The sequence below is a fragment of the Bos javanicus genome, chromosome 28, assembly GCF_032452875.1.
Source record: "Bos javanicus breed banteng chromosome 28, ARS-OSU_banteng_1.0, whole genome shotgun sequence".
NCBI lineage: Eukaryota > Metazoa > Chordata > Mammalia > Artiodactyla > Bovidae > Bos > Bos javanicus.
Window position 1 is genome coordinate 27,568,598 of NC_083895.1, and position 143,009 is coordinate 27,711,606.

The following is a 143,009-nucleotide window of genomic DNA, read 5'->3' on the forward strand; positions in this document are numbered from 1 at the left end:
TCCTAGTCAGGGAACTAAGATCCCACATGCCAGTCACAACTAGAGAGGCCTATGCCCTGCAGCTCCTGAGCCTGTGTGCTCCAGAGCCCATGCTCCGCAACTAGGGAAAGCCTTTGCACAGCAACAAGAGTGCAGTGCAGCCAAAAAAAAAAAAAAAAAAGCGCTGGGAGTGTAAGCAAAACCCCCGCAGTGAAAAGAGGGAAAAGCCCACCAGTTGTGAGCTGATTTTCTGTTTCACTTGGCTGGCATCTGACTCACCTGTCTCCCCTGCCCCAAACTCCCGTTGTATCTTTCTGGAGGCAGATGGACAAGGGTGTTTCATTGGAGCAGAAGGGAATCCTCCTCTTCTTATAAAAACCGAATGAAGCGTCTCCCTCAGAAGAAAGAGCCAGCACCAGGGGGGAGCTTAAGGCAAGAAAGGCTCCTCTATCGCCTCCAATGTCCTCCTCTACAGCTCACCTTGTCCCTACACATCATGGGCAGTGCTGACGTCTGTCCAGTCAAGGGCTACTACATCCAGATGACATTTGCTCCTGCAACACCATCCCCAAGGGGTACCCTGTATTGCCTTTGTCCCCAGCCGCCCAAGGTCCCTTTACCCTCCTCTGCCTGAGCCATGCCGACAGATCGTCTCCTTATTCTCCTCCAGCTCAGATGGACTCAAACTGCCTTAACAACTTTGCCAAAAACAAAGAGAAGTTTCCTGGCTGGCAGTCCAGTGGTTAGGATTCTGTGTTTCATTGTCAACAGCCTAGGTTCGATCTCAGGTTGGGGAATTAAGATTTCTGCTCCCCCACTCCCCGCCAAAAAAAAAAAAACAAAAGAGAAATGTTAAAACCAATTATTATTATTATTTTTTCTTTCAGTTGTGCCATGCGGCATATGGGATCTTAGTTCCCCAACCAGGGATCGAACCCATGCCCTCTGCATTGGGAGCACAGATTCTTAGCTACTGGACCATCAGGGAAGTCCCCACACCAATTTTAAAATGTCTTAGAATGTTCAGTTCAGTTCAGTTCAGTTGCTCACTCATGTCCAACTCTTTGCAAGCCCATGAATCGCAGCAGGCCAGGCTTCCCTGTCCATCACCAACTCCCGGAGTTCACTCAAACTCATGTTCATCGAGAGGGTGATGCCATCCAGCCATCTCATCCTCTGCCGTCCCCTTCTCCTCCTGCCCCCAACCCCTCCCAGCATCAGGGTCTTTTCCAATGAGTCAACTCTTCGAATGAGGTGGCCAAAGTATTGGAGTTTCAGATGTTAAAAAGTTCTTAAATTGCAGTGCCTACAAGGAACAGTTTCCTGACCCTAAGCATGCAGAAAGTCATATGCAGGCTTTAGCACTGTTCCTGGTCCCACCAGAGAGAAGAAGGGTGTTTGCTCCCCTTGAATCTCTTTCCTGCTTTCTCCAGGAGGGCAGCTGGGGGCTGGCAGAGATGCCCTGGTCGCCTGACCAGGTGCTCAGGAGGACTGGGGTCACAACGCTAACTCACCATTTCTCTCCATCCCCCCATGGAGACCACGGGTGGGACTGAGCTAGGCAGCCCTTCTGCCCCATCTTTGGGAAGGGTTGTGGGATTATTGCCTCACGATGGCAGGTTTCTATTCTAATTTTTTCCGAATAAGAGGAGAGGATATTGTTTCTCTTTTTTGCACATCTCTTTTTGATCCTGGCTTAGCCCTAGCCCCCCTCCCACCAACCCTGGCCCCAGTCCTGCAGCCGTTCTGACCGTAGTAGCATGGGAGGGCCTGTTTCTTCAGAAGCCAACTGTGTAGTCTGGTGTCATGTCCAGGGCCTGGTGATAAGGATGGTGTCTTCTGACATCTTCCCAGGCGGCCTCGACCTGTCCCCAGGGTCAGTCACCACTCTCATCCCCAAGTGACTCTTTTATGGGTGGTGGTTCTTTTTTTCCATCTGCTGAAGTCACAATGTTCCTGGATTCTTTCCAGGCCTTGCCCACTGTGCACTGCCTTCAGGGGATTTCAGCTTCCCCAGATTGTTCTGCCCCAGTGCCTGGGATATGCCTTCATCCCCCAGCCAGCTCCCAACGGAGCTCAGAGGTCAGGAGAGTAGCTGGATTGACCATCCTGGCCTCCACTGAATAATTTATTAACCACTGTCTCCATTAGGGGCTGTTAGCACATCAAAGGAGTATTTGTAGAGCCTGGGAAAGTAGTGACAAAGACATTAGATGGTAGCTGCAGCTATACCGTAAAGTCTCTCTGGGTGAAGTGGAAGTAGAGGGAAGAGGCTCACGTTTGTTCTTGATTACAGCAAAGGCGAGATGAGCCCCAAGTGTCCACATTGCCTAACACGAATGTGTGCTTTGACTCATGACATCCTTGAGTTCAGGACTTTCTAAGTTTGCATTGCCTGGCGCAGTACAGCAAAAAGAGTAGATTCCAGAATCAGCAAGACTGGGGTTCACATCCCAGTCCTGGCATCTGGAAGCCGTGGGAAACCTGGCTCACTGTGGAGTGTCACAAAGGCCGGGCTTTACTCCCAGAAGGATGAGAGCTATAGTGCCGCTCTTAGAGGCCTGGGGAGGGGCCCTAGGGCCACGTGCGTAAACTGCACGGCACAGGAGGGCACTCCGTGAATATCATCCCTCACCCTTCAGGACATGTCCCATCTGGGGACCCTTTGGGGACCCTCCGGTGGCCACCCTCACTCCGAGGTGGCTGCCTTCTGATCATGGCTGTACTTGACTTAGTGCTGTCGTCATAGCGACTGTGCGCTGACTCCTCCACTGTCTCCCACCAATGGGCGAAAGGACCAGCTGTGCTCCTATGATATGATGCTCAGGGGCTGAGGCCGATGGGGTGCCCTGGGAAGCTGATTTTGAAACAAGGGAAGGGAAAGGGAGGAAGCAGGAGTGGGCAAAGGGAGAAGCTGAGTTGCAGTGCAGTCTCAAGGAAGGCCCAGCCCACCCCAGGAAGCTCTGGCGCTGGGATGGCCCTTCAGTGGGCTCGGGGGCAGGCCCACCGTGAGGGGCCTTGGACAAAGGGATTCTGTTCAGCCAAGGCAGTTCATGCAAAGCACTGACAGTGAGGGCTGCGTGCCGGCAGCACCTCTGCCTTCTCTGGGGGAGCCACGCATCCCCCGGGGGAAGGCCAGTTCCCAGGGAGTCTCTGCACTGTTCCTATGTAGAACTTAGAGGTCGGGCAGATTCAGCAAGCATGTCTGTTCCCCTTCAGCTCTGACTTGGAGGATTCCTCAGGTTCACAGAAGTGGGAGAATCAGCAGGTGCGCCTCCCTACCCCTAATCCGAAATCTGGACACCTTAAGGATTTCCCAGAGCACTTAGGACAAACACCAAGCACCTCCCTCTGACCTCCAAGGTCCTCTGGGGTCTGGCCCCTGCTTGTCTTTCCTGCCTCATCTCATGTCACCATCTCTTTTTTTTTTTTTTCCCTCCCAAAGCTCTAGGGCAGAGATGCTTAATAGAATTTTCCACAATGATGAAAACATTTTACACCTGTGCTATCCAATACAGTCGCCGTCAGCTACACGTGACTATAGAATACTTGAAATGTGGTTAGTGAAACTGAGAACTGAGTTCTTTATTTAATTTAATTTTAATGGCCACAGGTGACTAAAGGCTACCAAATTAGACATGGCAGCCCTAACTACAAAGGCCTTTTTTTCTGTTTCCTAGACACCCAAGTTTGTTCCCACCCCAGGGCCTTTGCACTTGCTACGTAGCTTATCTAAAATAATCATCATTTGGACCCTCTCACACTGGCTCCTTCCCATTTTTGAAGTTCCAACTTCAGTTTCATCTCCTCAGAAAGGCCTTCCTCCACCACCTAAGCTAAAGCATTTTCACATTTTCTCGAATTCCATCCTCTCTTCATTACGTTACCATATTTTAACTTCTCTACAGCAGTTACCAATGCCTGGATTTTTCTCATTTATTTCTGATTTTTGTTTGCTTATCGCTTGCAACTAGAAAGAATAATAACAATGTAAAAATCTAACATTTACATACCACTTGCTGTATATTGGGTACTGGTTTAAGCACTTCGCATATATGATCTCACTTAATTCTCACAGTGCCCCTGTGCATCCAGGCGGACACTGAAGTCAGAAATTGACTTGCCCAAGGTCTCATCCCAGGACTCTGTCTTGTTCGCCTCTGTACCCCCAGCACCGGCTCAGGACGGTGCCTGACACAGAAAGCCAGCCCTGGGTGTGGGGCAGCAGCCCTGCAGCTCTGTGGAACCACAGGCTAAAACAGTGGGCTGGAGGTGAGGTCGTGGCCTCCAGTCATACCCAGCCAATCCTGGAGTCCCCAGTGGACTGAGTGGGAGAGGAGTGAGGACTAGATGGGTGAAACTGTCAGACTTCTCTCGGGGAATGAAGTGATGCTCTCAGCCAATGTGGACTCAGCAGCTGAAGCTGGACAGGGCCGGGCTGGGGCCAGGCTGGGGCTGGGCCAGGGAATGGGGCTGAGCTGGGGCTGAAGCTGCTTAGCCTGTGTTTATTGTGCTTTCCTGGTGCCTCAGGCAGAAGGGGACCAGAGCTTTGGAGACCACCCAGCCTTTCCTTCCAAGAGAGCTCTCACGCCCGCCTGCCCCCCTACCCCACCCCATGGAAACCCTGGCCTCAGGCTGCCCAGCTGCAGGGGCGGGGTGGAGGGGCTGTGTATGGTGGGTAAAGACTTCTCTGCTGTTTTTCCCTGGGAATCAGCACCTGATAAGACAGCCTGGGCTCCCAGGCCCCACCTCCCCCCACTCCCACCCCCCACCGCCGCCCCCTCTAAACAGCATCTTCTCTTAATTAAAAAGTCAGGCAGGGCCTCCTGTCGGGAAGCGACATTCCATAAGGAGGGGACACTGGTGGCCACCAGAGAGGCTTCACCCTCCCCTTGATACCATGTCCCCATTTCCTGTGGGCTCCGCCACTCACCCCCTCTCCACGTGCAACCCCCAACCCTGCAGGCAGGGCTTATAAACATGCAGGAACTCCATCGAGGCCTCTTTTCCACTGGGGGGCCTGGAATAGGCGTCCCCACCTCCCAGCTGAGGGACAGCACTTTGAAAACTCTCAAGAGTTTATACACATGTGAGGTCAAAAGCAAGGGCAGAAAGTCAGAGTGGTATTCACACAAGGTTTCCTATCAACCCAGTAGTCTTGCTTCCTTAGCCTAAGAAAAGTTATCAAAAATGCTAAATGCACAAAGATATTAGTTGTAACATAAAATATAAAAAACAGAGATTTCCAGATCTAGTAGCCAGCAACTCTAGGCCAATCACGGTATATTGTGTAGTCATTTAAAAGATGTCATTTGGAAGGCGGCAGGAATGTGGGAATGTGATTACCTTGTCGTGTTGAGTGAAAGAAGCAGGCATTCCCTATTGCGTGCTGGCTGGTTTCAGCCCTGCCTAGGTATGCATGTGAAGGAGGATCAGAGGGAAGAAGGGAAAATGGAAACAGTTGTGTGCGAGCAGGGGGCTCGGGGGGTGATGCTTTTCTTTCACAAAATGTCCTTTAATGTTCCTAAAGAGCTGTTTTAACAATAAATAAATGCCAGAAAAACAAACCAAACTCTTTTTAGAAAGCAAAGCCAAATGCGAGATCCAAAGTGTTTTCACTCTTCTCAGCTCAGATGTATCCAGTTCCTCGGCCCCTCTTCACCACAGCCATCCCGCGGCCCCAACACAGACCCATGAGGTCACCCAGCTCACTGTGCAAACCAGGCTGGCCCCCCAGCCTGTCTGGGTTGGGATATAAGACCACAGACAGAGCCCAGCTTCATCCTTTCTCCTTCCTTCTGCCTCTTCTCCTATCACATGTTTAGGCTCTTTCAGTTCAAAAGATAGTGGTTTCCATCTGTCTCTGCTTGCCACAAGACTCTGGTTAGAGCTTCTACATCCTCCATTTATGAGAGTTCTTTCCCGGCCAAGGATGGCAAATATGTTTGTTCACGGGAGCCAGCTGTGATTGACTGGTCGTGGCTGCCAAAAGTATGAGAAGCAGCATAGAGATAGATTAGTTATGTCTGCCTTGGGCCCTGGATAGATCAGTAGTGGTCTGTATCCCAGGTCTTTTCTATCCCAGAGTAGTCTGGTACTACAAATAGGAGTTTGACATCTGGACTTTCACCTCAACCCTGCCAGTGCATCCCTGCAGAATCTTGGGTACTAAACAACTTTGTTCCATGTAAGGAAGAGTGGGTGTGCCCAGTTCCTTAGGGAGTGTGCTGGTGTGGAAAGAGAATGGACTCTGCAGTCTGATGGGCCCAGGAGAGAATCCTACCTCCATCATTTATTAGCTATTTGACCTTGGAAAATCTATTTAACCTTACTGAGCCCTGGAATTTTCACCTGGTAAATTAGAATGTGTGCAGATATACTGTTGTTATGGGGATTAGAGATAGTGAGTAGGAAGTGCCCAGTCTACCTGCCACCCACTAGCTGTTATCCTGTTCAGAAGGTTTGTTGGTACCATCCAGGCAGGTGGTATGGAAGAGGCCCATGCCAGAATGCCAGTCTGCTGTCCCTGAGACTATATATTTCGTTATAGCTAAATGGCCCACAGGGACTTCCCTGGTGGTTCAGTGGTAAAGAATCTGCCTGCCAATGCAGGAGATGTAAGAGACAAGGGTTCGATCCCTGGGTCGGGGAGATCCCCTGGAGGAGGAAATGGCAACCCACTCCAGTGTTCTTGCCTGGAAAATCTCATGGAGAGAGGAGCCTGGTGAGCTACAGTCCATGGGTCACAAAGAGTTGGGCATGACTTACCAACTAACAACAACAAATGACCCGCAGTTAAACATGCTCACCTTAACCATGACCTCGTAGGCAGATAGCACAGGTGCTTGGGACATGGTTAATTGAGAGATAGAGACAAGCAGATTTTTCACTTGGTTATGCTATTTTTATAAGTTAAACACTCTGAATTTTGACCAAACATTAACATTTATTAATTATTCATCACAGTGTATATTTTTAATTGTGTTCAATTTAAAGTAAGATTTAAGAAAAGTAGATACACAGGGCAATTAAGCATCTCACTAATTGTTAATTAATCTCAATCACTGTTCAACACAACCCTGCTTTACCTCCAAACCTGAGTAAAGCTCAGCTTTCTAACTCACCTGGCACCCTAAGGCTTAGGACTTGTTCAGTACTAGTCTCCAGTTCTGGGCTTCCACACCCAGCAAGAGAAGGGAGGCAAAGGCGGATGAGTGTAAACATGCTTGAAGTTGGTATAGCTAGACAATTCCACACTTGATTAAAGCTGACTCTCAAACATAAGCTCGGTTTGCAAATACTATTAGGACACTGTTTCTTCACAGACTTCTAGCTCAGTGACAGCCAATCGACTCACTCATCCACCCATTCATGTTCTCAGCAATATGAGCACATATTCTGGGCTGTGGGATTGGAACACATCAGGTCTGGAAGGTTTCCAGAGGTTATGAATTGTGAATTAGCAGCTTGAAGACCAAATGCAGCTTTGTTTAGCTTGCAGAGTAGTAGTTTAAAAAAAAAATTATTTTAATTAGTATCAGCATTTAGAAATCAGAAGATTTTACATGAATTATCCAATTGGAACTTTTCTTGCTTATTTTCAAGATCTGACAGTGGTGTGTCTGCATTCCCTCCTGGCAGTACTTAGTTGGAACTGATAGGCAGTGACTGTATCTTAGGTGCACAAGCAAGCCTTTGGCACTTTGCCACAGTCTCTACCACTCCCTGTTGGGCTACACCTGGCTTTCTTCATTCATTCATTACCTATCTGGCTTCTCATAGGCTCTGGAGTTGGCAGCATCTAATCTTCCTCAACTTCTCTTAGAATAGTGACTAATGATTGAAGGTTGCACCCATCAGAAATCTTAGAGTCTAACAGAAAAAACAAAAAAGAAAAACATGTAAATGGCATCCTTGCATAGAAATGAGAACAATAGCTAACCAAATATTTTAAGAACTTTGAGAGAATTGTGCGTAGGACTCTGGGGTTGTAGTAAATCAAAGCCAACTGCCTGGAGGAGATGCCGTGGAGCTGCGATGTACATGCTGTGACCTCTGCTGGAGAACTCTGTGTGCCTTTGGATGTGACGAAGGAGCATTGCTTGCACAACTGCTGACTTCTTGGGAAAGACCCAAGGTGAGGGATGGGGGCGGGGCAGGAAGTAACTCTCCTTGGGAGAGCTGTCCAGAGCTTGTGGGAGGATCTCATGGCCTCTTGCCAGAGTTAGACAAGGGTGATAAGTTCAAGTGGGGCTCTCGATCCTTATCAAAATACAGGTCAGAGCCAGCAGAATCTGATGGACACCCCAGCCCTGACTGATTGCCACCCTGACACCGCAGGGAATGTCTTGATAGAAAACCTCTCCCCATTCCCTGGCCTCGCTGCCCCCATCTGTGCTCCAGCAGCCCAGCCCCTCTGCCCTGTGCCGGAGGCCACTCAGGAAACTGGCGGCCAGAGAACAATGCCTGCCCTTGGCCTCAGTCTGCTGAGTTGGGCCTGCAATCTCCATCAGCAAGACCTATACTGAGATTTCCTCACTCAGGACTTCTTCTTCTGACCCCAACCTGGAAGTGTCCAAGGAAGCAAGAAAATGCGTAATTCATCCCGAGGGTTCAACACTGGTGACTTCATACTATTTCATTCACATGGTGGCCCAGCCCCATCCATCCTGCTCTGCTTATCTCGGCTTACCCTGACCCCTGCCTGTTTGTTCTTTGCAGTTTCCAGGGCTTCAGGGGCTCATCTGGGAGGCAGAGCAGCATGGAAATTAACAGCCTGGGTCCTGGGTCACCAGTCGTGACCCCACACAGGAGACACTACCTCTCTATGCCTCAGTGTTCTCATCTGCAAAATGAGGCTCACAAAGGTATCCATCTTATAATGCCTTTAAGAGCTGAATACGGTCATGTCCATAAAACAAAAGAACAGTGCCTGGAACATGGGAAGAGTTCTCTGTGTTAGCCATATTTGTGGTTGGAATGGAGGAAGGCATCATACCCTTCTGGGATAGGAGGTCATTTTTTCCAAGTTCATAACCATAGTAATTATCATAGCTATCATTTACTATATATGCTTACTCTAAGCCAGGAATAGTGTTAAATTTTTATCTGTATTCTTTCCTTTACTCCTTGAAATCCAACAATGTAGATAATATGATTGGGCTTCCCTGGTGGGTCAGACGGTAAAGAATCTACCTGCCAATGAAGGTCCATCTCTGAGTCAGGAAGATCCCCTGGAGAATGGAATGGCTACCCATTCCAATACTCTTGCATGGAAAATCCTGTGGACAGAGGAGCCTGGCAAACTATAGTCCGTGGAGTCACAAAGAGTCAGACATGACTGAGCAACTAGGCACACAGATAATATCATTACCCCCATTTTATAGGAAAAGACACTGGGACTCAGAGAGGTTATGCAACTTGCTGAAGGTCACACAGCTAGCAAGTAGCAAAGTTGGAATTTGAACCTGTGACCGTTTGGCTCCAGAGCCCATGCTCTTACCCATGATTCTGGGCAGGAGCCCAGTTGGATAAGTGGAAAGTGCAAGTTGTCAAGGTTCTGTCCCTCTGCTGCTAAATAAAGTAACAATGAAGTTATGAGACCGAGTATGTGTGTGGCTGCCTGTAGTTGCTGCTCAGACAGGCAGTGTCTCGGTGAGGTTAACAATCAGCCTTGAGTGGGGGTGCTTGAGGACCCAACTTTAAGAGAGACGAGAGTGGTCTGAATGACCATGCAATCCTCAGAGGGACTGTTGTTGTTTAGTCTCTCAGTCGTGTCCAACTCTTTTGAGACCTCATGGACTGTAGCCCGCCAGATTTCTCTGTCCATGGGATTTCCCAGCCAAGAATACTGGAGTGGGTAGCCATTTCCTTCTCCATCAAAGGGACTAGAAAGGACTTATTACAGATTTTCATTCTCAGCAGTCTATCTTTCTCGCCCCACCACCAAAGTCTTACTAACTTTTATTTGCTTTCACTTAAGCGATAAATATAGGGGTCAAAAAGGAGAGCTTTAAGGTATAACTGATTCCAAATGCCAGCCTCTTAACAGCTGTGTGACCTGAGATAAATTACTTAACTTCTCTGTGCCTCAAGAGACCCATCTGTAAAATGGAGCAATGAGAGCTGAAACTGCTTGTCAGGGTTGTGGAGGCTAATCTGTGATGTAATGCACAGCTCTGCCACTAAGGACATGGCAGAGCTGCCCTGGCTCTGGCTCTATGACCATAAGCCACTGATGTGACCTCTCTGCCTCAGTTTCCTCCTCTGATGGCTATGGATAATAGTAGTGTCACTTTGCAGGGCTGTTGTGAAGAGTAGATGAGATGATGTAAAACATGCTTGGCTCTTGATGGAGGTTGCTGAGTCCTTATTAAAATATTAGTATTTATAACCATGGTGAGACAAAACTCAGGATACCAGCCCCATAAAGGGTTGTCAATAACTGTGACTTTAATATAAAAAAAGTTCATCCTTGGAAGCTACAGGCCTTGTTGTAAAGACAAAACCCAAGAAACCCATGGCCGCTCCTGGGTCTCCAGGGAGGGGAGCGGGTAATGTCCCATTGTGGGTCTGACCAGGGTCTTGAATCCTCACCGACCCAACCCTCCCCTCCTCCAGCAGTTGCCTGGTGGGGCCTGGCCAGCAGAGCTGTGATGTTTGAGCTGCCCAGAGCAGGGCCTATCACAGGAACATCGGATACTGTGGCCAGATCCGGCGACAGGAAGAAGGTCTGGGGTCAGAGGGGTGATGCATCGGTGGCTTGTCCTCCTGCAGGACCAACATGACAAGCAAAGGGACTAAGAAAGCCCCAGTTCAGGGCTCAAGTGCAGGGGGATAGGAGGAGAGAGGCAGTCAAGGGTCTTGTTAAGACCACTGCCCCTCCCCGGACAGTCAGTGGTCATTGGCGCAAGTCTGCAGGTGAGCGGGCTGCCCAGGGGCTGGAGCCAGAGGGGGAGACCCAAGTTCGCTGGGCAACACTTCTCCTGCCTGAACCCCAGACCCCCGCCCATAAAATGGGGCCACTGGTACCTGCTGCAACCTTTCAGGGCTGTTTTGTGGGTCAAATAAGGAAAGGTAAAACAGGAGCCTTGAGTGGACAGAGGGCTATGTGTCTATGGACAGCCAAGTCCAGGCACATGGCACCCCAGGCAGGAGCTCACTGGGGAGTAGGGACCCAGGTAGGTGGGGGCCTCAAGGGAGAGAGGACAGCATCCCTCCAAGACCTGAAGCAAACCTGATTCTAATCTGGATGAAAGTCAGCGTCCAGCACCTGAAATCAGGGGGAGAGCCGCAGTCTGACTCTGGGGGGCCCCTGGTTTCTGTCTGCAGGAAGGAGTTGTCAGATGCTCAAGTGGAGAGACAGAGTGTCCAGGTGTTACTTGGGGGTGGGGGGGCACCTCCTGAGCTAGAGGAGCCCCCAGGAACAGGGACAGTGTCTGACTTTCATGGTGTCCAGCACAGCAGCCCATAGGCGGCCGGTGCTGAGCAGGTATTTATAATGATAAACACTCATCCTGTGAGCATACAGGGGACACCCCTCATGTATACGAAGATGCAGTTGTCTTCCCCCTCCTCATACTGCACTCAGTTTTGCTCTCAAGCCCCTTCTTCTGCTGAGGGTGAGAGAAATAACCCAGAGAACTCAGCCATGTCCTGCTTAATACTTAGCCTTTGAGGCTCATCGCTTGGTCAGTTCAGGACACCAGCCCTTGCTCTCTCATCCTCCCAGGATTACAGCTGTCATGGTGCTGGGGAGAGGACGCAGATGTGGCCTGTGGACATCTTTGGTCGGAGCCATTGTCCATTCTGCAGGGGCTGATGCTGCCCTCTGTCCCCTGGGTAGAGCCCCTGAAGCCAGGTCCCCACACCCAGCCTCCTCCTCCTTGTCTGTGGCCTCCTGCCAGCCCGCAGCCCTCGGGGCCACTTCCTGGAGCCGCAGGGCTGCTTCCCCATCACTGGGTATGTGGGGGTGGGAGCTGCAGTAGTGGAAGAAGATGTCCCACCCCTCAGCATCCTTGGCTGTGGGCTTCCTCTTTGACTGTACAGACTGACCAACCCTGCAACCAGAGCCATCTTCTGGAGGGTTCTTGATCCCAGACACTTACCCTCACCCATTCCCAGCCAGTCCAGGGATTGGCTTCCCTGGAGACACGGGGCTGTGTGAAGAGTGGATGGAGACTAGAATAAAATCGGGGTTCTGTAGGAAGGAGGAAGGGAGAACGAATGTTAGGGAGACAAGGAGAGTCTGCTACCCAGGCACCCCTCCCACACACATCCAGAAATATGTGCCTCCCCCATCCCACCACCTCCGCCTGTCCCCAGGCCCTTCCCAAAGAAGATGGGGAGCAAGGTCAAGAAAGGGGGACAACCTCCGTGGGGAAGGGGGGCTGTTGCCAAGGGCAGAAGGGTCCAGGAGCCAACAGAGCTGGCCCCAGGCCCCGTCATGGTGTCTGCAGGAAGATGGCCACTCAAGTTGCCCTCCGGTGGCTCCAGATGTAGCAGCAGTAGGTCATCTGGGGACCTCCTGGGACCAGGACATGAACCAAACTGGAGGGGATCTTACTGGCTCCTGTCCCTTTTCTGCTCACATCTCCCAGTCCCTCTGCCAGTCTTGATAATTGGATGGAAAAAGGGCTGCAACTGATGTTAGTCCCTACCCCTGGCATGAGGTGTGGCTGGGGAGTCCAGGGTACCCAGCCTCTCTACTCCGCTGCCCCTCAAGGCTAGACCAGCCCTCCCTGATTAGTCAGAAAATAATCCCCATGTTTCCCTACTTGATTTCCTGTGTCTCACCCGCCAGATGGCTCTAGTTCCAAGATGACTAATGGATTTCATCTCACGTGCCAGCTTCTGCTGATTGATAGTAGCCACATTGGAAAAAATTATGAAGCCTTGTCAAGGCTCGCTGGGGGAAGACTTGCTGTGATTGATTAGCAATGTCTGCCACGAGTGCAGGAATAGAGAGTGTGGTATGTGTGGTTTTAGCTCACTCCTCTCAGGACCTGTTGCTCATCATCAACCTGAGCTGGAAAGGTCTGGAGATGCCTTGTGGCTGACATCATCATGGGACAGATCAGAGGCACAGTGTGCTGGAACATGGTTAACAGTTGGCTCTTGGGTCAGGGTGAGGCTGCTTTGTAGCTTTTGCCAATTTCTGTGGTGTGAATACTCCTACTGTGGTTGATTTCTAGCTGCCAATGTGACATCACTGAACGCAGAGCTGGGATGAGATGAGCATGACCGGCCCTCACAAGACACCATCTGAGTACTTATATATTTTTTTCTAAAAACTGTAAAGCCTGCCACCTCTCAAAGCTCTGCCAGTGGTGGGCTGCTCCAGGAAGGGCGCTAGACTGGAACTCAGGATCCCTTGCCAGCCGTGAACCATAGGTAACTTACGTCCTTTCTAAGCCTCAGTTTCCAGATCTGTAAAATGAGAGCTGGGTTGTGGTGAAGCTCAGTGAGCTAAGACACAGGGTTCTTAGCATCAGTTCACTAAGCATGGTTCATCAGACATGCTTCCAGGGCACCAAATCCAGATGCTTTGCTCAGAAGTTTGCAGGGACCATCCCTGTAAAGCCAGTATCCCCACTGTGGGGTTGCACAGGAGAAGGGCTTCCTGTTTTCTCTGACATCAGTCTCCAAGGGCAGAGGCTGCCTCATTGCAGTTTCCTTTAATAGGCCATCACACCTGTCACTGACCAAGTTCTCTCGGTAGTTTTTGAGCTACTCGTGTTTCTGTCTTTCAGCACTCCTTAATGCTGAGGTTGCTCCGTCATTTCCGCTCCATGTGTGTGGCTTCTTGGGAGCCTCATGGTCCTGAGAGGCCGTGCCAGGCTGTGTTCATGCCACAGTAGTGTTCTGCAGTCCAGCACATTCCAGCTCAGGAATGCATGACTCTGTGACCATGAATACATACCCTCAGGGCCTCAGCTTTTCTATCTGTGGAATGGGAATAATAATAATAGTAGCTACTTTGCTCATTCATTGGGAGGTATGTAAAATTGTTTGCATAGTGTCAGGCACAGAATAATTGCTCAATAAATGACTTGTCATTTGTCCTAGCAAAGTCTTGAGTGGAGGGAGAATGGGCTAACATATAGAAGATCCTCAAAGTTGGCAAACCATAGGTAGAGTGAGGACCAGGGCCTCAACCTAGGAGCACAGGCAGGACTACAGGCATGTGGGAAACCTGGAGACAGGACTTCTTCTGTTAGTCCATGCTGGATTCCTCACTCTTGATGCTTTTGAGATTCGGAGTCGGATAATGGTTTATCATAGGAAACTTCCCTGTACATTGTAGGGTGTTTAATGGTACCCCTGGCCTCTATCCATTAGAAACCAGAAGTGGCCTCCCAGTAGTAACAGTCAAAAATGTCTTCAGATATTGCCATCTGTTCCCTAAGGGACAAGATCCACCCCAATTAAGAATCCCTGTTCTAGCAGACAGAGCAAGACAGGCACTGTAGTTAGTCACCCAGGTCCTAGGAGAGCCTGGGATGCAGAGCATCTGTCCTGGCAGGATGGGTGAGTCAGCACGTGGCGGAGACAAGTGGCAGGTGGTCAGCTGCAGGCAGCCTGGCACCAAGCACCAGGCGGCATGGGTTGGGGCTAGGACCCCAGCTGCTAGGAGCCCAGCAGTCAAACAGGATCAGATCACAGCTCATATGATGTTGAACTCGGGCACACTCTGTGGCCCTTTTCTTCTCTATTCAGGATCAGGATTGGATCCAAGGTCTGGATGGGACAGAGCCCTCTATGTTTTGGGAGGGGGGGGAGGGCTAGTAGGAGGGGAGGGCTAGTGAGGAAGGGAGGGGGAGGGGCCTTACCTGCCCAAATTAGAAGGCTGCCCCTTCCAGCCCTTATGACCTCCAGTCTGGAAGGCACAGGCTTCCAGGAAAGAGAGACCAGGTTCAAATCCAGGCTCTGTTACATGGAAATTAAGCCTAAAAAATAACAGATGCTGCCATTTAAGACAGGGAGACCACCTTAGGCAGGTTGCTTAACCTTGAAGCCTCAGGTTCTTCATCTGTGAAATGGGGATAATGCCAAACTCATGTGGTTGTTATAAGGATTGAACATGCTGTTATAAGGGCTGTGTTTAGCAGTATGTCTGCCACATCATAGCCACTCAGTAAATGTTGACTGAGTGAGTGAGTGAATCCTCCTACAGCCTATCTCCCTTAAATCCTTTTGTTCATTTTAGTTCTCTTCTCTGGAATCTCTCCAGCTCTCTGACATAGGAAACTTGATTTCTCAACAGGAGGAAATGAGTTATTCATCTTGTGTCACTAGCACATCAGGCCTGGCAGATATTAGGTGATTAAAAAATGAAGTTTTCCTTCCTCACATGCAAGGACTGTGCCTTATTCATCTTTGTAGAGCCATAGCCAAGCACAGCTTAGGATACACTGCAGGCTTTTGTTAAATGTTTGCTGAGTGAATAAATGAGCATGCTAAAAATGGTTGAAATAAAGGTGTGACACAGAACACAACCCAGGATTCTTTACTGGAGTCCATCCCTACATGTCCCTTCAGGAGGAACATGACTGTCTTGGTTGGAGGAGATCAGCCAATCCCTAAGAAGGGCAAGTGTGGCCTCGCTGAGGTGGTGGGTGAGAAAATCGACTACACAGGCCATGAGAGGCAGTGTGGCCTGTTAGGAAGACTCCCAGCTGGGGAGTCAGGAGACCTGGGTTCTGGACCCATCCCTGACACCCATCTACGTGGTGACCCTGCATGACCACTCCCCTCCCTGGGTTCTGTTTCTTCATCTGTACAATGGGGACTTGGCCATGCCTTGGGGTGACTCTTATGGTGCTTGGCCAGGGTGACCAGTCAACTAATGGCCATGTGACTGAACATGGCCAAGTGACCCACCTGGGAGAGCCACCAGTGGCATTGAGGCATGGCTGATTTCATAAAGCATCAGCTCCCAAGCTGCTTGGGAGCTGCTGGGCATTGAGCATGGTGCTAGTTGAAGCGTGCTCTCTGAAATCCAGAGCTCTGATGGAAGCTAGCAGGGGTAGGACTGCAGTTAGATTTTCCAAGGGGCCTACAGATTTTTCAGGGGGACCCTGGAGGATTATCCTTAACAAGGGGAAAACTGTTAATGATAGGGTCTTTTGTGGTAAGTCCTCTATCCCTCTTCCGGAGAAGGCAATGGCACCCCACTCCAGTACTCTTGCCTGGAAAATCCCATGGAAAATCCCATGGATGGAGGAGCCTGGTGGGCTGCAGTCCATGGAATCGTGAAGAGTCAGACACGACTGAGCGACTTCACTTTCACTTTTCACTTTCATGCATTGGAGAAGGAAATGGCAACCCACTCCAGTGTTCTTGCCTGGAGAATCCCAGGGACGGGGAGCCTGGTGGGCTGCCGTCTATGGGGTCGCACAGAGTCGGACACGACTGAAGCAACTTAGCAGCAGTAGCTATCCCTCTTCCCCTTCCAAAGGCACAGAATCAATTGAAAAACACAGGCTTTTTCCATCCTGAAGTCTGTGTGAGTGGCAAGTGGGGGAACGCTAGCCTGGTAGAGCTTGACAGAACCACATTCTCTTGCATCAGAAAAGCGACCCATAAAAGAGAGATGAGAGGGTGGAGTCCAGAGAGAGGAGCCAGAGGCTGAACACAGTGGCATCTGGGGGAGAGGACTGAAGAGGTCTGTGGGCGATTTGAGGGTGAGGTGGATGGCTTTTTCCTTTTGACTTTAATTGAAGGATAATTGCTTTACAATAGTGTGTTGGTTTCTGCCATACATCAACACGAATGGGCCATAGGTATATATGGGTTGCTTTTTGAGTGAGAGGCGTGGACAAGGAGACAGGAGCTCCACCGGTTACTAGCAGCTTGACCTTGGGGGGTTTGTGCTGTGCCTCAGTTTTCTTATCTACAAGATAGGTATAACAGAATCTACTCTGTAGTGGAAAACACTTAGAATTGGGCCCAGCATGTTGTAAGGACCATAGCAGTAGGTTGGGCGGTGGTGGTGGTGATATAAAAATCCTTGAAATCAGCAGTGAAGTGAAGTAGCTCAGTCGTGTCCGACTCTTTGCCACCCCATGGACTGTAGCCCACCAGGCTCCTCCATCCATGGAATTTTCCAGGCAAGAGTACTGGAGTGGGGTGCCATTGCCTTCTCCAGGGGGTCTTCCTGACCCAGGGATCGAACCCAGGTCTCCAGCATTGCAGACAGACGCTTTACCATCTGAGCCACCAGTGAAATGAGCAGTAGAATTTATATTACTTGGGAGGACCCAGCAAGCCTCTCCTCTGGGTGGGACCTAAGTGCCAAGTCTCAGGTTGGCTCACCGGCTGCATCTGGTGACAGATGCATGGCTGAGGCCGCTAACAGCAGACAGGGCCATCACCGGGGCTCTGCTGTGTCACCAGGGACGCCGCCCTTGAAGCCTGTGCACTGGGAACGGGCGCAGGGCATCTGCTCTCCATGTGGCTAAAACCATCCCCACATTGCCGTGGGCTGAACTTTGTCACCAGCCTGTTTCTCACGAGGACACTTCCCCGGGCCAGGAGGCACGGGCTTCCCAGCTGGGCTGGGCCCCTCTTGCTGGTGCACTCGGGATATTTTCAGATTCTGGGTGACGTTCCCCTGCCCCTCCATCTAATAGGTCCCAGATGTCCCCCTCCTCCCTCGACCTCCCTCCTTCTTGCTGTTCGAAAGCCTCACTGCCGGCCTGCCTGGGGCCTCCTCACCCGGGAACTCCCCATCTCTGGTCCCCTTAATGTGATGGCTTGACAGAGGCCAGGATGAAAGAGGCTGTTTCCTCTGAGGATGGAGAAGCAGGCAGATGAAGGCGGAGAGAAGGAAGCTGGCTTTGGGAACACGAGGAGCTAGGGGAAATATAAGGAGTCTTTATTGGCCAAGCATAAAAGAAGCGACAGGAGTCGCAGCTGTGTTAACGTGGCCAGGTCACCAGGGGCTAGGCAGACACCCCGGGAATCCCACGGGCCCTGGACTTTGGTGAATCGTGTTTGCAGAGATGCCTTTCAGTTCGCAATCTCTCGGCTGCTGCTTTTTTCTCTCCCTTACCTCCCTACCCATCCTCCTGCCCCTTTTGCGGAACACTTGAATTTGTAAGGAACATTTGAATTTGTAATTCTTGGCCCTTGGTAATGAGATAGGGCTCTTGCTGAGGCCTGTGGGAGGGAGGAGGCGGGAGGTGGCCACAAGGAGGAGGAAAGAAAGGAGGGAGGCTGAAGGGAGGGTGGGGCCGGGGCACAGAGGTGCGCGGTGAGAAAGAGGGAGTGGGCAGTGGACCCGGGAGGGCAGAAAGCCTGACTCAGAGCTTACCAGAAACCAGGGCAGGCCTGATAGCCATCAGAGGGGAACTCAGGGAAAAACCTCCTTTGGCTCCTGCTGCTCCTGCCTGTTTCCCGTTGCGTTTCGTGGGAGCATGGAGAGACAGCAGGCGTGCTGATGAGCACAATCTCCAGGTTCTGTCACCCTCTGACCCTTGTCAAAGTGCCTTGGTGCCCAGCACCCCACATTTAGCAGTGCCACCAAGAGCCCAAACTGGAGTGGATCCCTCAGAGCCTGTTTTCTAGGGTGGGCAGCTGAGGTATGGACTGGAAGTTAGGGCCACAGCCCAGCTGCACCTGGGGCCCAGACCTCTGGATTTCTCATCCAGTGATAAAAATACAGAGGTGAAATAAAGGGGGAAGAGATTAGATGGGTGAAAGTGGGCCAGGAAAATGCAAACTTCGGAGACCAGCTGGAAACCCCACAGCTGAAGAATTCTTGGATGCTCCTTCTAAGGCAGCCCTTATGGCGGTGGCACTGACCCTAGCATTTTCTCTCTCTCTTTCAGGGCCTCCTGTAAGTACTCCTGTGAAGTCTGGTCTCCAATGTCCAAAAGACCTTGCTCTCTGCTGGTAACTGGGCCCGGGGTGGGGGGTCTGAGCCCCTTATACTCTGCACTGAAGTCTGCAGGGTCCCCCAGAGGGTTGACATGGCCGTCACTTTGTTTCCCATCCACTTCTGCGCCCCCCAGGGCCAAACAGAGGTTGTGCCCAGGGGAAGCCTGTCCCCGAATATAATCTGAAAGGCTGGCTTGCCCCATTGTTAGCCTGCTCCTTTGTCCTCCAAAGAAGCAAGTGGAGTCAAAGGAGCACCAGGTATAAGAAGAAAGAGGTCATCTCTACTCAGGTCCGGGTCCTTGAAAGATCTCCTGCCCTTTCAGTAAACAGGTCAGTGAGTGTGGACCGCTCCTAGGACATGGTCTTTGCCCCACTGTGTGGGCAGCTCCATCTGGCCAAGTCACTTCAGGCAGGTGGTGGCTGTTGGTGGTGGTATTTTTATGTAAGAGGGTGATGTCAGCAAGTTAGACTGGGAAACAACACAATGTCGAGGCAGCCGGTCGGTCTCCTTCCCCTCGCATTGCCCTAGAGTCCAAGGCAGGGCGGGGGAGCCGAGCCATTTCCAGAGAACCTGAGAAGAGCCCAAGGAGACTGTCTCCCTGAAGTAATGGATCCAGAGAACAGGAGCGTGTCTTCTGAGGACAGCATTTGATACCCCAACAAAAGACCCAGAGATCACGCCCCGAGGAGCTGGGGATTGGAGTTGAAAGGGCCGAGCCCTCCGCATCAGATCTTTCTCAAGGATCCTGAAAGCCTATCACCAGCCCTTCCTCGGAGAAGTCATTTCCATAGCTGTTGTCTTGATCTGAACCGTGGAGAGCAGCCACCCTGTTTGTAATGAGACCATGATGTTCCGTTCCATCCGCGTTCTGAAAGGCACATTGAACCCAGGCTGACGATACCGCCCAGCTTGCTCGTTGCTCACTTAGAGAGAGAGGAAAATCTTGTCATTCCCTGAGAGGAGGAGGGTTGATTTATCGTGCGTGTTTTGGATGTCAGACCTCAATTCCTGTCATCAATCTTCCAAAATAAACTCTGCATAGGAAACTTCGACGGACCACCTGCTGGAAATGGGCTGCTTTTCCCTTTCTTTTCTGACAAAGCCAGAAAGAGTCCTCACCTCCCCCACTCCAGGGACCTCCCCCATTATACCTGGTCCCCACAGCCAGGCTCCCCAGCTAACCTGAATCAGTGCTGGGTCCCTGCCTGACTTGGGGGCTGTGCTCCCCAGGAATACAGTGTCCTGAGAGCTTCTGCAGGCCTTATCCCACAATGGTCCCCAGCCAGGGAGGTGCTGTCACTGCTGGGGGCTCTGCAGGGTGGGAGCAAATTGGGAGGTGGTTGGGTGGGCTTCCCAGGAGGCACTAGTGGTTAAGAACCCACCTGCCAGTGCAAGAGACATAAGAAACATGGGTTCGATCCCTGAGTCAGGAAGATCTCCTGGAGAAGGACATGGCAACCCACTCCAGTATTCTTGCCTGGAGAATTCCATGCACAGAGCCTAGTGGGCTACAGTCCATGAGATCTCAAAGAGTCGGACACAACTGAAGCGACTTAGCTCGTATGCATGCATGGGTGGATATGATCCTCTCCTCCCAGTGCCTGCCCACCCAGCCCCCAGCCCCATGGAATGAGGGACAGCGGCCCAGGTAGCTCTCCTGAATTCTCAACCTGACACAGAAGAGGCCTGAGTCTTCACCCAACCCTGCCTGAAACCACAAGATGAAGAGGAAATTGGAAGCCTACCAGGGTGGAAATCACCCCCTTGCCTGCTCTCTCTGCTTCCCACAAAGGAAGAATGCTACCAGCCAGGGGCAGGGAGAGGGAGATGGCAGTTGATCACAAGGCCGGTCTGCCGCCCTCTGGGTGTTTCTCAGGGCACCTCCTGGGGTAACTCCGGTTCCTGTGGACACACGGACAGTCAGCATCTAGAGAACTCAACCGTGGAGGATGGATTTAAGTAGCAGCGGGGATCATCTGGGCGGTCGAAAATAGGTGCCCACCACTGCTGCACCCCCGCTGCCCATGACAGACATTGCTAATGAATTAGGAGGCATCTTAACAGAGTGCTTTACTCAGTCACTACCAGTCTGCTGGAGTCCACACTAGCTGACAGTTGTTGGCCATTCTGGCTCTAGGTTTTAAGAGAGAGTGTCTTAATGATGCCAACTGTGAGACTGAAACAGATGACCAAGGGAAGTATATGTGTCTCTTTCTTGAGGAAATACAGGATGTTCAGCTGCTAGCCTTGGTTGAAAGTGATGCTTGCTGGAATACTAGCTAACACTTAACTATGTGTTAGGCACTGTTGTATTTTTATGGAAGCAGTGTAATAAAGTGATTACAAGCATGGACTCTGGAGCCAAGCTGCCTGGGTCTGAATCCTGCTTCTGCCACTTCTAGCTGTGTGACCTTGGGCAAATTACTTTACCTCTCTGTGCCTCAGTTTCCTCATCTATAGGATGAAAATAGTAATAGTACCTGCCTCATCCAGATGTAAGGAATATATACATAATTATATGTATGGCCTGGAGAAGGAAATGGCAACCCTCTCCAATATTCTTGCCTGGAGAATCCCATGGACAGAGGAGCCTGGCAGGCTACAATCCATAGGGTCACAAGAGTCGGACACGACTTAGTGCCATCTTTCTTTCTTATTATACATACATATGTGTGTATATGTATACATATTATACATACCTACATGTGTGTATAATTATGTATATATTTTTCCATGTAAAATATATTAACTCATTTAAACTCTAGAAAGAGAAGGCTTCCCTAGATGATCCCCAAAGATTTTCAGGAGGAAATTATTAGTCTTTGCATTTTTATTCATTAATTTACTACTTCATTTTATTTCTATCCCACATTAATCCAAGAAACATTTGGGAGTGACTCATAAACTAGATAAGGAAACAGTGGGTAGGTGTGTGGAGAGCAGAGGCAAGAAAACAAGGGGCATCCAAGCTGATGACCCCACAGCATCCTGTGCAGCCAAGTCACAGGTTCAGCTTGGAGCTTCCTGGTGGACAGAGAAAACGGGAAAGCAGAGCTGTTGCGAGAGTCAGGGATCAGGGAGAGTTAGGTGAAGCACTTCTTTACCTGGTGCCAAGACCCTAGAGAACTTCCCCTGAGTGCAGGTGATATCAGTGGCCAGCACACGAGCAGTTGCACAGAGCCCCTCTGTGCGTCTCCGGGTCAGAGCCCCTGTGTGAGGCTGGGAACCCTCCACAGATGCGCCTGCCTCTTGGGAAGGAGGGAGGTGGCCGCCCCCTGTGGGCGCACTCCCTGATGGCATTTAGAAGCGGCATGAAGAGGGACTGGCTCAGCGCTACAGCTCTGGATCAAGGAGGACACCAGGGGGGCCCCAGGCTGTCTTTGTGGGGCTGGGAAAGAAGGTGGCTGCGTTTCCAGGTTCATTTGTTCACAAGCATGAATTAAGGACCTACTAAAAGCTCAGCACTCCTTGAGGCAATGGGGACACAACCAGGAGCAAAACAGAACGTGCCCTGCCTGCCCTGGGAGCTTACCTTTTAGTGCCCCGGGGGTAAAACTCAGCAGAGAGGAGGAGTGGACACTGACCCTCTACCTCTGCAGCCGCTAACCAGCATCCCCTGAGCTTGGTTCTCTGTGGGGGTGTCACTGCTCCCCACCCCGCCTCACGGACATCCTCAGAAACAAGGCCCCAGGAAGGGGGCCTTATTTCTGGCACTGCCTGCATTTGCTCAGCAGCCCTGGGGCAGAGGGACTTGTCTCCAGATGGACACCCTGAGACCTACTCCTGGTGTTGCCGTGGGTTTCTGGGAAGAGTCTGGAAGGAGAGAAACAGACCTGATGGCTGTGCCTCTGAAAGCAGAGTGGGCCCAGCTGCACACGCCTGCCAGCCAGTCCTCTTCCCTTCTAATGACTGTGGTCCTCAGCGCTGGCTCCCTGCCAGCCCTGTGCCACGTGCTCTACATACATCAGCTCATTCGATCCCAAGAGGTAGAGATTGTTCTCCATTTACAAGATGAGGAAACTGAGGTACAGGGAGGCCAAGCGACTTGCCTGAAGTCACTGACTAGTAAGTGTCAGCCAGGCCGGCCGACACCAGAGCCCTGCTCTTAACTTAAGCTTGCTTCTCCCTTACCACGACCCTGTCTCTCCTGACCCCAGGCCTCAGCCGTGCTAGGGTGGGGGCTCGGCTCCAGAAGCTCTCTCCAGGTAGTCCTCCCCACCCTCTGCAGGGCGCTCCATGACATCCCACCAGGCAGCTCCTAGAGCAGTTTCTCCACCACCCTCTTGTATCAGATCTATCTGGAAGTTGGAGGCCAGAAGGAAAAATATATGAGTTTTTCAGAAGCTCCTTCGTTCCTGCGCCCACGCCTGTGCATATTACTCTGAGAATAACTATTATGATCAATACTTTGTTGAATGTTTTCCTCTCTTCAATGGGATTTTAGATCCATCATAGGGAGTCTTTAGTCTACACCCAGAATTGTGCTAGGCAAGAGTCCTAGAATTATTCATGTAAAGGGTTTGAGACAGACATGGCTGTGGTCAGTGAAGACAGGCTCCCAGAGCCACATGGGGTGGGGTCCAGCCTCCTGCTCACCCTCAGCGCCAACTCACTGTAGAGAGAGTGGCCTGAAGCCAGTTAGAGGCATCAAAGGAAGGAAGTCCCACTGCTCCCCTCACCATCCCAACGGAGGGGAAGAGGTCCCCCCAGGGAGGCTCCCACCCTCTGTTCCCTGGTCATGGTCCATTGGCGCAGGTGGGGCAGGTCCACCAGACGTGTCCCAGGCAGACTGGCTCCATCAGAGACGGTGTCTGGCTTCTCCTGTGTGGTAGGACAGGGAGGGCCAAGCCCCAGGCCCTCAGGCCCTTTCCCAGGCCAGGGCCAGACCACATGAGTGGGAACCCTGAGACACAGAGGCTCAGAGAGAGGGGATGTGCTCGTGAGGCCCAGAGCTCCGATGGACCTTGAGGGAGAGTTATGAAGAGGCATTCTTGTCTTCTGTCCCCTGCACAGGCCCTGGGCCTGGCACACAGAAGGCCTCTGCTAACGGCTTTCCTGAACGAATGAATGAGTGACTGAATGCATGCTACAACTGAAAGGAAGCTTAGTGATTAAGGCCCTGTCTTCATTTTATTTATAAAATAACAGAGGCTCATAGAGCACAAGGGACTCCAAGTTCACACAGCTAGTTGGAACTTTCAGACACTGCAATACCCTGACCTTCCTAAACTTCACTCTTCCTCCTTAATTTCAGGGTCCTGCTGGAAGACCCGGCCTCCCCGTAAGTACCTTTCGTTTCTTTTTCCCTTTGCCTTTCTCTCACAGGCTGTTCCTCACTTCAAGGACAGGAGAGGGTGGGTGGCCACTTTCCACCAGGTGTGTCTGGATGGGAGGCCTCTCTTCAGCATCTCTCACCTACGGCTGAGGGTGAAGCACCTGGGTACCTTTCCTGGGGCCCCAGGCAGGCCAATGACAGCATGCAGCCCCTGCAGGGCTGCACCTGACTTCAGACTGATGGCCCCGTAAAGCGGGGCTGGATGGGAAGGCAGCCCCCTGGCTTACTGGTTATCCTGCCTACCAGCGTCATTAAAGGCCACTGTCCCTGCTTTGTCCCCTGGTAAGAGTAGACTCAAACACTTTATTTCCCCCTCGAGTTACCATTTCTGAGTGCTAGAGAAGCTGGGTCCAGTAACCACGGGGGCTTTGGGACAGAAGTAGAAATAGTACTCATAACCATCTCTCACTGAGACCTCAATACATGCCAGGCACCAAGCTAAATGCTCTTTATACATTTGATTCGTTCACCAACTCAATAAAAGGGGTACTATTACGCCCATTTTATAGATGAGGAAATAGAGAGGGAAAACAGCTGGTCCGATTGTCCAAGCCTCATTTGTAGACCTGTTGAAGGCCCCATGTTATCACACAGCATCCCACACTGCTATTTTCCGTGATCCATACTGGGTATATGAGACCCATCTTTAAAGTCTTCAAAGACATTGCCCTGTAGAGCGTAGCCTGGGGCATCGATGCATGGAGTACTGGATACCATGGGCCCTCAGATGGCTGTTGGCTCAGGAGAGATGCTCTAGCCAGCCAGAGGGCCAAGGTGGGCATTTAGGGGGAGCCAGGGCTGGCACCAGGCTGCCCTCTCTCCCTGCCCCGAAGGCCACATCAATTGGATTCCAGAGCCTCCTGTGCATCTTTCTATCCCAGTTACTCCTCTTTTCAATGTGAATTGTACTATAACCTCTTGACTACACCAGTAACTTCTAGAATTCAAATCTAGCAAGGACTCTCTTAATGAAATACATGTGGGAGAATGTTTAGCTTTGAAAATGAAAACTGTCCCAGCAAGTATGAACCCTGGAGCAAAGAAGGACAGGGCAATCTGTCCCATGAAATCCAAGGAGGGGGAAAAGTCAGATGGCTGGGGGAACGTGGGCAGACTTTGTTTTTTCTTTTTTCTGACAACGTCCACCTTTAAAAAGCATTTGGGGGCAATTCGCAGAGCAGGGGCCGCCACACAAGAATTTCCAGTCTCCGGCCACTCCATGCCCGTCCCTAAACCAAGCATTTTATGGCCAGGACTGCAAAGACCATTAGTTTAAAAAAAAAAAAAAAAAGAAATGAAACCAAAACACACATCCTGCAAGATCATTCAAAAGCACAAGAGCAAGTGAGCCATTGGGATGTCACAAGCGATGACCAGTGGGCCTGGCATCCTCAGTGGGAAGGGTCACAGCTACTCTGGGAGTGACCAACAAAAAGATCTGCTGATGCTTGTTGTGAAGTGCAAAAGTGTGAAGTACACACATGTTTATAACAGTCGCTTCCCCGGAACCTTGCTGGGCTCAGTACCTGTAGACGAAGTCTGCAAGGCACTCACCAGGTGACAGGCACCCAGAGTTAGATTCCCAGAGCCATCGTCTCTTGACATCCTCTCAGGGAGCTTCAGGGAGCTCATGGATCGTGGTTATGATCCATGCTCATAACCCTTGCTGCAACCCTGCCACTCTTTCCCAAAGTCTGAACACTTTACTGAAGACACCTTCAGTCTTGACAGTGTGTGTGTAACAGGAGCCTAATTCAGAGCTGGTTGCGACTCCCTGGTGTGTCCATGTACATCTTAGGATGCTAATTATCCCTCACGGCATTTGCCTAAGTGGCGTCAGCAGACACAGAATCGCTCCAGAAGTGCCCACCCTTCAGATGAACCCACAAACCCAGCTCTTTCCTACCGGGACAAACACCATCTGATTTTCAGCTCCTGTGGCTTTCCATCCTTCCAGGCTCCCAGCAAACCCCAAGCCCTACCCCAGATTTTATGAGTCTGCACATATATGATTGCAAAAAAATATTCTCTACCAAAAGAGGGAAGAATAAAACTTAAAAGCAGATTTCCAGAATGAGGAGATATAACCCCTGGCTGCAAAACAGAGCAGTTCCGTCCGAGCAGCTGAAACTCTTGATGCGGCTGAAGCCGCATGGCGCACTGTTGGTGCCGGGTTGGTGGCAAGGAGGGGCAGGACTGTATTGGTAGTCTTTGCAGACACAGGGCTTGGGGAGGAGCTGGGGGCCGTGAGCACTGTCCCCCAGCTCTGACAGAGACAGAGCAAGGGTAATGATTCACCCTTCTGTCAGATGGGAGCTGCCATTCACTCTCCCTGCCTTGAAGCTGAGCGTGACAAGGATGTGACCAGTCTGTGGGGCTCAAGGGGCAAGTTCACCCACGATGCCTGGGAATCGTCCCAAGCACCCAGGCAAACCAGATCTTGGGTGTGTCGCTAGCCATGGGGCTCCTCACATGCTGGCCTGGCTCTGGCTACCTCTAATTGTTTCTGCCTCCTTCATCAGGGGGACAAAGGTGCCATTGGGATGCCTGGACGTGTGGTGAGTTGGAGCATCTCTGCCCGATGGGGCAGCCGTTGCTTGCTTCCCTGTGCTGGCATGGCCTACAGACCACCCCACCCCCTAGGAGGCACTCGGACCTCTCGCTTCTCCCCACCCAAGGCTGCTGCAGAAAGGACACTCGAGGAAGAGGGGAATGGTTTATTCCAACCCTTCAGATCTTGCAAAATGGCTTTAACTCTCCAGAGAATTGCCATGGCAAAGGAAAAATCCAAAAATGGCACGAATAAAGGCTCTTTGCCAATCACTACGAAGAACTCCCATCACTCTACGCCCTAACCTCTCCCCCCGCCGAGACAGGCAGCACACCCTCAGATTTATAGCTGTTCCTGCAACCATCCTCCAGCAAGAGCAGTGAAAGATGGCAGGAAACGCCAACAGAAAGTGTCCTACAGAAACTACAGTGTAGCCAGTGTCTGGAGGCATCTTCCCTAGACAGAGGCTAGTGATGAAGACAGGGCTTCCTTCCAGGCAGTGCCTCCAATCCTCACCAGGAAGGTGGGGGTTAAAACCTTCGTTTCCTGCTGAAAAAATAAGATGGTGAAACAGAAGACATGATAGGGAGCTTGTGTCACAAATGGGAAGGTTAGCACTAGGCTTTGAGGGCCCAGCACCAGGGTTTTTCCTGGTGCTTGGAAAGGCAGCACCTGGTGGCCGCCTAAGGCAGTGATGACCACACACCGGCCTCCCCGCCCCCCCAAGTCTAGGACATGGCCTCAGCTCCTCTCCCCATCTGACCTCTGAGTCCCCACCAGCTGCCAGCCTCAACCTCCACCCTGGTTTCCAGTGCCCCCTACCAACCCCATGCCATCTCTCCATGTCACTCACATGCTTTGCCTTGTTTACATCACCTCTTGGCCTGGGTTGGCCTTAGGCCTGGGTCTGGCATCCTGTGTGCATGGGCTGGCCTGGTGTGAGCCCAGAGCACAGAGGCACCAGATCACAGCTAACACTTGAAAGTGCTGTCTCGTGCTCAGGGCCTTCCACGCGTCAGCTCATTCGGTCCTCCCCAGAACTACATGAGGCAGGCACGATGTCCACCCCCATTGTTCAGATGAGAAAACTGAGGCTCGGATGTTAAGTGTCTGTCCCAAGGTCACAGGTCCAGGAACTGGCTTATTTTAATCCAGGCAGCCTGACTCTACATCTGTGCTCCTAACCCTAATAATGGAATCCTGCCTCCCACCTCCCAAATCCCCTCCATGGGCATCACAGTCTAAGGAGGGTCTGATCCTTAGGGTGAAGCCACAGTTCTAGGCCTAGGTTCTGGGACATTTCAGAGGTTCAGGACAAGGGTTCCATGTCACAGAGCTTTGAGCTCCCTTGGGCCACGCAAGAACTGTCAAGACAGGGAGACTGGGAGCCCTGGGCCACCCCGTTGGGCGGTTCTCCCACCACTTCCCAGATCACAGCACTGTGGCATTCCTGCCTCACCCTTTCTCTAGGCTCCAGCTCTCTAAGCCCAAACCCTGAGTCCCCCACGCTGTCAGTGTGTCCTTTGTAGAGTAGGGGGATGACATTCAGCCAGCCTTCTCAGGGGCTCACTTTGGGAAAGCCTGGGCCAGGTTCATTCTCCACTGCAGCCCTCTGAGATCCTGTTTGTCTATGAGCACGTTGAGACTCAGTTTACCCAGGATTGGGGTGGAGTTGGGTCTGGTACCCAAGACACCCAAGTCCTTCCTCCTGACAGGTAAGCTTCAGGAGTCTCTACCCTGTGTGCAGCCGCCAGCCTGCCGGGAAGCCTGCAGAGTGCAAAGCAGCCCCTCCAGGCCTGCCCCCTCATGCCGTCCTTCTCGGGCCCTATGCATGTGTCCCCCCAGGAAGTGTCCATCCAAGCCTTGATCTGACCACAGCGGGGCAGGGGGTGGGGCAGGAGAAAGAGCGACAGGAGGTCTCCCCATTTCCGTCTACACAAAGCTATTTTCAAACCACCTTGGTGCTTTTATGCTGCTTGTGCTGTTTTAAATGTGACAATGGACCCATTTGGCTGCCCAGTAGGCGTCCTGGCGTGGGCCACCTGAGAAGTACTGGGGTGGGCAATGCGTGTGAAGTGCCTGAGATGTTCTCGTGATTCACCAGAGGTGGCGCCCCTGGCTGCTATGAATGAGGGTGGATTGGTCACCATGGGTCCAGGGGTCCTTGGCCATGACCCACTTCCCTCTGCATCCCGGATGCATCCTCCCAGATGTGTGTCCTTCTGTCTGTGTTCCTCTTTGCATCTTGCCTGGCCACTCCTAACGACTTCTGTTGCGTCTAGCTTGGCAGTTTCGTGCTTGGTGTTCGGCTAGACCTTCAAAAGGACTGGACTCCACCTCACCTCACAGTCCTTGAAAAAGTCTCTCCCATGCCCACTCCCTCCTCAAAAGACCCAGGCTGCTGGGGCCACAGATCCCCAGACATGTTTCTGGCCTGGGTGGGCTCTCCTTCTTTCTGTCTCTCTCTGTCTGTCACGTACACACATACACACAGATGTCAGGAGGGCTTCTTAAGGTCCCTGCCACTATTTCCTTCTTAGTTATCTGGCTGGGGCCAGCCTTTGGGCTGAGACAACAGCCGTTCATGAGCTACGCTTGTCAGACTTGGGACCTGTCGAGTGTTAGCATCTGTGTTTTGTTTTGTTTCTTATTTCACGGTGATTTCTTGTGTTTGGTCATCATGCCATTAACACAAATTCTTGTGTGTGTGTCTCTCTCTCATCCTTTCTTTTTTCTCTCCCTCCCACCCTCTCTCTTCCCTGCACCCCATGTTGCATGTGATCGCCCCAGGGAGGAAAGGGCCAACCAGGCGAGAAGGTGAGTCCACGCTTTCCCCTCCACACCAGTGCCTCCACCCCCTGGACTCATGGGGGTGCTTTTGGAAGCCCCCCATTCCAGCCCTCCTCCTGGTGCACAGGCCCCAGTGGAGGATGCCAGCCCAGCCTGCTCTGCCCTCGCAGCCTCTCACGGCCGGGTCTACTAACAGCCACCACCCCATCAGGCAGGAGTCGTGGGCTGAGGTCCCACTTCCCTGACTGAGGTCCCACTCCCATGGCTGAGGGGTCTCCGCTGCCCGTGGGGGCTGCACGTGGCCTCCTGGCACTGATTTTGGCCTTAGATAGTCACCCTTCCCAGAGGTGAGGAGAGCACCAGCTGCCGTTGTATGTGGCTGGTCCTATCCCCACCTGCAGCCCACCACTGCCCCCTCAGGCCGAGACACTCTCTTTATGCTGCTCCCCCCGAGACGGTCCCCCAGCAAACGCCCAGACAGACTCCCGGGGTGATAGAGTGGAGTCTGCCAGGAAGCTAGACGCCGAAGAAACAGTCCTGTCCTGGAACCGGGTGGGCTCTGAGGGATTATAGAGCAGTGAAGCTAACCAGCTGGCTCTCCAGATGAGGCCCAGAGTGGGTGTGAGGCTTGCCCGAGGTCCCACAGGATTAGAGATGGCAGAGGGCTAGAAGCGGACTCCTGGTCCCAGCTCCACACTTCCTCGCTTGGACACCACAGTGTGTATTTCTGCAAGTCTCCCCACCTCCGAAATAAAAATGACAACAGTAAGGACAGCAACAACCATATATTAAGCGCGAACCGTGTCAGGCGCTGTTCTAAGCGGTTTACTCTGTAACAGTAACATCCCAGGTAACAGTGAGGTGACCCTTCCAGGGAGGCTTGGTAGTCTCATTTATATGAGAGGGAACTGAAGCACAGAGAGGCAGGGTCACATACCTGAAGTCACACCGCAGAAAGTGGCAGAGCTGGGGACTTCCCTGGCAGTTAAGACTTGGTGCTTCCACTGCAGGGGCCCAGGGTCAATCCCTAGTCTGGGAACTAAGATCCCACATGCCTCATGGCATGGCCGAACAATTTAAAAATTAAAAAAAAAAAAACTTTTTTAAGTGACAGGGCTGGAGAGGATTCCCAGGGTGCCTGACTCCAGGTCAGACTCGGGTCCCTAACCACTGTGCTATGCCGTCCTCCAAGTATAACAAAGACTGGGTCTCACTCTCACGGGCGGTTAAACCACCCAGGAGAAAGACAGGGACACAATCACAGTATAAGGATAATAGCAGACACTTGTTAGCCCCTTCGAAGACCAGGCATTCTTTTAAGCATTTTACACCATTATCTCATGAAATTTTCACATCTACCCTATGAGACAGGCGCTATTATCTCTGCATTACAGGTAAGGAAACTGAGGCAGAGAGAAGTTAAGTAGCCCAAGGTCAGCCAGCACGGAGCAGAGCTGGGCTTCAAACCCAAGCGTTTTGGCTCCTACCCATCACACTATGTTGCCTTGTATAAAAATTATGATATAATTGCAATGGAATAAACAGCTACTTAATTTGAATTCACTCTTCACCTGCGTGTGAGGCATGACATTTTACAAATGCATTTCCGTCCCTTGCCCTGTAAGGGCAGCAGAGTTTCTCTCAGCATCCTGTTCACAGAGGAGATATGTGGGCTCAGAGAGGTTCCGTGAGGCAGAGCAAGACCTGCAGGTGAGGCCTGGGCATTTCCTGGACTCCTGGAGGGAAGTAGCATCCTGCCATCCTCCAGCCGGGCACCGTCAGAATCCTTCTGCCAGAACATCGCCTCTCATCCCCACCTGTGTTCATACACCCTTCATCCTCCTTCTGTCACACTTCCCCAAGCTCCAACACACACACACACACACACACACACACACACAAGCTTATCCAGGCAGCTGGAACACGTGGCACTTTGAGCCCCCAGCCCAGCATCCACCATCCTCTCCGGGCTGAAAACTCTGCCGCAGACTTAACCCTCTGTGTCACTCCACACCAGGACTAGGAGGCCAAAGCAGCTCTAACCTCCAGGCTCAGGCCTGCTGGGCCCACGCAGCAAGTGTGTGTCTTGTCCCCACCTCTGTTTACAGCAGCTCCATCCAGGGGTGGGCTGCTTTCTGACAGTTACAGGTGTGCAGCCACGTGGGCACTGGGGACTGGGGAAGAAGGCTCAGAGGGTGTGAAATTTGGCTGGGGCTGGGGCAGGCTGGGGAGCATCCTGAGCAGGGCCCTGTGGGGACGCCTCTAGGGCCTGAGCAGCCATGGCTGAGCTGAGTCTCCCTCCCTCCCTCTCTCCCCCAACCCCCTGCACCTCCGTCTTCCCCATCACCACACGACATCCTCTTCTCCCCACTTCCCGGCCTGGGGGCCCACCGCCCTCTTTCTCTGGTCCACAATCATGTGCTCTCACTCATATCTCTTCTCTCCATTCCTCCTGCTTCCCCACTGCCCTTCTTGATCCTTCTGGAATGTTCCATGCATCCTCTTTTCATCTCCTCTCCTGTGAGTCCTTCATCTTCCTCCACATCCTCTGCCTCCTTGTCCTACGGTCTCTGGGTCTTGGGGTCCCCCCCTCCCTCTCTGCCTTCCCCACCTGCCAGCTTCTCCTTTCTGTTCTTCCCCTCTCTCCTCCCCTCCCTCTCCCCTCCTGCCTCTTTCTCTCCCACACAGGGCGCCCCAGGAGATGCCGGCATGTCCATCATTGGTCCCCGCGGCCCCCCTGTAAGTGGTTTTTGCCCTTCTTTGGGATGGATGGATGGGTGAGTTAATGAGACGGGCTGGGTGGGGAGGGGGTACACAAGTCCTGGCTGTGCCTCTGGTGTGATGTCCACCACATGGGATGCGGTCAGCCCGGCCAGGCCTCAGTGCTGCTGTCGATGTTAAAGAAAGTAAATCCGCCTCAGTTACACCCTCTTGGGAAGGTTTCTGAGAGCCAACCCTCTAGCCACGAAATGACAGCCGCTGTGAGGCAGCCCTGCTGTTTACAGGCAGAGGGAGGAAGTGCTGGCTCTTCTTGGGGTGGGGAGGCCCGGTGCTCCAGCTTTCCAGGGGATAAGCCTTGTTTCCAGATGCCCAGGGAGCAGCTACCCCAGAGGCCTGGTTCCCTGACCCAAGCTCCCACTCCTGGTCTTGGCAAAGCCTGCCCACCACTCGCCCACAAAGGCTCTTTTTTTGTGCTCGGTGCTGGGTCCCAGTACCCTCTGCCCAGCGGCCGGGGGCTTGGGAAAATCAAGAGAAGCTTCCCCTCCAGTACAGTTCCTTAGGGACCAAAAGGGGGGCTCGGGTGATTGCAGGGAGATGCCGTGACTGTGGGAAGGAGGACTGACTGTTTTTCTCAAAGTGTCCAACCCACGGGGCTTCAATCAAATCTCCAATTGTCAGGGCAGAAGGGACCTCCCAGAAGGGGAAACTGAGGCACAGGGAGGGGAAGGGGCTTGGCTGGGATCCCGCAGATAGAGAAGGATTAGGACCCAGGACCCCTGGCCCCAAGGCTCCCCGCATAGCAATGGGCTGCTGTCTCCATGCTCTCCTGGGCTCTTTTGCTAACTGACCATGCATGGGAGGGAGGAAGGGATGCAGAGGCCTAGCCTCAGACTCCCGGAGCCTCACCCAGTGGGTGGATGAAGCCCTCTAACTTATCTCCCTGTGTTCAATGGCAAGCAGGAATCTTCTACCCACAGACTAAGGAGAGGGGTCAGAGAGCAAATTGCTAAGCTCTGTCCAAGGGAGGGGACCCTGGGACAGTCAGGGAGGGGCTATGGTGAGAGCTGGGAGCAGAGGGGGAGAGCCCAGGAATTTTAGCAGGGGAAGCCAAAGGATAGAGTGGGGCTGGCAGGGCTGGCCGGTTGGGGGCCTGGGCTGGAGGCAGGGATTGAAGGGTCCTGGGCTGCACAGACAGGCTTCAACAAGGTTTCCATGGCTCAGACCACACAATAGTGCTGAAGACTGACACTTTGCACTTACTCTATGGCAGTATCCTGAGACCGTTACACATAGCAGCTCACTTAACCCTTACGAGAACCTCACAGGGAGGTACTATGAGCACACCCATTTTATAGATGAGAAAATCGAGGCCCAGAGAAGTTGAGTGACTTGCCGAAGGTCATACACGTGAGTGGAGCCTTGCTAGGATATGACACTCAGCCGGGCTGTGTGCTCAGAGTCTGGCCTCCGACCTCTGCTGCTGTAGCAGAGCACCCTGCCACAGAGTTCCCACCACCTGTGTTTCTGGGCTCACGTGGCTGCTGCCCCAATGGACTGTAAGCCCCCTCAGGTACTGGGTATTCCTGACAAAGGTGGTATGCAGCTGGAGGGCAAGTCAGGAGAGGGGAAAGTCACAGAGAAAGACAGTGCCCTAGGTTCCAAAGGCAAGGGCCAAGCCTGGGGTGGGCCTGTTAGGAGGGCAGGGGAGTAGCACGGAATATGGGCCGTAGCCCTTGGCCACCATCTCTGCCTGCCTCCCCATGTGACACGGCGCTCCATTTGTGTGGATCAGGCTGGTCCTCTCACACCCTCTTAGCTGCAGCTTTCAGCAGGCAACATAGAGGTGGTTGAAAAGACCCCACATTCAGAGAATACGGTCAGAGGGCAGGGTCTGCTTTAGCCACCCCCCCCACCCCCCACCTTCCACCCTGCTTCTGGCTCCGCGTACATAAATATAACCACCACGCTGGACTTGGTTCCAGCGGTGAGAAGTACTTTCTATTTCTGGTAATAGTGACTGCTTCCCTCTCATGGACACCTGGAGACATGCTGGGTCCTAAACTGAAAGACCATGCATGCGCTGGTCTCCTTCAGCTCCCAGGAAAGCTGTGAGGCAGGCCCTGCCAGCCCATTTCCCAGAGAGGGAAAGAAAGGCGCAGAGTTGGCCTGTGGTCACCTGGCTCCTCAGCGCTGGAGCTTGGTTTGGGCCCAGTCAGCCTCATTCCAATGCCAACGCTGTTTCCCCAACACCCTCTTTCATGTTTTAGGTTCAACTGTTTAAAAAGGATATTTACCTTGAGGAGAAAGCCCTCCCTGTGAGTGCTGAGTTGGTGTTAAAGAGGCTTTATGGCACCAGAAGGCTTGACCAAGCCCAGGGCCCTCTGACTTTGGCCTGTGTGTGTGACCACCACAGAGATGGCTGGGCCCACCCCCACTGAGTCCTCACTAGACACCAGGGCAGCCCCTGCAGCTCCTCCCAGCAAGCCCCCTGGAGCTAGTGAGAGTAGGGGACCCCAGAAGACCAAGGGACCAATGCAGTCAAGGGGCAGAGGTCAAGTGGACAAGCCCTCTGTGACCGGCGATGATGGGGAACATATGGCTTTCCACTCAGCCAGGAAGGGCCTTGAATAGACGCTGCTAATGAGAACCAGCCTTGCTGCTCTAGGGGCCACCTGCCTCCTCTCTTGGAGCTTTAGAAATGGTCTTTGCAAAGAGGGGACCTCCACGCACTTTGGTGAAGGATGGTTCAAGATGCCAGAACAACGGGCCCCATTAAGCTGAGATGGAGGCTGGGACTCGAGACGCTGGCTGGCCCGGCAGGCACTGGAGAGGTCATCAGCCAGGCTAGGAAAGCTTGTTCCTTCCCACGGCCCCTAGCTTTTCTTCAGAGGCAAGGAAGAGCTATCCAAAGTTCCAGCCCTCACTCGCAAGGAGACAGCCTACAGCCAGGGTGAGACACCTGCTGGATGTGTCTTCATTTATTCATTCCATTAATACTTGTCAGGCACCGACTGCATCCTAGATCCTGTGTAGACGATGAAAACCTGACTGCAGCCCGCTTACCCTTTTGCAGAGAGAAACCACCCTATAGTGATTATAGTCCAGATGGTCAGTGCTTAGCTGGGAACAATTAGGGACACGGAGAGAGGCACCTGACCTGGGGTGAAGGCAGGCAGGGAAGACTTCCAGGAGGAAGAGGTAACTAAACTGTGATCAAGGAGGAGCAGAACTTCCAAGGCAGGTGCAATTCCTGTAAACTACAGGAGAAACGGGCAAAGTTCTTTTTAAAAAATTATTTATTTGGCTGTGTTGAGTCTTAGTTGCGCCACGCAGAGTCTTTCATTGCAGCACACAGACTCTAATTTGGGCACATGGGCTCCGTAGTTGTAGCATGTAGGCTTGGTTGCTCCGTGGCATATGGAATCTTAGTTCCTCAACAAAGGATTGGAACCAAGTCCCCTGCATTGTAAGGTGGATTCTTAACCACTGGATCACCAGGGAAGTCCCAGGAAAGTTTCTTCTAGAACGAAGCAAGAGCAAGGATGGTGAGAAGAAGGTTGTCGAGGTGAGCGAGGACCCAATTGTGAAGGACATGATGTCCAGGAGTTAGGACTTTATCCCTGGGGTTATGTTCTGCTAAGCCAGACTTGCAGTTTACAGAGCTCCCCTGATCCTTCCTGCTCCAGCACTGAGCATGTTTAGAAGAGGCTGCAGGTGCGGGGCTGGCTGGAAGGCTTAAAATGGGCTGTGATGAGAGTATTTACAGAATCACAGATTTCCAGAAATCGGCAAATGCTGCACAAAGCAGGGCTCTCTTCCCTATTCTCCCCAGCATGAGTAAGTAAGTGTTTACTAGCACAGAGTCCTGTTGAAAAGATAGTCAGCACTGACTTGGGGTGGGGAGGTGGAATGAGGCAGGCTCTGGACAGATTCATGACTGGCCCTCTTTGAGAGGTCAGCCAGGACGGAAGTTTCTCACCATCCAGAAACTTCGGTTTGTCTATGTTGCTTTACCCTACGCACATACAGGCAGGAGAAAGGAAGGGAGAAGTAGACATAGGGATCCACCTAGCTCCCTCTCTTCCCTGGCCTTGAAGAGATTTTAGAAAGCAATGTAAAGCTTATTTCCCTTGTTCTTATATTGGTGTTGTTTAGTCCCTAAGTCATGTCCAGCTCTTTTGCAACCCCATGGACTGTAGCCTGCAAGGCTCCTCTAGGATTTCCCAGGCAATAATACTAGAGCGGGTTGCCATTTCCTTCTCCAGGGGATCTTCCTGACCCAGGGATCAAACCCAGGTCTCCAGCTTTGCAGGCAGATTTTATACTATCTGATCCACCAGGGAAGCCCTTGTTCTTGTATAGAAGGACATAATATTAATCAGCAAATTAATCTACAAATAAATCTATCATCCATAATTTTAACATGATTCTAATACCAGTGAATTTGGGGGTTAGTTAGGAGTTCAGTGAAACAATATTCCATTTCATTTGGAAAAATATCTTGTAAGAATTTCAGAAACTTTTTGAAAAATAGAGAAAGGGGCATAGGAAGGAGAGGTGTAGTTCTTCTACTAGATAGTAAAACATATTGTAGAAACAGAGCAATTAAAACAACAAACAGAACAGAAATAAAGCTAAATGCATCTTGAAATTTGGTCCATGATAAAGACTTCACTTCCCAATAGAAAAAGAAGATAGATTGTTCAGGAAATGATACTGAGACAACTACAAACAGCTTAGAAATCAGAATAAATTTCAAATGAACAAAATACTTAGATATAAAATGTGCAGCCATAAAATTAGAGGACAAAACATGAGCAAACATTATATTTCTGAACTGAGGAAGGTCTTTCAAAACATGACCTAAAACCCAGAAGCCATAGGAAAATATTGATATATTTGTTGACATAGATGTAGAGTTTCCATATGGCAGAAAGTATATCATAAAAAAGACAAATGCCAAACTGGAAAGAATATTTGCAACACATATGACTCTCAGTTATTATTCTTGTCAAAGAGCTTTACTCAAATCAGTAGGAAAAAGATAAACCATGCAGTAGGAGTTTTTGGTAAAGAATGCACACAGGCAGTTCCCAAATAAATACAGCCAGTCAATAACCATTGGCAGAGATGTCCACCTTCAGCACAGATGTGAAGATCTAGATAGAAATTAAAGTCCAGTTTCAAGCCTCTCCTTGTGCCTCCCCAATACCCTACCTCTCAAGGAAGTGGAGTCCCAGTTTCCAGTTGGTCAATGACAACATCCCTCCCAAGATCTCCTGAAAAAGCCTTGGTTAGCCCCAAACTTGGCTCTGGGTTGGAGAGACGCACCCTGCTACCAGGGACGGCTCTGTAATTAGCAAACCATGTGATTATCCCCACCATGTAAATATTATTCAGAGCGGGACTGAAGATGTTTCTTGGAATCCTTTCCTCCTGACCGTTTCTTTGGGCCTCTCAGTGTTCAGCGTAACTGAAAGTTTACACGGGGAGGTTTCCGGGTTTTCTCCTTTGTGCTATTCTTAGCATCACTTATCCTTGAGAGGAGAGAAGCCTGGGCCCTTCTGCTACATGAGTGGCATCTCCACCCTCTTGTCCCTTTGGATGCTTTCCACAAGCCCATCCCAGGCCCGGGGCATGCTCCAGTGTGCTACCCGCCTGACCAGTGCGTGGATTCTGCCCACAGGGACCACCCAGCCTTGTCCCCTGGGTATGTCCCCTGAGCAGAGGCCTCTGGACACTCAAGTCCACAGCTTCAAGGAGGACCCAAGCAGCCCAGAGAGGTTTCATGTTTACAGCAGACGGACCCAGAGAAATCCTCCTCTAGATATAGGGTCTGATTTGAATCTACTGCTTGGCGAGGACAAACCTCCATTGACCCTGAGACGTATCAGATCAAAAGCAACCTTACTGTGTTGTGGTGGGCTTAGGCTCAGTTCAGTTTAACAAATTTCAGTTCAGTTTACCGTGATGATGGCAGCTACCATCTCAATAGGCTCTGAAGATGTAATTGAATGACCCTGTGAGTTTATATAGCTAGTCCCATTCTATAGATGAGGAAACTGAGGCATGAGGAAGATAAGCAGCTTGCTCCAAGTCACACAGCCCTCGGTGGTGGAGACAGGATTAGAACTCAGTCTGCCTGACTCAAAACCCCAGACTTGGGAAGAGACTGAGCCCATCTCAGCCAACAGGAGACTCCAAGCTTAGAGCTAGTCATGTGAAGGATGTGGTGTGTCCAGGGACAGGCAGGTCAGCCAGGGTGCCCAGGCAGAGAGTAGGTGGGAAGGTGAGGCACGAAAGGAGCTAAAGTGGTACATCGGGATGAGATCGAGGCTGACCTTGGAAGATATGTGAGCAAAAGAGAACCCTGGCTAGTTCTTCAAATGGAGAGTGATGGGATCCAGGTTTCTCAACTCTCTATCACCTTGGACCTCCTGGTCACCCCACCCCAGCCCTGGATTTGCACAGCCTCAGGCTTCTTCTCACCTCCACTCTTCTCCTTTGTCCTGAATCTGGATCATAAACCACTGGACTGTGGCCAATGAACCTGCCTCAAATTTCCAACCTGAATACCGATCTGTGTACTTTGCCCCCTGGGGGAAATGGGCATGATGGCTCTGCATCCCACAAAGATGGGAGGTATCCAGACATTGTCCAACCAGGAGAGCCCCATTAGCCAGGGTGAAGGGACACTGGACAGTGGACAATCTGACCTGTTCTGGCCTGAAAACACATTCCGAAGGTCAGTTCTGATACCCAAACCATCCTTAGATAGGTGGCCATGAGCACCAACTGTGTAAATGAAGAGGACTTGGCCAATCACAGTCAAGGAGTTCAGTGTGCTGTGGGCTGAGTCCCCAGCATCCTTGCTCCCCACCCTGTTCCCACGTAGGGGTTCAGAGCATCCAGGTGGGCAAGGAGAAGCTCAGGGAGCTACTTCCCAGAAAGACCCAAAGGAGGCTGACCACCCGCTGTCCCCTTTCCCACCCCCAGTCCCTGGAGATTTCCTATGATGGTCCATGTCCATCTTTCCCCAACCTGCCTCCCAGGCTGCGTCTCCCAGGGATGATCACAGCGGAATGGGAGGGAAACCGTGGACCCTCTGGGAGCCCAGGTGAACCAGGCACTAAGGTTTGCTTCCTCACCTCCTTGCCCATCCTCACTCCTCTCCCACTCTTTCAGGGCCAGCCGGGCACCCGGGGTTTTCCAGGATTTCCGGTAAGTGGAGAGGACTGGTGAGTTGTGTCTGCGGAGACCCCCGGTCCTGGCTGGGTGATGAACTTCAGGCAGGGCTGGCCCTCAAGCTGCCTGTGCGCTTCTAAACCCCCGTCAGCAAGGACCCCCTCCTGCTGGCTTTCACAGAAAGCCGCCAAGGAGAGTAGCCTGGTGCTCGACTCACAGTGCAGAAAAGGACAGGGACATCAACGTGAAACTAGAGGCACGGCAGGCCAGACAGGCTGCAAGGTCACAGGCTAGGAAGCCCGGCTGGCCGTGGACTCTGGGGAAGATGATGCATCTTGGGGAAGCCACCTCCAACCTGGCTTTGAGGGTTAATCCGCCTGGGGTGTGGGGCAGTCGGCTGGCCATCTGAATGTCCGGGGAGCCCCTCCTAAGGCCTACGAGAGATTCTGAAAGCAGGATAGGAGGCAGGCCTTTCCCGCAGGCCTCAGGACTGGCTGGCCCTGCTTTCCAGGAACACGCCGTCCACTTTCCTCTAGGGTGAGAAGGATTTTGGTACCAAGGTAACTGCCACCCGTCAGGTGCCAGGCATGGGGCAGGTGGCATTTCATTTACTCCTCACAAAAACCCCATGTGGGAGATTATTTTATTCCCCATTTTAGAATGGGAAGCCAAGGCTTACCTGTTTCATAACAGCCAGTGGTGAAGCAGAGACATGAACCCTACCTTGTTAGAGTCCAGAGCCTGTGTCCTTAACCACCCCCAGGCTGTCTGTCTGCCAGAACGCCTGTGATGCTCAGTCTTCACATCTGGCCTGTTTATCTTTCAGGGTCCCATTGGGCTCGACGGCAAACCGGTGAGTGGCCTCTTTCACACTGTGGGCTCCTCCCCCTCGCTTAGTCCAGATCACTAACCTGGGGTCTTTTAGTCCTTCTACGAGACCCTGACTCCTTAGAAGGCACTTTAGATAAAAATGAATGTTCTTGGGGTGTACAGTCATTGCCAATGAGAAGGGGAAGAAGGGCCATTAGAATGAGTTGTCCCAACCCCCTTGGGTACAAGTCCGTGGCCAAACTGTACCCTCAGCATCTGGAGCAACAGCCGTCCTAGAATTTGCTGATTCCGGGCCTCCTGAAGGAGCTGGAAAGGAGTGAGGCGGGGAGAGAAGAGGGCTGGAGAGCTCAACCTGCTATTCTGAAAGGAGCCCGGGCTCTAGCTCACACCCTCGCCCCCCGAACCCTCACCCCAGCACCTCAGGGTGCCTCCTGTGTTCTCCTCAGGGTCTCCCATCCTGGTTGAGCCCCTACACATGCCCAAGTCCATGGGGAGGCTGCTGCCCGTCCAGAGCGCCTCTCTGTTCATTTCAACCCTTTTGACATGGCCGCAGACACAGATGTTCATGAGAGGGGCAGCTGTCGGGGAGGGGACCTGATTGCAAACAGCTCACTTGCTCTTCTCCTTCCAGGGCCGGCCGGGACCAAAGGGGGAGATGGTAAGACCAGATCACCCTAACCCTAAGCCTTCTCTCAAGGGTGGGTGGAGGGGTCGGACTGGCCCTCCTGGGCTATCAAACCCTACCCAGCCGAGGGAGTGTCTGCCCCAAGGTCACTCCCCAGCTGGGTGCCACGCATCCCACTTACTCGGCACAGGGAGGAGAGGTGGGCAGGGGGCTTCTCCACCTGAGGAATGAGGAAAGAGAGGTCCAGAGAGCGTCCTTGCTTGGCCAGTGTTACACAGAACTGGCAGCTGGTGTCCCCAAACCATCACTCATGCTCAGCACTCACACTGGGAGCGAGGGGTGTCCATCCAGCACTATGTCCTGAGCCTGATTTTCTTTTTTAAAAAATAATTTTATTTATTTATTTTTGGCTGTGCTGAGCCTTCGTTGCTGAACAGGCTTTTCTCTAGTTGTGGCGAGCTGGGACTACTCTCTGGTTGCGGTGTGCGGGCTTCTCCATGCAGTGGCTTCTCTTGTTGCCACGTGTGGGCTCTAGGGCTCACAGGCTTCTGCAGTTGCTGCGTGTGAGCTCAGTAGATGCAGCTCCTGGGCTCTAGAGCACAGGCTTAATAGTTGTAGCACACGGGCTTCGTTGCTGCACAGCACATGAGATCCTCCAGGATCAGGGATCAAACCCGTGTCTCCTGCATGGACAGGCAGATTCTTTACTGCTGAGCCACCAGGGAAGCCCTGAGCCTGACATTCTAGTGTTCCCTGCTCCAGGCTGCCCAGGGCTCCAGGCGCTCCTGCCCCAGCCAGGCAGACAGCAGGCCTGGGGAAACACACCACTGTCCCCACCTTCCTCCTGCTCCTTCCCACCTTCTGCAGAGCCTTAACACAGTCCATGCAACCCCAGAAGTAATGATGATGGTCATCAGCTGGGCACTGTGCCCTAATCCTCATAATAACAGCTTATTGTCCTCCACTCTATAGAAGGGGAGATAGAGGCTCAGGGTGGTTGAGTATAGTGCTCAAGGCTACACAGCTCATAAGTAATAGAATGGGATTGAGACCCACATGGTAGGATCTTACCCTCCACCATGCCTCCTTTTGCTACCAGGGTTCTTTGTTTAGAAAGAAAAGGACCCTTCTAAGGGGCTCCTCCTCCTGCCCTCCCTCTGCCCCACCCCAGTTAACCACCCATGAATCTTCCCTGTCTGTTCTGGAGTCAGAACAGATTTGAGTGTGGGGGGGAAGGGTGAGGCCATCACTTCTACCACGAACCCACATCGGTGTGATAGATCCCCCTTCTGCCTCATGGTCATCCATCAAAATCCAACAGGCCACAGAGCCATTAGGCTCCTGTTTGGCTTGGCACAGGGACCCCAAGCTATTAATTCCACATGCCATCTAGTGTCATTATCTTGGCCTGCTGATCAGCTGACCATCTCCCACTCTCCTCCCTTCCCGGATGGTTTACCATCCGTCTGGCGTCCAGCTTGAGGGCTAGGGCTTACCACACCCCCCACACCCCCCGCTTAACCTGTGTCCTCACCTGTCAAAAGGGGGTCACCTCTGCCCCACCCACCTCCTAGTAGCCCTGAGAACCTGATGTAAGGTGTAGACAGGATCAGGGTCCCACCAGTGGTGTAAAGGAGAACCAGGACTCTGAATTCACGTCTTGTCCCACCACTCACAGGGCTGTCGTAAGGTGCGAAGAGTTAATTCGCATCAAGCGTTTCAAACAGTGCCTGGCCCAGAGGAAACACCGCCAGCAGCACACTGCCCTGACCCCGACCTGTCCTAAGGGGGCAGCCTCAAGAGCTTGTTGGTGCCAGGTGTTGCTCGGCCTTGAAATACTTAAAAGAAACTCGAAACTCAGATTTTTGTCGTACTCTCCATGCTCTTCAGTATTGGCAGTTAATTGAAATAAAAGTGTGTGGGTTCAGCAGAATATCCCCGGGGACCGTGATTGTCCCATGGGCCACCATTTGGGATGTCCAGACTCAATCCTCCATGTGTCTGCAGTCCCAAACCTTCGGGTTATTTTGCTGGGTCCCTGGACCTCCCTCTCTCATCATACTCCTCTCTCTGTCCCCAGGGAAGGTGGCCTGGTCCCCTCAGTTCAGTCCCCTTCCAGATGCATCACAGTCTGTTGAACTTGATACTAAACACCTGGTCCACCGCATGGGCTGGGATGCCAGTGGTTTGTCCCAATGACCACTTGTCCGTTCCCACAACCTCCTGGGAACCTCTCAGTTTGGTAATTGGCCCAGTTAGCAAGTCAGGGACAAAAGGAGGCCTTTCATCCACCCAGATGGATCTGTCCCCCATCCTGAGGTCTCCAAGCCCTACAGAGACTGGCCTGGCAGACAGGCCCTCACAGGCCCTAGGATGGTGGCTGGAAGGGACCTCAGAGCCCCAGGGGCTGGGGCACTGCCTGTGACTCCAGCCACTTTCGGAAGCCCTGCTCCCCGGGGTTCCAACTCAGTTCCGAGCACGCAGCAGGGTGGACGCAGCTGGACCTCCACAGTCCCAGTGCTGCCACTGCTCACTGAGCCACAGGGCCTCGTCTCCATCACCTCATCCCGGAGAAGGAGCGATGCCAGCACCTTCCTCTCAGGCCAGCGTGGGCGTGAGCTCAGCATGTCCCAAAGCCTGCCCCCGAGGGAGTCTTCAAAACAAGGGGCGCCTTCGCTCTCCCTCTCCGCTCCACACCAGCCAAGCGTGAGGCCTCCTCAGCCCTGGCCTCAGGTCAGGCCCCTAAGAGAGCCAGCCGGACGCTGTATTCTCCTCAGAGAACTGGGGTCCATCCTGAACCCAGGCTCATTTCTCAGCCTTGCGAGCTTTTGACCAGACCCCTTGGAGGGGAGCTCTGAGGCCCTTACATTCCTCCAAGGAATCCAGAACACAGAGATGAAATTCCTGCTTCTTCTCTTTGGCCAAAATTTCCTCCAAAGTTCCTGATGTCTGGAACACTGCCCCAGCCCCCATGTCCCCAGAAGCCCTTCTGGCTCAGTGGGTTTGATGCTGAGGCTGCGGAGGGTAGGAGTTAGAATGTGCTTTTGGTTCTGAGAGGAGATGGCCTGAGAGTGCAGGGCGTCTGGCAGTAGCAGAGCCCTGTCCTGCACGCCCACGCAGCCTCCTCTGTGGCCAGCCCACAAGATGCTGGCAGGTGCAGGGATAAATGAAAGATGACACCTGTTCTTCATCGTAGTCAAGTGCGGGGAGCAGGGCACACCTAGTCATGTCTGCGGGTGGATGAAGAAGCTGGGCCACAACAGCTGGACTGTCTCGGGCACAGGAAGACCAGACATGGGTGGCTAAGCCCGGCCTTTGGGACTCAGGCCTTTCAAAAAGTTTCTTGCGCAACCCCATGCAGGCCCGCAGGACTGATTCCACCCGTCTTCTTTGTTCCACTCACCTGTGCGTGTTTCCGTCCCTAAGGGTCTGGTGGGTCCCTGGGGACAGCCGGTTGGTATCTCACCCCAGGGCTTTCCAGCAGAGAGGCTTCGGGCCCTGAGTCCTGAGCCTCGGTTTCTGACTCTCTCATTTCCATCTCTTTGTAGGGACCTCAAGGACAAAAGGGAGAAAAGGTAAGCCGATGGGGGTTTTCTAGAATTTTCATCTCAAGAAGCAGTCTTCCAACAGGTTGAAAGGGTTATTTTCAAACTTCAGTTTTTATCAACAGAAGCAGGGAACCCGCTGTGGCACTCAGTGTATGAGAGAGAAGGGAGGCTGCCCTGGGTGGGGGTCTTTTCTTGAGGGAAGGGGACAGCCTGGAGCCTGGCCCTTCTCAGCCTCTTTCTCTACACATCCCACCTGCCACCTGCATAGTATTTCTGACCACCTCCCATGAGCCTCTAGGATTTCAGGGGGTCCGTTTTGTAAACTCCTGGCTTGGCCCTCTTCCCAGGCTTCGATGTGCTCTGTCTCCTTGAATTTCTGATGGGGGCTCTGCTGGGCTTGCTCCCAAATGAATGGTGCAGGGACCTGGCACCCCAGCTCAAAGAAGGCATGTCTGAGGGCTCTTGCCCTTGCCTCGGTGTCCGCTATTCCCACCCAGGGACTCCTGTTTAGGGCCCACCCAGAGGATGGACCTTTCCGGAAGATACTCCCAGCCAGGCATGGAGCACACCCCTGACTCCACCGTCATGGCACACGATGTATGGTGGCAGAGTCCTGCCCTTGGCTCCGTGGGGCCACATGAAGGCAGGCCCTGGGGGTTTCTTCCCCGCTGCCAAGCAGGCATGAGGGAGGGAATCAGACAGAGCCCAGAGGCGGGTGGTGTGTGTGCGTGTGTGTGGTGTGTCCCCGGGTCCTGAGGTTGCCCCCCAGGGTCCACCTCCCAACAAGTGTCTAACACCTCCTCTCCTTCCCTCTCTTCCCCAGGGTCAGTGTGGCGAGTACCCACACCGGGTAAGTGAACCCTGAAAACTGATCCATCCCTGGGGCACAGCCCCCAACTTAGCCTCCTCTTCCCTACAGTGCTTGGGGCCAGGCGCACACAGATCCTCTGCACTCAGCAGACAGAGCAGCGCCATGATGGGGGCAGTGCGTCTGGCCGGCCCCAGGGTTGTGCCTGGTGATCAGCGTGTGTGTGTTTGTGCAGAGCTATGTGTCTCTGTGTATCTACCCCCGCGCTGGCTGGGGCTGGGAGCCCCCAGCATGCGTGTATCTGGAGCTCCAAGTGCCTGGCTGTGCGCTCCTCAGCAAGTAGCCTTCAACATAAGGCTGTGCAACTTGTGTGAGTCTGGTCTGGCTCCCTACCCGGCGTTTCTGTGTGTCTGTCTGTCTGGCCAGCTGCCCGGCTGTCTGCCTGCCCTGGCCAAATCACAGGGACTTTTGGGTTAGTCATTGCTTCAGATGACCCAGACCTGCATGCTGGGAGATGGTTGGAAGCTGACTGTCAGTGCAAGAGTGAAGTCTTTGTTTTGCCTAAGAGTCAAGGCAGCCGCTCCAAGTGCAGTGGGGCTCTCAGGGCTAGTGTCCTGGTCTTCCCCACCCCCAATCCAGTTCCTCCGTTCCCTTGCTGCACGCCAGGATACGGAGCCCAAAGCCTGCTGTAGTCCTGTTGAGGGCCCTCAGATGTGTGCACTAACTAACGTTGAGAGCCACTCGGGGGCGGGGCTGAGGAGGGGCGGGGGGCAATGAAGGTGCAAGAGCCCCAGTGAGCTGGGACACCCCTCATTTTGTGGATTGCCCTCACCACTCTCAGCCCCGGGCAGCGGGGACCGGCATGACAGGCATCTTTAGGTGTCCATCCCCCTGTCGCGGGCAGCCTTGTGCCCCCCAACACACACAGTGTGGCCACCCTGGCTATCCACCCCTGCCAGGCAGGGGGCTTGAGGGAGTGGAGAGAAAGACTAGTCAGACTCTGAGTCAACCAACCTGGCTCCAAAAGGCCCCAGGAGGGCCTTGCTAGGTGCTGACCTCTGGTTCCCAGGCCAGAGAGAGGCTGGGGGCAGGGTGCAGCCTTGAATGTGAGCGGCTGGGGTAGGGGTGAGGCCAGGGCTGAGTAGGGGGCTCAGGCAGGCCGGCAGCAGTGCAGACAGAGCCAGCTTGGCGGCGGCATGTGCTCCAGGGAGTCAGGGGCCCTGGTGTTCCGGCCAGCCTGATCCCGATACAATAATAGAAGGTCAGCTGTGTTTATTTGAAACGATGGGCTCACAGGATTGTTATGTTACCCGAAAGAAAGACAGCATCCCCCAGCAGCAAAGACAACACAACTGCAGCCGCTTTGACAGTGTGTCCTTAGCTCTGAGCGTGGGGCAGGGAGAAGGGAGGGACTCTGCCCTTGAGCCCAACCCAGGAAGAGGGAGCCAGCAGGGATGGAAGGCCCCAGCACGCCTTGGCCACAGGCTGCAGAGAAACCCCAGGTTATGACTGCGCCAGGGTGTAACAAGTCAGGCTGGGTGAGAGTGGAGTTGGGGATCCAGCTCATGGGCAGGGCAAGGCAGCTGGCACCTTCCATTCATCTGGAAGTGGGTAGGAAAGCAGGGTGTTTCTCGGGTAGTGGGGCTGTTGCCTTTCTGAGGGGTCCACAGGCCTGAGGGGGGTGGCAGGCCTCCCAGCCCATGAGATACATGATCGAGGTGGTCTGAGCCTCTGTGCCAGCCTGCAGCATCCCCAGGGAGAGAGGGGTAGGCCGGGTGGACAGGGGGTGTCTGGGGTGCCCTGGGACTGGGAACTGGTATCTGAGCCTGGCACTCACTCTTCCCGTTGCCCTGTCTCCCCCCAACCCCCTACCCCTAACCCCACACCAGGAGCACCTAAGTGGCTCTCTAGCAGCTCTGCGCTCCAACCAGATAATTATTCTGAAGGTTTGTAGGTTCTGGAAGGTCTCTGGGCCCCTCTGGTGAGAGGCTCCATGGACACAGAGCCCAACGTTGCACATCCCCAGGCCCCAGTGAGAAGGTTGGGGCTCCTTGCGTAGCAGATACCCACTAAGGTGGCAATGACCCAGAAAGGCCGTGACTGGGCTCCCGGGTCCCTGGCTGGGTGCATCCTCAGCCCAAGCAGCCCTTGCTTCCTAATGCTCCTCCCAGCCACCTTGTGCGAGCTACAATGCTTTCAGAAACAAGAGGTGGATTATATGCCCTCTGTTTTCACATGGGTTCTAACCTCTTCCTAAAGCTGTGGGGTGCTCAAGTCCACTGGATAGAGAGACTGGAAACAGCTAGAATTTTCAGAAATGAAAATTGCGTTAGCTAACATGATTGCCTCTCCCCGCCCCACCCCCACAAAAAAGTGCTTGAACATGCCAGAGACGTCTTTGTCCAGCCTCGATGTTCCAAGCCCCTGGGTGAGACCTCAGTAACACTTAGCTGGTGCCCACACTGGTCACACCCTCCTGCTCAGCCCCCAGGAGCCGGGCTCGGCTCTGCCCTTGACCATCTTCCCCAGATTCCCTGACACCAGCCCTTCTCGTCCAGCTGAAAAAAGAACCCAGGGGTGGCTGCCCACCAGCCTGGCTTCAAGTACCAATTTAGGCTGATCCTGTGGCTCCCAAATCAGAGCCTCAGAGTCTGTTCCCCTCAGCCCTGCAGCCTCTGTCCACGACCAGGGACCGTGGGCCTGGCAGTGCAACGTTGGGCCGTATGTCGGGAGGCCTCTGTGGCCCGGCTTGGCTATGGAGGGCAGGCCTGGCTGGGGAGGCCCCTCCCCACTGGGGAGTGCTGCTGCCAACACCCCGAGGGCTTGCCTCCTTCCACGGATGGGGTGCCTTCCAAGGGCAAGCTCAGCACTGCACCCACAAGCCTCGAGCGGCCCGTCCATGCCCTCCCTCCAGTGCCTCACACCCGCTAATCTCTCTTCTCTCTTCGTTTCCTCCCTCCCTCTCGGCCACCCTGCCTTCCTGGCGGACTTTCGACCCTCCTGAACACCTGCGATCTTTGGCCTCTGCCCTCTGGCCTTCCAACTCATCTTTCTCCTCAGCTGCTGCCTCTCCTCAATTCAGTGCGGCTGGCTCCACCCCCAGTCATTAAAAGGCGGACCTTCCAGGTAGACACCTCCCTTGGCCAGACCACACGGGGCTTCCCAGGGGCTGGCAAGTCTCTGGGCCCTGACGAACCAGCTGGGGCTGTGACAGTGAAAGTCGCTCAGTCATGTCTGACTCTTTGCGACCCCATGGACTGTAGCCCACCAGGCTCCTCTGCCCATGGGATTTCCCAGGCAAGAATACTGGAGTGGGTGGCCATTCCCTTCTCCAGGGGATCTTCCTGACCCAGGGATCAAACCTGGGTCTCCTGCATTACAGGCAGATTCTTTACCATCTGAGCCACCGGGGCTGTTGGCAAAAGCAGAATCTCACTGCACTCCCATTGCATTAAATTAGACAAAGACGGACCTACAAATGCCATACACGTGGAAATGCACAACACCCAGGCCCAGCAGCTTCAACCATTGTCTCACTGTTACTGCTCACAACAGCCAGCAAAGCAGCCGCCACTGTGTGCCAGGCACCAGGCCATGCATTTTCTAGCCTGCTTTCGTTTACATTCTCACAATGGTTGTATGAGTTAGGCATGATCATCCTTGTTTCACAGATGAGCAAATCAGGCTCAGAGATGTTAAGTAAGTTGCCTGAGGTCACACAGCCAGTAAACTGCAGAACACCCACATTCTCCAACTCTTACTAGTTATGCAATTTGGGGCGAATTACTTCACCTTTCTGTGCCTCCGTTTTCTCATCTGTAAAATGAGAATAATGATGGTTCCTACTGTATAGGGTTATTGTGTATGCAGAGCACTGGAAATACTTCCTGGCAGTTTAAGCGCTGAAGTTAAATTGAGGCTCAGAGAGGTGAATTTGTACCCAAGGTGGCACAAACAGCAAGAGAGAGTGGGAACTGGCAGTCGAGTCTTCAGACCCCACACCCAGGGCTCTCTCAGTTGGACCTACACCCTTTATATTTAGAAATGCAGATTGCTTAGCATCTGATCACTTGTAACCTGAGTTTGAGAAGCAAGGGAATTTGCAGAGGAAATGTAGCCCACAACCAACAGGTGTAATCATTGTGAGCAACTGCTTCCTTCTTCCTGCCTTACTAAGCCAAGGAGGCTGGGATAGGACCAGATCACAAAGAACAAAGAGCAAGAGACCACAGACCCAGGGATCTAGGCAAAGGCATTGCAGCTTGATGCCAGGCCAGGAATTCCATGGCTGCCACCCGCACCCCTAGCCTTGCTCACACTGGGGGTCAGAGGTAACCCCCAAGGTCGCAGGAGTGCTGGAAGTGGCAGGGCTCTGAGATGCTCTCTGAAAGCCTGACAGCAGGGCCTGGAGCCACCATCTGGCCTGACTCTGGAGCCCAGGGGCCTGAATGTTCAGGCATCTGATTGAACAAGGCTGAAAAATCACTCCAATTAATGGCTAAAAATACAGAGGGACACGTGACACGTGTGCTACCCAAGCCTCCGTATCCCATTACACCAGCCAGATCCTCGAGAGCTTCCATGTGCTCTGAGCGCTTACCCAACGCCTGGTTATTCAGGGGGCTCACTGGCAGCTCAGAGAAGCACCAGGCCCACCCCACTCTCAGCCACCCCTACCCATCTCAGACTCCATTTCAGGAGAGCTGAGTCCCTGCTCTCAGAGTGGCCATTTGCCTCGGCCCCCCTCACCCACCTCCTGGCCTTAGTTGTACTGACTGCTGTGTGTTGAGCCCTTGCTGGGCTCCAAGCTCTGTTGTGAGAATTCTACACGGATTATCCCATGTAATCCCACACGGGCCACCAGGAGTGGAACTGGCATCCTCATCTCCACCTTACAGAAGAAACTGAGCGGGGCAAGGCATGCTACTGCCTCCCTTTTCAAGAGCAGGAGGAGGATACACCAGAGCTTTCTGTGCTGCCCTGACCTGATTTCTGAAGTAGAGAGAGAATAGGGACCCCTGTCTTTCCTGCTGCAGATTCTGCCTTGAGAATAAGGTTTTTATTCTGTCAGCCACCGTGGGACACAAAAAGGCTTGTCCATTTCCAATCAATAAACCAATATTGATTTCACAGGCTCTGTAAGATGTTTAAACATTGGGTTTAACATTAGTTGAAAAAAATGATGTGTTTAGCAGATGGCATTGAAGGTCATTGCCAAAGTGCAGAAATTTGGATGGTGAGCAATTCTTGCTGGGGGCTTATTTGGAATGAATAGAAAAGTCTAGAGTTCTGGGTTTTGATTCCAGTTCCCCCCAAATTGTCCGTGTGACCTTAGTCAGGATGCTCAACTTCTCTGAGCCTCCATTTTCTCTTCTGTAAAATGGGACTTGTGACCCATCTCTGCAGCTGCCTTCTCCACCATGGACTCTCCGAGCCCTTAAGTGGATTCTTAGACAGTGTGGCAGGATGTAGCTCAGGCCAAGAGTGGCATTGCTGGTGGCCTCTGTCCTAGGATATCCCATTGGAGAGATGGTTCAAGCGGATGCTGCTAAAATCTGAGTTCCCATTCTGAGGTCATGCACTCCTATTTATAATATGGGGTTTGCAGCAAGCATCATCAGGCCCCTTTTCTATGTACGGTGTCATAAAGGATTACTGAGATCACACTGAGAAGGGCGGGCTGGCCTGCAGTCTGGCCACCTGGGTCTCCTGCATCCCAGCCTGGAGCACTCACACCTGCCAGACTCTTCTACTCGAGTCTGTCTGCAGGGCTGGACCCCTCAGCAAGAGCTGAACCCAGAACCTCCCCGGAGAGGTCGTGGAGAAAGCAACCTAACGACACTGGTCTGCATAGATTGCAGATGACACGGGCTGGCCCCCAGCCCCGAGAGCTGGGTCACGTGGACCAGGCTGTCTCCTCCTCCTCGTGATCCCACCCCTGCCTCCCTGGGCTCTGGGTCCACCCTGGGCACCTGCATGGGGTGGGGTGACAAAGGCTTCAGGATAAGGAAAAAGAATAGTAATAGCGACTCCAGAAAGGCACGAAGCACTTTACACCTTCAAAACTCAACCAGACAAAGGGCTGCAAACTCAACTGTCCTCTGAGGTCAGGCACAGATCACACAAGTGATAAAGCAGGCTGCACACAGAATGGTTTGGACGGGTGGGGCCTGAGGGACCCGGAGAGCCCAGCTGATGGCGGCCCCCGAGGAATGTGGGTCTAGCTGGCCCAGGCTCCATTTTCTTCAGCAGAAGCTACCAAGCCATATATATATATATATATATATTTTTTTTTTTTTTACATAAAATCTCTTGCCCAATTGTTTGGTGAGCTAAGCAAAATTCTGTGGCCTCTGACCTAAGGACTCAGTTGATCCTCTGGGCCAGATAATCAAAGACGGCAAAATGTGACAGGAAACAAGGAAAGGCTGTTCTCATCTGACGGCTGGGAGGCCAGGGCGCGGAGATGGTGGGCTCGTCACACGCAGGGAGGCGTCGAGGCAGGCCGAGGCCGCCGGCCACCTCGGCTGGACCCTGGTCATCCGACCAACCTGGGAACAGGACTTCGGCTGGGCCGGGGGGCACTCACCCGCTCCTCTGCCTCTGCCACCGCAGCGGGGCTCTGCCCTGGGGACCAACAGCCCACGCAGCAAATCCTCTCTGGAAGCCTCTCCTCTGGAGGCCTAATGTCTTGGCCACCTCCTCACCGCCACCGGCCTCTGCATGCGTCACCACCACCACACCGTCACCTCACGCCACGCCGCCTCCCCCAGAACCCACGGCAGGGCCTCACCGGGTGCATGGCACTGGGGCGGGATGGTTCCGCAGCCCAGGGCTCTCTCTCTGACACTTGTTTCTACCAACCTCAGGGTGAACAGGGCCAGGCTGGCATCCAAGGCCCACCAGGGCCACCAGGCCCTCCCGGACCGAGTGGACCTCTGGGGCACCCAGGACTGCCAGGGCCCATGGGGCCACCAGTAAGTACCCCTCCTGCTTCCCACCAGCTCCTCTCCTTCAAGATTCACCCCCTGAATTCTCTGGAAGTTTGGGAACTGGGTAACCGATGGGACTCTGGGCCCCCGCTGAAAGGGCAGAAGCACATTGGCAAGGCTGCGGGACGTGGCTGGCCCCGTCCCTGTGGGAGCTGCCCATCCCGTCACGCTCACCAGTTGCTCTCTGGTTCTGAAAACACGTAATGGGACCATGTGTTCCACTTCAGCCACTGCCTCCCAGGGGGGAAACCCTGAGCAGGCCTGTCTCTCCCAGCCTCAGGAGAGAGGAGCTTGGAGAGAAAGTTCCTGGGACCACTCTGATGGATGTCCCCTGCCCCCTGGGCTTAGGAAAACTCGAGTTGGGACAAAGTGTCCTAAAGGAGATAGCAAGGGGGCATCTGATGGCCTAACAGACACGCCTTTGCTGGTGTGTGTGGATTTCCCACTCCCAGGCCACCTTCCAACCAAGTTACACACCCGGTCAGGCAAAAGGACCCTGCCTCGAGCCTGGGGATTGGACCACTGCCAGGAGGGGCCCAGGGAAGCCAACAGACACCCCTCTAGGCAAGACCACACTCAGGCAATAGGTCAGTCCCAGTGTCCACCGGGTCATCTGCTTGTAAGCTCTAGCCAAGCCCCAACTCTTTCTCAGCCCTATTTCATGCAAGAAAGCACCAAGGCAGAGTAACTCAGAAAACCCTGGACTTCTTCTTTAGAGAAAATGCATCTCTACCCAGAGCTAAGACCAACGTCAGCAGTTATTAGAGGCAGAGGGACACAGTCTGTTTGATAATGTTTTTTCCACATGGCTTTTTTTGTTTAAGTGTTTTTCTTTCTTATGACAAAAGCATCATATATCCATTGTGAAAAATTTGGAACATAGACGAAGAAAAAGTTTTAAACTGTCTGCTTTCCCATATCCAGGCTTCCCCATCATTAACGCTGGGGAGAGTCCTTTCCATTTTTCTCCTTAGACTTCTCGGCACATAAATGTTTTTCAGGTCGGTGACGTTTTGAATAACTTAACACTTGGTATCCTGTTACTCTTTTCACTTAATCTCGTACACTATGCCCTTTCTTACATCAGGAGTCTCCCATGATACAGATTTTAGGACTGCTGGGTCTCTTTACAATGTAGTTAACGGGTTCCCTTCTGTAATGCTGCTACTGCTACTAAGTCGTTTCAGTCGTGTCCGACTCTGTGCGACCCCATAGATGGCAGCCCACCGGGCTCTGCTGTCCCTGGGATTCTCCAGGCAAGAACACTGGAGTGGGTTGCCATTTCCTTCTCCAATGCATGAAAGTGAAAAGTGAAAATAAAGTCGCTCAGTTGCGTCCAACTCTTCGCGACCCCATGGACTGCAGCCTACCAGGCTCCTCCATCCATGGGATTCTCCAGGCAAGAGTACTGGAGTGGGGTGCCATTGCCTTCTGTAATATACATCCTTAAACATAAATGTGTGTGCATATCTCGGATGCTTTCATTGCAATAGATTCCCAAAAGTGGAATTACTGGGTCAGGGGTGCCCCTGTCAAGTAGCCCACAATGAGTATGACCACATTCCAGGTCACTTGGCTTCACACCTGGGCCCTCGGCTACCCCGGCTTCCAAGGCTAAGGTTCCATGTAGAGTCCCCCTAGGTTGGGTCAAGCAGCCAGCTTGACCAGAAGGCAGCATGGCAGTGTGAAAACCTACCTTTCTGGGAGAGCCAGCTCTCCTGCTCAGCTTGATCCCCGTAACGGATTTTAAATATTTCCATGATTTCTCCCCAGAACCCTGGGGAGGGAAGTTAGTCTCACTTCCATGGATTGATGGATGGAAAAGCAGAAAACCTAAAAGGAAGTGGAATTTAGAGAACTGAACCAAACAAACCAAGCCAAGAAAATAAACCAAAATTTTTAAAAGTGCTCAAAATCCACTTCTTTCCTGACGGCCCTCACCCATACACACTGGGCTCCCGATCACTGAACCCAAGCCAGGCTGTTTTCTTTGTTAGGTTGTTTATAAAGAAAAAAAAACCAGAATGCGTGTTTTGAAACCAATTGAAATAGGCCAGACTCAGGCATCATGGTTTTCTCCAGCCAGTGTTTGCCAGGCAGACCCACGCCCGAGACCACGCTGGAGCCTGCCTTCCCTTTCCTCTCCCTTGGGCTCCTGCAGGGCTTGCACCACTTCCCCCAGCTGGCTCCTGTGGTCACAGCCCCCCGGGGTGGGGAATGGAGACAGAGGGCTCCCCTGCAAGCTGGCAGGGCCAGAGGCAAAACCCAAGCTCTGCTGGGCAAGGTCAGCTTTCCAGGGAGTGGCTCTAGTTAGGAGGTGGGTGGGTGGGGACCTGGACCAAACACACTATCAATTTCGCATGATGCCATTGACCTATTTTACAGCGGGCCAGCACAGCAGAGATGCCCGAGGCGCCCATGTGGCTCCACAGAGGGACATGAGCCTGTTGTCCCCATGTGCCCTGAGCAGGTTTCAGATGCCCTTTGAGGACCCTCTTGATCTGTTCTCCAGCGCATCCAGAACCCGTTACAACCTCCACTGTAAACGTGTTTGTGTGCATCCCTGCTCAGTCGTGCCCGACTCTTTGCAACCCCATGGACTATAGCTGCCAGATTCCTCAGTCCATGGGATTTCCCAGGCAAGAATATTTGAATGGTTGCCATTTCCTACTCCAGGGGATCTTCCCGACCCAGGGATCGAACCCGAGTCTCTTACATCTCCTGCACTGGCAGACAGATTCTTTACCAACTGCACCATCTAAGTGTGTTTAGCCCTCACCATTTGCCAGTGGAATCCATCTCCACTCACCTTTCTTCTTGCTTCTGCAGGGCTTACCTGGGCCTCCTGGACCGAAGGTGAGGGTCCTTCTGGGTGATGCATCGAGTGGGTGGGAAAGTGCCCTGGTGGGTAGGGGTGGCGCGCTGACAGGTACTGAGTAAGGGGCTGAAAGGGAATTGATCGGCTTCCACAAGGATTGCACTTTCGTGGGCTCAGGCCAAGCAAGTGCTGTGGCTGGTATGGAAGATGCGGCCCTGCTCTCCAAACAGATCATGGTCCGAGTTGGGAACTCAGGTCCCAGGACATTGTCACAACATCCCAGTAAAACAGTGGCTCCTAAGGGGCCAGAACTGGAAAGGACCTTCGGGGCCATCCAGTTCCTTTCGAAACCTTATCTGGAAGCCCACAGTGTCGAGTCTCCCTTTGAAGCTGGAGTCCCTGTGGCTTTAGGAAAGAGAAGTTGCAAAGCACTGATCCAGCCAGTCATTTCACAAATGCAGAAGCTGAAGTCCTGGGGGACATGACTTGTCCAGGTGCCACAGGGAGCCCGTGGTAGAACCAGAACTGACCCTCAGGGGTCCTGTGCCCCTGCCAAGTCGACCCTTCCCTCCTCCCTCAGCCTCTGCAAGACAAGGACTGGTTCTGAAAAGTCAAACAGTCCCTGCTATTGTTCCAAGGTTGGCTGGAGGTGGAGGTCAGAGGTTTTGGAGTCATTGGAAAGAAGAGGGATGGTAACGAGGAGGAGGGGGGTGAAGCAAGAAAACCCCTCTAATGGCCTTATCTTGGTTCCCCTCAGGGAGACCCAGGGATCCAGGGCTACCACGGCCGGAAGGTAAGAAGGAGGGGAAGGGAGGACCCGCTCTCCACCAGGTGACAATCCATGTAGGGCTTCACCACAGTGTACACAGGGTCTGGACTTGGTCCATACATGCTTTTGCACACACATCAGCAGGGGCCTCAAAACTCTTGAATTTAAATGATCAGGGGGTTTGTGTCTCCACTGAGGAAGCAGGAGGCTCAGAGAAGGAAGGGCCTTGGGCAAGTCAGTGGCCCTGCTGGACCTCAGGCCAGGAATGTGTCCCCTGCCAACCCAACTGGCCGTGTCCGCACAGAGGCAGACCAGGTTCTCACCTGCCCCCTGAGAGCCTGGTAAGTGGAGACCAGGCAGAGCTTCTGGGTATGGTAGGGGATATGGATGGTCCCAACTCTGCTGTCTGGCCACTCACAGGCCAAAGAGACAGGGTTCCTATGCAAATAACCCTAGTGAAGGCAATTGCACTAACCACTACCATCCCAAAGCACCGTGTCAGTATTGGGGTAGGGGGTTCAGGGAAATTCATTCTAGGTTGGGAGGATCTCGGGAAGTCGTCTGAGAGAGGACAGCCTCTGAGTTCAATCCTGGTGAATGGGTAAGTGTATCAGTTATCTATTGCCATGTAATGAACCATCCCAAACTTACTGTCTTAAAACAATTCTTTCTCAGGATTCTGTGGCTTGGCCAGCTGTCTCCTCGGGGCTCACTCATGCAGTCACATGGGATGATGGCTGGAGAGGCCGGGGGGCCAAGACAGCCTCGTCCACACGCCTGGGGCTGGCGCTAGCTGCGGCCTGGGCTCCTCTGTTCTCCTCCACGTGGCCTCCCAGCCCCTAGTGTAGGGCGGATGGATTTCCTCACAGCACGGCAGGCCCAGGTCAGCCTTCAAAACAGGCGAGTCCTACTGCACAAGTGCTTTTCAAAAAGCATCTCTTGCATCACATTTTCTGAGGTCCTGTTGGTCAAAGCAAGTAACTCAGCATTCAAGTCAGTGGGGCGGGAGGACTCAGCCCCTTATTCTTATTGTGGGAGGGTGGCAAAGCCTTTGTGACCATCTTTAATCTACCACTGTGCTCCTTCAAGCAGCAGATTTCAAGGGAAATGGCATTTTAGACAGGGAAACAATTGAGCCAAGGCCCAGAGATGGTCATCACAATAACTTTAATAATGTAAAAATAATTTTAACACTATACACCACTTACTGAATGTCTCCTGTGTGCCAGGCTGGCCTTCAATGGGACCTGCATTATTTCTAATCCTAGGAGGCTGGTACTCTTCTTCTCCTATTTAACAGATGAGGAAACTGAGGTACAACCTAAGTGGCTCATAAGCGGCAAAGCAGGAATTCAAGTCCAGGTCACGGCCCTTCCCATGATGCCATGCATCATAAGGAGCCCATCCCACCCTCCAGGCCCCAGCTGGGAGGCTCTGGCGCCTTCCAGGGGAAGAAAAGAGACAGGAGAGAAAGGCAGGACGAGGAAGGGGAGGATTCTGGAAAGGGAAGAATCAGCTCTGGAGAAGCACATTCCACAGGCTCTGTAGCTCTGTAATCCGACAGGGGCCTTCACTGCATTGTTTTATGGGTGCTTGGTGGGTGACATTGCAAGACCCGAGAGATCTTTCATTAGTTCTGCATAAACTGCGAAGTTTGTACTGTGTCAGGAAGTGGAAATTACAGCCCCCGAGGTTGCTTCCATCCCCTCATGCAGACTCACAAAATTTACTGCCTCCCGCTGCAGCACAGGGTCGGCTTTCCCATTAGCAGCCAGACCAGCTCTTTCAAGCTGTGAAGAAACTTCAGGGCAGCAGTTCCCCCTGGGGTCATGGGGATGCTCACGGCTGGCATCCCTACCATGGCAGGCATCTGCATTCCCCTGCCAACTGGAAATCTGGTTCATTCAGAAAGGAGGTTGGCGGGGGCAGTCTGTTGCCCTGAGGATAGAGAGGCGTCAACTTGGGGCTAGGGTGTCATGATGGTACAAGGCCTGTTTCCATGATTGTGGCCATTCTGTATGAAGTTTGTGGGAGGAATCTTTCAGCCCTGACTGTGTGGAATTTGCAGAGGAAATTAGCGTGGTCCTACTGACAGAGGGGCAGCCTCTGATCCTGGGGAAGCCTGCTCTGGAGAGAGAAGGCTTGGGGCTGCTAGAGGAGGCTCAGGGCTGCTGGAGAAAGCACAGATGCACTTCTTTTGCCTGACTAAGGATAAAGCAAGTGCTGATGGGTACCTTGAGAAGGAGGGAGCTCCCCGTCACCAGAAGCATTTAAGGAGAGGCTGGAAAACTATGGGTCTGTCATGTGTTAAGAGAAGCTTCTATATCCGATGGGAGACTGGATTGAAATCCCTTCCTGCTCAGGGAAGCAGCAGCTTCCTAAGAACAGAGCTGGCTCCATCCCCGCTAGAGAGGAGCAGCCTCCCACCCCACCCTGGCTTTATGAGTCAGACCCCTCGAGTCTATGTCCAGGCCTTTCTGCATCCACATCCAGGGCTTGTCAGAAGCATTACTGCTCTTAGGTCTCCTGGGGTTCCGAGAAGGCCCTTCTCCTTCATGCTCAGTTCATGTTCCCCACGCTTTCTTTCTCTGTTGACCTGCCCCTTCCCTTTCACAACAGCCTCTTCTCATGGAATCCAGTGGGAGCTGTGAGGCTGCCGGCTTCTCTGCATTTCTGGAAGGCTCCTGCCACCTCCTTTTCTCCCAGCCTGTCCTTGAGACTTCTCAGTAGGCGCTCCGGAGCCACCAAGTGGCCCTAGAACTCTCGTCTCTGTGCTGGCCCTCACTCTGCTGGGACCCTTGTCCTGTCATCACTGAAGCCACAGCCTCCTAGTCTAACAGAGGCCAGAGGGTGTGCACTGGCGACCAATGGCCAGCAGCAGAGCCCACCCCCAAGAGCTTGGGGGTCTTTCCTCAAGGTCAGGCGATACTCAGGAGGCTACGAGTTCCTGTTCCCACTGCCTGAGCCCCAGTGATCACCATACCCAGGCAGAAGTATTCTTCCCATCAGAATTCTTAGATGAAGAGTCCTTTTTTCATGAGATATTACTTTTCTCCTTAAAGTGTTTCATCCCATTTTTCAATTCTTGGATGAAGAATCTTGCCCAAGGACAAGGGCGGCAGTTACTTCACGTCGCTGGTTCAGCCAAAGTCCTTTCGCTCTGTCTCTCACTCATCTCGTCTCACCTTGGCCCAGTAATTTGATGCGTTATCCCCACTGTCAAGAGATGAGAAGCTCAGAGAGGTCAATACTCTGCCCAGCGTTGCACAAGTCAAGTGTTCGTCACTCAGTCGTGTCCGACTCTTTGCGGCCCCGTGGACTGTAGTCTGCCAGGCTCCACTGTCCATGGAATGCTCCAGGCAAGAATACTAGAGTGGGTTGCCATTCCCTTCTCCAGGGGGATCTTCCCGACCCAGGGATTGAACCCAGGTCTCCTGCATTGCAGGCAGATTCTTTACTGTCTGAGCTACCAGGGAAGCCCCAACATTGCACAGCTAGTGATAATCATGCTGGGATTGGAATCTAGGTCTCATGAGTCTGAACCCAGGAGCCAGTCTTCTTGCCCTAGTGCAGAAGGAAATGTCTGCTCGGGGGAGGGGCGGTGTCACCCCAGGCTAAGCCAACTGTGCAGACCACCCTCCCCTGTGGTTTCTCTGGAATGTGGAGGGGTAACCCTCTGGCTCTTTTCTTTTGTCCACCAAATCTCTTTTCTCTCTTTCCCTCTCTGCTTTCTGCCTAGAAAGAGGCCTAGAAGGAGGGACCCACACGAAGGGCAGCTTGGTCACAGATGCTGGGAAGACGAGAGTTTGCTCCCACCCAGCACCCTGTGCCACCCAATGGGGACATGGAGCTGAGACAGAGGCCATGGGATGCCCCGTGTGTTCAGGGTGTGAGGGGGCCCCACAGAGTAACGACGGACCCCCCACGTCTGCTTCCATTACTCTGTCCTGGCGACTTGACACATACGCGGGGAGGCCTTTCAGTAAGGGAATTTAACTCTCAGCAGAGGCGCTTCTGGTCCTGTGAAGTTTGCTGTTGATTAGTTCCATCCACCACCACTACCACCACCACCCGCCCCAGCAGCTGGTCCCAGCCTGGCATCCTCTCAAAGGCCGGCCAAGGCTGGCAGGGCAGCATCTCCACCGGCTCCCGGAGATCGCAGCCCGGTGTAGCCAGCGGGCCGTGTGCTGCCGCAGCCCCACTCGCACCCAGCCCCATGGCTTAGACACTGTGAGCATTGTGCGCCCATGTGGTACCTATTTGATCCAAATTTATGGCACCAATCTACTTTCAATGTGTTGCAAGACACAAAATGTGTGTTTAAAGCATCGCAACCTTGGCTCTCTTTCAAGAGGATTGATGAGTATTGTCAGACTGTGTATGGATCACAGAACCTGGTGAGAGCTTATCTCCAAGCACGTCAGAACTGGCCCGTCCATCTTGGCAGTAGCGGGGTGCCTTTGACACATGTGGCGGTCTGGGTGTTAAGCCTTGGGGTTTGCACAAAGGACCAGAGCCGAGCACACATTCCCATCCTGCCGGCTCCGGGCTGTGTGTCTTCAGACCAGTGCAGGCAGGATGTGAGAACCTCGTGTTTAGTCAGCTTATAACTGAGGTTGCACCTCCTGGAGGCTGTGGGGCTCCAGGGAAAGAGGGACTCCCAGGGAAGGAGATCTGATGGGCCCTGTGGTCGGCTGGCTAGGGCGCTGGATTGAGGGTATGAGGAGCAGAAGGGCACCCACCCAGCCCATCTGCTCACCCTACCTCAGTCCTTCTACAAAAAGGCAGAATCATTCTGACCTGCCAGTCAGAGCAAAGCATCACGTGGGTGGACATATCATATCTGAAGAATGATAACTAGAATTATTATATCTACCTTTCTGGGCCTTTTCGTGCCAGACTGTATAGGGGCACTTTGCTTGCATCATCTCATCAGATCCTCATAACCGCCCTTTCAGGTAGGTTTTATTCTTATCCCCAATTTACAGATGAGCAAACCGAGGTTCACAGAGGTGAATCCCCCTAGAGCCACAGCTACAAAGCAGTGAAGCCAGGTCTTTCTGGCCCCAAAGTCTTGTTCTGGATGACTTTACTACCTGGGTTTTATGAGCTCAGGGGACCTATAATTTCCAATATCACACCACCACTGCCTACTCCCATCTCCTCCACTAGAAGGAAAGAAGGAGGGAGCTGGCCTGTTTTCCTTCTTGTGAGAAGGTTGTGGCTGGATTCAGGCCCTCCTCCAAGTCTCCCAGTCTCTCTGTGAACATCTAAAGCAGAGAACTTGGGGGTACTTGGTGTATTTTATTCAAAGAACCAAAGAAGGGGAGTACTTTGCCCATTGGCACTGATTCTACCTGAATGCTTCCCCAGGGAGCTGACCTGGTCCTGCGACCTCCAATAAAGCCAGGAGAAGGCCGTCTGAGCTGTGCACCCCAGCGGAGAAACCTAAAACTTCCCTGCATCCCCTGACTCCCAGAGGACCTGGGCAACCCTAGGCTCCATGCCATGCTGATGTGCAGCAGAGCGTGCCCTGCAGATGGAAGCTGTAGAGGCAGACGGGGGACAGCACTTGCTTTCAAAGCCAGGAATTCCTGGGGGGGCATCCAGGCCATTTCAGTTAAAGCAGATCAGGGAGCTGAGACATGGGCCCCACATCTGAGGCCTCGTGGGGGCTGACAGCCCTCCTGCTCCGCCTGCCTCCAGCCCCCAGCCTGTGCTCTCTGCCCCCTGTTTCTCCTGCACTCCCAAGTCCCCAGATTAATTAGAGCTGACTTTTCTTTTTGGAACTAACTACAAAATCAACCGATCTCAAATCGAGATTACAACCCAGCCGCCCTTCCAAAGCCCTGGCCTTCGATGGGGCGCCTGACCCCGGTAATTCCCTGGATCACTTCCTGCCGGCCCTAATTACCGGACGACCTGGCGTTTCCGTGGCCCCAGGCCTCTCCAGTCTGGAGCTGGCTCCATCGGCGGCGAGAAGAGGGAGCTGAGCTGCCCTTCTCCCGGAAGGGAGCCCTGGGAACTCTTCAGGGGAGAGAAGGACATTAGCTCTCCTCACCCGGCTTTTCCAGCCCACGAAAGGGCCCTGGTCCAGACTTAAGGCCTGAGTCACCTGCTGGCCTCCCCCCAGTCCTCCGCTCCCCACACTTCTCCCCTGCAGAGAACAAAGCGTCTGTGTGGAGCTGCTCCAGCCCAGGTCCCCACCCCCCCCACCCCGACCGCAACCCGCAGCAGGAGCCTCACGTTAGGGAGATCCGTTCATCTTCCCCTGCTTCTCTGGGCTGACCTTTGCTCGGCTGGGGAACTGACCTGGAAGCCCCCCACCTCTTGCCTCCTTTGCCAAGTCCCTGCCCTGTTTGTTCAACAAACAGTAAATCACCAATTAAGAGAGCAGAACACGACTGGTTTGTGCTCCAAGGAGCTTGCTTCCATCCCATCATCTGGGCAAAGGATGGGTCCTCCCACCTGGAAACAGAACCAGAATACAGAACCTATTGATGCTTGGCAGGCATTCCAGGCAGGGGCAGCAGGAATCAGTGGCGTCCTAAAAGTGGGGGCTGGGACGGCCTTCAGGGTCATTCAGGGCAGCCCCCTGTCTACCCACGTGAGCTCACCCAGCACTTTCTTAGCCACCAAGACCGGAATCCACCCCTTGCAGGCCAGCCATCCAGCATCCTTGATTCTGGGAACCAAGGTTAGAAGAGCCAGCCTTTCGCAGGCCTGGCTCCACAGCATCAGCCACCACCCTTGCTCCGGGCATCTGGGGCAAGACCCTTTGTAATGCTTGGAGCACCCACTTCCCCAGCCCACCTGGGGGAGCCTCCAGGATCCCTGCTCGGAGGACAAGAAGTGCAGGAGATAAATTGGGGCCTTCGGGTTTTGGCAAACTATGAGAGCTCTCTCCCCAGCTGAGATGTTAGTGAGTTAGTGGATCTAAATTCAGCACAATTCCAAACTTAAACCTTTTAAACAAACAAACAAAAAACTTTCATGTAGGAAAATGGGAACGAAGGAGCCTCTAGGTGTGCTCTTACAAAGACACGCCAAGAGGAAAAGCTCTGCGAACACACACGTGTCACTGTCCTCCCTTTAACAATGGCCCCGGAAACACTCCCCACTCCATGCCCCCCATCACCCTGCAGATGGATGCCCTTGCTCACAGCCACCCTGGAGTCCTTGATAATGACTCTCAGCCCGCTCTCACCTCTCCCATTGTCCAGAATCAGTGTTTTCTGGTGCAAGCTGAGTCCAGACCCTGGTTCAGAGGTCAGGCTGGGGTGAGCCCCCGGAGACAAACCCTGGAGAAGGAGACTGATGAGAGTGGAATGAGCCCACGGGGTGGGGTCAGCCAGGGGCACCCTGGCTTCCTGCCCAGCATAGGGGTGGGGGTGAGGGAGGCCCTGAGATGGGGATCAAGGGAGTCTGGGTCACTTGCAGAATTAAGAGACTTGACCCAGAGGGAGGGGAGGGGCAAAAGGTCAGCCATCCTAACGAGGAGACTGCCTCCTCTGAGGGGCCCAGATTTCCCTGGAGAGTGCAGTTGTATCTTCACAGACAAACCTTCAGGGTCTGAAGACAACCTCAATGACATCAGACACCCTCACTCCAGGTTTTGATCTGCACAGCCTGTGTGGAGACTGGGGACAGAAACCCAGAGATGGAGCGTGGGCAGACCCCAGCCTCCTCCCCTGCTGAGGCACCCCAGGCTGTGCTCTGGGGCAGGAGGAGGACCCCTGAGCCCCCTGTAGAACCACAGTTTTACCCACAGCTAACATCCCTTCCCCCACGGAACCTTGCTCTGGGGCTGCCAACACACCCAGAGCAGGAGTGAGTAGGAGGTGTCTAGTCCTCATTTTGCAGGATCCTGAAGCCAGAGAGAGAAAATAACCTATCCGAGGTCACACAGACACCCCAGCTCAGCTCTCTCACTGGAGGTGGGAAAGGTGAGGGCAGAAGCACGGGAGGAAAGCTGACAGAAAGATGGGAAGAGAAAGAACGGGGTTCAAACGGGAGATGTCTGAGTAGCCAGGGCTGCGCAAGCTGACCTCCCACCTGTACCCACCACCACCCCAGGGAACTCTGTCTGGTGTCCCTCTGGGCTGAGTCAATCCAGTTGAGTTGTTTGGAATGGAAACTGGGGACTTCAGCTTATGCGCTGTAGCTGCAGTTACCAGAATTCTGACGAAGTCCTGTGGCGCCCTCTGCTGGCCATAGAGCAGAACTGTGGTCACAGGCCAGCCGGGCTCAGCCTTTTTCTCCGGTGCCAGTGGTTGAAGACAGCCCTGGACTGAGCACTGACCCCTCACCCCTATGGGGCACAGACCTGAGGGCCCTCCAGAATAGAGGGCTTTGGCCTGCAGAAGGTGTTTAATGGAAGCAACGGATTCTTGGGGTTGCCAAGCAATAAAAGCATCTGATGCTTGGGGTTGGCTGAGAGAAATGGCTACCTGGGCTTTGGCAGACAAAAGACCTGTGTTCAAATTTCTGCTCTGCATGACCTTGACTATCATACCTGGCCTTCCAGAGCTCACCTGTGGGACAGGAATAACATCCATTCCCACACTGACTGGAGGGGACTCCTAGAGATTGAACAGAGAGGATGGATGTGACGGCTTCACTCAGTGCCAGACACAAACGCAATAGATGGCTGAGCCTTTCTCTGCTCTTTCCCACAAGAGGGATTTTCCAGAATTTAGTGCCTGGGATGCAATCTTGTCTGTTGCAGTCGCTTCTGAGTCCAGCTTCACCACCCCTGCCTGTGGCTCAGAGGTCCTGGTGGGGTCGGGGTGAGGGAGGGCTCCTGCATTGGAAGCTAAAATTTCTGGGCCTTTTGCAGAATTTAGAGATCTGGCTCAAAGAGGATGGGGTGCAGCCATCCCTGGCAGACATGATTTGAACGGTTATTCCAAGCTTCCGGAGCAACCCCTCTCGCTGACACCCTCGAAGGCCATGCTTCAGGGCCGAGCCCTTGGGCCCTGAATCTGGTCCTATTCTCATCGTTCTCTTGTTCCTTCCTGCAGGGAGAACGGGGAATGCCAGGGATGCCGGGCAAACATGGAACAAAGGTATGCAGCTCCCCCCACTCCCCAGCAGCTCCCCAGCCGCAGTGCCCTCCCCTACCGCCTCCTCCTCCTGCATCCTGTCCTCCCATAAAAACAGAGATGGGGTGCACATTTCTTCTCATCCTCTCCCCTTGCTGCCTGGCCTGTTGTTCAGGCAGGGGTGTTCCTTTTCGGCCCATGAACCATCACTCACCAGCAGCCTCCCAGCCTGCCCAGGCCTCCTCCTGGGCATCAGTGGGTCATAAAAAGAACTTCTCAGGTACCCTCAGCTCTGGCTGCAGTCCTGAGACCCATGTGGGAATCAGGATCCCCTAAAAATGACATTCGCTTGAAATTTACTAAGTGCTGTGCTTGGCAGCTTATTTACCTCAAAGTTGGTGGTCTGGAGCTGGTAAGGAAGTAGGGTTCACTCCCAGCTGCTCCCCAGTCCACTGGGACTTAGAACTAGAGGGCTCCCTTAGGGAGAGTCCCACAGGCAGCCTCAGAGGCCAGTGAGCTTAGTAAACTCAGCCACCTGCTGCTGTTCACTTCCCCGTGGCTCTCCTTCCCCCCCTTTCTCCTCCATCTCCTCCTCCTTTCGTATTCCACCCATTCCACCCAGGGATGCCCCTCATCTAGCCCAGCCAGGGGCTGCCTGCCATGGTGCCCTTTGAGTCTCCCAGGAGGGTCTAGAAGCCCAGGGAGCCTGGCTGAGCATAGAGGGTCTTTCTCAGGCCACTCTGTCTGAGCCAAGCTCAGCAACCCCCTTCCCGGTGTACCTGGGCGGCAGCCCAACGTCTCCACGTCTCATGTCTAGCCACTTCTTCTGTGCACCGCCCCCGCTCCCCCCGCCAGGTGAGAACGTCCCCATGCCTTTCCTTGTCTTGCCAGGGGGCTTCTGGAACCACTGTGGCCAGGATGAAGGTCAATGGACCTTGTAACTCAAGACCTGAGGGGCATGATGGGAGGGGTGGAGAGAGGACAGAGTTGGGGTTTCAGGGGCTCAGTGGGTGGCCATTGGACCAAGGCAGGAGCAGACAGAATTCAGAACCGTTGCCCTTGAAGCAATATGTATGCCAGATGCTCAGCTTGAACAACAGATGTTTAAGTAAGCCACGCAAGTGACTGGCAAAGGTTTACCATTCTCAGCTGAAGGTCCCACCAGCCTGCCAATGTGAAAGGAGTCTAGTGCTTTGCTTTACTCTCCAGAATTCAGCCGGTGGGCAGGAACACTCCCGAAGCAGAAATAATGTGGATCTCCTCCAGGACATTTACAGGGACACGGCATCCAAAGCAAATGCCCCTTCCTTCCTCTCCCTCCTCCTGGGCTGCCTGCCTCTCACTTGCCATCGTCTCACCTCGGGGAAGAATAAGGAACAGTCCAGGAGGGGCCCAAGTCCGAGGCAGAGGAAAGCCCTGAGCTGACCAGACACTTCTGCCCCCAAATGGCTTCACTTCTGTGCTGCTGGCCTCACTCATCTGGCTCTCTCACATTCTTTACCAGAGTCTTCTTTTCTCTCACACAGGGTGAACCTGGGATCCCAGGAGCCAAGGTACTGATACAGAGGAAATGTTCCGGGCAGCCCGGAGCATCAGGCGTGGGGTGGAGGTGGGAGGGGCTGCTGTTGTTTTGCTCCGTGTCCCCTGAGGCTGGTCCGGAGCTGGGGACCTGACTGAGCAGAGGAGAGCCCACCACAGAGGGGCTTGCTGGTCAGGAATGCGCTGCAGATGCCTCGCGTCCCCCTGCCTGGATCCTGGCCCCGGCAACAGTCTGGTTTACATTCCCACCAGCTGCAGCGGGCAGCGACATGGTCCCCTACACCTGCAGGGCTCTGTCTCTCATCCAGTCCAATAAGAGGTGTAACATGAGAAGTTTCCATGGCCAAAGACATTTGAGAAATAATGGAGTTTGAAACTGTTACAAAAGCTTCTTTCCTGCAGGCCTTCTCAGAGCCTTTACTGTGCTAAATATACATTGGGAAACCCTTTTGGGGGCTGCAGAGAATGAGCTGATTAGATAGCATCACTGACTCAATGGACATGAATTTGAGCAAATTCCGAGAGATAGTGAAGGATAGGGTAGTCTGGCATGCAGCGGTCCATGCAGTCGCAAAGAGTCGGACAGGACTGAGCGACTAAACAAAACCAAAGGAACTTCTGCAGCATTTTCAAACTTTCTGACGAGGACAATCTTTTTTTAAGAGGTGCGTCTTAGGGGGCAAGTATTCTGGAAACACTCGTCTATGATTACTGCCCCTCATGCCCCTCACCACTCCTACCGCATCCTCTTATCGGTGACTTTTTCTTCTTACCCCAAAGGGAGACCCAGGAGCAACAGGGAAGCCGGGGCCCCCAGGTTTGCCGGGAAAGAGGGGGCAGAGGGTAGGACACTGTGTCTCTGAGTGTGTGCTCCCTCCATCCCGGCCTCTCCTGGTCCCCCCGCCGTTCCCACCCCCACCCCCATGGCTGTCATGCTGCTTGCGGTGTGCGGTGGGTGCACGTGTGCCCAGGGAGAAGGGAGTGCTGGCCAGGATGGCCTGCAAATCTTCGGAAATTCACACTCGAGGGCACAGCCTTTCTCCCTGAAAGCCATTGGGTGCCCAAGAGGAAAGCCCAGCAGAAGGAAGGGAGGTCCTCCCTGCCCCTGCTCCCATCCCCCAGGACCTCAGCAGGGCAGCCCCACACCCTTCCCCTCAGACCACCCCCGCCTCAGACAGGGGTATGCCCCCGCTAAAGCCGCAGGCGCCACAGGGCGAGCTGGGGCCTTAGGATTCATGTCCCCCTCATCACTGGGGCTTTTACCTGGCCCTCCTCCCCTCCCTTGTGTGTGTGCTTAGTAGCTCAGTCATGTCCAGCTCTTTGCAACCCCATGGATTGCAGCCCGCCAGGCTCCTCTGTCCATGGGGATTCTCCAGGCAAGAATACTGGAGTGGGCTGCCATGCCCTCCTCTTGTCATTCACATTTCTACCCCAGGGCAGGTGGCAAGGGGATGACACCTAAAGACCTGATGCAACACCCTTTGTGTTGACCGCTGAAAAGTTCGTTGAGGCATCTGAGTGAATTATGAGCCCAGGGCCCTCAGTGTATATTATTACATATGAGAACCACCATCGGACTATAGCAAGTGGAGCTTCTCATGCTGGCCTGGAGGGGCACTCTCGAGGGGCCCTCCTGATACAGGACGCCGTGAATCCAAGTGAAGTCTTTGTGACACAGAAGGAGGAGCATCAGGAGAGCTGGGTGCTGCCCTGAGGGGGTCGTCCACAGTCACGGAGACCCTTCATCTCTGCAATGAGAGCAGGGCTCTGGGACCTAAATGAAGGGCAAGAAAAAGTATTCTTTGGCGGTAGAATAGAGAAGGGTACTTGTTTACTGGGCTTCCCTGGTAGCTCAGCTGGTAAAGAATCCGCCTGCAATACAGGAGACCCCGGTTCAATCCCTGGGTCAGGAAGATCCACTGGAGAAGGGATAAGCTACGCACTCCAGTATTCTTGGTCTTCCCTGGTGGCTCAGATGATAAAGATGGTCAAGAATCCACCTGCAATGTGGGAGACCTGGGTTCGATCCCTGGGTTGGGAAGATCCCCCAGAGAAGGGAATGGCTACCCACTCCAATATTTTGGCCTGGAGAATTCCGTGGACTGTATAGTCCATGGGGTCACAAAGAGTCAGACACAACTGAGCGACTTTTGCTTGTTTACTAGGGCTGCCCTAACACAGGACCGCTGACTGGGTGGCTTCAACAGTGAACATTGATTGGCCCACAGTCCTGAGGCCGGAAGTCCGAGATCAGGTGTCAGCAGGGTTGGACACCCTTCTGCGGGGTGTCCCGTGCCTCTCTCCTAGTTCCCAGTAGTTTGCTGGCATTCCTGGTCTTCTTCGGCTTGTTGAAGCATCACCCCAGTCTCTGCCTTTGTCTTCACATGGTGTTCTCCCCGTATGCATGTCTGTGTTCAAAGTTCCCTTTTTTTCATAAGGGCACCGATCATACTGGATTAGGGGCCCACCCAACTCCAGGGTGACCTCATAATTTAGCTAATTACATCTCTAGTGGTCCAATTGCCAAGTAAGGTCACATTCTGAGATACTTGGAGTTAGGACTCCAGCATATGAATTTCCTGAGACACAATTCAACCTGAGGTACACTTCTCAAAATATTCCTCCAAAGGAGAAGTTCTGGTATGATAGGTTTTGTCCTCCCTAGAGGCAGGGAGGTGGGCAGAAAGTTCTCCCTAAAGACCAGGAGCATCTAATTGCTAGACGTTACAAACATGAAAAACAGCAAAGCAGTTTTTAAAAAATAATGCCAAATATTGGCATTCTGAATGGCTCATATCTCCCTAGGAGACCCCCCTAAAGGGACTCAATGCTCTTGGCTCCTCTCCCTCGATAAGTGCCAAGGGCCCTGCCCACACAGGACTGGACTGGGAGGACAATGATACCAGTGGGAAGTGTCCCAAGGAAGGAGTCAGGTCCCGGATAGGGTCCAGCAGGAAGTGAGTCCTTCAGAGAACAGCCCAGGTAAGGGCAGGGAGGCAGGAGAGAAGAAAGTCAAGACCCTACGTTGGAGGGCTGGTGTCTTCGCCAACATACTAGAGAAATAGTTCCTAACCCAACTGTCTGCATTTCCTCCACAGGGTGAGAAGGGGGCTGTGGGGTCCCCCGGGCCACTCGGCCTCTTGGGGCAGAAGGTGGGTAGCAACCAGCTCTGAATGGTGGGTTCTGTGTAGAGGTCCAGCATCCATCCCCACCCACATTTCCCACCCTGCACATTCACACGGGCCCCGGCATTACAGGGGTCCCTCCCAGATTGGGGAAAAGCAGTGGGAACACAGCCGGATTCTGTCTTGGGGGACAGAAGCACGAGAAACTGCATGGGAGGTCCTGACTGTCCCCAGAAAGCCCCAAATTCAAAGAATGTACTAGCTATGACTTGGTCTGATTTCTCTCCACCAGGTCTGAAAATGTAGTCTACAGTACGTGAGCTCCATAGACATTCCATTAAAAAAAAAAAAAAGAAGTCAAATAAGTTTGGCTGTATACAACAGCACCCTCAGAATTCTACTCAATGCTCTGTAATGGCCTATATGGGGAAAGAATCTGAAAAAGAGTGGATGTATGTACATAAGTACATGTGTATGTATATATAACTGAGTCACCTTACTGTATACCTGAACTGATACAAGTCAGCCATACGCCAATAAAAAACTTTTTAAATAAATAAAGCAGGCTCCTCAGAGAGTCATAAGCACCTTGGCCTGTCCAAGAGGCTCCCGGCACCCCGTGGTGAAGGAGCCTGGAAAGCTTCATTTCATTTTGCCTTTCTGACATTGCTTGGCCACCGGACCCCTTTTTGTCACATTCTGAAGATTCCCAACCTGCTGAAGGAGTGCTCTCTGAAAAACACTTTGAGAAACCTCGATTCTGGTCCTGATGGGGTTCTTGTTCTAGCTTACACCTGTTCCACTTTAGTAACCAGTTCCATTCTCTCCTCACACCCCATAGCCAGGCTTCTGAACACCTCTGGTCCCCAGCCATGCTGGAGCCCACAGTTCCCCAACATTCAGCACAGACCAAGGGGCAGGCTGCTGTCTTCAGTCCTTTGAACTATGAGGGGAGAAAAGACAGAGACCAACCACCTCCCTCGAAGTTAGTGATGGTAACTCTACCTTCCACCCCCAGGGAGAAAAAGGCGATGCTGGCAACTCCATTGAAGGAGGCAGAGGGGAGCCCGGTCCCCCAGGGCCTCCTGGACCCCCAGGGCCAAAGGTGAGTATTTCCCTGGGATCAGTGCTCAATCCAAGTGCCTGTGGTCCTTATCCCTAGTCCATTTGGGGCACTCTGCATCCTGGGCACCTTGCCTTCTCTCCTCCCCTAAATGTTGTTTAGTGGATTCTAAACACTGGTTGTTCCAGTGGATTCTAGAAGGTCCGAGCTCCTGGGACTGAGCTCCTACTTCCAAGCAGTGACCTTGACCCTCCAAAAGAGATGCCCTCTCTGGGGCAGATGGAAGTAGGAGCCATTGACTCAAATGGCTGTGATGTAACTGAGTCAAGGACCAGTGGCTGCCAGGTCTTTGGATAATCAGAAAGGCCCATAGCCTGGACATTGAATCAGCCACAGAGACTCCTGCCTCTTCCTGCTCCTCCGGTTCTAGGCCTCCTGGGGCCCCCTCCCCACATACCTAGGCCCTTCCCACTCACCTCTGCCTCCCAGGCAGAACCTGGTGAGGTAAGTGTTCCAGGCTCCAAAATGACCTGCCTCCTCCAGCCAGAAGTTCATCAGGGTCCATAGTTAGGGGCCTCAACAAGCTGGACACATGTGTGTTGACTAAGAACCGAGGAGGGCCTGGCAGCACAGAACTCAGAGGGAGAAAGGAATAGATCAGGAGGGCTGCTTGGAGGAGGTGGGCCTGGGGAGGGCCCAAGGCTGGGGAAGTCAGACAGGTGGAATAGGGGGAGTTAGTAGATACGAGCAAAGAGACAGAGCCCAGAGACACTTGCTACAACATGAATGGCTGGACCATCTCTTGCCCCCTGTGTGTCCTCATCCCATCTCTCTCCTGTTGCCCAGGGGGAAGCTGGAGCAGATGGCCAGCCAGGCCCCCCAGGAGAGCAAGGAGACAAGGTACAGAGGGCCTCGATCTAAGAGCAGGATGAGGGTCAGCTTGGGAGCTCAGAGGGAGAGAGAGTCTTGGCCGTCCCTGCCACTGAGCCCCCAGACACAGGGCTGACGGCCATGACTCCTGCCTGCCATCTCTTGTGGTCACCTTGGGCTTTGAGGAACTTCCTCTGAGATGGCGGCCAGGCACGGGGAGGCCTGGGGAATGCAGTGACCCAGAGTCCCCACATCTACTATTTTCCAACCGCTGGTAAAGGCAGGCTCCATTCTCTCCAGCTCCTTCTGGGCACAGGTCAGCATGGTGTTGCTGTGGGCACTGCAAGACTGTGGGTGCGGGGAGGTGCCAGCTGCTATCTGGAGGTGACGCTCCCTGAGCTGACCAACTGAAGGGTCAGCAGAAGTTGAATTATATTAAAGGGTTGGTTTTCCCTTTGTTTTTACTTTCTGTCTTCCTTTCTAAAGCTGTGTTCAGTGTTCACATTTTCCCAGCTCACGTATGGAACTGTGCTTCGCTTTTCACAACTTACACCACCTTTCGTTAATTCCCCACGGTTCTGTCCTGTTTCCAACAAGTACAAATCCTCCCCCACCCAACCTGCTCCAGGAGGCAGGCTGTTTCTAATCCCTCACCCTGGCCCCCCACGTTTCCTCCCACAGTTTGGGTCTTCCACCAGCAGACAGGAACCGCTGGGGCTCTCCACGGCTATTGGCGACCACCCAGGCAATCGGCACAAAGTTTCTGAACCCTTGCTCCTTGAGCGGGATGGGAACAGAGGGGCAGAGAGTCTGGTCTCTGCACCCAAGGAGGTGACTGACTTAGGGGGCTAAAGAGAGGTGCCCAGAAAAACAAGGATAGAATCACCAACAGCTAACGCAGGACAGAAATAAGACCTTCCAGTGTGAAGCTGAAGGGAGCTCAGAGGGAGAGAGGCATGCTGGCTGGTGGAAGCACTTCCCAAAGGGAGGACCCTGCATGAGCTGGAGCCCTGCGCCCTTCTGGCCTGGGCTGAGCTGAGCCTCCAGGCCCCTCCAGGGCCTCAACACACAGACCATCTGGGGACATCAGATTCTCTGTGCCCACTTTATGCCTATTTCACTTCAATTTTGTCCTGCAACAGGGGGAGCCTGGACCAGCTGGAGAACAGGGACCTACTGGCCCCAAGGTACGTGCATCTCTCATCCAGAGAATCAGGGCACCCCATCCCAGCTCCCTGGAGTCATGGTGTGAAGTGGCTTGTCTGGGGCTCTCCGCGAAGAGCAGTCTGGCCGGCTGGGTTGTCTGGCTAGGATGTCTGACATTGCAGCCACAATCAGACTCAGCGTCCCCCAGGTCTGTCTAGTCTAGGGTTCTCCACTAGTTCTGGATTCCCGGAGCATCCTCCGGGCGTGTCTGGAGCCCCGGGAGCCACCGCCAGCAGCTCTGGATCCACCTGTGCAGCCAGTGTCAGCTCTGATCCCATTTGGCAGGAAGAGGAGGTGCCTGTCCTGAGGTCCCCGCTGGTCCAAGCTCTGGGTACAGGTGTCATTTGTCTCCTAGGGCTCCAAGGGCGAAACTGGGAAAGGAGAGATGGTGGACTACAACGGCAACATCAACGAGGCTCTCCAGGTAAGTGGGGCCACCCAGAGACAGAGATCTGGGGTTACCTGTGGGCCTTGAGCAGGCCTGCTGGGAGATCTGAGCTCTAACACTCCAAGGCCTGGCCACTAGGCAGAGCTTCCAGGGAGCTCCCTTGTCTTCTCTCCTTCGGCACCCCCCATTATCCCCCAGACACGCAGCCCCTTCATTTGAAATCCAAGTGGCCCAGCTCTGGGTCACTGAGAGTCGTAAGTGGAGCATCCTGGCACCTGTGGGGTGCTGGCCCACTTGGGGTTCTGGGACTCCCATTTCTTTGGCACACAAACTCCCCCCTTCACTTGGCAGTACTTGTCTTCCTGGAACCCATCTACCTTTGTGTCAGTGTAATAGTTCAGGTTCATACGGTACCCTCCTTTAAAAGTGGGGTTCTTGGGGCTTCCCTGGTGGTCCAGTGGTTGAGACTCCATGCTTCTGCTGTAGGGAGCCTGGGTTCAGTCCTTGGTTGGGGAACTAAGATCCCTCATGCCATAATTTTTTTTTTTTAAGTGGGGCGTTACTGACATTTGGGGCTGGTTAATCTTGGTTGTCGGAGGAGGCAATGGCACCCCCACTCCAGTACTCTTGCCTGGAAAATCTCATGGGCGGAGTAGCCTGGTAGGCTGCAGTCCATGAGGTCGTGAAGAGTCGGACACGACTAAGCAACTTCACTTTCACTTTTCCCTTTCATGCATTGGAGAAGGAAATGGCAACCCACTCCAGTGTTCTTGCCTGGAGAATCCCAGGGATGGGGAAGCCTGGTGGGCTGCCGTCTATGGGGTCACACAGAGTCGGACACGACTGAAGCGACTTAGTAGCAGCAGCAATCTTGGTTGTGGGAAGGCTGTCCCGTGTGCCAGAGGATGTTCAGCAGCATTCCGGGTTTCAACCCGCTAGATTCCAATAGATGGCACCTATGTCATTGCCTCCCAGCTATAAAAAAACAAAGTATGTCTTTGCACACTGCCTAATGTCCCCAGGGGGACAAAATCACCCCAGATTGAGAACCGCTCCTTTAAAGGAATCCTTGTACCCATGTGAATCCATTTTCAAGGTGTACAGATTTTTTTTAATGCCAACAATTGTCCCTCTAATTTATTTTCAAGTAGCTCCGTGTTTTTCTCTACTGTGTTTAAAGGGAGGTACATCTTTTTAAAGGGAGGTACATCAGAGCCTTAAATCTGGGTCTTAGAAGAAGAGGGGAGATGAAGGGAGGGTCCCGGTCAGCAATTAGAAAGAAGACATGCTTCTTTCTTCCCTCTCTGGTAAAGGGACAGCTTGCAGTCCCCTTTAAGGCATGTCTGACTCTGTTGTGGACAGCATTTGGTGCTCGTGGGGTGCTCTCTGTCCAGTGATTATGACCCTCTGGGAGAGGTGAGGGTGGGGTGAGTCTGGGAGGCACAGAGTCCTCGGGAGGGTCTACCTCTGTGGTGCTCCTTCAAGGGGCCCAGCGCCCACACTTCAAGGACTGTTTTGAGGGACCTTCCCGGTGGCTCTTCATTTGCTCTTCAACTGATCATGTGGTGTTGATTTTTAGGAGATCCGGACACTGGCCTTGATGGTGAGTCCTCGTCCCTTGGTTCCCCCCGGGTGCTGGGCTGAGGGCTGGGAGTGGGCAACATGAAAGACAAGCCTGGAGGTCTCCCCTCCAGAAGTTTAGGGTAGACCCTGCTGTGCTGGGGCAGGGACTGGCCTGAGCCTGAGCAGGATCATAGCTGTCATCTGGAGTGGCTCTTCACCAACTCAGCAGGGTGCTCTTGTCAAAAGATAAATGCTGGGTTCTCTCTGCAGCGGCATCAAAAAAATAGTGGTATGGAGGAAGATATTTCTATGTTTCTCCTTTTACCCAACCTTTCACTAATAAAGTATAATCCTAAAAAATCAGTAGCAATCCTCCACCTTTCCTGGAAATCAATTTCATTATTTGCATCTGGAAAACCAGTGTATTCTAAGCCTGGATCCTGCATGGGTGCCCACCAGTGATAGGCCCTCAGTGAATATCTGCAGTTAAAATGATCACCACCTGCTTTAACTTCCAAGTCAGAGAAAAGAGGAGAGATCAAGAAATTCTTAAACTACTCACATTTTATGTCATTCAATATTTTTTAGTGGCCATATGCCAGAGAACACATTTAGAGATGATACAAATCCAGAATTAAGCACCAGTCATACGATGCCTCAATCCCAGAGATTGGTATTAACCAAATGGTTCTGGAATCAGTGAGCTTCATTTGCAAACATTAAAATATATTATTTGAAACAAAACTTTCATGGAAAAATTTTTTTTAATTTTTAAAATCAACCTTGAATTAACTGTACATACAATAAAATGTACCCACTTTAGGTATAGAATTTGTTGAGTTTTGATAAATGTATATAGCCTTGTATCCACCACCTCAATCACTCCAGAAAATTCCTTCATGAGACTCAAGAGTCAATCTCACACTTACCCCACTGATCTGCTTTCTGTCACCACAGCTTAGATCTGTCTTCAGTTCTGGAGTTTCTTGTGAATGGAGTCAATCAGTATGTCAGCATCTGCATCTGGCTTCTTTTGCTCCGCATCACGTGTCAGAGTTTCTTTTCTAGCATGGCCTGGGCGGTGCTTGGTTCTTTTTCACTGCCGTATAGTATTCCACTGTGTGAATGTACCAGACATTCACCTGCTGATGGACATTTGGGTTGTTTCCCAGAGACATTTTAAAATCACTGTCAGGGAAGATCAGATTTGTCTTCTAGGAACCCAAGGATCCCCCAGGGTGTAGTGGGAAGGGGAGGAAGAGGCTGATAGGTGTGGCTTTAGGATCCCCACCCCTGTCTTTAGCCTAAACACACTCAGAGCTTACCTGCCTTACACTGTGGAGTCTCCTTGTTATTTTCTTTGCAAAAAAAAAGTCTTCCTACTGCTGATGAAATGTTTGGAAATAATCAGACTCCACATACACCTCCCTGGAGATAGGCCATCCCTCCTCAGTCGTAACATTCTCCCACGGGTCTCTCTTTCCTTTCCTAGGGGCCCCCTGGTCTTCCTGGGCAGATCGGCCCACCCGGAGCTCCAGGGATCCCAGGCGAGAAGGTAACACTGTCTTGACAAGGCAGATGAGACCCTGCAGAAGCCCCGCGTGCATCTCTGAGCACGGGACCCCCGGCTGCCCCTATCTGTGTCTTTCTCATGTTCCCAGGGCCACCACGCCACTCCAGCCTGTAATTCTCCCCAAGCTCCAAGGCGCCGCCTGCCCACCATCCCTCCCACACCCTCAACTCTGCAATCCTCCCCTCAATGTCTGTCTCAGGCTCCTGTAATTCACAGGCCCCTCTGTTTCGGCAAGGCCTGGGTCCAGACAAGCTCCCGCCCTAGCTGGACCCACAGCAGGGACCCAACCCACCATTAGAGCACGTAGCACTTGAGCCCCTGTCCAGCCTCATGCCTCCCTCCATTCCTGCGTCCTTTTATCCTCTGCCCTCATCCCTGTGGCTTTTCTCAGAAAGCCATGCTCATTTGTCCTTCTGTCTTCTACTCATGAGGCCTTCTGCCCTAAAGTCCCTTCTGGTCTCCCGTACCTTTCAAAGTCCTCATATTTCAATCCCACCTCGAAGGCTGCCACCTCCTCCCTGAAGCCTTACCTGATCTACCAGGAGGAATTCGCTGCTCTTTCCTCTCAGCTTGCTTTGGTGGTGCAGCTGGTTATTTGCTGTGCTGTGCTTAGTCACTCAGTCATGTCCGACTCTTTGCGACCCCATGGACTATAGCCGGCCAGGCTCCTCTGTCCATGGGGATTCTCCAGGCAAGAATCCTGGAGTGGGTTGCCACGCCCTTCTCCAGGGGATCTTCCCAACCCAGGGATTGAACCCAGGTCTCCCACATAGCAGGTGGATTCTTTACCATCTGAGCCATGAGGGAAGCCCAAGAATACTGGAGTGGGTAAACTATCCTTCTCCAGGGGATCTTCCCTACCTAGGAATCAAACCGGGATCCACTGTGTATTAACCACAGGCCTTGGGCTCACAACTCTGCACTGGGGTCCTCGCCTGTAAAACAGAGTCAATAAAAGTACATACCTTCCACCTGTGCTGAGGACACCTGATGCAGCAAGTGCTATGTTAATGAGAGATACTGTTCTCCTCTGGTCTGAGAGTGACCTTGGGTTGTTCTGGCTGCAGGGGGAGATTGGACTGCCAGGCCCTCCCGGACTCGATGGGGAAAAGGTAAGGACACGCCCAGACAAACCTCTAAAGATAGTCTTTGCCCTGGTGGTGAGGGTGCAGAAGGCTCTGGAGGGAGCCCGGGTGCACACCTTGTGAGGAAGGGAGGAGAGAGGAGGGGGGACCCGCCTGCAGAAGCCCCCCGATGCCCACTACTGGCCCCAGGAGGAGCCAGGCAGACCCACGCTGGGATGGGCCAGGGCTGGTGGCCAAGGCCCCTCAGATTGCCACAGGCAACTGCACAGACTCTCTGCCTGGTCCCATAAAGCACCAAAGAGCCAAGTCCTCTGGGGCCCCAGCACCCCTTTCTTTCATGTTCTTCCCCTCGATCCTCCATGAGTGTATCTAATATGTGTTGTTGATCTTTTCTCGAGGGACCTCGAGGCAAACCAGGAGATGTGGGCCCTCCTGGTCCCCAAGGCCCCCCAGGAAAGCCTGGGCCTGCAGGAATGAAGGGAGAAGACGGCCTCCCGGGGAGCCCAGGAGAGAAGGGGGAGAAAGGGGAGACGGGGCAGCCGGGACCACCGGTGAGCGCCAGGGCCCACCTAGCATGATACAGCTGTGTACTGTGCCGGTGCAGCTGGAAACAGGGTTGGGAGCCGGGCACAGGGGCTCACCTGCTTTCTCCTCCAGCCTTACTTTATGAAAGCTAGTTTCCTGCCTCAAGAGACCTGGGTCCTGCTCTGTCACCTCCCATTCACAGGAAAGTCACTGAGCCTGGCAGAGCCTCAGTTTCCTCATCTGTAAAATGGGGATGATAATGCCATCCCTGGATACCTCCCTGGGTTGTTGGGAAGATAAAGTTCTGGGTGTAAAACTGTCTCTTGGGACAGCATACAGAAGCCCTAGACCCAGGAGAGGTACAAACAAGGAACCTTGCCCAGGCCAGCTAGGTTTGAACTAGGAACCTTCTTTGGGCCTCACAGCTTCCTTCTGAGAAATGGACGGCACCCTAGACATCCGCTCTCGGGGGAAGGGGGTCCCACGTGCAGGCCACAGCTTGTCCGCAGACCTCAGTGTGACGACCTGGCCCTTGATTAACAGAGATCTTTGTCAATCCATAGGGTCTAGACGGCCCAACTGGGGAGAAAGGAGAACCAGGTGACCAAGGGAGACCCGGAGCGACTGGACTTCCTGGCCCAATCGGGCTCCCAGGATTTATAGTAAGGCGAAGGGACTGAGCATCACGGTTGTCAGCAGACCTCTGCTGACGAGGGCAAGCAAGTGGGGTGTCCTGACTGCGGTCACCTGCCCAGCAGGTGCCTGGTGTGATGAGGCTGCACTGACCTCATCTGCCATCCCAGCCTGGGGACGGGAGGGTCCACTGGATGAGCAGCTGCTCCCTGAGGGGCAGATGGGTGTCAACAGGGGTTCCAGCTCCCTCTGCTCACAACATGATGGCCTCCCTCTCCAGGGGCCAACAGAGTTCAAAGGTGCCAGAACCTTGGACTTGGAGGAATTCTCCTCTTAGAAGTAGAAAGAATCTCAGAGGTCAACCAGTCCCACCTCTGACCCAGTGCAGGGGCCCTCAGAGGCCACTGACTGCCCACTCAACTGGGACAGGCAGGCAGCTGGTGGCCTCCTGCCATGTCCCCTCCAAACTGGAGGGAGTGCTCCCTATGTGGTGTGAGCATCCCCCATCAACACGCTGTGGGCCTGGCTCTGCTTCTGGAGCCATGTTTGCTTTCGGTAGCTGCATAGCAAGTCCCCACAAACTCAGTGGCTTAAAACAACACACATGTGTTAAGGCAGTTTCCATGGGTCAGGAGTCCAGGCACGGGGCCTCCGCCCAGTGCTTCTCAAGGCTGCAGTCAGGTTGCCATCAGCTGCATTCCCATTTAGCGCTGGGGTCCTCTTCTGAGCTCACTGCCGTTGGCATAATTCAGTCCTTTCTATAGTAGGACTGAGTCCCCCAGCTCCTACAGGTCACCTACATGTCCCGACCACACAGCCTTTCTCATAGCAGGCAGATCACATTACAATAGCTTGCTTCTTCAAGGCCAAGGCCAGCAGGAGTGTGTCAGTGCACGCAAGCAAGACAGAGGTGTGTGTGTGTGTGTGAGACATACTTGTAACACAGTCTTAACCTATCAGTTGTATAACATCTGTATGATTTGTACCTAAGCTTATAACATAATCACAAGAGAGACAGACCATCGCCTTTGCCACAGGCCGTATTCTGTTGGTTAGAAACAAGTCCCAGGTCTATGCTAGGGTCTCTACCCTGTCGGATCCATGCAGAATATCAGCCTCTCCTCCCACGTGCTGTTAATAGAACCTCAGATTCAGGAAGCCGGTGGTCACAGGCCCCCGGTCCCGGTATTTATCCTCAGGCCCGTTACCCGCCATAGCTTCCCAGGTGATCCTTGCAGACACCTGGACACAGCCTAGTCCCAGTCTGGTTCGTCACAGATTTGAGGGTGACTATCCCGGACTCCCCGAGTGCTGGCATCCACGCCGTGTTGTTTTGTGTCCACAGGGAGAGAAAGGAGAACCAGGGGAGAAGGGTGACCCAGGAATGGAGGTAGGTTGTGCCTGCTCTGCAGCTTGTGTCACGGGGCTTGTGACAGGAACCTCATCACACCACAGCCTCCAGTGGGCACAGCATTGCCGTGCTCTAGAATGAAACTCACGACTGCCTGGCACAGGAAGAGGGCAGGAAACAAGATTTCCTGAGCACTTCAGGATCGTTGTGAAGTTCGCTCCACTGGTCAAGTCCCTCAGTGGCATTCACATGGCACCTGCCAGGCTCCATTCCCAGTGCTAGAGCCTGGAGACAGGAAGTAAACAGACCGCCCCTGTGCAGCAAACAATCTCCATTTATGGGCACTAGAGAATGGCAGCAGCTCAGAGAGTCGGGTGAGCACCCCGGAGGATGGGTCTTTGGAGCAGCGTCTGTAGGAGTTTGCCCAGAAGCTCCAGAGGTAGGGTTTCCGGAGAGAGACAGTATTCGTATGAGAAGTGTGGTGGTGAAGGGGAAAGGAGAGAGCTGTGGAGTGAGAGGTAGGATGGAAGCCACCTTCTCGTAAGACAGGAAGGGATCAGGCTCAAGGAAAGAGCCAGGAAAGCAAGAGAAATCAAGGATGCATGAGGGAGAGGCTATTTGTTGGGAGAGCCTGCGCCACCCCAACACCACTGCAGAGACCCCCAAACCTTCTCAGTCCCCAGAGAAGTCGCCTCAGTCACCCTTCAGTGTCACCAAGCCCCGCCAGCATTTAGTAACCCAGACTTGATTATAGAACACGTGTGTTATTTATTTGGATAGCCTCCTAAGGAAATGCTCTGAAATTCAGGAAACACATAATATGCAAAAATGTTCCTTCCAGATGTATTTAAAGTACAAATTGGAAACAGCCTGCATTTCTAACAAGGAGGAAATGATTAAATAACTTACCGCAACAATACTAATGGTAATAATAGTCCCCATGTTGGAGAGTTTTTCTTATGCCAAGTCCTGCTCCAAGCCCCGGCTAGTAGGAACTCATTTTTATTCCATTCAGTGAAGAGCTGAATATATACATATATATATATATATAATATCATCATAAGTATAGATACACATTTAAATACATTTTATGTATCAAGAGAGTGTAGAAGAAAATAAAGCAAAATATTAGCATTACTCAGAGATATTTATGCTTTTTCCTTCTTTCAATTCTCTTTTTCAATTAATTTATTTTTTTAATTTATTTTTTAACTGAAAGATAATTGCTTTACAGAATTTTGTTGTTTTCTGTCAAACTTCAACATGAATCAGCCATAAGTATACATTCTTTTTAATTTACTATGTTAATGAATTTGTATTCCTTTAAAATTTTTAATATTTAAATTATCACATAGTAAAATTGACTTTTCAGGGATGTGTGTACAGGTCTATGAATTTTAGTATATGCATGATTTGTATAAACTGTACTCCCATCAGGATATATGATTTACTTGTTTATACTAAGAAAAAAAAGTAGTAAACATTTTTTTTTTAAGAAGGTAGAGTTTGCAAAGATTGCATTCCCTACAAGGTGACTATAGTATTGTGAAGCTAAAAGCTCCACATGGCCAAGGGACAACAGGAGTTCCCTGTCTGCCAAGTGCAGGGGCTCCCTTTGTGGTCACCTGGCAGGGAGTCCCCATGCTGGCCACACTCCAGGGGATTCTGTCCCTGGAAAGGTGAGGTGTCCAAGGAGAGTCCAGAAGCTGAAGTGGGGGACCCACTCAGAAAAGAGCAGGCAGATCTCCTCCCAGCCTCTTGGGTAACTGACCATGGACAAATGGATGTCCATCTTCACTGGAGACAGAACCTACCCGTCACAGCATCCTCCTCTGAGAGGAAGACCTCCCAGGGTTCCTTCGTCTTCACTCTGCAGTCCAAATCTCTTCTACTTTAACCTACCTTCAAAGGAAATAGAGACCCATATTCCCCCTGCTGTCTGTTACCAACCTGGGGAGCTTTAGGAATATTCTTGAGAAGCATCTCAGTCTCCTTCCATTCCAGATAACCAATCTCTGTTTCTTTAAGCTAAAGGTCTCAAACTCAAACCCCAGCCAGGACCAAGCATGAACAAATGAATACAAAAGGTCTGGGTTCAAAACAATAGAGAGGGACTTCCCTGGTGGTGCAGTGGTTAAGACTCTGCACTTGCAGTGCGGGAGGCAGAGGTATACTCCCTAGTCAGGGAGATCACACATGCTGCGTGGCACAGCCAAAAAAAAAAAAAAAAAAACAATAGCAAAATCCAGTAGGGAGTGGTGAGGACTAGGGTAAACCGAAGAACTGAAGCCCCACCCAGTGGGGAAAGCTCTCCTTGAGCTTCAGGTAATTGTTGCCATGCAAGAACAAGAACAGGTTCAATGGTATGTGAACCGTGAACTTCCAGATGTTCAAGCTAGTTTTAGAAAAGGCAGAGGAACCAGAGATCAAATTGCCAACATCCATTAGATTATTGAAAAAACAAGAGAGTTCCAGAAAAACATCTATTTCTGCTTTATTGACTCTGCCAAAGTCTTTGATTGTGTGGATCACCACAAACTGTGGAAAATTCTTCAAGAGATGGGAATACCAAAGCACCTGACCTGCCTCTTGAGAAATCTGTATGCAGGTCAGGAAGCAACAGTTAGAACTGGACATGAAACAACAGACTGCTTCCAAATAAGGAAAGAAGTACATCAAGGCTGTATGATGTCACCCTGTTTATTTAACTTATATGCAGAGTACATCATGAGAAACGCTGGCCTGGATGAAGCACAAGCTGGAATCAAGATTGCCGGGAGAAATATCAATAATCTCAGATATGCAGATGACACCATCCTTATGGCAGAGGATAAAGAGCCTCTTGATGAAAGTAAAAGAGGGAAATGAAAGAGTTGGCTTAAAGCTCAACATTCAGAAAACTAAGATCATGGCATCCAGTCCCATCACTTCATGACAGATGGATGGGGAAACAGTGTCAGACTTTATTTTGGGGGGCTCCAAAATCACTGCAGATGGTGACTGCAGCCATAAAATTAAAAGATGCTTACTTCTCGGAAGAAAAGTTATGACCAACCTGCTGCTAAGTCGCTTCAGTCGTGTCCAACTCTGTGCGACCCCATGACGGCAGCCCATCAGGCTCCACCGTCCCTGGGATTCTCCAGGCAAGAACACTGGAGTGGGTTGCCATTTCCTTTTCCAATGCATGAAAGTGAAAAGTGAAAGTGAAGTCGCTCAGTCGTGTCCGACTCTTGGCGACCCCATGGACTGGAGCCCACCAGGCTCCTCCATCCATGGGATTTTCCAGGCAAGAGTACTGGAGTGGGGTGCCATTGCCTTCTCTGATGACCAACCTAGCATATTAAAAAGCAGAGACATTACTTTGTCAACAAAGGTCTGTCTAGTCAAGGCTATGGTTTTGCTAGTGGTCATGTATGGATCTGAGAGTTGGACTATAAAGAAAGCTGAGCACCGAAGAATTGGTGCTTTTGAACTGTGGTGTTGGAGAAGACTGAGAGTCCCTTGGACTGCAAGAAGATCCAACCAGTTCATCCTAAAGGAAATCAGTCCTGAATATTCATTGGAAGGACTGATGCTAAAGCTGAAACTCCAATACTTTGGCCACCTGATGCGAAAAACTGACTCATTTGAAAAGACCCTGATGCTAGGAAAGATTGAAGGCAGGAGGAGAAGGGGATGGCAGAGGATAAGATGGCTGGATGGCATCACTGACTCAATGGACGTGAGTTTGAGTAAACTTCAGGAGTTGGTGATGGACAGGGAGGCCTGGTGTGCTGCAGTCCATGGGGTAGCAAAGAATTGGACATGACTGAGTGACTGAACTGAACTGAACTGAAGAACAAGAGCCTGGGGCTGCCAGATTTTCTGGTTTTTCAAAAATGTCTAGAAGAATAGACATTTTGAGGCATTAGGTTTTTTTGTGTGTAGGGAAATGAGTTGTTGTGAGTTTCTGACCTGTTCTAAGCCTTCGTTTGGGAGGCTGTGTGCTGGTGGTTCTGTCTTCCCCCTTGCAACTCCAGCCACACCCCAGACTATGGCAAAGGCAGGGCCACTGAGAGTATAACAGGGGGTGGGCTAATCGTTTCCCTTTGGCTTCCAGGTTCCTGGGCCACCAGGGCCAGAGGGGCCTCCTGGACCTCCGGTGAGTTGGAAGGCTTGTCTGTGTTTCAGTTCACTGTGACTAGGCCCCTAACGTCCCCTCTCCATGGCAGTCACTGGGCTTAGCCTCAGCCTTAGGTCAACCATCGTCTATTTCCACGGAGGGATTTTCACATCCATGTGTCCCCTCCATGCTCCTCTTCCCTCCCACCTTAAACAGGCATCACTTCTGTGACACCAAGGAGCCTGGGTGTTGCCTGGTTTCCTGGAAAGAGTTGACGGGCTTGAGAGCCCCGAGGTCTGGTCATGGGGTCTGGTCCTTCCTTGCAGAAGTCAGAGTCACTCCGTTCCTTTGCTATCAGACTTCTGTTCTTCTCCTTCTATTCTGACTAACCAGCCAGCAGGATTAAAATAGAAAGTGACCCATTTAAAACTGACTCCACTAGGTTGGCCCTTCCATAGTTACAGATGATAAGGCACCTTTAAAGGGACCCCTCTGCATTATACCTAGAGGATCCCTAAGCCTCCCCCCGGACCAATAGATGCTGGTCCCTGCCTCTGTGGGGTTCACAGTCCCCATGAGGATGGGTCACCCCATTGCCACTGGTACAAGTAGTAGCAGTAGCAATAATGGCAGTCACCAACGTTTATTGAAACTTACGATGTGCCTGATACAATGCTAAGCATTTTGCACATATCAATTTATTTCACTTTTGCTTGTTTCCCTCTGAATCTTCCTTGCATGACACTGAGTATTTTCTCAGGAGTCAGCTGTGGGGGCCACGGAGCGATTCTCAGTTAGTACCTGGCTGGGGAAGCCTGGCTCAGGCCTCACTCCAGAAAGCCCCAGCAGACCCCCTTTAGCATTCCCTTCTATCTCCCCGAGGTGGGGATCCCAGGCCAGGCTTTATACCCTATGCCCTTGCCCTTTTGCGGTCCAACTTGTGGACAACGAGATTGACTTAACCAGAAATGCAGTTCTGAGGTGCCTTGTTTTGATTCCAAATGCAGGGGCTCCAAGGCGTTCCTGGACCAAAGGTAAGATGATGTCACGTGGCAGGTGCTGGGTGAGGGGGTGGAGGAAGGAGCCCTGTCGGTAAAGACAGAAAAGCGAGGAAGTGCTTCAGAGGCAGACCAGCTGACCCCTTCCCTAGATGGAATTATGTGACACTTTAGCCAATGGGATAGAATTAGGACAGAATAAAGTCCTGCGGTCCCATTAACATCCATCACTGATGCTGGACAGGCTTTGGATTTAGAATTTTCCCATCCATTTAGATTCTTAGCAAATGATGAGATCCTTTTTCCATGTAACCTACCCAAGACCCTTCACTCACCCTGAAGTATAGGTGGGAGACAGAGGGCGGCAGAACATGGGACCCCTTCCTGGAACCAAGCCCACTGGACTCTGGCCTGGGATTCTCCCAACCCCCTCCCCCAACATCGCAAATGGATACAAGAGGCTGCAAACTGCTGGCATGGGGAAGCCTGTGTCTCCTGCACTGACATTCTTCGAGGGACAGTTTCTTTCCCTGATTAGTCTGGGAGACTCAGGGATCCAGTGGTGGCATTTCAGGCATTTGCCAGCCAGGATCCCCAGCGTCCCAGTTTTTCTGCTATGCAAATAGTCATCTATGCCAATGCCTGACCTGGAACTGATGTGGGTTTGTCTCCTCTCTTGCCATCCCCTTTCCCTTTGGGGACCTCAAAGTTACTACAGAGACACAAGGGATTCTAACATGAGCGGAGCCAGGCTAAGAATTCAGTGATTCCTGGAGTCCCCAGCCAGCCACCCCTGGATCAGCCACCTCCACCTCCTCCCTCCTCTGTCTGTCCCCCTCCCCACCATCCACCCCTGTCTCCAGAACCCTAGAATGCGAGGGCAAGTTGTCTGGGCCATGCTCTTCTGTGATCTCGCCCATCTCCCTTCCCTGCAGGGGGAAGCAGGACTAGACGGAGCAAAAGGAGAAAAGGGCGTCCAGGGAGAAAAAGGAGACCGAGGTCCTCTGGGATTACCCGTAAGTATCGTGGACCCTACGCACTGGTGTGAGGAGCCCAGCCTGGTGGTCCTGAGGAGGTGCTGAGCAGGGGCCCTGGAAAGACCACTGGAAAACTCGAGGTTCAAAAGTTGTGAGCATCCCGGAGCTCCATGGGGTTTTGCTTTCCCACCTGGACTAGACTGTGGGCTCGAATTCTCTTGCTGAGGGCCTCCTCTGGGCTGGGCCTGGCCTAGGTTCTGGAGGATTGTGGATTTGAATAAGTCCCCACCCCCACCCCAAGGAGTACCCAGCTGGAGAACCAGAGGGAGCCCAAGAACAGCCTTATTGTGCTAAGTCCTAATTATGCTCGTTTGAGGCAATAAAAATCTCCCTTTACCGGGGCCGAGCTTAGAGGACTTGAGAGTGCTGGGACAGTGGAGTGTTCTCCATCTCTCTCCTGCTTTCCCAGGCAGACTCCAGAGAGCCCCTGCTCTCTGCTCTTAAGCACTGGCCACAGCAAAAAGCTTGCAAAAAGTCAGATCTTCCTGTCCCAGCAGGCTAAGATCACTCACGTCTCGGTTCTCTGAGCTCTCTAATCTCAGCTAAAGGCCCCAGGTCAGGGTGGGGGCTGCTCGGCAGGCCTCTGCATCTCCAGATGTGGGGCCTGGGCTCAGTGAATTCCTGTGCCCCAAGCTCCAGTGGGAACCCCACTGGCCTGGTCACTGCCTTACATGTCTCCAGGGAAGCACACGTCACCGCCCTCCCCAGAGCCCTGGGCTCCACCCTCCCTCACACCCCAGTGAGGTTGGCACACATTGTTTGTTTTTCAAGATCTGGAAGGAAACTTTAGGATTCCCTGTAATCATTTTATTAATGGGTCTGGAGAAAAAAGTGAGTCACTTGAATTCACAGATGAAGTCAATGGCCCAGCTGGGCCAGAAGCTGAGCCTCTACTGAGGCCACAGCCTTGCAAAGAGAGCTTTTCCCAGCTACTGGGGCTTCCTCTCTCCCGAGCACAAGGCCAGCTCCCACTCCAGGAAACCGTAAAAAAGCAGGGGAACGATAGGAAGCCCAGTTGCCCCAGCTTGGCAGGGCTAAAAGGTCTGGTTAATGTAATCACAGTGACCAAACAGCAAGAGCAAAAGGTATGATTACACCTCATTACTGCATCAAATGTGGGAATATTTAAGGAGCTGATTTCGCCTGACAGACTACAGTAACTGATGACTTTAGCAGACACTTTTCCCATGTCTTAAGCTGTGTCCAGAATGATTAAGTGTTTTTTAGTATTAGAGAGACTTCCAGTCCCCCACTCAACCACAAACCTCTCCTTGTTCACTTTCCTGGCCCCAACGACCCTAGTAAACATTGGGGAATTCAGTCAGAGGTTGACATGAAGACCAAACAGGTAATATAAACAAAGAAAGCGCCAGAGGGAAGACAAAGGATCCAACTGTCTTTAATTTTTCAGCTTTTGATAGAGACAAGGGAACAGAGAAGTACTTTTGCTGGCTTAGGAAAACAGCAGAGCAAACAATATTCATAAAAAACAATTAACATGGATTTCAGAGGGACAGTAAGGAGCAGTGGGGATTATGGTTCCTGGAAACCGTGTGTCTCTTCTTAAAAGGCCCAATCCCTGCTCAGTTCAGCTGACTTGCCTTAGGGCAGTGAGGGTCCAGAATTTCTGCATACTCTAACTTCTCTAAGGAAGCCAGACATCTGGCATCTGATGGAATATCTCATTTTCTAATATTAACTCAAAATTATTTGCAATACTACAACCCATATAGAATATGTTAGTGGTCCACATACGGCCCCAAAACCTCCAGTTCATGCCCTCTGCTCCAAACCGCTCAAGATAACTCAGTATTAATCCTGCATAGAGGGATTTCCCTGGTCTTATAGTGGGTAAGAATCCGCCTGCCAGTGCAGGGGACACAGGTTCAATCCCTGGTCTCAGAAGCTTCCACATGCCCTGGAGCATGTACCACAACTATTGAGCCTGTGCTCTAGAGCTTGGGAACTCCAACTGCGGAGCCCACATGCCTCGACTACTGAAGCCTGTGAGCTTAGAGCCCATGCTCTGCAACAAGAAGCCACCACAACGAGAAGCCCATGCACCATGTTCTTCATTCTGCATAATGAAGAATAACCCCTGCTCACCACAATTAGAGAAGGCTCACATGCAGCAATAAATAAATAAATAAATAAATTACATACATATATATATACACACTGCATAGACAAGGTATATGGATACTTAGCTCAAGTTCTATTTTTAGGCTTCACCTCCGTGTTTTAGTTCATACAGCAGCAACCTGTGTTTCCAGGCACATCCTACTGAGTTCTTCCTATTTACCCTGCAGAAGAGATTCTCCATGCGGGCTGTACACTGGAATCACGTGGAGATTTCAAGTGTGCTATTCCCCAGGACTCCCTCTTGGAGACTCTGTTTGAATTGGGCTGGGGTGGGCCCAGGCATCTGTATTATTTAACATCACCCCCAGGAGATTCTGACGTGGTAGCTGGGGTTAAGAACCACAACTTTCTAGGCCATAAGCAAGATCAGTCCCAGGATTATGTGGTCCTAGGACTGAGAAGCAAGGCCCTGTGAAAAAGTGAAAGTGTTAGTTGCTCGGTCATGTCCAACTCTGCAACCCCATGGACTATAGCCCACCAGGCTCTTCTGTCCATGGAATTCTTCAGGCAAGAATGCTGGAGTGGGTAGCCATTCGTTTCTCCAGGGGATCTTCCCAAGCCAGGGATTGAACCCGGTCTCCCACTCTGCAGGCAGATTCTTTACCATCTAAGCCACCAGGGAAGCCCCCTGACTGAGAAGCGAGGCCCTGAAGGATCCTACCACCTGATATCCTTCATCCAGGATGAAACAGCTCCCTTCCCCCCTCTTTCCTGGGGGTATTCCCCCACCTTTAAAATCCTGAGGCCTAGGCTCATTTCTGAGGCTCAGTTGGAAGCCATTCTCAAGAACTCAGTCTTCACTAGCCTAGAGTGTCCTAGCTACTCTCTCCCTGGCTGTCATGTCGGCATCATCAGCTCTCCTAGGTGGTTGAAGGAGCAGCATCATAGCCCAGCGCAGGAGCGAGAGCTCTAATTCCCACTGTCATATCACTGGATGCTGCCTAGTGAGTGGGTCTTAATAGCATCCCCCCTGCCAGCCAGTTTAATTCCAAGGGGTAAATGGCCTTAGACCTCTGTCCTAGGAGCAATCAGCTGCTCCTAAAGCCTCTTTCCCATAAAAGAGGCCCTGTCTGGGATAACATGAATGGATTGAGTTTGTGTTAAGCTTTGCCAACTGTAAAGTGCCAGAGAAATGTCAGGCAGCATGAGTATTATCATTCAAGGCCCAATTCCTCCCACCTAGTTGAAGCTGAAGTAGGCCAGCATCTACTGGATGTTGTAATCCAAAGCTGAGCCGCCTGGGTCCCCTAGTGTGGACTCACATCAGCAGGTGTGCAGAGGAGGCTGGGAAGACCATCCTTACCGGGGCCCCACCTGCCATGTCTTCCCCAAGTAAGACTGGCCATAGAAGGATGCACTCGCTCTGGTTCAGACACCTCTCCATGATTGTACTTTCTGTATCTCTTTCCCTGGAACACTGCAGCCTCTTGGGAGAGAGGTTTCTGAGAGAGGGTGAAAGGAGAGAGGGGAGCAGGGGGCACAGAGGATTGGGATGGCCGTTGGCACTGATCTCCATCCAGCTTGCTCAGCAGTTGGCCACACTGCACTCAGTGTCTCCATGTTTTTGTTGGTTTTCATGTGAATACATTACCTGTCCTCCCAAGCTTATTTCTCCCATTTTGTTTGATGACCAGCATTAATGTCTGTCCAGAGTCACTGCTTCACTCACCTCTCCCCTCCCTGGTCCCTTTTTCTCCCTCCCATTCCTCCCTTCCCCTTCTTCTGGTCAAACTGTTCCCTTTGTCCAGGGAGCTTCAGGTTTGGACGGCAGGCCTGGGCCACCGGTGAGTGTCACTTCTCCATTACCCCTCCACCCACCCCCACCCCACCCCACTCCTGGCCTATAAGCCCTTTCATCTGTCTTGCTGTGGCCTCGTGTTTGTTTTTTTTTTTTTTCAATAAATCATGGCTTATCCCACCACCGACACCAAAAAGTGACATCTGTGCTCAGTTCACAAGTGCTTATTCAGGCCTCTTGACCAAAGACCATAGGCCTTCATCTCCATTTCCCTGTTCATATATGCACACAGGGTCCTCACATCTGAGTTTCAAGACCACTGGATGTGGGGTGGGAGGCTGCTCCAGTAGCAAAGAATCTGTTCCTAAAGGAATGCTGAGTTCAGCCTGGGACTCAAGCCCTAGGGGTTTGGGCCGTGACTCATCCCCACCAAACACAACAGTGTCTGTATGTGCCCGTCATGCTGTGTTGTCTTCATCCTGTGAGCTCTGTCCATCTCCTGTCTGCCCACAAGGGCTTTCTAGTCCTGTGCAGCCACATGTATGTGGGTGAGGCCAGCACTGACGGGCGAGGGCGGGTGGGGCATAGATGAGCCATAGGCAAGTCCCAGCTTAGTGTTCTGAGAGCCTTTGACATCCATTCCTTCACCACATCTGCCTCACACCACAGTCCCTCTCTCTCTGTCCTCCTTGCACCCAGCACACCTTTCCCAGGTGGCCAGTCTGAGCTAGAGGGATTATCTGTGACAGAAATCAGAGAAACCATGACTTCCTCTCAACTACCTAGTCCATTCATATTGGACAGAGGGGAGCAGTGCAATGTATACATTTATATTTTCTGTCCCCTTTGAACCTGAAGGTTTTTTTCTCATCAAATCAATAACAGAAAGTTAAAGGAAAATGTTTACAGGAAGAGTGATCCTGTCTTGCCAATACTAACATCTATTGGGCACTTCCTAGGTGTCAGGCCCAGAACCAAACGCATGCCACGTTTTCATCCATTCTAACCTGGCAGCAGCCTGGGAAGCAGACACTCCCGTTCTCATTCCCATTTTACAGGTGGGAAAACGGACTCTTAGGGAAACCAAGAAACTTCTCCAATATCGCAGTTTATAGGCCTTTGAGGGAGGAGTTGAAGCTGACCAGTGACTTCAGAGTGCTATTCTGACACTCTGCCACAGACATCCACATCTTTCCCTCCTCCCTCAAAGGGGCCACCGCGAACATCATATGTCTCTTTTTTCCACTTAAAGTAAATCAGCCTTTGCCCACTTGCTCCCACCCAACCTGTCACAGCTACATCCCAGCACCACCAGGAACCGCCCATAGGCCCAGGCCCAGTCCTCATGTCCTGAGCAAGAAATACAATCACTGAGGCTGAGCAATAGGAAGCTCTGAATTATAGGTTTCGCCTAGCAGTGCTGTAAATCAGGAACCTGGAGAAGATGTTTAATTATGCCCTAGCAAGCCCCACTCTGTTTCTAAGCAACACAGCTCTGATCACCCCCACTGCCCTGTGGGGCTGCAACCCCAAGTCAGGGGCACGTAGGGCACACCTCCACGGCAGGCCAGCGTCAGCAGACATCCACTAATCTACTCTCCAATCCAGCCTGTCCCTCAGGGCCTGGGATGGGGACAGAAGGCCCGGCCAGAGGCTGAAGGCCAGGGCCCGCAGTGGGGGCGGGGTGGGGGTGGACGATGGCTGAATGACCCTCCCACGCCTGCCTCTGTGTGTGCGTCTGCATCGGTCTCTGTGGCATGAAGACCCTCCTGCTGCATGTGGAGCTGCGTCAGCAAAGGCGTGCCAGCCCCCAGCCTCCCCACCCCTGGGATGGCGTCAACTCCCTCCCGAGCGCTTCTGGGAACAAACTAAGCAACCGTTCTCCTGCTGTTTTCAGCCTTGGCAAGCTTGGCTGTGAAGCGAAAGGGTTTCCTTCCTCAAATCTGGCTCTGAGGCAGGGGGGAGAGCTCTCTCCCCGAGGCCCCCAAAACCAAACAGGAACGCGGCCCAGTCCAATGACCACCCTGCATGAGCCGGGCCTCGCCAACCCTGAAAACTGGGCCTCTGGACCTTGCTCATCTCCAGGCATCGGGTGGGGATCCTGGGCTCCCCTTAGCATCAGGGCCCTCACCTCCACATTTTCTCACCTCCCCAGGGTACTCCAGGACCAATCGGAGTTCCAGGCCCAGCGGGACCAAAGGGAGAGAGGGTGAGTGCCCAGCGAGGTAGACCAGGGGCCCCTCAGCCCCTCCTCTGCCTCAGGCCCTCAGTCCTGGTTCCTGCGACCCACAGGGCCACCGTGTCAGCCCAGCCGTCTCAGCCCCCATCTGTTCCTCCTAGACCCAGCCAGCGCCTCATGCACGTCTTCTCTTGATGATCCTCCCAGCCTGTGGGGGTGCAGCAGGCCTGGGGTGCTCATTTTTTTTCTGGCCATGCCACTCAGCTTGTGGGTTCTTAGTTCCCCAACCAGGGATCGAACCCATGCCCTCTACAGTAGAAGCTCTGAGTCCTAACTACTACCCCTGCCAGGGAGGTCCTGGGGTGCTCATTTTGTAACTACAAGTGAACAGAGACTTGGAGAGCTTCCTCCCCTCAGTTTCTGGTCACCTGGCTTCGGTCACAGGTGACTGGCGAGGCCCCAGACCCTGCTGTCACCATACATGCCTGAACTCTGCAGTGACTTAGGGAAACAGCACAGAACATGGTGCCAGGTGGTGTTAGAAATCCTGGGGATGTCAAGAAGCCAGGAGACCTGCGCATCAGACCGGCTCTCGTGGGTCACTCTCCTGCAACCAGTGCAGTGGGCTTGTGCAGGGGTTGGGGGAGGAAACTTCCCCACTCCTCCCAACCAGGCCTGGTTTCCACACTCTCAGGGCCTGGCATCACTGGAGGGCTGGCATGGGCACTGGACCTCTGAGTGGGCATCTGCTGGGCTTTCCACCTGTAAGAGCAGAAAGCCCACCCTGCTGACTCTCCCCACAGGAGAGGCTTTGTCTCTTTGGTTCTCAGACCACACAACGTGGGGAGGGTGGGGTGGGGGAGCGAGCTTCTGGAGACAGATGTGGGCTTCCCCGAGCTCTGCAGCCACTTGGAGAACCAGGGTGGCTGCTCTGAGGGGTGACACCTGCAGCTTCGGAGAGAAATCAGAGCTCTCTTTCTCTCCCCATTGCCCCCTTCCCTCTCTCTCCCTGTCTGCCTTGCCCATGCCCATTTCCTGCTCCTTGCTGTCCTTCCCTGCTTCTGCCTCTGGCCAGCCAGTACCCCCGCCCCAACAAACAAATGTCCACAGAGGCCAGGATCTGTGGAAGAAGGGTGAGAGGAGCTCCCAAGCCCCCTCCTCAGGGCGTGTAGTCCATGCAGTCACCCCACCTTCCACCCAGCCCTTACTTCCTGGGAGGCTCTTTGAGGAGACTGGAGAGGTTGCCCAGGTTTCGTATGAAAACAGAAAGTGGCTGTCGGAAGGTTACCGTGTCAGGGAAGGCTCATGTGTTCTTTCTCTGGTTTCAGGGCAGCAAAGGTGACCCTGGGATGACAGGACCAACGGGAGCAGCTGGGCTTCCTGTAAGTCTCATGGGATCAGAGGCTCCACCCGCCCGGGTCCCCCACCACAGAAGCACTGTCAAAACAGAATACCCAGGGCCTGGAGCAAAAAATCCAGGGCCAAGCGAGGAGAATTCTCATCTCTGTGACAGATGAAGCAGCCAACTGCCACCAGCCCACTCTCTAGCACTCCCCTGCTGGGCTCTGCTCCAGGCAAACCCCGGGGCCCATGGCCCCTGATAGGGAACCAGGTCCTCACCAGTGCGGACCATCTGGCACACATGGCTGAGCCTCTTCCCTGAAGGCCTCTGTGTTCGATGCAGTGAGGGTCTCACAGGTGACTGTGCCATGGCCCCTGCCCTCATGCAGGGACAGAGCCACGTCCAGATCACTAGACGGCAGGGAGACATCTCCCAAGACAGGCAGCTTCCCATTTGCAATGGACTTCTCCTTGCTGGGTTATAGAAGTCGGCTGCCTGGGAGGGGCAGGACTTTGGTTTCCCACCCACTTGAAGGTCGTACACTAATTGGGTTCCATACTCGGCAGTGCTTCGGCACCTCCAGCCAGTCTTTGCTTTACATCCCTCTCCAGCAGAAGACAAGGAGGAAAAGAATTGAAAGCAGTCTTGTAGAGAGGTTTAGTCACAGCAACATTGTTTGCAAGAGCTAAAAATGTGAAGCAACCAAAGTGTCTGTAGATACATGAATGAATAATCAAAACGTGGTATATGTGTGCAGTAGCGTATTTTCCAGTCTTAGGAAGGAAACTCTGACATTCTACACTACGGTGAACCCTGGGGACATTTAAGTGAGATAAGCCAGTCACAGAAAGACAAATACTGTATGACTTCACTTATATGAGGTATTTATAGTAGTCAAAACCATAGTGACAGAAAGTAGAGCGCTGAGTGAAAGGTGGAATGAGTAGTTACTGTCTAATGATATAGAGTTTTAGTTTTGCAAGGTAAAAAGAGTTTTGAAGATGGAAAGTAGTGGCAGTTACACAAAAATATGAGTGTACTTAATACCACTGAACTGAATGCTGAAAAATGGTTAAGAAGGGAAATTTTGTGCTGTGTGCTAAGTCGCTTCAGTCATGTCCAACTCTGTGCGACCCCATGGACTGTAGCCTGCCAGGCTCCTCTGTCCGTGGGATTCTCCAGGCATGAATACTGGAGTGGGCTACCATGCCCTCCTCCAGGGGATCTTCCCGACCCAGGAATCGAACCCACATCTCTTATGTATCCTGCATTGAAAGCCAGGTTCTTTAACAGTAGGGCCATATTTTACCACAATAAAAAAAATTGAAGGAAAAAATAATAGAGAACAACTTGCACCTTGAAAAGAGGGGCTCAGGAGTTTTGGAGTCATTTTTATAGCAAGAGGCAAGTGGGATCTAGGAACCCAAATCTGGTCAGTACTCTGACAACCCAGAGGGATGGGATGGGGTAGGAGGTGGGAGGGAGGTTCAAGAGGGAGGGGACATATATATACCTATGGCTGATTCATGTTAATGGATGGCAGAAACAAACACAATTATTGTTAAGTAATTATCCTCCAATTAAAAAAGAAGAAGAAGAGGCAGGTGGGAAAGCCATGCAAACACCTGCCTATCCAGGAGCAGTCTTTGCTCCCATCTAGAAGAACCCGACCCCAGGCCAGGGTGTTGGCTGCAGAGTGAGAAACCAGAACTGTGTCTGACTTTACCCATAACTCATTATCTGTCTCTAGGTCAAGTTCCTTGAGCAGGTATTCTCCTTTGTCTCCCTTCCTTAAAATGGGGCTCATGAAACCTGTCTCTGATGAATTAGGCACCAGTAAAGAGCTTTATGTGGAGAAGGCAATGGCAACCCACTCCAGTACTCTTGCCTGGAAAATCCCACGGGCGGAGGAGCCTGGTAGGCTGCAGTCCGTGGGGTCGCGAAGAGTCGGACACGACTGAGTGACTTCACTTTCACTTTTCACTTTCATGCATTGGAGAAGGCAATGGCAACCCACTCCAGTACTATTGCCTGGAGAATCCCAGGGACGGGGAGCCTGGTGGGCTGCAGTCCATGGGGTCACACAGAGTTGGACACGACTGAAGCGACTTAGCAGCAGCAGCAAAGAGCTTTTTAAGCCTGGAAGGAAGGACTGTGTGGCCATCCTGTGTTTTCTCCTTAACATGTTTTTGTTTCTCTGATTTATTGCAGGGTTTACACGGACCACCCGGGGACAAAGGAAACCGGGTCAGTCTGAGTCCTCACACTTTGGCTCTGATCACTAATGTCTTCATGGCGAGGTGGAATGACCAACTGGGGATTCCTGACTCAATGTGGAAATACAGTTTTTCCTGATAAATCATTCTAAATTAAAAGACTTTCTAGTGAGGGGCTTAATCCGTGGCACTCAGGGAGCCTAGGGACCTAATCCTGAAATTGTAGCACGTATTTTTCCACGAGGAAAGGGGAGGCTGAGTCCCAGGGCGGCCATCAGATTAGCATTGCCATTCAGTGACAGGAGTCACAAGCCCAGCTCTCTCTAGGTTGCCCTGATAATGGGCCCCTAAACGAGATTTTTACATCCATCATTGCCGAGTCCTCGTCTTCTGACACCCAGTTTTACCAGGCATCCCAGGTCACTGGTGAGAGAGAAAATAAATCCCAGCTCCAAGAACAAGCAGACAACTGTTGTACACAGGCAAGCCTTTTAAAAGGATCCCAGCCGTTGCTTCTCTTGGAAAGAGTCGGCAGGACTATGACATGAGTCACGGCTTTCAGGACCCTGCTCCTCCCTTGGTTTCTGCCATCTTCACCAGGACACAGTCCTGAGTGTCCGCGGCACCCACAGCCACCTGACGGCCACATGGCACACTGGTGCCCAGGAGCAGTCATCGCACAACATCTCACCAAGGGCTGGCCTTTGCTTCCTTTCTAGAACGTCTTGTTGGCTGCCTCGTCACGGTGGTTCTCAGTGGGGTGCACGTCCCCTAGAAGGCCAAGAGCATCTTCTAGTGGGAATAATATTACAGGATCTTAGAGGTAGAAGAAGAGTAGGAAGAACAAGAGAAACATGCTCCAAACTATGATAAGATGTTCTGAGTCCCCACGAGAGTTAGACACAGAGCACGGGACTTGCAGAAGCCTGGTCTTCTGGCTCGTCTTTGAACACTGATAATAGAGCGTTCATGAATAGAACATGCCAGAATCGGTACATTTATATCTGGCATCAGCACCAGTCTCTTCCATTTAAGATGGATTTACTGAACAGTTCCATATTCCTGAAGTTTCCTTTCTGACAGCTGGTCAGAAGCAATCCATTTATCCCATGTATTCTATGAACAGGAAAGGAAAGGCAAAACTACCCTGTCAGACTGTCCATGAAAAGCCCATCGTTGCTTCGCTGTTGCTTGTGGAGGTAAAGCTGGAGATGTTCAAAGCCCCTCACGCCCACTGGCTATGCAAGGGGGCTCCTAAACTTTGCCTCACATCACACCTGGGACACCCCATCAGAGAGGCTCAGAATAAACCACTGGAATAAACAGACCCACTTCCAGAAATGGGCCAGCCAGTTACGGCGGCCTGGAAAGCCCACCTCCAACACTGGCATCCGAGAGTTCAGGCCACTAAAATAATTGATCATTCCACCTCTCAGTTGGCATACTAACCTCCTTTCTAATTTATTTCTGGAGTGTTCTGGTTTTCTTTGTTATGTTCAATTAGTACTTGTTAAGCCTCTTTCTTAAGACTTTTCAGTTGGCTTGAGGCACTGGGCCATTTGAAAGCTACAAAACCAATCTTTCCAGTGGTGGTGACTGTGTGGCTCTAGAGGCAGAAGCGAGGCAAGAAAATGCCCTTGTCAGGACTTCCCTGGGAGTCCAGTGGTTAAAACTCTGCCCTTCCAATGCAGGGAGCTCAAGTTGGGGAGCTAAGATCCCACACATCGTGCAGTGCAGCCGATAAATCAATAAAAATTTTCAATGCCCTTGTCACAGATGGAGATATGGTGGGAGGCTGGTGGCTCTGATGCTTAAAGAACCGAGGTCATTGAATGAGCCACTGAGGCCCCATGATTCAGTGGGAAAATATTTCTTCTCCAGTTCCTATTCTAAGGTTTTATATACTTCTCCCCTGTCCCACATATAAATTAGCAATATGTCACTTAGTAAAAATCAAGTCCAGAAAACAGGCAAGTTACACAAACCTTCCTTGGAGTGCCTCATAAAAAACCAGTAGACTTCTTCCAAAGGGCAGGTTTCCAAATCAAGGGCCAGATAATTCTTCCATCCAAGAGATCTGACTCTCAGAATGCCAGAATGTCCTAGAAGAGTACCCCCTAGAGCTTGCCTCCTCTTTCAGACCTCTTTATACCACTGGCCTTAATGGGGCTTTTGAGGGGAGAGATGAGCGCTTGGTGATAAAAGCCTCCAAAATGAAGAAAGGTCCAAGCAGAGTCAGCTCTGTGCCATGACCAGTTTTTTCTGGCACCTGGAAACTCAGAAGGCTGACACTTTGGTCTAGGGAAAAGGCCAGAAGTGCTTAGGTGATGCTCAGGTTGGAAGTTTCATTACTGCTTGTGGAGGTGAAGCTGGAGATGTTCAAAGTCGTTCATGCCCACTGGCTATGGAAGGGGGCTCCCAAACTCTGCTTCACGTCACACCTGGGGCACCCCATCAGAGAGGCTCGGATGGGTGCCCCAGGTCTGTTATCCTATCTCCGAGTGACCCAAGACACAGCCTTAAGAACAAGCTACTCCAAGTCCCACCAGAGAATGGTCTTGGGGCCTCCTTCCTGCTCATGGAAGGAGGACGGTCCTCATAGTGGTGGGCAAGGCCCAGAGGCCAAGACAGGCGGTTTTCTTAGGGGACACACATGCCAGGGGAAAGAGTCTGTCTTTGTCACTAGGGGCATTCTCCTTGTCCCTTAACAGCTCTATGAATTTAGCCTGAGAGCCACTTTTAGGATGAAAAAATTCATCACAGGGTAAAGGGTGGTGTGAATTTGGCAATCAGGGCATCAGGAAAATTGGGTTTCACTGTGGAGCTTCCTGCAAACCAGCCAACTGAAAGGTCTGGGAACATTCATGCAGCTTCTGTCACTCTCCGAGAGGTGCCGTCTGCAATGTGTGTGTGTGTGTGTGTGTGTGTGCAGGTGTGTGTGTATGGGAGAGTGCATGCGTGTGCATGTATGTACATGCTTGCGTGCATGCATGTGGGTGCACATGCGTTTTTGCATCTTGCTTCCCCAGGTCCCCTTGCCTCCTTCCTCTCCCCCATCTGCCCTCTCTTGGCCTGGGCCTGCTTCTTCCTCCCTTTACTCCCTGAATATTTCTCCCTCTAGATAGGTTCACCCATTATAATAATCCCATAGCCTCATCCTTTCCCTTCCAGTCCTCCAGCTTCAGTTTATTTCCTCTAAAAGCAGTGTTGTTCATTTTTTAAGAACACCCTGCTACTTGATTCTGCCTGCCCCCCTCCCATACCAATTTGACACCCCTCTGCACCAAGGCAGAGGGGTCCTCTTGGGAAAGGGAGCAGCGAGGATGTAGGTGAAGTTACAACTCTGATGACCCAATAAGGCCACTTCCTGTGCCCTTAGAACCTGACAGCCCAGAGTGCAAGTTTCCCATCCTGAAGGGACCTCGGCTAACCCTCTGCCCCCCACAGGCCCATCATCAGGACCTGCAGAGCCCCACTCCCTGGAGCTGTGCTCACCCTCTGAACTTAAGGAACTGTGCTCACTTTTGTGCTGGCCTCACCCAGAGTATAAGGGGCACCTTCCTGAGAAAGTTTCCCACAGGGCTTCTTCATCCAAATAGCAAGTGGTTTCGCTTGTCCACTGTCTGCAGGTTAACTGTCCCATGATTTCCTCATTGGTGGGCATATCTTAGAGCCAATGCCATGACACCTAAGATGCATAGACACATTTCCTCTTAAACACACTAAGTAGGCATTTGCATTTTAGAAAACACTTAGAAGGATGTGTTGGCAATTGCAGGTAACCTCTGAAATCAAGAAATGTGGGTAATTTTCAAACACCTGGAGAAACATCTTAAGTATTCTTATCCATTGCCTCCCTCTAAGGAACCCTGTAGCCTTCCACTGCTGGAACACTGTAGACAGGAGGCCCAGCCTCCGATGGCAGCCTTGGCTCCTACAGTGGCTGACAAGAAGTGACAACTGTTACTGCTCTTATTATGAAGCTGCTGTCATGACTGAGCACATACCATAGGCCAGTGCATGCGTGTGTGCTAAGTTGCCTCAGTCGTGTCCAACTCTTTGCAACCCCATGGACTATAGTCTGCCATGCTCCTCTGTCCATGGGATTCTCCAGGCAAGAATACTGGAGTGGGTTGCCATTTCCTCCTCCAGGGGAACTTCCCGACCCAGGGATTGAGCCTGCATCTCTTACGCCTCCTGCATTGGCAGGCGAGTTCTTTATCGCTATGGTGGTTTAGTCACTAAGTCGTGTCCAACTCTTGGATTCTTGCGACCCCATTGACTGTAGCCTGCCAGGCTCCTCTGTCTATGGGATTCTCTAGGCAAGACTACTGGAGTGGGTTGCCATTTCCTCCTCCAGGGGAACATCCTAACACAGGGATCAAACCTGGGTCTCCTGCATTGCAGGCAGATTCTTTACCAACTAAGCTATGAGGGAAGCCCTTTATCCCTATATGCCAGTATTAAGCACTAAATGTGCACAAAGACCTCGCAACAATGTTCTGAGGGAGGTGCTATTATCCACACTTTACAGATGAAGAAACTGAGGCTCAGAGAGGTTAAGTAAGCTCCCAAAGTCTCGCGGCTGAGAAGAGGCAAATCCCGTTCAGCTGCAAGCCTTCTCTCTGACCATTAGGCTACCCACCCCGAGACACAGTGGAAGCCCCCAAGCCTGAGACAACCGGCCTTCAATAGAGGAGAGCTCCAGGGAGACTTCCCAGGGGCATGCTTGGTCCCTCATAAGGAAATCCCACATATAAAACCCCAACTCAAATTCATTACACAGAGTTTCCCACAGCCCTTCTTTAAATGTAGAGTGACCTTGACACATGTAAAATAGGGTTCAGTTTAGAAAGATGATGTTTGCTGAAGCTTTTCAGAAACAAATGAATTCCTTGAGTCAACATATCCGTATACAAGTAGCTGCCCATGACCTCGGACCAGGATGGGCCAGAGAACGGGAGGACCCAGCTGAGAACCTAGACACACAACATACACACATGCACCTGTACACACACACAAGCTCATGTACTACCATGTGTGTCGCACGTGCCTGCATGCCAGGTTCACACACACACACACACACACACACACACACACACCAGGGCTCTGAACAAAATCACCCTGCCTCCTAAGAGAATGTCAAAGGGATGGACCCAACTGGGACAAAAGCTGTTAGGGCAGACCCTTTTTCTCTAATATGAGTGATCTATGATGATCTTTATTTATTTTTGGCTGTGTGGCACATTGGATCTTAGTTCCCCGACCAGGAATCAAACCCACACCCCTTTCATTGGAAGATGGGAGTCTTAACCACTCGACCTCCAGGGAAGTTCCAGATCCCTTAAAAAAATGAACCCTCAAAGAGAAGGAAATGGGTCCCCCTGTCCATTATATAGATGCATTCCGGGCTCAGAATTAGTATCACCCATCTGCACTTCCTCCCACCTCTGGCTCTCAGCCCTACTGACCCACACACACACCTTCCTTAGCCAAATACTCAGGTTCTTTGTGGGGTGGGGTGGACACTGATCCCTAATCCTGTTGAGGAGACTATCCTAATTGAGAGAATCTATTTTCCCCTCTTTTTTTTTTATTCTGTCTCTAACCTTAACACATGAATGATCCTAAAGTTTTGATGTTTTTTTTTTTTTTTCTTGGACTAAACCATTATTTACAGGGGGAGAGGGGGAAGAAAGGCTCTAGAGGGCCTAAGGGGGATAAGGGAGACCAAGGAGCGCCTGGATTAGATGCCCCCTGTCCATTGGTATGTTTCCATCTATCACTTGGTTTTTCTGGTTTTTCCTGGAGGTTTGCAAGCTGGAAACAAAGAAGGCAAATAAACTAAGATGAAAACCGAATGACTCCATTGACACCACCAAAACCGGTCTGTTCATGTGGCCGATGAAATTCTGCCTGCTGTTGGTGTTGCCTTAAAACCACAGCTGCAAGCAATTCCCACTAAATCCCTTCCCTTTGAAGATGCTGAACAATTGATGTGTGGAAATGGAGACACCACATGGAAAGGGATTTGGGAGCAGGCCTCGGCTCTTAGCTCCGGGATGGCTTTGGAAGCCAGGGTAGCATTTGTGAACCACCCCCGTTTGCCTTCTTTGTTTTGGGGCCACCTCTGTGGCCAGCAGTCCAAGTCATCTGAATTCCCACTTGGTCAGGATGCAGGACGCCAGGGCTAGCATCTCCTGAGGGTCACCTTTGCCCCAAACGGGGCAGAACGAGGCCAGAGAGGGGCTTTTATATACAGCCTCTCAATGCCCACCAGCCATCCGGCCAAAACCTGCAAAACTGCAGACCAAGGTCAGTAGACACACACCCCCAGGAAGCCTTCCCAAAACAGCCAATGAGGAATGATTCATGGCACATCTGCTGGGCTTCTCAAGTGTCCCTCAACCCATTGGAAGGTCCTGAAATTATGATGCATTAAGTTGAAGCTCGTGTGTGTTGACGCCAAGTGCGTCTCTAAATAGAGAGGGGGCTGGAAGGACACGTCGCCAAGCTCAACATTCCTGGATCCAGAGAGAGCACAAAGGCTGAATTGGGAAGGCGGGAATCAACTGGGGTTTGAGGTTTACCTGTAGATGCCCTAAGGGTCCTGCATCCTGGCCAGGATAAGACTGGGCCTCTCCACGCCACAGGCGGAGCTGGCCAGCCTTGACCGAAATAATCATCGTGGTTGGTTTTGTGAACAGGGACACCGAGGTTTTAAAGGAGAGAAAGGGGAGCCGGGGTTACCAGGGCTGGACGGACTGGATGCCCCGTGCCCATTGGTATGGCATCACCCTCCCTTGCCTGCATGGCCAGTATGGCCTTCCCCACGTGTGTGGTTTGTGCCTGTGTGCCTCTCCAACTGCCCTCCACACTCCTGCTCCCTCCATCTGGCCTCCGCTTCCCACCTCTTCACTCTGTGGACACCAAGGGTCACCCTGCCTTGGCTGGCCCTCAGGGGCTCCTGCACAGCCCCCTCTTGCATGCAAAGTCTGCCAGGAAGCTTCTTTTTCTTCCTCTTGCAGCTGCTTCAAAAGCCCATCACCTTAATGTGAGCTGGTCCTGCCCACCCAATGCCAGCTTTAGCTGCATCGGACCCTCCTTTCAGAACAGCTTCTAGACAAAACTGCCACCAGAAAGGAAGCCAGGGAAGTAGAGTCTCTGCATTAGCTCTCAGGACTGTGACTTCTCTGCCTTCACACACTGCAGTTAGTTGGATGAACATTTGAATGAGATGCCCAAGTTGGCCCCATGTCCCTCTCCACACCAACATCTCACTATTTAGCAGAGGACATATGGACACCCTTATAAACACAGGGAAGAATGAGGAGTTCTAGAACCAAAGTTAGAGGAGGGGGTACTCTGCCTGACCTTCCAGCACAGACCTGGGATCACTGTCCAGGTGACACCCCAGTACGAAAGGATAGTCCAAAATCAGGATTCTAGATCCTAGAGGGTTCATCCTTTTCTGCTTGAATCCCAGAAGATGCTGCAAGACCCTCCCTTGGTTTCCTCTTTTTTTCCCCTATCTTTCAGTGGTTTGCCACCAAAAAGTCTAAAAGAACATGGAAAGGTTGAGAATGTGGTTAAGGAAGGGAAGGGAGGAGACAGGGAGGAAGGGAGACATCGGGGACCCACTCCCAAGCATAAGACCTGCCTAAGTGGCAGGTTCTGGTTCCCCAAGGTCCAGTCCCTCTCCAGGCAGGGACCTTCTAGGCTTCTACAGCAATCCTTTCAGCGCACTATGGGGGAAGCAGAAGATGGCCCTTCACTCCACGGCAGTTTGCTCACAAGCTTCCTGCCCCCCCTAAATTTCCCGAGGAGGTTTGGAGCTCGTGGAGCTATTTTCATACCAGTAATTGTCAGATGAGAATTCCCAGCCTCACATCCCCACTCCAGGGTCACACAGGAATTATCTTGGGACAGAGGAGAAAAAGCTATAAGAAGAGATGCTATGTGACCCTGACAGGTGACCACAGAGCCCCTTGAAGGGACTTTCAGGGACCAGGAGAGGCAGATTAAGCTGACAGAGTGGCTGCTTCCTGTCCCCCGCCCGGTCTCCTGAATCCTCAGCATGCAGCATGCACCTCACAGGCACCTTTCTCAACCATGGAATCTCCCACGCCCTCCACGGCACCTCCACTGATCATCAACCAGTCATCCCTTCTACCACAGCCTTTTCCAGGACCCCGAAATCTGAGTTCTGCCGGCTGCAGCCCTGGCTCCTCACCCTGCTCTTCACCCACACACTACCACTGCACCCCCTCCCTGCCTGCCCAGCCCTCCTCTGTCCCCCCTGCCACCGTCCACGTGCCAATGGGAAGCCGCTGTGGCCCGCGGAGGCGCCTGTCCCTCCCAGAGTCCATGGGAAGTGTTGCGCGATGGCGGGCTGGGAAACGGGACCCAGGTCTTCATGGAACCCTGGGATGCACCACCTTCCCCTGCAGAACCTCCCCAACCCAGAAGGGATGGTGAAAGTCACCTTGATTTGACCTTTAATGCAAACTGGCATTTTCTCCAATAATGTATCATTTGTCTTAATTTTGCTGTGGAAGTTTACGTACCTTCCCTTTCTTGTTTGGCGTTGTTGCTGTTTGCCGTCTCCTGCATTGTGTTACTGTGGGCGTGGGGCAGTGGGCGGCAGGGGCGGGGGTGGGGGAGAGGCGGCGCTATTGATCAGGATTTTTAGTACAAGGTAATTAGACTTCTTCAGCACCCGTGCAGGGCCAGCTGTCTGCTGGGCTCCAGGTGAGCAGTTTCCGCGCCTGTCATGGGTGGATGAGTAGGTTCAGGCATAGGGGGCTCCCATTCCAGCCCCTCGGGGGCTGACCACTTGCTCGGGTCTCTTGAAACCCTGTGTGCCTCTCCTTCTCTGCCCTGGAACCTGGAGTTCTAGAACCTGGGCTGCAGTTCTAATAGACTCAGACTGAGAACCAGATCGCTGCCCTGGTTCAGCCTCATCCTCCCTGCCTGCTCCTCAGGGGTTTCTAGTTTCCCCCAGGGCGCACCAGAGCAGCCAGGACAGCCTGGCGGAGGAGACTCAGGATGTCCTGAGGCTTCAGGTGCTCAGCGGGTGCACCAGCAGAGGGGACAAGTGTCCCCTGGTGAGTTCTCATCCTACCACTGCACAGCCCCCCAAGTCCCCAGAGACAGCAAAGGCTGTGCCGGGAGCTCCGCCTCCTTGCTGAAGGCACCTCAGCCCCACGGTGAAAGCCTGCGAAATCAACCCTCCTCCTCCTTATTGATCAACAGATGGGAGCTGCCTGGATGTCCGCCCCCAGCTGCTAAGGAAGAGAGAGAAATCAGAGAATGAGAGAGTGGGGTGTGTTCGTTCCATAGAGCCGCACCTTCCCCAGGTTTTATGGAGGAGGAAACTGAAGCCTCCAGGTGCTGAGTGGCTTGCCCACAGGCACTGCACACCCAGTACAGCCAGAGAGGAGACCAGCAGGCCTCCGGACTGTACTCTCCACCACGCTCAGGTCGCCTCTGCTCACGGGCCCACAGGCGATAGGACAGCCCATCTCAGCTTTGAGCTGTCACTACACGTGAGCTCGGCCTGCAAGCAGACAGGCGGGCTTGCTTCCTGCCTCCTTCCGAGGCTAGGCCCTGGGGTAGAGAAGAGAAACAGACAATATCAGGTGGGCCGCGCCCTTGTTCCCCTTATCCTGCTGCTTGTTGGGCCATCCCGGTGAGTCTGAGCCGTCTGCCTTTCTTCCTCACTGCAGGGTGAAGATGGCTTGCCAGTCCAGGGCTGCTGGAACAAGGTAAGCTTTCCCGGGGTTCCAGGGCCTCAGGGCAGAGTTGTACGTGGGCTCCATTTTCTGCCGTGGGATAAAGCATGCACGATTTCCCTTCCAGGCCTTCCTGCAGATGAGGCAGCAAGACATGGGTCCAAAAAGGAACAGTCCCAAACTCAGGGTGCCCGTTCAACATTCCCCTCACTGCATGCATTTGGGAACATTTAAAAATGGTTTTTAGGGCATCAGCAAACCCAGTGTATGGAATTTCCATGTTCCTGGACAGATGACATCTTTATGCTTCTTGAGGTTAATTTATACCATACTTCTTCTACAAGGAATTCTAAACCATGTTTCAAAATCAGTTATCATTAGCTAGTCTCATAGTGTTCATAAGAGGCCATTTAAGCCAGATGATGACGTTTATCCAGATGTAGGAAATCTCAGTTGCTTTAAGTATAAAGTCATATGGATTCTATACCTCCTCACAGAGACCTGCCAGCTCGTCATTCAACCCTTCCTCTTGAACTTAAATAGAGTTTCATGCTTCTGCACATTGAGACCTGCCCACCCTCTCTTGGAGTCCCACAGTTCCTACCAACAGGGAGGTTTCATTTGTTCACACTTGCCTTTGGCATTTGTCATCATTAAAGCCACCTGACACCAAAGGGCTGTGCCCTCAACATAGTCACCCGACTCATCCAGGGCCCCCAATGTGCAAGGCTCCCCGGCATGACCAGGGCCATTGGTTTCCTAATCCAGAAACCCAACTTGGTCTTGGAAAAGGCAGCACCTGCCATGCAGTCCCACCTATGGCTTCCCTTCACCTTCCTCCTGTTCAGAGACTTTTCAACAGCCCTCCACCACCACTGTCTCAAGATCTTGGTTCATTCTCATTAACGAGCTGGAGATCCTTACCTGTCCAAGAGTTTGTGCTTAACTAATCCAGTCCTGCCCAGTGACAGCACTCACTTACAGTGAGATGAATCCACTCCTCTGGCTAAGTGTCCACCATCTCATTAGCTCACAAGATTCGGTAAAAGCAGTGAAACCACCAAGACACCAAGCTGTAGGTTGAGCATCTACTCACCCAGGTACCTAAAACACCCCCTAGCCAGAGAGAGGAAAAGCTCTGCTTTCAAGGGAGATGCTTCCCCAAGAATCTGTCTGTCACTTCATCCCCTTGGTTAATTCCCCTAGACCTAGTTAAAACTCCAAGAAGCAGGAAAGAGGTGTGTCCCCTAAGAAAAAGATTTTCTTCTTCAGGGTTGCTGTAGATGGTTAGGAGATAGAAATGACTGAGCTTAGCAGGGGAAGAAAAGCTACTCTCGAGAGGTACAATGTCTGGGAGAAGCAAGCAGCAGCTAGAGAGCCTGATGTCTATTGATTCCCATCAAAAATTCATTCTGGGAAGATGTGGTAATTCAACAGCCAGGCCTCCAAAGGCTGCATAGAGAGAAAGTGCCCTCTAGTGACCAATGAGGGGAATGACTGGAAAGAAAAAGTTTCCCACTGGATGCTGACAGCACCAGGGTCTTGGAGGAGGGGGTTCCCGGCTCCCCCAGGTCCCCTACCCAAAGCTCTCCCATCCAACCCAGAACGAGACCTACCTCACTTCCCACAAGGGAAATAAACACCCACAGACACTAACCCCGTGTTGTTCTGTGTTTGTTTTTGTTTTGCAGTGATGCCTCTAACCTGGGATTGGCCTGTGTGTGTGTTTGTACATAGAATATTTATTTTTATACAGTTTTCACTTTTTGAAAATGCCCGAAGTATGATGCATCTTACAGATTATTTTTTAAAAAAGGAAAACCTGCATATTTTGTACAGAAAATACCAACCTCTTCCCTTTTGTTTACAAGATGTTTTGCATACGTCTAAGACTCTAATACACTTTTCATTTGTGAGTATGGCTGTACGTTTGCATGATATTTGTGCACACTTATTAAGTATTGAAGCTTAATAAATTATTGTGTTCCAGTGCCAAAGGGGGCCAACCAGCACTCAGGTGCTGGCTGGTTTGTGTGTGACATCACAGATACAAGAAGGTCCATGGTGTTTGTTAAGCTAGGTGTGTCTCAGAATATTTTAAACGCTTATGGATTTTCACTATTAAAAAAAGTGAAATGTGGAAATTCTTGATCCTGATTCATCACTAAATTAATTACATTCTTTTCTTGTTAAATCAGGAAGTCCCAGAAGCAGGGGTCCTCACAAATATAATGGTTTGAGGACTTCTCTGGTGGCCCAGGGGTTAAGACTCTGCACTTCCACTGCAGGGCACAAGGGTTTGATTCCTGGTCCAAAAAGTTCTACACGTCTTGCAGTGTGGCCAAAAAAAAAAAAGAAAGAAAGAAATATAATGGTTTGAACCATTTTAAGTCCAACAGACGAAGGGCCAGGACTGTATTAAGCGACGTCTTTGGTAATGCACCCCACGTTCTTGACAGCTCCATGTACAAGGGTGAGGTTCAATTGTGCTGAAACCCTTCAAACCCCCAGGGTTACAAAGGGCTAAGTGCTAGTACTTTTGATTTTTGGTTTGTTTTCCTTCCTTTTGAGCTGCAATCATTAATACCAGCTATTGTTGATGGTGGCCATTCATTTGCTGTAGATTTGCAAGGTCTACTCACAACTAACAGCTGAAAAGTTTGCCCCAATGGTCTTTTTGCTCCAACAAAGGACATTCAGAAACAAATCTGGTTAAGATATTGGCATTCTGGTTTTTTTTTTTTTTAAGAAATAGAATTTTACTGCTTTCTGTACTGTTCTTAATACACTGTTTATAAAGGTCTCACTGCTTATAAATAAAACAAACCTATTTTAATGACTAGGCAAATATTACCTATGGGGTAGCACACAGGTTTACTATTAGGTATTACAACATAATTGGTGCTTCTGAAGGGCTTGAACATACCAAAGTACTTGAGTAATTTAAATACCCTTCCCCATTTTGTTCATACTTTGTCTTTATATACATATATCCTTTCATCATAGACAGCACAAAAGCACACTGGAGCAGAGCCCCTGTCCACACGTAGTCACAGGAAGTCTAAGTTAGTGAGCTTCACATTCGCGGGGCCCCTGCCGCGTTGTGGGGTGAGGTTGCACTCACAGACTCTTGTCTGCATGGGACCACATGCTGTCCAAACCCCAGGGACCTTCCTTACTGGTGTTCTTACCAAATGTCCACTCAGATAATTTAGACGTCAGACACCTTCCTCCCCCGAGTCTTGGCTTCCTTGTTTGAAAAGTGAAGCTGTTGAATTAGAGCTGCTCTCTGTGGTCATCTGCCCCTCACCAGGCGGCAGAAGCATGAAGGACCCAGGCCCCAGCTGCCAGCTGGCACAAGTTACTTTTCCTGCTGAGGGGGTCCCAGGATGCCGCACTTCCCTGATAATGCCTAAGCCCACTCCCCAGACCCCACCCAGAGCCAGCTGCCCCACCAGGCACAGTGAACACAAGCCTGGGCCTTTGGGGGGCTTTCAGAGGTTAAGACAATATCTTAATATTTTCATTTCTTTTAAATCCAAAAGAAAAAAAACTGAATATATAACCATGCATCCAGCCAGGATTATATTTATCTTTCTACCAGAGCAGTCATAAAATGTAATTTAAAAAAATTTTTGTTTTGTTTTGGAGTACAGCTGCTTAACAATGCTGTGACAGTTTCAGGCGGACAGCAAGGGGACTCAGCCGTACATACACATGCATCCATTCTCCTCCAAACTCCCGTCCCATCCGGGCCGCCATGTAACACTGAGCAGAGGTCCCTATGCTGTACAGTAGCACCTTGATCATTTTTTGTATTTTTCTGAAGGAAAGCGTCTGCACAGTCAAAGGTGCCTGTAAGTCACAGCACAGCTTTGTCCGTCCTCTCCTCCTGGAGACATGCTCTTGTCCTGGCTCTCCTGACTTGTGCTTCCTGCAATGCCACCCTCTTCACCGTTTCTTTTGCTTCCTCACCCCTCAGCCGAGGTCCTAAGGAATCAAGAGTATAACCTGGCTTTTCCAGACTCACTGCCTCATTCCACTTCAGGGTCTCACTGGAGCAATCAGAACCCACTAGTGATTTTGAAATAGGGTCAAACATACCCTGGAAAGTTCCAGAAGTTGAAATACTGTGTTAGCTGAACACTCTGAAAAACTCTGGGCAAACCCAAACCTTACTTTGTTTCCATCCTCATCTTTTGTTCATTTACTTCTTGCTGTGCTGTGCTGTGCTTAGTTGCCCAGTCGTGTGCGACTCTTTGCAACCCCATAGTCTGTAGCCTGCCAGGCCCCTCTGTTCATGGAATTCTCCATGCAAGAAGACTGGAGTGGTTTGTCATGCCCTTCTTCAGGGGGTTTCCCAACCCAAGGATCAAACCCAGGTCTCCTGCATTGCAGGTGGTTTCTTTACTGACTGAGCCACCGGGGAAGCCCTCATTTACTTCTTACACCTCAGCTGATATCACCAAGGATTCAGAGTCACTGGCAAGAATATAGATAATAAAATAGAGAGATGTGTAAAGAAAAGTTTATAAGTCAGAGTCAAGGAAAACAAGTCAGAGGCAGGGGCAGGAGAGCCCGGGAGAGGGGGGGAAGAACCTCTCAAGTTTCACCTCCAGGGGCTTGGTGGTAAGAGAAAAAAAATCATCAGCCTGGTTTCATTTGGTACCATTTGCTTTGGTACTGTCTGCCTGGAGACTTGCAAACACCCAGCTAGACGAAAGACTGAGTCAGCCCCCTCCTGAATGATGGTATAACAGGTCCTCTAGGTCCAAGGAAGGATTCTCACCAAGGTCAGCCACTTGTACCTGTGCATCTCCCTCAGAAGGAGACAGCCCCTCCCACACACCCCACGGCCCCATCACCGCCTCCTACACGCCCCACGACCCCATCACCGCCTCCCGCACGCCCCATGGCCCTATCACCACCTCCCACAAGCCCCATGGCCTCATCACCACCTCCCACACGCCCCATGGCCCCATCACCGCCTCCCACATCCCCCATGGCCCCATCACCACCTCCCACACGCCCCATGGCCCCATCACCGCCTCCCACACGCCCCATGGCCCCATCACCGCCTCCCACACGCCCCATGGCCCCATCACCGCCTCCCACATGCCCCATGGCCCCATCACCGCCTCCCACATGCCCCATGGCCCCATCACCACCTCCCACAAGCCCCATGGCCTCATCACCGCCTCCCACACGCCCCATGGCCCCATCACCACCTCCCACATGCCCCATGGCCCCATCACAGCCTCCCTTGGTGCTTCCTCCCCACCTGGTCTCCCTTCCCAGGATCCCAGCTTCACCTGGCAGAATGGAGAGCCACAGACGTGGGGAGGGTCAGCGTCAGCCCGAGAAGGGGGCCGGCTCTGGCCAGGAGTCAGGAGCCTCAGCTACCAGCCCTTCCTCCACCACTCAGTTTCCCCAGGTATCAATGACAGGGACCTCTGACATCTTGAGGACCCCCTGATTCCACTGACTGGTCGGCTCCTGGAAGGACTGGGACACTGGAGCATGGCGTGCCCCTCAACCTAGAGTCGTTTTCAGCTGTGACAGTTTTGTGCATGGAGCTGGCATTGCAAATACATGGGCCACATGCATGTGCTTCGTAACCCTGAGTGACCAGACTCCTGGACATGCCCTGGGGAGTGGGTGAGCGGGGTCAGCTCTCCTGGGGCAGCAGTGGCTGCAGACCTGGTCTCTCCCAATGGTGTCCAAGTTGCCACATTCTTCAGGGACTCAACAGCACAACTTTAACCACCCGGCATGCAGCTGGAGTCCCAAAGCCCCACGAATGTACAGGGACATGGCTGCCTTCCTAACTCCAGGCTCTTGTGCCCTTCCCGGGGCCCCACCCACACACCTACCTACAGCCTGGCCCCAGCCTCAGACCCGCACCTGGACACACTCTCAGGCAACTTGAAATGTCAAGCACCTAAGACCCCATCCACACCACTGAAAGAGGGTCCAGAAAAGAGGAGGAGATCCACACAGAGACAGAGGGCAGAGAAGGAAGAAAGGAACAGGGAAAAACCAGTAGCTCATTGCTCCAAGGAGGGGAGTTTTCAAGGGGGAAGTTTCCTTGAAGCAGTAGTGGAGGAGGGCCAGGGAGGAGGACACGGGGAAGGGAGCTGGATTTGACAGGCCTAGGCAGAATTCCACACGCAGAGACCCTCAGTTCCTGGAAGAGCCCCGCTTCTGAGAAGCAGTTGGGTGTCTGTTGAAGGAAAACGTAGATGGAGGCAGAGCTGAGCCAAGGATGCCTCACACCGTGGGGCCTCCCTTTCCAGGTCTGTTCACCGGCTCCTGCACACACCCTCTGCTTCCCCCTCCACACACACACACACACACACACATCTGGCCTGTGGGGAGCCCTCGGCCTGGAATGCCTGCTTTCTCACCTGTCAAAATTCCACCTCCTTCTAAGGCCCAGCTCAAACCCCAGGGCCCTAGGAAGGCCTTTCTGGGTTCTTCTGTTGGATGAGTCGCCCTCTCCGAAACGACCAAGAACTGTGTCTTGTTTTTTTTCCCCTCCACCTTCTATTAGAGGAGGAAATTAGGTCTCCCATACTAGACAGTGAGCTCTTAGAGGAAAAGGACTTTCTCTTTCACTGGGCTCCTCAGGGACCTAGCTCAGGTCTCTCCCTGCCATGGCTGGGACTCAAACATCCCTGACCTGCTGACTTCTCAATATACTTTATTAAGCACCTACTGTGTGCAGGCAGTGGGAGGGAAGAGGGGCACCTAAGGACCATAAGCCTGCCCTCCGGGAGCTAATACGGTGCCAGGCAGTGCAAGGACTGTGCCGAGTGCTAAGTGAGGGTACATCTGAGGATGCTGTGGCACCAAGGGGAAAGAATGAAGAGAGGACCCGGGGGCCAGGAAGGAATTAACAGCAGCGAAAAGGAGCTGGCCACTGCAGATGGGGGCCCCTTCCTCCTCTCGTCCTCCTCATAGACTCTTCCAGTGAGCGGGATCCTGGGTCATGCTAGCTTCTGGAATTACAGGAGGGCAAACCGGATTGTGGTGGAAGGAAGGGAATATAAAGAGGGTGGGTCCAAACTGGGAGGGCCCTTTCCAAGTTCGCAGGTCAGTGGGACCCCTGGCTCAGGGAGGCATCCCTACGTGCCCATCAGCAGCGGGGCTCCTCCTCAAACACTCGCCTCTCTCTGCCTCCTCAAGGGCCAGAGTCCATGGTTAGTCGCCAAGAAGTGAAGCCAGGCAGCCCAAGCCTTGGGAAAAGCGTTTTACCCTGGAGGAAGGAGAAGACGGGAGCTGCCTCTGGACAGAGGGTCGCGGGCCGAACCCTTCCGGGGGGTCTGGCTTGAGGGTGATCAGAGGGTGACCGCAGGAGACCGAGAGACACCTGCCCTCACCCTGTCTGTCTCCTCCAACTCTTTGCTGGGCTTTCTGCCGCGGCCCTGCAGCTAGCGCCCTCTGCTGGCAGCTAGCGCCCTCTGACGTTGCCGCGCTGCAAGGGTGCTGGGATGCCATTTAGGCGGTGAAGAACCGTGATCTTTGAGCGACCTCTCTGCAAAGTGGCTGCCGGCATGGTCACCCTCTGACCTTGAAAGCCTCCCCAGGAGGCTGTGGCCAGAGACTGGTCACCTTTCCCAGCTCCTTCTCAACAGATTTCCTTTAACTTCCTTTGGTGCTGCCACCATGAACCTTTTAACTTCCTGGGCTCTTTCAAATGTTGTAAGCTGATCAACATATCAAGCAAGCTGCAAAAGCAAAGCGCGTGTGTCTTCAAGAGAATATGGCACAACAGTGTCGTAGAGGACAGAAGCCCATGAGCACGACTAGGCGATGAGCTCGGACATCTGGGCTGGCCCTCAGAGCCGAGGGCCTCACGTCTCTCGTGTGCAGTCCTGGGATGATGGAGATAGGCAGCAAGCTACCTGCTTCCAAGAGCATCTGGAATAAGCCTTCTTCCTTTAGGCTGAAGGGACAGTGCCTGGGATGTACCCACCACTGCCTTTCTTCTTCCTTGGCCACCATACGCAGAGGCTCAGTGGGCGCCCCTGGGTTTTTACAGCCAAATTAACCAGCCATCCAATGCTCCTTCCATCCCTGGGCCCACGGGAGAAATATAAAACAGCCCTCTAGAACACGGTATTAACACATGAGTGAAGGGATTTGAGGACTTTCACTGACTCGCAGGATCCTGGACATGCACATATATCAGTAGTAAAATGGTCTGTGTCACGTGCTGGCAAACCACCAGCTCTGAACCTACATCACTGGAGGAAGACACATCCATCACAGCCACCTTTTAAAGAGGAAACTGCCGGCGCCCAGGTTCATTTTACTGTTTAAAAAAAAAAAAATACAGGGAAATCGCCTGCTAAGAGACATTTTTCTTGCACTCTGCTCATTCCAAAGACAAAGTGTTTTATTGTAAAAGTCTGCCAAAATAAGCCAGCCTACAGCTCTCCCCGCCAGTGGGAGGCACTCTGGCCTGGGAGGAAGGAGGTCTGTGAGCTGGGCCTGATTGCCCAGTGCCGGCTGGGCCACCTTGGACAAGTGCCTGCCATGCTCTAAGCCTCCTCTGTAACCTGGGGAAGGTTCTCCCTGCCTCACAGGCCATGGGAGGACTATCTCCATGAAAGGACTTGGAACATGGGAGAGAGCTGTATAAAGGTTAGACAAGGAGATGGTTAGTATTCAGTTCAGGGAAAAACCTTGCTTTTTGTAATCAAACCTCCATTAACTGGAGTCACTTGAGAAATTGTTCATTAAGATTTCTGGAGAAATTCGGTTCAGAGCAGGCCCCCTTGTGTCCACACAGAGGACCTGCTTGACAGACATTGTGGACACTGAAAAATGGAGATGTGGAAATGGTGGCCAACCTGATGGGGGACAGGATAGATGTGAACTGACTTCCCCACCCCAGGGAAGTTGCTTTTTAAAACTAAATGTCATAAATGTTTATACTGTTTATTCTCTTTTCTCTAAAAAGAGAAAAATCAGCAAATTTTTTAAATCTTTCTTTAAAATTCCAGTTACCCATATTCCTAGTTGAATGAGGATTTTTTCCCTTTTGTTGGCTCCAATGTAAGATGTGTTATTGGGAATTCCTTGGCGGTCTAGTGGTTAGGACTCCACACTCACTGCTGAGGGCATGGGTTCAATCCCTGGTCAGGGAACTAAGATCCCACAAGCCTCGTGGTGTGTCCTAAAGACAAAACAACAACAAAAATAAGATGTGTTATTTATTCTGGGCCTATTACCATCTCCCCAGCAGCAACTCCCCACTTCTGCTCCCTGCCTGTGGCCTCTTGGACATTGAAGCCAACATTCCCCATAAATCTGTCGTCTTAAGTTTAACAATCATTTCCTCGGTATTTCAATAGAAAAACTTCTCTTGCATTGCGTCTTGCAGGAAACTTCAGTGCAGTTAATTGAACATTTGGTATATTTTTTAAATGAGTCAGAACCTAATTTTCCGAATTGCATAATGAAGATCAACAGCTTATCTGACTAATTATATAGATTAGAGAGTAAGGAAAAATAAAAGATTTTCAAGAGTAATTCCTTGATGATAAAAGCACTGGTGAATTACTTTTTTTTTCTTTGTATAATTATTTTTGTAAGGACCTATCCATACTGCAGGCAGTGGGTCTCTTGTATGGAAGAAAAAAAATTTACCTGCATAGAGTTTGCTGATGATTTAAGTTTCTCTAGCATTTCTGTTCTGATGTTAAGGTGAGATGTCTTCTTTTTATTTTTAATAATTGTATTTTTCCTATGACTTTTAAAAAGTTATTTCCTCCAAGCTCTCCTTTGGGTCAAAAGCGCCTCCCGTGAAGGCAACCTGGTGCTAAGTTCCTGGAGTGAGGCATTCTATACTGGATTCCCCGCCTTAGGTGCCCCCAACAACACGCTTTATTTTTCTGGGCTCCAAAATCACTGCAGATGGTGACTGCAGCCATGAAATTAAAATATACTTGCCCCTTGGAAGAATAACTATGACAAACCTAGACAGCGTATTAAAAAGCAGAGACATTACTTTGCCAACAAAGGTCTGTCTAGTCAAAGCTATGGTTTTTCCAGTAGTCATGTACAGATGTGAGATTTGGACCACCGAAGAATTGATGCTTTCAAACTGTGGTGTTGGAGAAGACTCTTGAGAGTCCCTTGGAATGCAAGGAGATCCAACCAGTCAATCCTAAAGGAAATCAGTCCTGAATATTCATTGGAAGGACTGATGCTAAAGCTGAAGCTCCAATACTTTGGCCACTTGATGCCAACTCATTGGAAAAAAAAAAACCTGACGATGGAAAAGATTGAAGGCAGGAGGAGAAGGGGATGACAGAGGATGAGATGGTTGGATGGCATCATCAAGTCAAGGGACATGAGTCTGAACAAGCTCCGGGAGATGGTGAAGGACATGGGAGCCTGGCATGCTGCAGTCCATGGGATCACAAAGAGTTGGACACGACTGAACTACTGAACAACAACAGGCTCTCCTATCCTGACCACTGCAGGAACCCCTGTCACATCCTGGTGCTTTTTTCCAAAAAGAGATCGGTTTTCAATTAGCAGGACTTCTCGTAGCTCCAGGTCAGTTACTGGTCTCCATGGCACCCCTTCACCACGTCCCTCAGTGTCCTGGGCGTGCATCTCCTCCGCTTGTCAAGCAGATGGTGAGAGCCCGGAAGGTTTCTACCTTCCTACTGCCTTTGTCACTTTCCCAGATGGTTCCCAAAGCCTCTTACCAATCTCTGACCCTGCAAGGGGTAAGACCCCAGCCCTTCAGCCTGAATGGTCTTCTCAGCCTTTCCTTTTGGTTCCCCCTGAGGATCTCACCTCCTTATCTTGCCTCCACCCCCGACCCATTTTCTTCATTTTTTTTCAGTTCTCTCTCCATTCAGACCGCCCTCAGACCACCCACCACCTCCATTCTCTCACCCTCAGACCACCTGGCTCCCTCATCTCTCTCTCCTCACCTCCTTTTGCCTCTCTCCCCATCCTCAGCCCCCACCCACCCACCCCCCAGTTCCCCCACACTTCTCTCAGCTCAGGCCTCTGAGCATCATTGTAGCCCACCTCTGCAAAACAAGACCCCTGGGGAGAAAGATCTGCAATCTGGTCAACATGTGTGACAGCTTTGTTTTCCTACCAAACACTCCTGCTGCCGTTCAATTACATAGAGTTGTTGACAGATGTAACATTTATCCTGTTATGTTCCTCATAAGAAGAGAAATCCACACCTTTGTTTTATTTGATTTTATTTGGGGTTTCTATTCTGAATCTGATAAAACATTGTTATTAGGACCTACCAGTGAAGAAATACTTTATTTTCTGGCTTCAGGGTCATAAGTAAAGTCTCCAGGGTTTTTTTTTTTTTTTTTACTGGTTTTAAGTTCAATAAGTCACAGCACATTTCTTAGTCTAGACCTGTGACTTGCTCTGTCTCCAGAGGAAGCCTAGAGGCTATGGTGCGGAGAGTTTCCTTTTCCTCATCCTTAAAGTAAAAGGTTGAGACTAGATTTAATATTTTGTGCTTCTATAATTCAGTAGCTTTTTTGCTGATTTCGATGGGTCAAATGCATTTTTCCTTATGCCTATCAGGGATCGGTTTGGTTTGGTTTTCAACCAGGTGTCCATGTTTTCTAGTTTAAAGAGGGGGTCTGGCTCAAGCCTGCGTTGAGAAACACCCGCTCCCCACCGAACCTGGGTAGAAAGCTGTTTTGGACAAGGAGGGGCAACAACTCCCTTGCTGGCTCTTTCCTTTTTCTTTGGGAACTCACTTGGTTTCCTTCCATGCATGAATTGCTGGAATCTGGGATAAAGTCTCTAACACACAATAAGACATTCAGAGAAACCCAGTGCCAAGTATTTGTGGCTAAAAACATAGCTGATCATTTTCTTTAAAACTGAATCTTTGGTTTATAGCTTAGCCAAAATGAAACAAACCAATTCCATGGCCATCCAAAACCCCCACAAAAGACCCTCAGTATTTCCCATGAATGAGCAAGGGTCTGCAAGGTCCCTGCCACCATAGCCATTAAAGTGCAATGTGTGCTCCTGAATGATCAATGTGAGAAAGTCAATCTCTAAGTAGCTCTGTTGCTGTCCTGTGGCCGAAAGGGTGTATAACTGTGTCTAAGAGAAAATTAACAGTGTTTTATGTGCTATCAGAAGGCATTACTGCAAGTTCATGCAGGACAAAGTGATGTCCCTGGGGAAAGGATTGTGCGTGGACACTGTAAAAACACATCTTCCAAGCCCCTGCCCAGCAGGAGTAGGGGCAGAAGAGAGCAACGTTTAACTATACCAACTGGACAAGAAACACACTCTTCCCGGGCACGCAGACTTGGAGGAACTGGCTGGTTCTTTGTTGGGACACAGTCCTCCAGTCCAAATGTTAACCTAATCATAAACCAAGCAGGTTCCCACTCGGAAGGAGACCCTGAAAGAAGCCTGGTTTCTCCAGTTAAAGTTTTCATTTCTGAAGTAGCCATTGGTGAGGACATCCCTCATCTAGTCCTGAGGCATTCACACTGGGCTCTTCAGAGCAATCCAGTTCTGAACGTCAGTGCCCACATTTCCCAGCTGGTCTACCCCAGTCTGCTGGCCACAGAACAAGATGCCTTCCTGGGGCCCTGGAGACCTGGGACCTCGTGGACTCTACTACCAGCCACACAGAGACACTCACCAGATGGTGGGAACCCCAGAGCATGTCGGCCCAAGGCCCTACCTTCAACCTCCGCTTCCCTCTACTGGCCACAGAGACCACTTCAGGGCAGAATCCCTGTGCCTCAGACCCTACTTTGCTTCAATAGCCAGACTCCACTAAGCACCATGACCTCTTCCAATCATATTCTAAAAAAGCCCTTCAAAGAATTTTAATTAATCTATTTTGATAATTTTCTTTGAAAGAAACGGTATAGAATCTCCTATTATATTCTAGCGATTCAGCCAAAAAAAAATGCCATTTTACCAGGAAAAAAAGCACAAAGGGCAAAATGCCTGATTCCCTTATTCCCACCATTTGCTTTCTGCCCAGCTGGACTTTGCAAACTTTCACTGTAATCCCAAGCGGATCTTTCCGGCCTGTATATTGAAGCAATTGGATTTTATGCATTTGTTAATTTTACACTTTTATTTAAGCTTTTTTTCTTGTTATTTGGTGCATTTGGAGTACAATGTTTTGTTTTTTGTTTTTTTGTTGTTGGAGGTTTAATTTATTACTGTTTGACATCCAGTGACACTGACATACCCTCGCCAGGCCTGTGGGCCCCTAGGCCCGGCGAGTCTGACCTGTCCAATAAAATACAGTACAAGGAGTGGACGGCTACACACATGCATCCACAGCTTTAAACTACAGTGATTCCAAACTGCGGCCGAAATGTTTAAATGCACAGTGTTTTATTTCCATGATGAGCTTGATAATGGAACAGTTTCTTTTGCTTCTCACAATCTTTAGTTTGTGTTTCATTGTACACACCCATTGATACATTTTGTGCTGCTGCTAACGTCATACATGTAAATATCTTCTGTTATTTCTTGGTATTTTAAGCATTGCCTCTTTTTTTTAATTGTGATCACTAGCACTATTATTCTTTTATCATTCTTAATTTTGAATTTTTTTTTCTGGTGCACTCAATTTATTTTTCTAATCACCTTTGATATTTTGGAATTATGTTAGTTATTTGGGATAGTAGACATAGGAAAGCACTTTTTTAAGCAGTGAGCAAGCTCTTTGATAGACAGATATTGACATTAAAAGATCAGTCCTTTAACATGTTACCTATATGGTTTTCTTCTTCTTATCAGGTGCTATTTCAACAAAACTGATTCCTCTGCTGGATTGTTCTGTCCTTTCCATTTTTTACTTTGATTTTTAATTGCCTATGATTCAGTTTGCTAACCTGATCCTACCAGGTCAAAGACAGCATGGCAGTGGGGTCTTTGCTCCATTTCAGTAACTTCCAGGCTACAGATGAACCACAGGGAAAACATCCCAGGTGATCAGTACTTGCCTAAGGACCTATTTCTAGATGGCTTCACAAGTGGCTTCTTCAGTGTTTTTGACATAGAGGGCAGAGCCCCTGGCTGACCCATACCCACATCTGTTTGAAACTTCTTGCCTCCACAACCAGGCATTCTGAGCAACTCCAGCCACTGTGACACCAGGGTTAGGGCACTGAGACGGGGTCAGCTTCGATCCCAGTTCCGCCAGTGGTTCACTAACTGACAGTCTAGTTAGTGACCAGTCTAGTCTGGTCCTTGGCCCCATAAAGTTCAAGGCTGAATAGTCTTTGCAATTGGAATTCTCTCTACTGAAAAACATGGCTGAGCAAATAGCAAATGAGCCTATTCCTTGAAATGTACCCTTGCTCCTCCCAGATGAGTAACATTGCAGCAAGTAAGTCCAACTACTCTTTTAAGTAGAAAGCCTTACCCACTGGAAACCCACAAAGGCCAGTGGCCTGAACCACAGTATCCTAAGGCTCAAAGGTGAACCCACGCAAGTGATGTGGCAAGATCAATTACTAATTATTCTGAACAAAGGCTCTTTTGGAGAGCCCATCAAGCTAAAAAGATGAAACAGTAACTGCCTAAATCAGCAAAATGTTAGGCAACGGTTAGCCTAATGCACTTAAACCCGTGAGGAAAAAAAGAGACAGAAAACCTCCTGCCAAAATTGTGGTTCTTCCTGTCTGTGTCGTCCTAGAGTTTTATATGCTATTTTGTACTTAATATCTATGGTGTAAATACTTTCCATGGCAAAAGATGTAAATATGAATTATATATTTTCTTTTTGTCTTTTCTAAAATGGAAGTTGATCTAAGTAATAAATTACAAATCATCTACATCTTGTTCTTTTTTTTCCCCAGAAATTATATACCTTTACTTTAACATCTTTCAGAAGGGAAAAAGAGCTTCATGATTAAAGGGAGCATTCATTCCTAACTAATGGAAGTAAGATGGTACCATATAAAGAGGAAAGGATTAGGGTTCAGGAGAGTGGGTTTTAGTTCTGACTCTTTCATTAACGGATGTGAGACTGCCTAAGTCACTTAACCTCTTGGAGCTTCATCTAAAAATGAAAACAGCTGCCACAGTTGTTTTTAAAATTTGAAAGGTAGCAGATGCACTTGGAATTACTAAGTCTTAATTTTCATTAGGCCAACTGGTTGGACTATGAATATTTTTATAAGGGAGATTTCTATTTAGTATTTTATTTTGCTTCAATTCTATTTTGGGACAAAACCAAAAAGAAATTGAATGTGAAATGAACTTTTTCCATTGTATAAGACCCATGATTAATAGGGCTCTTATGTATCCGACCCATGATTAATAACCAGAATTATCTTATTAGCTTTAAGAGCATTTAGGGAAAAAATAAATTCCAACAGTTTTTAATGAAATAGTCAAACTTTGAATATGTTCTTGGTTTGACCAAAATTGTTTCATCGATGTCTAACGTCACATGAAAAAAAACCTTTGCCAAGGCAGAAATATAGTCAAATAACCTGGAATTGACAATCCATTGAAAGTGGGTAGGAATTCCCAAGGAGGGTCCCAGGCAAACTCTGTGATGGAGCCAAGGAAATCCTGCATGTAACTCCATCAAAGCTGAGAAGTGGCATCTTATCCTTTGTGGATGACCAAACTGAAGCCATACAATTCAAAAGAAAGTCATGATGAAGAGCAGGTTGCTTCCAACTTCAATCGACCAAAAGGCTTGATCTTGGCTTCCTACCATGTCAGAGTAGAAACAAGCCTTTGGGATCATCTCCAGTCCCCTCCTCGTGTATATGAGAAAAAGAATTTTTGTGATTCAACATCATGGTCTCTCCAGTTCATGAGAAAAACAGCTAGGGATAAAGAAGGGGCCACCCAGGCCCTTCTCTGGGGCTATGGGGTCTCGCTCTCTGCCTACTGTTCTAGGTGATACTTGTGGACTGTGGTGGTCCAGTGGTTAAGAATCCGCCTGCCAATGCAGGGAACACATGTTTGATCCCTGGTCCGGGAAAATTCCACATGCCACAGAGCAACTAAGCCTGTGCACCCCAACTACTGAATCCCGGGCATCTTAGAGTCCATGCTCCACAGCAAGAGAAGACACCACAGCAAGAGGCCTGCACACCGCAAACAGAGAGTAGCCCCTACTCACTGCAACTAAAGAAAGCCTGCACGAAGGAATGAAGACCCACACAGCCAAAATTAATAAATCAATCACCTTTAGATGATGCTTGGGGAAGGCAGGTGGGAGGGGACTTGGGCGTTCACCTTGTCACCTGTGACCCTCCCTCTTCAAAACAGAGCATCAGAAATACAGTCATTGCATCGAACAATTTAGGGGTCCGATGAGGGGCTTCTAAAAGGAAAAACGTCTACTTCCCCTCTCCTCTTCTGAAGCAGAGCAGACCAGCAACTCAACAGGAGATACGAGTTCCGCATCTGACTCCGCCATTAAATGTGACCAGGAGCCCTTCCTGACCTGAACTGCTCCCGCTGGGGTGAGGCACGTCAAACACCTCTTCTGTTTTGTTTCCTGACATTTTCTTTCCCCCTGTCCTCCCCCACCCCAATCCCCAAACTTGTCAGCTCCTTAATGTAAAATTGGTAAAACAGACAAGTACTTTAGATACACAGACCTGTAGTTTCGAATGATTAAACCCCACAATGCAGAAAATAGCATCAAAAAGGAGGAGGGGGAAGGTTTCAACTGTTTTTTGTTTTAAACAACCGATATATAAAAGTGCCCGTGAAGAAGTTTCCAGGGAGCTGATCTGCGTAACAAAATCTCAGAAAGACATGGAAGAGGAGAGGGGCTGAACTTTTTCACAAACAATCAGGCGATGGAAGTGTTTTTCTGTGAAAAGATAATATTCAGAAAAAGGTAGAATCATGACGCTGTCACAGATATAACATGAACACATGGTAAAGATTTTGACTCATATGATGAGAGAACCAGACAATTGTCTTAACCTGTCCAGAGGAAAAGTTTAAAATGTACATATGTGTGTGGATGAAAGGAATGTTGAGGGGAAAAGCAAAGGGAGCAAAGCCAATTATTACCGTCGGGGATAGAATTTACATATCTGACCATCACCTACAACTTACAAAGGGTTGCAAAATACTGGTGACCCAGAAGGATGGGCTGTAGAGTAGCGATCCCCAACCTTTTTGGCACCAGGGGCTGGTTTTGTGGAAGACAATTTTTCCACAGACCATGGCTTGTGCTGGTGGGTGGGGGGGAGGCGGTGGGGGGGATGGTTTCAGGATGATTCAAGCGTACTGCATTTATTGTGTGCTTTATTTCTATTATTATTACATCAGCACCACCTCAGATCATAAGGCATTAGATCCCGGAGGTTGGGGACCCCTGCTATAGATGAAACATACTTTTCCATTAAAACACAAAAATATATTTCACAATTGTAAAGCCATGCTCTGCTTTATTTAACACCCAGACCTATTTCACCAATATTAAAACCCATCATCTTTTTCAACTGGGAAAAGTATAATCAGGAAAACCCTTGAACAGCTATTGATGGAACCCCATATTTGAGCGTTAACCTTCTGACCTTTGTGAGCTCTGGGCCCTTCCCCTCTCTCTGTTCACTGTCTCTCCCACTGTCACCCCACCCCCACCCCCACTTAGCTTGGGGCTAAGAACTCATGACATAAATAACTAACTCAGCAGAGCTTATCAAAAGCAGATGTGGTGAAGGGTGTTGACCCTGGATCTCATAGCACTCATCACTGGGTAAGCAATAAATCTCTACGTTTACACGGCTAGAGTCTTTCCTCTGAATCAAAGACCCCTGACCCCTCACGTTTGTGACTGTTAACTAAGAAGGCCCTCTTTGCTACTGGCCCCTTAATTCAATGTGCTGACAGTTAAGATGCTCTTAGCATAATGAATTGCGGTCTCTCTTTTTTAAACTCATAAAGCTCTGCCCCCCTCGCCAATGATGCTTCATGCATATCACCCACCTGGCCTTTTTAATCAGGCTGGCAAATTCACAGCATCTTAGTCCTGGAGACATGAACTATGTCCCCCACCCGCTCCACTTTTTTCCAGTATTAATTTAACTAAAGTGGCCACTGTATTAGTCTTGCCACTGCTGAATAGTGGTTTCCTTAGGATTTCTGGATTTTGAGTTTAAATAATAAATCATAATATTCATTTGAGACAGGGCTGTGGCACTAACCAGGGATGAGACCTTCCCTAGCTCTCCATCTCCTGAGGCCTCTACTTTGCAAAAAAAGTGAAATCATTGAACTCAAAATCTCTTCTGATACTATGATGGCCTACAGCGATAGCCAAAGATCAATTGTGATCATTGGTACTTTTATATGATATGACTATAGTTGTTGTTGACAGCTGTAAGTGTGGCTGAAGAAAGTCAGCATATTACCTCTCAGAGACAAGATTTGTAAGGTGGGAATTCAGGGAAGATTGGCTTGGACAGCACCAAACACATAGAGATCTCTTTCCCAGCTCAGGCTCCATTTGAGAGAACAGTAAATTCTCCCAAATGAGCTGTCAAAGGGCATCTCTAGGGATTCTGAGCTTGACCAGGCCTTGAAGAGCCTGGGAACCAAATATCGCAGAAATAGATTGTTTACCTCCCTGGCTCTTCAAGAGTGAGAAGGGCTCAAGCTGAGTTGAATACACTCTCCTTCAGTCCTTCCACCTCCAAACTCTCACTAACAACATCAGGTGTAAGAATACAATGTAAATGGAGAGAGATTCAACAAAAACATGGGCCTGTACTCTTCAAAAATATTAATGTCATGAAAAACAAAGACAGACCAAGGAACTGATCCAGAATAATGAAGAATAAAAATTAAACAGACATGAGAATGAAGTGGCTCCTGGATGAGAAAAAAGGAAAGCTATAAAATTTACCATAGAGCAACTGGAAACACTTGAATATGGTCTGAAGCTTAAATAGTATCGTATCAATGTTAAATTTTCTGTTTCTACAATGGTATTATAGTTATATGAGTGAATATCCTTGCCTTTAGAAGATGCACAGTGAGTAAATAAATAAAAGTAAAGGGGCAGGATAACTACAATTCTCAAATAGTTCAGAAAAAAATAGAAAGGATAAAGACAAAAATAAAATAATAAAACACATGTGGGAAAATGCAAAAATGGTAAATCTGGGTGAAGGGTATATAGGACCTCTTTATAATACTTTAGTTTTTCTTTGAAATTATTTCAAAAAATAGACTTAAAAAGAAGACAATGTGGGAATAATTTCAAAGTGCTGAGATGGAATAATTTTGAACCTAAATTCTATATCCAATCAAACTATTATTCTAGTATCAGAAAAAATAAAGACATATTCAGATGTGCAGGACTCAGAATACTTCTTAGACCATGAACTCTCATTGCAGTTATAATCAAGATGGCCAACCCTGCCCAATACTAGAAAGTGTACTTCAACCAAAAAAAGAAAGAAAGAAAGACATTTCTGGTACCTGTGTAGAAATGCAAATCACTCAATGAGAGACCCCTTCACACCCACTAAGACAACAATAATAAAAAAAGATGGATAACTGTAAGTGTTAACAAGTTGCAGGAAAAGTAGAACCCTAATAAACTGCTAATGGGAATGCAAAATGGTGCAACTCCTTTGAAAACAGTTTGGCAGTTGCTCAAAAAGTTAAGCACAGAGCTACCAAATGACCCAGCATTTTCATTCCCAGAAATATACCTAAAAGAACTGAAAACATATGTTCACACAAAAACTTGTACACTAATGTTCATAGCAGCATTACTCATAATAATAAAAAAAGTATAAACAACCCAAATGTCCATCAGCTGATGAATGGATAATACAATATGCTGTCAGAAAAAAAGAAAGAAATGAAGCACTGATCCATGCTACAACATCAGTGAATATTGAAAACATTGTGCTATGTGAAAGAAGACAGAGGTACCAAAATGCAAAAAAAATATGAACTAAAACAATAATAAAAATTGAGAGAGTAGCATAGAAATATACACATTACCATATGTAAAATAGATAACTAATGGGAAGTTGCTGTATGACTCAGGGAGCTCAACTTGGTGCTCTGTGACAACCTAGAGGAGTGGGAGGGGGTGGGAGCTGGGAGGGAGGAGGAGGGAGGGGACATATGTATACCTATGGCTGATTCATGTTGGTGTATGGCAGAAGCCAACATAATTATTGTAAAGTAATTATCCTCCAATACTTTGGCCACCTGATGTGAAGAACTGACTCATTGGAAAAGACTCTGATGCTGGGAAAGATTGAAGGTGGGAGGAGACGAGGACGACACAGGATGAGATAATTGGATATCACCAACATGATGGACATGAGTTTGAGTAGTCTCTGGGAGTTGGTGATGGACAAGGAAGCCTGGCGTGCTGTAGTTCATGGGGTTGCAAAGAGTCAGACACCACTGAGTGACTGAACTGAACTGAATTATCCTTCAGTTAAAAATAAATGCTTTTTAAAAAATATAGAGTTGAAAAAATAATAAGGCATTCCCAAAAATTACTAAACATTTTTGTTTTATAATAATAAATTTCCAAATTCTTCAAGCTAGACTTCAACAGTATGTGAACCAAGAACTTCCAGATGTACAAGCTGGATTTAGAAAAGGCAGAGGAACCAGAAATCAAATTGCCAACATCCATTGAATCATCAAAAAAGCAAGAGAATTCCAGAAAAACATCTACTTCTGTTTCATTTACTATGATAAAGCTTTTGACTGTGGGTATCACAACAAATTGAAAAATTCTTAAAGAATAGGAATACCAGACCACCTTACCTGCCTCCTAAGAAACCTGTATGCAGGTCAAGAAGCAACAGTTAGAACCAGATATGGAACGATGGACTGGTCCAAAATTGGGAAAAGAGTACATTAAGGCTGTATATTGTCACCCTGCTTATTTAACTTATATGCAGAGTACCTCATCCAAAATGCTGGGCAGCAGGAAGCACTAGCTGGAATCAAGATTGCTGGGAGAAATATTGACAATCTCAGATATGCAGATGACACCACCCTTAAGGCAGAAAGCAAAGAGGAACTAAAGAGCGTCTTGATGAAGGTGAAGAAAGAGAGTGAAAAAACTGGCAAAAACCTCAATATTCAAAAAACTAAGATCATCACATCCAGTCCCATCACTTCATGGCAAATAGATGGGGAAACAATGGAAACAATGACAGATTTTATTTTCCTGGGTTCCAGAACCACTGCAGATGGTGATTGCAGCCACGAAATTAAAAGATGATTGCTCCTTGGAAGAAAAGTTATGACAAACCCAGACAGCATATTAAAAAGCAGAGATATTACTTTGCCATCAAAGGTCCATATAGTCAAAGCTATGGTTTTCTCAGTAGTCATGTACGGATGTGAGAATTGAACCATAAAGGCTGAGAGCTGACAAATTGATGCTTTTGAACTGTGGTGTTGGAGAGACTCGTGGGAGTCCCTTGGACCACAAGGAGATCCAAGTAGTCGATCCTAAATGAAATCAACCCTGAATATTCACTGGAAGGACTGATACTGAAGCTGAAGCTCCAATATTTTGGCCACCTGATGTGAAGAGCCAACTCACTGGAAGGGACCCTGATGCTAGGAAAGACTGAAGGCAAAAGGAGAAGGAGGGACAGAAGACACGATGGTTGGATGGCATCACCAACTTAATGGACATGAATTTGAACCAACTGAGGGAGATGGCGATGGACAGGGAAGCCTGGCATGCTGCAGCCCATGGGGTAGCAGAGTCGGACATGACTGAGTGACTGAACAACAACAGTATTAAATTTGACAAGAATAAAAGGAAACAGACACTCCAATATACTGTTAGAAAGGACATAAATTCAAGACACTTTGACTACATCTCTCAAACTTTTGAACATATCTACTAAGTGAACTTGAAATTCAACTTGAACCTACCATACAGAACTTTTCATATGTTTTCATGTTTCAAAAAAGAATGTAGGTGCTATAACACTGTTATAGAAAAAAGTAGAAACAAATCTAAATGTCTACCAATAGAGGAAATATTTTAAAATTCTGCCATAATCCCTTCTGTAGAATATCAAATGGATGTTAAAGAAAACAAAGTAGTGTTAACGTGTCTAGCTCTAAGATTATGTTGTGAATTGAAAAAGCAAGTCACAGAACAATAGAGAAAAGGTGTTACTTGTAAAAAGAAAAGAACTGTTTATGTACTTATATATATATATAGCTACAAAGAAATAAAACTAGAATTGTGCTCACGGAATATTTAACAGTAATGAACCTCTAGAGGGAAGGGAGGCTCCTGTGCTAGAATGAAGAGCGGTATATTGTTTCTTCTCCATTTAATAATTATTTTCATCTTTTACACAGTAAGAATGTATTCGTGTATTCTGTACTTTTTAAGACAGAAGACAAGGAAAGAAAAGAAACCAAATTGAGGGGAAAATGTACTAACACAAAAAACAAAACGGGACTTCCCTGGCGGTCCAATGGTTGAGAATCCACCTACCAGTGCAGGGCACACGAGTTTGATCACTGATTGCGGAAGATTCAACATGCCAAGCAACAGCTGAGCCTGGGGACCACACTACTGAAGCCCACTTGCTTTAGAGTCCGTGCTCCGCAACAAGAGAAACCACCGCAACGAGAAGCCCGCACACCACAACTAGAGAAAGCCCATGTGTGGCAATGAAGATCCAGGGCAACCAAACACTAATTAATTAATAAATTAATTTTTAAGTGAAGTGAAGTAAAGTCGCTCAGTTGTGTCCGACTCTTTGCGATCCCATGGACTGTAGCCTACCAGGCTCTTCCATCCCTGGGATTCTCCAGGCAGGAATACTGGAGTGGGTTGCCATTTCCTTTTCCAGGAAGAACTTATCCCAACCCAGGGATCAAACCTGGGTCTCCCGTATTGCAGGCAGACGCTTTACCATCTGAGCCACCAGGAAAGTCCTTTAATTTTTAAGTGAAAGGAGATATTAATACTACAGTGGTAGTATCAATGGCTAGTGTTCTCTCTCTCCCTCCAAAATTTCCATAACAAAATTCCAAACTTGCTTTTGGAATGAAAACCTTTATTAAAAATGTGTCTCTGGACTGGACAGGAAACTCCCTGAGCACCTGGTATTTCTCTGACTAGCCTCCAGAAAGTAGCCTAGCCCTTCCAAATAGAGACCTAAAGATCCATGCATCTTTGGGGCAAAAGGGATAGGAACATCTTTCTTAATTACAGTTTAGAATGGTTTCCATCAAAACAGTTAAGTAAATTTACTATCTTATCTGTTCAGTTTATCATGCCATCATAAAACCATATGATAATGATAAAGATGATGATGAAAGACTATGTAATTACACAGGGAAATGTTTTTGACAGTTTTAAGTGGAATGAAAATAAACAGGAAACAAGATTAGTTAGTCAGTTTGGTAGCTTAGTCATGTCTGACTCTTTGCAACCCCATGGACTGCAGCATACCAGGCTTCCCTGTCCAGGAAACACAATGGTAGATTTTAATAATACATGGACAAAATGAACAAATGTAACTCACACAAAAAAAGTTCCTCATGTAAAGTGACAGGATTATGGTTGATTTTTTTCCCAATGATTCTCTTAAAATTGTCCTAATAATAGATGAAAACAAGTGGGAAGAAAAGAATGAGTGGAAAATAAATGGGAAATTATTTCATTGGAACATGAGTATTGTCTATTTAAAGTATAAACAGAAACATTCTGATCAATAGTTCTAGAAACTGCCCTGTGTACAACTTCAAAATATTTTTCAATATACTTTATATATCATCTATCAATATTATATAGATAAAAATATATGCCAATGTATTACATATATAATTATACATATATAGAGAGAAAATGCACAAGAGTACTCAATGTAACATTGTTTGTTATTTAAAAAATAGGAACAAACCTATATGACCATCAATAGAGGAAACATTTTAATTTCTTTTTATTTGCAAACAATATAATCTGACAAGGGGTTAATATCCAAAAGATTCAAAGAACCCATACAACTCAACATAAAAAAAAGCAAACAGCCCAATTTAAAATGGGCAGAAGACCTGAATAGACACCTTTCCAAAGAAGACATACAGATGGCTAACAGGCACATGAAAAGATGCTCAACATTGCTAATCATCAGAGAAATGCAAATTAAAACCACAATGAGAGATACTTCATGTCTATAGAAATGTGAAAGTGAAAGTCGCTCAGTCGTGTCCAACTCTTTTTGACCCCATGGACTTTATGTATGTAGTCCAGGCCAGAATACTGGGGTGGGTAGCTGTTTCTTTCTCCAGGGGATCTTCCCAATGGGGGATCAAACCCAGTTCTCCCACATTGCAGGTGGATTCTTTACCAGATGAGCCACCAGGGAAGCCCATCTATCAGAATGGCTATTCAAAAAGACGGCAAATAACCAGTGTTCTTGAGGGTATGGAGAAAAGCAAACCCTCAGGCACTGGAGGCGGGAATGTCATTTGGTGCAGCCACTATGGAAAATAGTATGGAGATTCCTTAAAAAACTAAAAATAGAGTTGCCATATGATCCTGCAATCCCACTCATGGGCATATATCCAGAGACAATTGTAATTTGAAAAGATACATACATCCAATGTTAACGTTGTTATTGTTTTTGTTGTTTTTCAGTCACTAACTCGTGTCCAACTCTTCGCTACCCCATGGATGGCAGCATGCCAGGCCTCCCTGTCCCTCACTATCTACCAGAGTTTGCCCAAGTTCATGTCCATTGAATCCAACCGTCTCATCCTCTGTCGCCCTCTTCCCCTTTTACCTTCAATTTTTCCCAGCTTCAGGGTCTCTTCTAATGAATCAACTCTTCGCATCAGGTGGCCAAAGTATTGGGGCTTCAGCTTCAGCATCACTCCTTCCAATGAGTATTAAGGGTTGATGTTCACAGACTATTTACAATAGTCAAGACATGGAAGCAACCTGAATGCCCACTGACAGATGAAAGGTTAGAGAAGATGTGGTATATGCACACAATGGAATACTACTCAGCCATAAAGAAAGAAAGAGCTAATGCCATGTGCAGCAACACGTATGAACCTACAGAGTATCACACTAAGAGAAGTCAGAAAGAGAAAGACAAATAACCATCCGATATTACTTACATGTGGAATCTAAAATGAAACAAATGGGACTTCCTTGGTGGCTCAGTGGTAACGGATCTGCCTGCCAGTGCAGGGGACACAGGTTCCATCCCTGGTCCAGGAAGGTCCCACATGCCGAGGAGCAACTTAGCCTTGAGCCACAATGACTGAGCCTGTGCTCTAGAGCCCGGAAGCTGCAACAACTGAGCCCACGTGCCACAACTTTGGAATCCTGCGTTCCCTAGAGCCCATGCTCTGCAATAAGAAAAGCCACCACAATGAGAAGCCCATGCCGAGAAACTAGAGAATAACCCCTGCTCGTCACAACTAGAGAAAGAGCCCACACAGCAACAAAGATCCAGCACAGCCAAAAATAAATGAATTTAAAAAATAAAAAACAAAATGAAACAAATGAACTTATTTATGAAACAAATAGACTCAGACATAGAAAACCAACTTATGGTTATCAAAAGGGAAAGGGAGTGGAGGAGGGATAAATTAGGAGTTTGGGATTAGCAGATACAAACTACTATATACAAAATAGAGAAACAATGAGGTTCTACTGTATAGCACAGGGAACTATATTTAATACCTTTTGATAAGCCATAGTGGAAAAATATGAAAAATAATATATATGCATAACTGAATCACTTTGTTGTACACCAGAAACCAATACAACATTGTAAATGAACTATAATTCAATTTAAAAAAAGGAATAAGATGACTTTGTGGGTATTATGTTAAGTGAAATAAGTCAGGCAGAGAAAGACAAATACTGTATGATTTCACTTATTTTGGAGTCTAAAAACAGAGTAAATGAACAAATATAATAAAACAGAAACGGAATCAAGCATACAGAGAACAAACAGCTGATTGCCAGAAGTGAGGACAGTGCAGAGGGAAATTAAGAGATTGATTCAGGGTTAATTTCTTTTAGGAGTGACTGGTTTGATCTTCTTGCAGTCCAAGGGACCCTGAAGAGTCTTCTCCAGCATCACCGTTCAAAAGTATCAGTTCTTCTGTGCTCAGCCTTCTTTATGGATCAACTCTCACATCTGTAGGTACCATAAATAAATAAATAAATAAATATGATGGCAGTAAATAAATTTTTTTTCTGTTAGAAATGTGAAGTTGGGAGTCATTTTCTTGCAATTAAATTTGGAGGCATGAGATGGAATAAATGTTTGTTTTCACTCAAAATTCATATGTTGAAGCCCTATCCTCCAATTTGATGGTATTTGGAGGTAAGGACTTTGGGAGGTACTTAGGTTTAATCCCCATGATGGGATTAGTGCCTTTATAAGAAAAGAAAGAAAGACCATAACTCTCTCCTCTCATCTTCCCTTCCCTTTCCTTCTCTCTCTCTCTCTCTTTCTCTCTTTTTTTTTCTCTCTCTCCCCACCATGAGAGGGCATAGCAAGAAGGCAAACATCCACAAGCCAGAAAGATAACTTTCATCAGAAAGAAACCATGATGACACCTTGGTCTTGGGCCTGTAGCCTCTATAACTGAGAATATAAATTTCTTTTGCTTAAGCCTCCCAGCCTATGTGTTACGTTAAAGCAGCCTGGGCTCACTACTATAATCAGTAAATTCTAAGTAGGATAAATACTAATACACACACACAAAATCCACAACCAGATGCATCATAGTAAAAATACTGAAGCTCAAACCCAAAACTAAAATCTTGACAGCAGCAAGGGAAAAATGATTCATCACATATAAGGGAACCCCAATAAGATTAATAGCTGACTTCTCCTCAGCAATGAGAGGCCAGAAGGCAGTGAGATGATATATTCAAATTGCTGAAAGAAAGAACTGTCAAGCAAGAATATTGTAGCCAGCAAAACTATCTTTCAAAAATTAAGTTGCCTTTTTATTTATCAATAATTAGATATTTTAAATAAGATCCAGTATGAATCTTTAAGACAAAAGTAAGTGATCTCAGATAATTGTTCTGTGAATTTAAAAGTGCTCTTAAGAATAAAGTCTATAAGAAAATTCAGTGTATGAATACTAGGAGTCTCCAAAGAAGAAAATTAAAACAAAGGAATAGAATAAATACCAAAACACATAATTTTAAAAACTTTCTTTAAATTAAAAGATTTTGAAACTACATTTTAAAAGAACATATCATATGTACCTAAGATTATCAACCCAGAATGACCAATATCACAAAATATTCTAATGAAATTGCTAAACTTAAAAAAAATACTTTGGATATCTAGTTGAAACAGTAGTTGAGTTATAAAAGATTTCTCCAGAAGCAAATGGAGAATATTTTTAAGATATTCAAAGAAAGAAAATACAAGCCTAAGATTATAGACAGTAAAAGTAGCATTCAAGTACAAAGGAATAAAGTGTTAACCAACACACAAAAACTTATGAAATATTGTTCCCATGAGAACTTCTTGAGAAATATACCAGAGAAGGAGCTTCAGTCAAGCAAAATGATTAAAGGAACATTTAACATAAAGATTGGTGATAAGTGGTAAACAAGTAGCTATTTATAGAACTAACACTAAATGAGGTCTAAAAGAGAGAGAGGTTTATAGTATGAAATGGCTGAAGTGCAAACAAGTAGATACAGTTTAAGTGGGGCACAACATGCAAAAATATTATTTTAACTGCCCTTAGTAATAACATTGGGGGTTGTAATATTACAGTTATTATTCTAAGGGTGTTTTGTGTGAGGGATAGAGTAGATGAGTAATTATGGGATATCATATTTCTATCATCTCTTCTGTCCTTAATAATCAAGATTCTTGGTGTAGAAGACAGGAAATATAAATGTAATATAGAAGAAGTTGAATTTTACAAATCTGTCATTATGAATTAGAAGTATCAATATGAACACATGAGATAGTCTCTCTCTTAGAAGAAAAAATATACACACATAAACATATACACATAAAATCTTAGCTCTGTGCATTAAAGAAGCCTGAAAACAATGACCAGCAGCAATGATCTAACGTTGATCAACTAACAGCAATGATCATCCCTAGCAGAGTGTTTAAAATGCCATTTTCCATGAAAAGACTTCTTGGGCAAGTTCCCATTCCTGGTTTGGGGCAAGAAATGTACAAGATGAGCCTGGAATATATTGGCATATTACAGAGGAATTTATTAAGCTATTAAGGTGTTAAAAAAAACTCAGAGCACTTCCTTTGCTTTCACCTGAAACTGTCCCATCGTTCATTAATCAGCTATACCCCAATACAAAATAAAAAGTTAAAAAAAAAAAAAACTCAGAGCCAACTTGAAGAGGTTGCCCCTAACCAGAGACAGGGCAATTTGAGCTTCAAAAAGTATAATTGCAATTGATTAAAACCGATCAATCAACGAGTTAAAAATGATATTAAAAATGAATTTTTAAACTAATGAGTCATCTTGAGAGAATAATATAAAACCAATTTTTTATCTTAAATGAATCATTTACTCTACTTTCCCATATAAGCTGTACCATGAATAATCAAATAGTAATGAGGACATGTGTCTCTTTATAAAGCACTCCACCTAATAAATGAAAAAGAAATTAAAGAATTAGAATATCTCCATTTTGCAATCCTCAATGAATGAATACATGTAGGCATTAAACATTAATGTGAACATTACAAAAAGAGAAACAAGCAGACACTATGTACCTCCTGGTGAAATCTTGCCAAAGGGATTGAACCCAAAACTGATCAGACCTCTGGATCTGGTTGCCCATTTGCAGGAAATATAAAAGACTCGGGCAATATGTTAAACTTACACCAAAATTATGCATCAGCAAAAGCCAGAGCATGTGACAGCATAGTCAAACAGTTCAGTTCTTCCACAGATCAAACGAAAGAGAAAAAAAAGGATGAAGAAGTCTATATGTTAAAAGAGACTTAAAAGGTGCATAATAACTTTTTTATGGGCAAGACTAAAGTTTCTAGAGATGTACCCCTGGGTGATAAAACTACCAAGTAGAATAAATGAGCAATCACTATAGAAGTCAAGATAGGGACTTCTGTTTCTGATCAAGATGGAGTAACAGGGACCAAATTGAGCTTCCCACCTGAAATAACCAAGCTATAGACAAAGTATATGTGGTGGGTGGGGGGGCATTTTTAGATATTGGCTCTCTGGCTGCACAGAACAGTGATCCCTAAGACATGGGAAACAATGGAGGTAAACTCTAAAACTGCCACAGCTTACTGCCTAGAGAAAAGATCCAAGCCAAAATGCAGACAGGAGAAACACGGCAGTCTTCCTGAGCTGAGGAAACAAAGTTGGGAGTCCAGGAGGCCAGGTGGCTGGAGTCCACGGGGCAAATTACAGGTGAGGAGAGGAATGCATGACAAGAGCAAAAGAGGTCCGCAGAGAACAACCTCTGCGTACTGATCAGCACATGGCTATAACAAAACCACCCAAATCTGGGGAAAGAACCATCAAACAGAGAAAGGTGAACAATTTCTGGAGCTCACGTAAATCCAGGAAAAGTCCATTACCTGGAAAAACCTTATAATTCATGAGGCATTAAGTAGTGGGGCAAAATCATCCCTAAAACAAAAATTGTTCTGACCTCACCTGTTGCTGTTTTTTGGTCACCAAGTTGTATCTGACTCTTTGCAACCTCACAGACCCCCAGGCTCCTCGTCCATGGGTTTTTCCAGGCAAGAATACTTGAGTGGGTTGTCATTTCCTTCTCCAGATGATCTGCACCTCACCTAACAAAGCTTAAAAGCAAACCTCAAAGTGATCAAACTGTTCTCAAGTAACTTCACTGAATCCCAGACATGAACTCAAGAATATTTGCAGAAATATAAAATATCCAGTATCCCACATGTTAAAATTTATAAGATCTGGAGCCAACAAAAAATTACCAGGTATATAAAGGAACAGGAAAATGTGACCCATAAAAAGGAGAGGCAGAAATGACGCAAACAGTTAGTAGATAAGGACATAAAACAATTGTAATTACAATACACATAATTAATAAAGTAAAAGAAACGTTGAGCATGCAGCAATTTGAACAAAATATTTTTAAAAGATCCAAATGAACAGAGATGAAAACTACAGTATCTGTGATTTTAAAAAACACACTGGGCAGGAGGACCAGCATATTAAATATTACAGAAGAAAAAGTATTGAACTTGAAGACCTAGCAATAGAAACTATCCAGAATAAAACATACAGAGAAAAAAGTGTGGGAAAGAAAAACCCCAGAGCATCCGGGAGCAGTGGGGTAACTTCCAGCAGCCTGAAAAAGCACAGTTAGAGTCCCCAAAGAAGAGGAAAGAGGAGGGATGTGGGGCCAAAATTGAAGAAATAAATAATGGATGACATTTTTCCAAAATTTATCAAAATTATCAAATGCATATATCCAAGAAGTTCAATGAACCCAAAGCAGAGAATACAAGAAGAAAACTTTACCAAGGCATACTCCAATACTTTAGCCACCTGATGCGAAGAGCCAACTCATTGGAAAAGACACAGATGCTGGGGAAGATTGAAAGAAAAAGGAGAAAGGGGTGGTGGAGGATAAGATGGTTAGGTAGCATCACTGACTCAATGGACACCAATTTGAGCAAACTCTGGGAGATAGTGAAGGACAGAGGAGCCTGGCACACTATAGACCATGGGGTTGCAGAGTCAGACGTGACTTAGCGATGGAGCAACAACAAGATTTTAGCCAAACAGCTTAGGTCAGTGTAAAGATAAAAATCTTATAAGCAGCCAACTGATAAGAATACAACTAAGTAGGGACTCCTCTGACATTCCCGCGGTTAAATCTTTTGCGTTACAATGCAGAGGGTGAGAGTTTGATCCCTGGTTGGGAAGCTAAGATCCCACATGCCTCATGACCAAGAAACCAAAACACAGAACAGAGACAATATTGTAACAAATTCAATAAAGACTTTGGAAAAAAAAAAGATCCACATCAAAAAAAAAATCTAAAAATAAAAACTAGTGAATGGAAACAGAGCGAGTCAGAAGACCACGGAGCAATATTTTAAGAACTAAATGACCACAAAAACTTACAATCCTATAATTTTATACTCAGAAAAAAATACCTTTCAAAAACAAAAGTAAAATAGAGACTTTTTCAAGCATAAAAGAGCTAAAAGAATTTATTAGCAGCAGACCTATACTTTAGGAAATGTTAAAGGAAGTCCTGCAGCTGGAAGGAAACTTAGATGGAAATCTGAATCTATGCAATAGAATGAAGAGCACCAGAAATGGAAATATTTGCATAAAGTGTTTTTCTTATTTGTTAAAATCTCTTTAAAAGATCGTTGGCAGTTTAATGAAAATAATAATAATGTATTTTGAGGCTTGTAGCATACATAGAAGTTATAAATGATAAAATGTTATACATGATAAAAATCAGAATAGTGGTTACTTTCATGGGAGGTGAGGGGGTTGAAATGGTGATGGGGCAGAATGAGGGGTTTCTGGTGTTGGTAAAGTTCCACTTCTTTATTTAGATATTAATTATGAGTGCTCACCTGGTGATAACATATTAAGCCATACATTTGAGTCATTTTCTAGATAGAGGTTTTATCTTACAAGACAAAGTTCTTAAAAACAATATAAAGAGTTTTGTGAATCATATAGACATGCTTAGAAAAAAGGAAGGAGATTAAAGTGTTAATAGTTAGTTTATGGATGTTGAGAGTGTTGATGAAGACTACTTTTCTTATTTTTTTCCAAAATGCCTACTATGGATATTATTAACTTTTGCAATCAGGAAAAAAAAATAAATAGAACCAATAAATACTTCGAACAGAAACACTTTATCCACAAATTGGATATGTGGTCTTTTAGGGAAAAAATTCATACTCATTTCACTATCTTTGCATTTTTGCTTTGATTACATCAGTCCTGCCCACTTCTCTCCAAATTGGTCTGGAGTGTGTGCTAACAGTCAATGTCTAGTAAACAGTAGATATTCCAAAAGTTTTTTGTACAGAACTGAATTAAAGGCAACTAAAACCCCATTTTGTCAATCTGTTGCTCTAATTTAATAATATTTCACTGAGAGATAGGAATCAGGAACAGTTATCCCAAAGCTAGAGTTAATAGTTAGAGACCCTGGGAGACTCTGCTCTTGTCTAGAAGGTCTTGTGATTATTTTGTAAACAAAGAGACTGAGGTATTGCACTCATGAATTCTGTAGAAAGAGCCATAGTTCCAGAATTCCAAACAGAAATACAGAGTGCCTCTAAATATCATCTGACAGAAACCTTATGCCTGAATTAGCTGTACCCCAAACCAGAACAAACGTAAATGAAGCCTGCCACAAACTGCCAACCGCACCAAAAGACCGCATCCCAGGAGAGGAAAAATCAGCTCAAGGAAAATACCAGGTTTGACTGGAAATCTGAGGACCTGACAAAGACACAGCCTACTACAAACTTAATTGCTCACAGAACAAGCAGGAAAGTGAAAAATAGCCCGTGAACATCTGTTGTTTGTGAATGACTAGGGCTGGGTCAAGTAAGATTAGCCACAAAAGAATGTCAGCCTGATAGCATTTGCAAGAAAACACTTTACACACTCAAAAGATTAGTAAAGGGACTACAACGTACTTTAAAAAAATAAAAGGAATGTCCAGGTTGATTACTGATTTTTTTTAAATTGAAAAGGAGTGTGGTGGTACATGGGATGTCATGAGCTCTCACTATGTATAATGTAGGTTTTTTTCATGACAAAGAGGTTCAAAATTTGGGATTTTATCTAACCTTGAAGCAATATAAGAAAATTATTATATTTTATTAACTCAACTGAATTATTCATACACATAACCATTTTAAGGATATATAAATGTGAGCTAAAGGTAATCTGAACACACATTCTGCTTGGAAAATAAAAACATGTTCGTGTGAAGCTTAGTTTACAGAATTTATTCTAAAAAGAATTGAGAGCATCTGATGGGTGAACATTTGCTTCTTTGGGTTATGTACCATAATATCCTTAACATAATTTTCATTACAAATGACTATACGGGTTACCAAAGCAAACACAAAAATCACCACAACGTTCTGCAGTAATACATGCAGTCCTTTAAGCCAAATCAAAGATGGATAATACAGAACTGGAATCATTTCCTAGACGGAGGACCACTAGCAATAACCCTTAATAGCCCAGAGTCTCCAGCGGCACATTTAAAGCAGGATTCCTAGAGCCTGCATTTCAGCAACCACCATGGAAAGAAATAAACACTTTGGAGTAGCGCATGAAGACCTGCTGTTCAGAGCTGGCTGGTTCTGAGCCAATGGTTTCTCATATCAATGAGCAGCAGCTGTCATAGCCACTCTACAGGGATGTCGTTTTCAAAGTTCTTAAAGATCTTAATTGTGACCAGCCCCTCTGGCTCTGACAGGCTTCCCTGGTAGCTCAGTAGGTAAAGTTTCTGCCTGGAGTTCAGGAGACCCGGGTTTGATCCCTGGGTCAGGAAGTTCCCCTGGAGAAGGAAATGGCAACCTACTCCAATATTCTTGCCTGGAAAATCCTATGGACAGAGGAGCCTGGTGGGCTACAGAACATGCGGTTGCAAGAGTCAGACTGCTACTGCTACTGCTAAGTCACTTCAGTCGTGTCCGACTCTGTGCGACCCCAGAGACCGCAGCCCACCAGGCTCCCCCGACCCTGGGATTCTCCAGGCAAGAACACTGGAGTGGGTTGCCATTTCCTTCTCCAATGCATGAAAGTGAAAAGTGAAAGTGAAGTCGCTCAGTCAAGTCCGACCCTCAGCGACCCCATGGACTGCAGCCTTCCAGGCTCCTCCATCCATGGGATTTTCCAGGCAAGAGTACTGGAGTGCGGTGTCATTGCCTTCACCACTTAGCAACTAAACCACCACCACCTCTGGCTCTAAGTAAGGTTCTTCTTGCTCACTTGTTACAGTGTTTGGGAGCACTCAATTTCATGATCATCGACACAGAGCGAAGTGGTGACTACCTTCACCTAACGAGCTGGATGAATGTGGCAACCAGAGAGAGAGGTAGCCCAGTGTACCAGAAAGAGAACTGGGCCTCTTGACAAAACCAGACTCAAAGGACAAGGCAGCTGTGACTTTGTACAGATAAGAAAATGATTTCATCAGTAAATGGTGACTACACAGTCCTTTGGTCATAAATCTATGAATACACCAGAAGATTCTGGGTACATCTACTTAATTGCTTCCATGAAAAGTATCTTTTTATGAAAATGAATGTGTGTCAATAAAGAAATGGGGTCATTTTCATTTTCATGAAATCCAACTGCAAAATCTTCCTGTGTTGAATTATTTTGGAGTCTCTTCTAACCTTTGATGTAAGACACACACAATGATGTGTAGTGAGATTACCAGAGTCAGTTAGGTGGAATGGAAAGAACCTTGGAATCTCCATCAGAAGGTCCCAGTTCTGATGCCTGTTGGGCCACTAGCTGTGTGACTTTGGGCCCATAAGACAAAGTTAGAAGACAAATTCTCTCTGAGACTGTGATGTAACTGTGCCTCTTGCCAGAGAAGCCTAGAAGAGGAAAGGAAAACATGCCCTAGGTACGTCTCAATGATTCATTGCAAAAGACTGTTCTTCATCTCATCCAAAATGCTTGTTTTAATGTACATCTTTAGTTTTTTTTGGGGGGGGTGCGGTTTGGCCATGCCAAGCAGCATGCAGGATCTTAGTATCCCTGACCGTGGATCAAACCCATGAATCAGTCTTAAGTATACATATGTACCCTCCTTCTTGAACCATCACCCCCCACACCCCTCTAGGTTGTCACAGAGTACCGCACTGAACACCCTGTGCTATTCAGTAACTTCCCATTAGCTATCTATTTTACATATGCTAATGTATACGTTTCAATGCTACCCTCTCAATTTGTCCCACCCTTTCTTTCCCTCGCTGTATATAAAGTCTGTTCTCTATGTCTGCATCTCTATTCCTGCCCTGCAAATAGAGTCATCAGTACCATTTTTCTACATTCCATATATATGCCTTAACATACAGTATTTGTTTTTCTCTTTCTGACTCCTTCACTCTGTATAACAGGCTCTAGGTTCATCCACCTCACTAAAACTGACTCAAATACATCCCTTTTTATGGCTGAGTAGCATTCCAGTAGTATTCCAGTAGTAACACACCACAACTATTTTATCCATTCATCTGTCAAAGGACATCTAGGTGCTTCCATGTCCAAGCTAGTGTAAACAGTGCTGCAATGAACACTGGGGTACATGTGCCTTTTTCAATTATGGTTTTCTCAGGGTATATGCCCAGTAGTGGGATTGCTGGGTCATACGCAATTATTGTAAGAAGTATATGAGATAATACATGCAAAGTACTCAGCAGAATACACAGCACATCATAAGCATGCAATAGAGTTTATTATTATTAACATCATCATTATTCTAAAAGTGCTTTGCAGACCCAGGCACATGGAAAATGTTCAACAAATAATAGCTATTAATATTATGGGGGCTTCTCTGGCGACTCAAAAGTAAAGAATCTGCCTGCAGTGCAGGAGAACCGGGTTTGATCCCTGGGTTGGGAAGAACCTCTGGAGAAGGGAACAGCTACCCACTCCAGTATCCTTGCCCGGAGAAGTCCATGGACAGAGGAAATGAAGTCGCTCAGTTGTGTCCAATTCTTTGCGACCCCATGGACTGTAGCCTGCCAGGCTCCTCTGTCCAAGGGATTTTCCAGGCAAGAAAACTGGAGTGGGGTGCCATTTCCTTCTTCAGGGGATCTTCCCAACCCAGGGATCGAACCCGGGTCTCCTGCATTGTAGGCAGATGCTTTTACCGTCTGAGCCACCACAGAAGTCAGTAAATTTATATGTTAAGTAAAATTCATTTTAAAGATTCATTTTAGAGCAAACATTTAAAGACTTAATTACAAAAGCACAATATGGTACACCTCCCCACCCCATTCTTAACCATTATTATCATTTTATAGATGAGGAAATTAAGGTTAAAAGAGATTCTATCACCTCCAAAGTCACACAGTGGAGGAACCAGGACTAGAACTAAATCTTTCATTTCTAAGCTCCAGGAACCCACATGAAGAAAAACAAAATAAGTCAGGAGTGTGGTCACGTGACAGCAGTTCGCCTATCACCCAATGAGAGACGTGTTACCTCCTCCACTGCTCACCACTTCTGAGCCTTTTAATTCCCTCATGTGAAAAAGGTGAGAAATTTATTTTACACGTAATGAAGAACCTCCTCCAGTTGAACGTGACAGATTGAACATGCAGTGGATTAATCTAGTCACAATGACTTAAACAAGACAGAGGTGTAATTCTCTCCCACATACCAGGGATCGTTAGAAGCCCAGAGCTGATAAGGTGCCCCACTATGCTGGGGACCCGATTCCTTCTCTATGTTGCTCAGCCTTCCCCATGTGTTACCTTCTTCTGCAAGGTTGAGGATGGTTCACCACCATAACCATGTTCCAGGCAAAAGGGTAGAGAAGGGAAAGACCAGCCTCTTCCCTTTAGAGTTTGACCTGGAAGTTGCACACATATCACATGCAGAACTAGCCAGAACTTAATAACACAGCCACATCGAGCTCCAAGGGAAACAAGGAAAAACTGTCGTTATTCTGGCTATCTCACTAAAATTTAGGGGAGGGGGTTCTTTTAAAAAAGGAAAAATGCACTGACTAGCAGGTGAAGTTTAAACTCTGTTACCTATGTTTATTTTCACCTCCTCCTGAAACTCCACTAAAATAATAATAAAGGAATTCACAGACATAAACCCTTAAGGAGAAAAAGTGTAAGAGAAATGAGCACAGATGAAAGTATCAAATGTGAAAAAAAATAAAAATAAAAAAAGAAAGAAAGTATCAAATGTGAGAGTATTAATAGACTAAAGCTGCTTTCAGATATGCAACTAGTTTTACCTCTATGCACCCTTTCTCAGGAAGTTCCTGGAAAATGCTCCCCACCAAAACAAGGAAGTCAACCAAAAATAAGAAGGACAGCAAAAGGGGAGAAGGAAATTGTTAAAGGGGTGGGAGAGATAAATGATAAATCCCCCAAATAATTAGACAGCAATCTTAGAAAGCAAGCAGCACAGCCTGGAGTATGCAGAGAGAGATCCAAGAGAAATGTCTACGAGAAGAGGAAGAAGAGAGGGGCAAGAGAAAGGAGAAGGAAGAGGAGGAGAAGAAAGAAAGGAGGAGGAGAAATGTTATCACCCCTAAAATAGAATCCCATTCTTCTCATTAGTAGACCTGTATTCCAAAGAATTAATCTCCAAAATATACAAGCAGCTCATGCAGTTCAATACCAGAAAAACAAAACCCAATCAAAAAGTGGCAAAATACCTAAACAGACATTTCTCCAAAGACATGAAGATGGTTAATAAACACATGAAAAGATGTTCAACATCATTCACTATTAGAGAAATGCAAATTAAAACCACAATGAAGTATCATCTCACACTGGTCAGAATGGCTATCATCAAAAAGTCTACAAACAATAAATGCTGGAGAGGGTGTGGAGAAAAGGGAACCCTCATTTCCACTGTTGATGGGAATGCAAACTGGTACAGCCACTATGGAGAACAGTGTGGAGATTCCTTAAAAATAAAACTGGGAATATAACTGCCATATGACCCATCAATCCCATGGCTGGGTATATACC

At 49.8% G+C, this 143,009-nt stretch overlaps 1 protein-coding gene across 8 annotated transcripts; it reads left to right on the forward strand.

Moving 5' to 3' along the window:
- Positions 1 to 18,696: 18,696 nt before the first annotated feature.
- Positions 18,697 to 107,432, forward strand: COL13A1 (collagen type XIII alpha 1 chain). 8 transcript variants are annotated; one of them, XM_061405202.1, is made up of 37 exons: positions 18,697 to 18,820; positions 24,117 to 24,143; positions 26,720 to 26,755; positions 29,539 to 29,565; positions 32,227 to 32,277; positions 39,445 to 39,480; positions 40,271 to 40,297; positions 40,907 to 40,933; positions 44,449 to 44,475; positions 45,272 to 45,298; positions 48,317 to 48,382; positions 52,126 to 52,233; positions 55,078 to 55,104; positions 55,824 to 55,859; positions 64,859 to 64,903; positions 66,406 to 66,432; positions 69,517 to 69,570; positions 70,562 to 70,648; positions 71,453 to 71,506; positions 72,619 to 72,663; positions 73,038 to 73,106; positions 74,650 to 74,673; positions 76,126 to 76,188; positions 77,274 to 77,318; positions 77,690 to 77,842; positions 78,380 to 78,478; positions 79,795 to 79,839; positions 83,900 to 83,941; positions 84,910 to 84,936; positions 85,836 to 85,916; positions 89,828 to 89,863; positions 91,973 to 92,026; positions 93,325 to 93,378; positions 95,550 to 95,585; positions 102,262 to 102,339; positions 105,283 to 105,321; positions 106,980 to 107,432. In XM_061405202.1, exons 1-37 carry the CDS (start codon positions 18,770 to 18,772, stop codon positions 106,980 to 106,982), a joined length of 1,833 nt encoding a protein of 610 aa, XP_061261186.1. In that variant the 5' UTR covers positions 18,697 to 18,769; the 3' UTR covers positions 106,983 to 107,432. The 8 variants fall into 8 exon arrangements, with proteins under 8 accessions (XP_061261186.1, XP_061261189.1, XP_061261192.1 ...); XM_061405200.1 differs by lacking the exon at positions 102,262 to 102,339 and adding an exon at positions 101,235 to 101,321 and having other exon boundaries at positions 18,701 to 18,820; XM_061405201.1 differs by lacking the exons at positions 48,317 to 48,382; positions 102,262 to 102,339 and adding exons at positions 47,146 to 47,202; positions 101,235 to 101,321 and having other exon boundaries at positions 18,703 to 18,820.
- Positions 107,433 to 143,009: the final 35,577 nt, after the last annotated feature.

Bases quoted from the DNA above. Each gene is read 5' to 3' on its own strand.
- COL13A1 (XM_061405200.1), top strand. From the start codon at position 18,770: ATGGCGGTGGCACTGACCCTAGCATTTTCTCTCTCTCTTTCAGGGCCT. The intron at 40,298-40,906 runs GTGAGTGGCCTC...TTCTCCTTCCAG, and splicing joins TTGGGCTCGACGGCAAACCG to GGCCGGCCGGGACCAAAGGG. The intron at 101,322-105,282 runs GTATGTTTCCAT...TCCTCACTGCAG, and splicing joins TAGATGCCCCCTGTCCATTG to GGTGAAGATGGCTTGCCAGT.